This window comes from Petromyzon marinus, chromosome 1, assembly GCF_048934315.1.
Source record: "Petromyzon marinus isolate PM22_M1 ecotype Great Lakes invasive population chromosome 1, UKy_Petmar_22M1.pri1.0, whole genome shotgun sequence".
Classification (NCBI taxonomy): Eukaryota; Metazoa; Chordata; class Hyperoartia; order Petromyzontiformes; family Petromyzontidae; genus Petromyzon; species Petromyzon marinus.
This window is the reverse complement of record NC_133667.1, coordinates 12,944,949-13,088,170: the sequence shown is the minus strand read 5'-3', so window position 1 is coordinate 13,088,170 and position 143,222 is coordinate 12,944,949. Positions and strand designations below refer to the sequence as shown.

General features: G+C 44.9%; 8 protein-coding genes and 1 long non-coding RNA gene across 9 annotated transcripts in view; all 9 read right to left on the bottom strand.

The window, feature by feature from the left end:
• The window catches only part of LOC116941585 (uncharacterized), a 21,676-nt gene extending 10,727 nt beyond the window's left edge, over positions 1-10,949 (bottom strand). The window contains exons 1-5 of the mRNA XM_076068105.1: positions 9,683-10,949; positions 8,218-8,732; positions 7,792-7,878; positions 5,446-5,529; positions 4,039-4,916 (exon numbers count right to left, since the gene is read on the bottom strand). Of these exons, the coding sequence (XP_075924220.1) occupies positions 4,039-4,916; positions 5,446-5,529; positions 7,792-7,878; positions 8,218-8,725 (1,557 nt within the window). The 5' untranslated portion in view covers positions 8,726-8,732; positions 9,683-10,949. The remainder of the gene's footprint in view (positions 1-4,038; positions 4,917-5,445; positions 5,530-7,791; positions 7,879-8,217; positions 8,733-9,682) is intronic.
• Positions 10,950-22,914: 11,965 nt separating this feature from the next.
• Positions 22,915-37,741, bottom strand: LOC116942980 (uncharacterized). Its single transcript, XM_076068864.1, has 6 exons — positions 37,470-37,741; positions 28,395-28,902; positions 27,955-28,041; positions 27,476-27,547; positions 25,464-25,547; positions 22,915-24,863 (listed from the first exon to the last, which is right to left on the bottom strand). The coding sequence occupies exons 1-6, from the start codon at positions 37,506-37,508 to the stop codon at positions 24,295-24,297; spliced, it is 1,359 nt and encodes a 452-aa protein (XP_075924979.1). The 5' UTR covers positions 37,509-37,741; the 3' UTR covers positions 22,915-24,294.
• A 4,628-nt stretch (positions 37,742-42,369) lies between these two features.
• On the bottom strand, positions 42,370-53,475 carry LOC142905299 (dual specificity tyrosine-phosphorylation-regulated kinase 2-like). The gene is made up of 9 exons (XM_076069970.1): positions 52,330-53,475; positions 50,876-51,011; positions 47,855-47,936; positions 46,741-46,907; positions 46,094-46,154; positions 45,859-45,976; positions 45,348-45,578; positions 44,394-44,623; positions 42,370-43,374 (listed from the first exon to the last, which is right to left on the bottom strand). The coding sequence occupies exons 1-8, from the start codon at positions 52,485-52,487 to the stop codon at positions 44,437-44,439; spliced, it is 1,140 nt and encodes a 379-aa protein (XP_075926085.1). The 5' UTR covers positions 52,488-53,475; the 3' UTR covers positions 42,370-43,374; positions 44,394-44,436.
• A 2-nt stretch (positions 53,476-53,477) lies between these two features.
• Positions 53,478-56,876, bottom strand: LOC142930187 (uncharacterized). Its single transcript, XR_012946249.1, has 3 exons — positions 56,449-56,876; positions 54,874-55,351; positions 53,478-53,726 (listed from the first exon to the last, which is right to left on the bottom strand). It is a non-coding gene; the product is annotated as an uncharacterized LOC142930187 (long non-coding RNA).
• A 9,175-nt stretch (positions 56,877-66,051) lies between these two features.
• On the bottom strand, positions 66,052-76,565 carry LOC142929200 (dual specificity tyrosine-phosphorylation-regulated kinase 2-like). The gene is made up of 9 exons (XM_076069953.1): positions 76,013-76,565; positions 74,562-74,697; positions 71,538-71,619; positions 70,424-70,590; positions 69,777-69,837; positions 69,542-69,659; positions 69,030-69,260; positions 68,077-68,306; positions 66,052-67,058 (listed from the first exon to the last, which is right to left on the bottom strand). The coding sequence occupies exons 1-8, from the start codon at positions 76,168-76,170 to the stop codon at positions 68,120-68,122; spliced, it is 1,140 nt and encodes a 379-aa protein (XP_075926068.1). The 5' UTR covers positions 76,171-76,565; the 3' UTR covers positions 66,052-67,058; positions 68,077-68,119.
• Positions 76,566-76,672: 107 nt separating this feature from the next.
• LOC142929744 (dual specificity tyrosine-phosphorylation-regulated kinase 3-like) lies at positions 76,673-80,353 on the bottom strand. The gene is made up of 4 exons (XM_076071528.1): positions 80,131-80,353; positions 78,976-79,033; positions 78,556-78,704; positions 76,673-77,408 (listed from the first exon to the last, which is right to left on the bottom strand). The coding sequence occupies exons 1-4, from the start codon at positions 80,167-80,169 to the stop codon at positions 77,268-77,270; spliced, it is 387 nt and encodes a 128-aa protein (XP_075927643.1). The 5' UTR covers positions 80,170-80,353; the 3' UTR covers positions 76,673-77,267.
• A 15,224-nt stretch (positions 80,354-95,577) lies between these two features.
• LOC142929183 (dual specificity tyrosine-phosphorylation-regulated kinase 2-like) lies at positions 95,578-106,426 on the bottom strand. The gene is made up of 9 exons (XM_076069894.1): positions 105,596-106,426; positions 104,142-104,277; positions 101,097-101,178; positions 99,983-100,149; positions 99,336-99,396; positions 99,101-99,218; positions 98,590-98,820; positions 97,636-97,865; positions 95,578-96,616 (listed from the first exon to the last, which is right to left on the bottom strand). The coding sequence occupies exons 1-8, from the start codon at positions 105,751-105,753 to the stop codon at positions 97,679-97,681; spliced, it is 1,140 nt and encodes a 379-aa protein (XP_075926009.1). The 5' UTR covers positions 105,754-106,426; the 3' UTR covers positions 95,578-96,616; positions 97,636-97,678.
• On the bottom strand, positions 106,418-110,575 carry LOC142929721 (dual specificity tyrosine-phosphorylation-regulated kinase 3-like). The gene is made up of 4 exons (XM_076071491.1): positions 109,706-110,575; positions 108,551-108,608; positions 108,131-108,279; positions 106,418-106,991 (listed from the first exon to the last, which is right to left on the bottom strand). The coding sequence occupies exons 1-4, from the start codon at positions 109,742-109,744 to the stop codon at positions 106,851-106,853; spliced, it is 387 nt and encodes a 128-aa protein (XP_075927606.1). The 5' UTR covers positions 109,745-110,575; the 3' UTR covers positions 106,418-106,850.
• Positions 110,576-122,234: 11,659 nt separating this feature from the next.
• On the bottom strand, positions 122,235-134,613 carry LOC142925143 (kinesin-like protein KIF2A). The gene is made up of 10 exons (XM_076068104.1): positions 134,608-134,613; positions 134,431-134,502; positions 134,060-134,218; positions 133,461-133,524; positions 132,613-132,704; positions 131,286-131,428; positions 129,884-130,088; positions 127,666-127,776; positions 126,554-126,621; positions 122,235-122,624 (listed from the first exon to the last, which is right to left on the bottom strand). Exons 1-10 carry the CDS (start codon positions 134,611-134,613, stop codon positions 122,396-122,398), a joined length of 1,149 nt encoding a protein of 382 aa, XP_075924219.1. The 3' UTR covers positions 122,235-122,395.
• Between the last annotated feature and the right edge of the window lie 8,609 nt (positions 134,614-143,222).

Here is a 143,222-nt window from a genome sequence, read left to right as displayed (position 1 = left end):
ACGACAACCACCACCGCTGACCTTACACACACACACAAAGTGGTTCCCATTTAACCGACCATCCGAGAGAGGAGGGGTGGGGGGTGTTGTGTAATTGTGTTAATGTAAACAAATCAGCATCACCATCGGCGATGTAACGAGCAACTTTGTGACAAAGACACCACCCCCCCCACTCCCGTGTAGCCTGTTGAAGATCAATTGATTTGTTAGCGAGCACCGCCTATGAAGGTCGGCACCGTGGCACACGAGGGGGTGGTGGTGGTGGGTGGCCACCACCAACACCCACCACCACCACGGCCGCCTTTGTCTCCCCCAGTGGCGATGTTTACTGCACACCGCACCAGCCAGCGCTCGTTTGAGGCCGAGTCGACCTACGGGGTAAGAGGTAATCGTCACCGGTTTTTGTTTTTGGCCGCGAGCGAGAAATCGAACCCGGGTCCTGCTCCTCCTCCTCGTGGGTTCCGCGCGCTAACCGCTGCCCCACCACTCCCCCCCCCCCCGAGCTGACGGGGAGTTCGGAGCGGCGAATCGACGGAAGCCTCTCCCGCCAAGCGTCTCCCCGTGTACAGGAAAAACAACAAAGGTTGGTGGACGAGGACGAGGCGGGCGAGGAAGACGAAGAGAGGACGGAGGACTCCCAACGCACGCGAAGCCGCTAACCCTCGTGCGCGGAGCCAACTCCGCTTCTTCCCAACGGCAGATTTGCAGGGGTTAGGGACCGCGGTGAACATTTTGTACACGACCGCACGGGGGTTTGGTCTTCTCGATGTCTTGTGGGCCCCCCACCCAGGCACCCCCCCCCCACCCAGGCACCCCCCCACCCAGGCACCCCCCCCCACCCAGGCACCCCCCCCCACCCAGGCACCCCCCCCCACCCAGGCACCCCCCCCCCACCCAGGCACCCCCCCCACCACCACCAACCGTAACCCACCACGCCACACACCCCAGGCAAATTCATGACCCCGTTTTTTGGCAGTCACAAAAATTAGAGTAGGTTTTAACCCTTTTCCGGCAACGAAACAGGCGTTCAGATGTTCAGACACCAAGGAATCATCTGCTTTGGTTCTTTCGGTAAAGTCACGTAGAATGAGAATAAAATAATAAAATAACACAATGAAATTGTGAGAATTTTATTGTGTTATTTTATAATAAAATAACTGTTGTCTTGGTTTTAAATAAAGGGTTGTCAAAGCGACCAAACTCTTTTCGACTAATTCTAGATTTGAAGCTTTCATGACTGCAAGGATTCATACTCTTTGGTTTTATTCGGTAAAGTCACGTAGGTAAAATAAAATGAAAATCAAAGTAAACAATTAAATCACGACGTTTCGGAGGGCAACACAAGCTTCCTTCTTCAGGTGGAACGGTCACAGCAGAAAATCTTACTCGCCCGCCATCGCCTTCCCCCCCCCAACCCCCCGTCAGCACACCAAAAAGGGGTTTTACCCGCATTTGTTGGCACCCACAGCCTCTTCCCGACCCCCCTGCAGCTTAACAAAAGGCGGCTTGACTCAGCCCTCCCACCCACCCACGCCCCCTTTCTGACTCCTCCCCCCGCCCCACGAACCTATATATATAAACCCGATCTTCTCAGAGCTGTGTACTTAACACAGATCTTCTGCTGTGACTATTCCACCTGAAGACGGAAGCTTGTGTTGCCTCCGAAACGTCGTGATTTAATTGTTTTCTTTGATTTTGATTTTACCCACGTGACCTTACCGAATAAAACCAAAGAGTATGTTTTCGACTAAATTAATCACGTGACTAAATCGATCTCATTGCACCCAAATTGCATCCGAACTGAAAGCGAAGCAAATTTTGAGGTTAATGTTTGGGCGAGGTGACCACATGGATTTTCGATTCTCTTCCTATCGCTTTTTTTTTCATTTCAACGAAACTTTACCAAAACTACACTCATTTGAGAGTGGAGCGGTGATGCAAGCGGTTAGTGCAATTTGGTGTGAAGACGGCGATCCCAGTTCGATTCCAAGCTACGGTTAACATCAGTGGTGACCGATATCTGCACTGGTACTTCCACTCTCCCCCCCACCCCCCACCACAAACTTGCACTAAGTGCTGTCAAGTATGGTTAAACTATGATGACCAACGTAGCAGTGGATTGACAAGAGACCGTGCATTTTTATTTTATACAATTTACAAACAACCTTTCACGCGATTACAAATGCATATGACAACCATCAATGACCTCGTATGAATAATTACGAATGGAAGGATCAAACCAAGCAAGTCTAGGGTCCCAAAAGAAGCTTAAGGGCCACAGCTTCATGAAATCATATGGATACATGAAATTTAAGCTCAAATTTAACACAAAATAAACCTGACAAGCTATTTAACATATTCTTGGTTCTTTCGGTAAAGTCACGTAGAAGAGAAACAATAAAATAAAAATATAAAACTAACATTCTCACGTTTCGACTGCAACACAAGCAATCACTCACTTTTGAACAGAGAGAATTGATGATGATTGCTTGTGTTGTGAAAACCACACCTGATGATGATTGCTTGTGTTACAGTCGAAACGTCGTAAGAATTTTATTGTTTTATATTTTTATTATTTTATTGTTCCCCTTCTAACGTGACTTCACCGAAAGAACCAAGAATATGAATCACTGCAGTCACGAAAGCTTTAAATCAAAAGCTATTTAACATTAAAAGGCCAATTAATCTCTCATCCGTAATCGTCTCCATCTCTCATTTAACACCTCTAGTTTTGTTGACATTTCTCCCATCTCACTACATGTCCATTTGTGTCTACATTACTTATCTCATTCAACATTTAAAACACTTGAAAGGAGGACCCACCCTAATGGAACTTCTGCTACAGGACCCCAATGGGCTAGCACCACGACTGGATGACGTTCATATAATGATTTATAATATCAACTTGTAACGTGCCACACAGTATTCGCTCACTTTTGAACAGAGAGAATGCCTCGGAGGTGCGAAAAGGAACCACGGACAAGAAGGGAAGGCGGCGAGGCGGTGAGCCGCCAACTAATTCCAACGCTTTGTGGTTGTCTATATATATTAAGGTGTTATCGGCCAATTAAGCATTTACATTTGGGAGGAAATGAGCAACCTTCAGAAAACGCACACATGCAAATGGGGCAATGCTCTATCCCATACACAGAGTCCACATTTTGGGGTATAGCCTTCTTCTGGCATGCCAGGGTATGGCACCTTGAAGCGCACGAGAAGAGTTTCAAAACCATTGTATGATCCACCAACCCTTGACTCCACAACGCTGACCTACATGCATATGCACCACTACCACCTGTTTAAAAGTCAGTTCATTTTCTTGGATGGTCTAGGGTCCATTGCGTTGGTCTGTGACAACCTCGCACATGGCAAGCAAGTCATTTATGCAATTTTATATATCCAGGATAAATAAGGGTGACTGCAAGGTCTCCCCACCAGGTTGGCAAGGGACAACTGCCTGATCTCACATTAATGGTACAATTTGGAGCTTTATGTCAATGGCTAGCTTTTAGGGCTTCATGAGCAGGGATGGATTCATCCAAGCATGTCACATGCGTGAAGAGTGTGGGTGGTTCCAGAGCGTTGTGCTTTACATCTGCGTTGCGTTGTCCATATGAACATACATTTTAAAATAAGCATAAACAGGATGCTGCGATGGCGTATCACCACACTCGGTTTCTAACCTCGAACTCACCGGTTCGATCCATTACCACAGTGCAGCCGTTGGTGCAAGTTTATTAACCCCCCCCCCACCCTGTATAAATGGGTACACCAGTTAGTCGATCGGCAGGTCGCACAAGTGTAGCGGTAAAGTGTAAGTACTCCGACATCTTCCAAAGCATCAGGCTAGCAGGAAATAATCGGCCAAAACACCATCCATTGGGCATGTCTAGAGCTCTGTCCATGAAGAGGTGCTCCCACCAGCAGTGTCATGGGCAAGTAATTGCACCTTTGCCTATTTTAAAATAAACAAACTAAGGAGTGCTCAAAAGCTCTTAAAATACACCAAAAGTCATTTTTTTGTGACAATATGCCTCATTCATAGCGGGTCGCTGGCCTGGAGCGTGTGAAAACGTCTGTGGCACCATCAACAAAACTCCCCATCTGAGGCGGCGGCGGTGGTGGTGGCAGCGGCGCTGCGCCCGACCCTCCGTGCGTACGCTGGTGGAAGCGCAGGCTGAACGCGCGCGTGAAGGCTTGTCCACACACGTCGCAGCGGTAGGGCTTCTCGCCCGTGTGCGTGCGCATGTGAATCTTCATGCTAGAGGACCGCGAGAATGCCTGGCCGCACACCTGGCAGCCGTACGGCTTCTCGCCCGTGTGCGTCCGCTCGTGCGCCCGCAGGTCGTTGGGCTGAGAGAACCCGCGGCCGCACTCCCCGCAGCGGTGCGGCCGCTCGCCCGTGTGCTTGCGGTGGTGCCGCTTGAGGCTGCACTGCTGCGAGAAGGTCTGGCCGCACACCTTGCAGCGGTAGGGCTTCTCTCCCGTGTGCGTGCGCAGGTGGATCTTCAGGTGACCGCCCTGCGAGAAGCAGTGCCCGCAAACCTCGCAGCGGTAAGGTTTCTGGACTACGCGTCCCGGCGTCGGATTTTTATTCTTCCTCGAGGGCTCGGCGGTGGCGAACCACACGCCCGGCTCGTAGGAGCCACTCCCTCCGATGGTCAGGCTTCGTGCAACGGCTGCAGGGAGGAACCCATTTCGGCTCACCACTGACGGCTCGAAGGAGCACCCCTCCGTTGACGGCAGTGACACATACTCGCGTGCGCAGGTGGAGGCTGCTTCTTCGTTTTGAATGGCGTCCTCTGCCCACGGAGCGGGGGCCGTCTCGACAGCAAGCGTACAGCCCTCGTCCTCTGTCTGCTGCGAGTTCACAACTTTGAACGCGAGAGCAGCGTGAGACTCCAATGAAACTTTATCTAAGGGAGAGCATGATTTTAAACAAGTGTTTTTTTTTGTAAAGTTGTGGGCATTCTGATTGAACGTTTGTGCTTTTTTTTGTTTATCAGGTAAAATAAGCACTAGCATTTGAGTAGGTACCTGAAGGCTTAACAACTAAAGATGAGACAAAATGAAATGAAGGTGGTGATGATGATGATGATGAGATTGTCAGAATAGAACGTGGAGGTTGGGTGTCATACCGAACAAAAATGAGATGTCCACATGTAGTGGCAGCAATTTGATTGGCCGTGATGACCTTTTGACCTATTTTTTTGGTTATAGTAAATATATTTTAAATTAAGACAATTCTAGACAGACTTCAAATATAAAACTGTGCCTTGAAAAAATATGTTTTATATTATGTTGATTGAACACTTACACTACCCATGAAAATAATGCAAACATAAATGTGCAAGCATTAAACACAAATAATTTAAGAACAATATGAAATTGTAGGTCTGGATTTATACCTTTACAATATCTACTGGTAAAAACAGGGCCACTTACCAAAGATCGGATTAGAAATGCACATCATGGAACCACTCTCCGACGTCCGAGGAAGCATTGCATTGTCAGTAAATTCAGCAGCATCTACAGGCACAGAGGGCTTATATTAGTGAAATCATTTTCAACAAAGTGTTCATTTGAACTGAGTAGTGATGAACGATTCACGATAGAAGCAATAAGATGTACAGTGAGGGAAAAAAAGGATTTGATCCCCTGCTGATTTTGTACGTTTGCCCACTGACAAAGAAATGATCAGTCTATAATTTTAATGGTAGGTTTATTTGAACAGTGAGAGGCAGAATAACAAAAAAATCCAGAAAGACGCATGTCAAAAATGTTATAAATTGATTTGCATTTTAAAGAGGGAAATAAGTATTTGACCCCCTCTCAATCAGAAAGATTTCTGGCTCCCAGGTGTCTTTTATACAGGTAACGAGCTGAGATTAGGAGCACACTCTTAAAGGGAGTGCTCCTAATCTCAGCTTGTTACCTATATAAAAGACACCTGTCCACAGAAGCAATCAATCAATCAGATTCCAAACTCTCCATCATGGCCAAGACCAAAGAGCTCTCCGAGGATGTTAGGGACAAGATTGTAGATCTACACAAGGCTGGAATGGGCTACAAGACCATTGCCAAGCAGCTTGGTGAGAAGGTGACAAAAGTTGGTGCGATTATTCGCAAATGGAAGAAACACAAAAGAACTGTCAATCTTCCTCGGCCTGAGGCTCCATGCAAGATCTCACCTCGTGGAGTTGCAATAATCATGAGAACGGTGAGGAATCAGCCCAGAACTACACGGGAGGATCTTGTCAATGATGTAAAGGCAGCTGGGACCATAGTCACCAAGAAAACAATTGGTAACACACTACACCGTGAAGGATTAAAATCCTGCAGCGCCCGCAAGGTCCCCCTGCTCAAGAAAGCACATATACAGTGAGGGAATGGTATTGTAGCCATTCCAGCCTTGTGTAGGTCTACAAACTTGTCCCTGACATCCTTGGAGAGCTCTTTGCTCTTGGCCATGGTGGAGAGTTTGGAATCTGATTGATTGCTTCTGTGGACAGGTGTCTTTTATACAGGTAACAAGCTGAGATTAGGAGCACTCCCTTTAAAAGTGTGCTCCTAATCTCAGCTCGTTACCTGTATAAAAGACACCTGGGAGCCAGAAATATTTCTGATTGAAAGGGGGTCAAATACTTATTTCCCTCATTAAAATGCAAATCAATTTATAACATTTTTGACATGCGTTTTTCTGGATTTTTTTTGTTATTCTGTCTCTCACTGTTCAAATAAACCTACCATTAAAATTATAGACTGATCATTTCTTTGTCAGTGGACAAACGTACAAAATCATCAGGGGATCACTGTACATGCCCGTCTGAAGTTTGCCAATGAACATCCGAATGATTCAGAGGACTACTGGGTGAAAGTGTTGTTGTCAGATGAGACCAAAATGGAGCTCTTTGGTATCAACTCAACTCGCAATGTTTGGAGGAGGAGGAATGCTGCCTATGACCCCAAGAACACCATCCCAACCGTCAAACATGGAGGTGGAAACATTATGCTTTGGGGGTGTTTTTCTGCTAAGAGGACAGGACAACTTCACCGCATCAAAGGGACGATGGACGGGGCCATGTACCGTCAAATCTTGGGTGAGAACCTCCTTCCCTCAGCCAGGGCATTGAAAATGGGTCGTGGATGGGTATTCCAGCATGACAATGACCCAAAACACACGGCCAAGGCAACAAAGGAGTGGCTCAAGAAGAAGCACAATAAGGTCCTGGAGTGGCCTAGCCAGTCTCCAGACCTTAATCCCATAGGAAATCTTTGGAGGGAGCAGAAGGTTCGAGTTGCCAAACGTCAGCCTCGAAACCTTAATGACTTGGAGAAGATCTGCAAAGAGGAGTAGGACAAAATCCCTCCTGAGATGTGTGCAAACCTGGTGGCCAACTACAAGAAATGTCTGACCTCTGTGATTGCCAACAAGGGTTTTGCCACCAAGTACTAAGTCATGTTTTGCAGAGGGGTCAAATACTTATTTCCCTCATTAAAATGCAAATCAATTTATAACATTTTTGACATGCGTTTTTATGGATTTTGTTGTTCTTATTCTGTCTCTCACTGTTCAAATAAACCTACCATTAAAATTATAGACTGATCATTTCTTTGTCAGTGGGCAAATGTACAAAATCAGCAGGAGATCAAATACTTTTTTCCCTCACTGTATCTGAGCTCATCAAGAACACTCAACTTGGAATCTAGAGGTCGCCCATTCGAGATATTCAAATATGCTGAGTTATCCCCCTTACTGAACTGGACCACTCAACATTGACAAGATGTTACCTCCGAACGGCTCCATTTTAATCCGATCCACTGGCAGGTTGGGTTGAGTGTCATCCACATCTGGAGGTGGCGTTTCTTCGATCTCACCTGAAATTAAGGGACATGGTCACTTTTTATTCACAAGTAGAAAAGATACGATTCATGCATTGACAGATATTTTCATTCTGTCTGATATTTCGTTAAATCAAGCTGCGGGCTCCACCACCAACAATGGGGCGAACCACCGGGGCAATGCGTTTCAGTCATGTGGGCAGGAAGTGAATCTGACTTAAGCGTCTCCCTGCTTGTGTGTGATGATGGAATCTTCTCCATCAGTGCTCCTGTGTCAGTGGTGCAAATTCCACATTCAGGTTAAGCAAAGACTAATCTTGTGAATTTAGTGCGCTATAAATGGTGTCAATCAGCTAGATACATTATGTCAATTACCATTCTCCATTGAACGATCCATTTCAGCCGTCATAATTTCATGACCGACTGCATCACCGGCTGAAGGAGAAGGCACTTCATACTTAAGACCGTCCATTGCTCCGAGTCTTTGCACCGACATCAGCAGCTCGCGGCTCAAGCCGCTGAACAGCGCGAGCAGCACGTCCATCAGGCCTCCCAGCGTCACGTCGCCAGGGGAGGCCTTCACGGCGGTGGCAGCATCGTCCCAGCGCGGCATCCCATCGTTATGGAGCTCGGCCCCCCGCAGGGCCTTCACCACCTGCCGCAACACGGCGTAGAAACCGAAGGGCAGGCGGTCGCGCGCCGCGGCCAGCAGCTCGGCCCGCACGAGGCCATCCCCGACGCAGGCGCGCAGGACCCCGTAGTCCCGGATGCCCAGCTCGGAGTCCATGGCCCGGGCCACCTCCGCGTTCACGCCCTGCGTCTCCAGCCACGCCGGGAAGTCCCCGCTCGGCTCCAGCACCGGGGTGGCCACCGCGCACGCCATTTTGTGGCTGTATAAATAATTGTAAATTCAGGGAATTGGAATCTATAGTGTCGAAGATGGTGCTTCGTTTCCACATAGAACATTTGTCCACTACCATGGACATACAATTTGTCCTTTACACAGTGCAAGAGCAGTTAAGTACAAACTCAATTCCAGTTCAGGTGTCGACTCACCTTCCCTCTCCAGGGTTTATGAAATTATCACCACTTTACGGCAAGTTAAAACAGTGATTGCCCCAATGGATAAACTGACCCCGGCCATTTGAATGCAGAGTCTTTACCACTGGCTCAGGGCTGCTGTTTTAGAAAAAAAAAATTCAAGCCAACACTTATTTCAGCAGGAAGACTTTTACAGGCATACACACAAAACACCGTGAGTACGTGTAAAAATAACAAGCATCAATAATATCAATCGAGTGCGATGTACCGCAGATTATTACCAATAACACGTGGAGTCATTAAAGTAACGTAACTATTATACGTAGCTTGAACACAGCTGGTGGCCAATCGCGAGACTAGTAATGCGCACAGGCGAGCGTCAAATGCACGAGCCATTTGAAACCAATGACCCATTACCTCTCTCGTTATTCTGGCCTCTTACATACGAACACGGTTGCATGCGGTCCAGAAGTTTCGTGACCCCCCCCCCCCCCCCAATTAACTGACCGCTAACATAATTTAGTTAATATTCACACACGTTTTAAAATAAACTTTACTTTCAAAACAATATTTAGTTTTAGATATTGTAATTGGGGGGGGGGGGGGGGGGGGTAGGTCACACGACCGACATGTGGACCAACCGAACGTGGTGAAGTATGGTTCAAACGATCAGCGGCGGCGGCGTGTGTGGGTGGAGGGAGATTCATCCAGCAGTGGAGTGACGATCGGTGGGACTGCGGCAGCCGACTAAGGGGGAGGGGGGGGGGTTGGGGGGTTTATTCACCACTTCACTCCTCACCTTTCACGATCCCTCGGCTCGTCGAATTCACACAATCGCTGGCGATGAACTTGCGACGATGATAATTATACACTAGAAATATTTGTGCTTATATTATTATTAATATAAAGAACACACGAACTATCGCTGTCGCCGCAGAGGTAGTGAATACGGTAGAGGTGGTAGTGAATACGGTAGCGCTAGAGCGAGTGAATACGGTAGAGGTGGTAGTGAATACGGTAGCGCTAGAGCGAGTGAATACGGTAGAGGTGGTAGTGAATACGGTAGAGGTGGTAGTGAATACGGTAGCGCTAGAGTAAGTGACTACGGTAGAGGTGGTAGTGAATACGGTAGAGCTAGTGAATACGGTAGAGGTGGTAGTGAATACGGTACATGTGAATACGGTAGAGCTAGATGTAGTGAATACGGTAGATGTAGTGAATACGGTAGAGCTAGAGCGAGTGAATACGGTAGAGGTGGTAGTGAATACGGTAGAGGTGTTAGTGAATACCGTACATGTGAATACGGTAGAGCTAGATGTAGTGAATACGGTAGCGCTAGAGTGACTACGGTAAAGGTGGTAGTGAATACGGTAGAGCTAGAGTTAGTGAATACGGTAGAGGTGTTAGTGAATACGGTACATGTGAATACGGTAGAGGTGGTAGTGAATACGGTAGAGGTGTTAGTGAATACGGTAGCGCTAGAGTAAGTGAATACGGTAGAGGTGTTAGTGAATACGGTAGAGCTAGAGCGAGTGAATACGGTAGAGGTGTTAGTGAATACGGTAGAGCTAGAGTTAGTGAATACGGTAGAGGTGTTAGTGAATACGGTACATGTGAATACGGTAGAGGTGGTAGTGAATACGGTAGAGCTAGAGTTAGTGAATACGGTAGAGGTGGTAGTGAATACGGTAGCGCTAGAGCGAGTGAATCAGCAGCACCGTGAGCAGCGACGAGGCCTCGCTGCCTCTGCCGCCGCCGCCGCCGCTTTCGGGTTGCAGATTCAGCGAGTTAGGCACCACCGCCAATTTGCACGTTGGTGATGGTCACAACAACAATAATAATAATCACTGTGTAACACGGTTTATTGTTCCTGGGTAGTAAGCGTTAGTTTCTAATTGCCGATGCTTCAAAGAGTATAGAAAGCGGCTATTATTATTCCTCAACAAACTGCTTTTGTGACCAGGACATTACGTGAAGCAATGACGCAAATGCACACCACGTGTTCTCGTTGGAAATAGGTTTACATTTAAAACGTATCAATGTCCTGGTCACAAAAGCAAAGTTTGTGGGGAATAATAGCCCATTTTCTGTACTTTTGAGGCATAAGCAATGAGAAAATAACACTACCCAGGAACAAAAAAAACAATAAATGTGTTACACAGCGTTATTTAATGGAGTGGATTATAATTTTTGTGTCCTGGTCACAAAAGTAAAGTTTGTGGGGAGTAATAGCCCATTTTCTATACTTTTGAGGCATAAGCAATTATAAAATAACACTTACTACCCAGGAACAAAAATGTTTTTGTTACACGGTGTTATTAATGGAGTGGAATATTAACTTGATGAAGGTTTGAGATTTGTAAGGGGCACGGGGTGACCAAATAAGGCCTGAATTGGTCTCTAATAAGGTAGTGCACTGATAATGTGTCGACATGTTTAAAGACACTGGTCTACAATTCTTTTAGACGTGTTATTTATTACGGATTTTGATGTGCTGAATTCAAATATGACAAAACAACTGACTGGTTTACTGTTCCCAAGATATTTTAGTTTTTTTTTACATTTTAAGTCTCATAAACCTAGGTCTTTCATGTGTTTATGGTTGCTTTACATGATAACACGTCACCTGTCCTGCTCATGTAACACTTTAAAAATCAGCAAAAGAGTTGTATATACGTAACATTTATTATGAAACAAAAGGCAAAAAACGATTATGTATATATTTACCTACTATAATCATCCAGGAATGTCCTTAACGCTCGTGACGTAACTCCACATCGACCAGCCCCCCTTATTAATATTCATGAGCAGGTGACGTCAATCCACATGGAGCACCCTCCCCCCTCATTAATATTCATGAGCAGGTGACGTCAATCCACATGGAGCACCCTCTCCCCTCACTAATAATCATGAGCAGGTGACATCACTCCACATGGAGCACCCCTCCTCACTAATAATCATGAGCAGGTGACGTCAATTTACATGGGGCACCCTCCCCCCTCATTAATAATCATAAGCAGGTGACGCCCTCCAAATGGACACACCCCCATTATTAGTAGCTACTATAATGAGCTAAGAATGTCTGTGTGCATCGCTCGTGACGTCACTCCACGTCCACCAGCCCCCTTAATCATTATAAGCAGGTGACATCACTCCACATGGAGCACCCCCCCCCATTAATAATCATGAGCAGGTGACATCACTCCACATGGAGCACCCCCCCCCCTCATGAGCAGGTGACGTAACTCCACATCGAACAGTCCCCCTCATTAATAATCACAGTAAGGTGACATCCTCAAAATGGACACACCCCCCTACATTAATAATAACTAGCGGATGACGTCACTCCACATGGGGAGCCTGGGCGCCTCCTCCCCCCCTCCTGGGCGTCTACTCAAAACCCTCACTACAAAAGCAAAACCCTCACGTCACGCGATCTCCGTAACGCTGTTGAGACATCAAAGTGTTGTGTACGAACTCTTGACACCCAGGAGATTTAAATTTCGATTTAAATCTTTCGTGACTGCAAGGATTCATCTTCTTGGTCCTTTCAGTAAAGTCACGTAGAATGAGAGTAAAACAATAAAACAAAATAAGACAATAAAATTCTCACGACGTTTCGGCCACAACACAAGTAGCTAATGAAGCGCTGTCGTCCCGACAGTTCTGTTCCTTCACCTGAAGAAGGCTACTTGTGTTGTGGCCGAAACATCGTGAGAATTTTACTGTCTTATTTTGTTTTATTGCTTTATGATCATTCTACGTGACTTTACCGAAAGAACCAAAAAGATGAACCCAGGAGACTTGTAGAAGAAGACGGAGATGAGGATTCTTACATAGGGCTGCTTGCCGTTTATGCACACTCTTACAGACTCTTATACACTCTGTTTACACTCTTGACACTCGACGCTTACACCCGTCATGATGCACGTCAGAACTCTGTCCTTTACGCGGACATCCCTCAGCTATCTACGCCCCGGTATGGCTTCACCTCGACTGCCCCGGGCGGGGGGCACACCCATCACCGCCCGGCGACGAGGTGAGACGTCTACATCTCTAGCCCTTCTTCGGCGGCGGCTGGGAACTCTTCCACACAGGCTCTCGTTCCAATCTTCTCTCTCCCCACGGCGACCTCGCCCTCATCCCGGGGTCCCCCTTAAGTACCCCGCCGCCTCGATGACATGATGTCATCACATCACGTCATCCCACTCCTCTACAGATGACATGACGTCATCCCACTACTCCTCTATAAAAGTAAAAAGGACGTCATGATGAACAAGGGATTAGAACCTTAAAATGAAATAGGTCTGTGTCACAGCGCGCTTACAAATTGCACACGAATTGATGCAGTGAATATCACGTCGCGGTCTGCTTTTCGCTTGCAAGTTTCAGATTTACTGCAATACACTCATGCTTGGACGGGCAAAAGGCTAGTAAGTACATAATTTAGTCCTTATTCAGTCCTTGTCTCCTGTGTCATGACATGATGACACCTGTTGGCTAGAAAAGGGAAGCACGGGTACGGGCACCGCTAAAACAACATCCAACCTGAAAGGGGCAAAGGTAATGGGCGGGGTTGGCCGAGATGCTCCGGGAACCTGCTGGAAGGTTCCACGATAGGGCGTGGCCAGAGACTCAGCCTAGCCTCGCCTGGGGTGATATAAGCGGGGGCGGAGGAAGACTCGGGGTTCGTGTGTGGAGTCTTGGCTCTGGAATGCATCGCTGCTTGCAGTCATCTCTCTCCGTCGTCTGGCCACGTGGAAGATCTCCTGCAAGCTTCCATCACCCTCCTCGGCACGCCGCCAGCCGGCGGCGTAGCCGAGTGTGGACGGTGGAACCACACCAAGTGATCGGCCGTGAGTGTGTAGCCAGTAGAGACGCTAACATCTAAGTGTTGTACCCAGATTGAGAGGATAAGGTTGGTCTGTGTCACGAAAGTCGCTCATTACATTTGCGTCAGAAGTGGTTTAAAAAAAATAAGATTGAACAGAACATGTCCAAACATCAGAAGAAATGTAACCCACCTGTGGCATCTTCCGACGACAACGAAAATGGAACCCAAAGACCTCCTGCTGACCCTGGGAACCGTGATCCCAGTTATTGAAACCACGGCGGGAGAATTTGCTGCGCTGGAGGCGGTCGATGCAAGTGCAACATCTCCACACCAGCAACCCGAAGATGGCTGGAGGAAGGCGTCAGAAAAGCTGGACTTGTTGCGGGCGGTGGTCGTACAACTGGTGTTGCTCATCACGGCGACTACGGTGGCGGGGCGCTCAGCGTTGACGTCCTGGTGAGAGCGTCTACAGGTGCGACAGCCACCATTGCACATGGTGACGAGAACGCGCAGCCGGACACCGCCATTTCGGGCGGCGCGGGAAAGGCGCAGATGGAGTTCGCCATTTTATTAAGTAAGCGTGGTACACAAGACGCGGCACCCGCCGCTGAGAAAGTGGTGAGTGGAACCGATCGCGCTCGCAGACTTCCTCAAATTAAATAATTCGTCGCGGCAGAAGGCGATTGGAGCGCCTTCACTTGGCGATTTGAAGCGGCTTTCCGATCAGTGCATTGGACGGAAGAAGAGGCGCTGATCGCTCTGCCGACTGTTTTGGACAACGATGCTCTTGCTGTCTTCAAAGCTATTCCTGCTGCTAAAAAGGCTACACTTCAAGGTGCTTAAGCTGAGATGGTGGACGTGTACGAGCCGCCTTACTACACGCGCCGGAAATTTTTTCAGCGTAGGCGAGGGGAATCCGAGACGCCTCTCGCCTACCGCAGCACGCTGTTGGCATTAGCGGGAGCAGCTTACCCGGTAGTGAATCCGGAGGCCCTCGACTCGCTCGTCATGGAAAGGATGTTGGGACTGGCTGGAGAAATTGTTGTGGCCTTACCCATGTGTGACGAAGACATACAGACATCTCGGTGGGCTGCCAGGTGCCCTCAGGCCCACGAGAATCTACAGCGTTGGGCTCAAATGGCGGCTTGGACAGGGGATCCCAGCCGAGACGGGGAACCGAAGAGATGGTCGCCAAGAAAAGTTGTCGTGATTCCGCCTGATGATACGACTTTAGAGGGAGACGGCACTGCTGCGCTCCCGTTGTGGAACCGGAGAAGGGGGGACGCTGCGCACCTTCAGTGGAACTGGGGACCACGTCAGCAGGAGGATTGGGTGGCGCAGAGTCCATCTCTTGCCTGCTTTCGCTGCGGTCAGCTGGGGCACTTTGCGTGAGGATGCCAAAATCGCCCTCGGACATCGACTGCGCCGGCTGCTCCTCCGATGGCTCCACCTCAACCCCAGCAGGCGAGTCGAGACACATCAGACACCTGGCCGATTTTGAAATCTCAGACATCTAATGACTCAGGGTTCATCCGCGCTCAGCATAACACACACATCGACACCGGGCAATGTAATTCGGTTGCACATGGGTGGCCTAGCTCGGGGACACAGTGGAGGAAATTGGCGCGTCGCTTGATCGCGGCGGCTGCGGGTTCCTCGGCAGTATCCGATTCTATTCACGGTATTGAGGTACGTGTCTTAGTAAACACGGGAGCCTCGGCTGCCATTATTTCTGATGTTATTTTTTCATTGTTGTCGATCTCTGCTCGTCAAGTACGACCTGTCGTTAATGCTTATGGCGCGGCAAATGGTAGGAGCATGGGCATCATTGGTCAGGTGGATTCCCGTATCGAAATTGGCGAGGTCGCTGTGGTTGGACCTGTATTGTTCTCAAAGACGCTGGCTGTTCCCTGCCTTTTGGGTACCGATTTTCTAAAGAGAATGCTTATTAAAATCCTGGTTGATCAAGGTTGTGTGGAAATTCCGTGTCGGGTCCAAAGTTGTTGTTTTTTGCCGTCTTCACTTGTACGTACGGCTGCAAGCATCACGATCCAAGCTATTACTAAGGATTCGGTGGAGAACCCGCCGGGTTCTCAGATGCTTGTACCGTTACGCTATCGCAAGGAATTGGGGAATGTTGATCCGACAGCTAGAGTCCTTCTGACCCCGTCAAATACGGCGACTCGCGGATTGATGCTAGTTGGCGCACAAACAGTCCTTCGCTCTGACCAAGCCCCCTTCTTACAAGTGCTTAATGTGGGTCCGGGTATGGTTGTTGTTCAGGCAGGTATGGTGTTGGCTCATGCTACAATCACGTTTTGTGAGAATGATACCATTGCGCCGCAAGGTGTTGTCGGTGCAATAGAGCAAATAGGGGTCGTGAACGGGATGTGGGCAGAAGCGCTGTCGGGAGAATTCGCAGTTGTCTTTGGAGCAATAAAATTACTTGCGTTCGCTCTTGTGCGAGTTCTCCGACGTCTTCAGCAAAAGTGAATTTGATATCAGTCGTATCTCCCTGTTGCAGTATCATATCGACACAGGGGAGGCCGGGCCTATCTGTCAGAACTTGTACCGATTGAGCCCAGTATAAAAGGAACGTGTGCAATGGGCGGTCAATGACATGGTGGCCGCCAATATTATTTCTCCATCTCATAGCCCTTGGGGAGCACCCGTCGTGCTTGTTAAGAAAAAGGATGTCAGTCTTAGGTTTTGTATTGACTTCCGTACATTGAACAAAGTTTCTATGGCCGCGCATGGACGACTCTCTGGATGCCTTGTCCAGTGCGCGTTTTTTTCTCCACTCTCGACTTGTCATCAGGGTTTTGGCAGCTTCCCCTTGACGAATCATCGAAACTGAAAACCGCGTTCCGCACACCCCATGGACTCTTCCAGTTTAATTGCCTTCCAATGGGCTTGAATTCGGCTCCGGACACCTTTCAGCAACTCATGGAACTCGTCTTGACTCGCCTGCAGTGGGACTCTTGTCTCATGTATTTGGACAATGTCATTGTGTTCAGCCGCACTTTTGCTGAACACCTCTGACGGCTGCCATCTGTTTTAACTATGATGCGCTCAGCCAATTTGAAATTTAAACCGGCAAAATGTCATTTGTTACAGAATTCTGTACGCTATTTGGGTCACATTGTTAGCGCTGAGGGCATAGCCACAGATCCAGAGAAAACGGCTTGCGTTCGAGATTGGCCGACCCCCAAATCCATGGGTGATGTGCGCAGTTTCGTCAGGTTTGCGTCATACTACCGCAGGTTTGTACTGCAATTTGCCATGGTCGCCAAACCCTTGCATGCCTTGACTGCTAAGAACCAGAGGTTCCAATGGGGGATGGAGGAAGTGGCTGCATTCCTAGCTCTTCGCGAACGATTGTCCGGCGCGCCCACCCTCGAGTATCCTGATTTCTCCCTACTATTTATTCTTGACACTGACGCTAGTAACACGGGCATAGGCGCTGTTTTGTCTCACATTCAGAACGGGATTGAGAAAGTGGTTGGATTTTGAAAGTGGTTGGATTTTGAAAGTGGTGGCGTACGGCAGCCGTGTCCTTTACCCTGCAGAACGTCGTTATTATGTCACTCGTAGAGAATTATTGGCCATTGTCTATTTCATCCAACAATACAAGCCTTACCTCTATGGCAGGGAGTTCGTTGTTCGCATGGATCACGCGGCCCTCCAGTATTCCTTGAAGGTTGAGCAACCTTCTGGCCAACTTTCGCGTTGGCTCGAAATTCTACAGGAATTATCGTTCCTCGTGATATATCGGAAAGGTGTTCGACATTGCAATGCGGATGCCTTGTCCCGGTTGCCTCAATAGCCTTGTTGTCCATGTTCATCGGGTGCGGGCCGTTGTAGACCCTCGACGTTGAAATCGGCTACCGTCATGTCTGCGTTCAATGACACGGAGCCCGCTGGGGCGGTTGTACCTGCCGATAGCGTTTTGCACCTTACACGCTCTGCATGAGTGCACGAGCAGTCGAATGATGATTCTCTACGGGTCTTGCGGCGTCATGCAGAAATTGAACAGAAACTCCCGCGTTGGTTAATGGGCCGCGATTGGTTCTTCATGATGATCTATTGATGTGGAGAGAACACATGTTGGACCATTGCCGCGTTGTCGTCCACACTGCTCTTCCAGGTGACCTAATTCATGTGGTGCACGAGGATAAGTTGGTACATCTTGGTGTTCGGAAGACCTTGCTGACACTACAGCATGATTATTATTATTGGCCGGGATGACCGCTGATGTTTACAAGGTGGTTCAAGGGTGTACAGAATGTGCGTGCAGGAAACCGCCAAAGCGGAAGTCCCATCCTTTGCTGCAATTCATTTCGGTTTCACGGATCAACGAATTGGTAGCGCTCGATATCCTTGGCCCTTTTCCTGCCACTCCAAAAGGGACTAAATGTATCTTAGTGTGGGTTGAGTATCTCTCCCAATGGCCTATGGCTTGGCCGCTGCCTGACCAGTCGGCAACTTCCATTGCGGAGGCATTTATGTACGGTTATGTAATGGTCAAGGGAGCCCCTGAGCAGTTGTTCACTTACCAGGGGCGCAATTTCTCATCAAAACTGCTGCGCGAGGTTTGCAACGCTTTGGGTACTAATAAAATTAGAACGTCGCTGTACCACGCCCAGGCAGATGGGATGGTGGAGCACCTGAATAGAACTCTGACCTCCATGCTTTGTCAGGCGGTTGACGCGGCGCAAACGGATTGGAATTTACATGTTCCGAGTGTACTAGCCGCATATAGGATGACCCTCATACTTCCACGGGATATTCACCGTTTTTTCTCATGGAGAATGTACCCCCAATGGAGGCCCAATTGGGTTCTTCATTGGATAAGGGGAAATCCAAGTTGCCTGATCATGTGAAAATTACCCTGCAACACATTTCCACGCCTCGAGAGGCGGCCAGAGTTAAGTTAACGCCGCTAAAGCACAGGCGAACAATTAACATAATGCAGGGAAATGGGATCACGTGCTACCATGGTCCATTGGTGACAAAGCATGGTTACATTGCCCGCAGGTGCTGGTTGGTACGTTCCCTAAGCTGCATAAGCCCTGGCAAGGGCCCATGGAAGTGGTCGAGGTCAAACGACCGCAGTATATCCTGGGGGGTCGTCGCCGTTGGTTTGTCCATCCGTCTCGGTTGAAGCCGCTTGTTCCTCCGCGGATTGCCTCTCCATCTCCAACAATTGATCTGTCGGTGTCTGGTGTGTCCGACGAGCCAAGGATAGTGCGTTCAGAGGGCGTGCGTCAGGAGTATTGTGTCGTGCCGCCCACAGCATCCGAGCCTGTGACCATGGACGGATTTCGAAGCCTCGCCAGGAGCGGGTGATGCCTGTTGCCGCCGGGCCTACTGCACCTGTGTCTCCTGTGTTGCAACCCACATCTCCGGCTGTTCCAGTGGTGTGCACACCGTCCGAGCAGGAACGGAAGACCATTCCCGTCGATGGACCGGCGTCGCAAACTCAGTCCAAATGCTTGTGATTCCGTTGATTCATTATTCTAGGTATTGCTCGGGAATGGCGGAGAGGTTGTGATTGGTTGTTGAGTTCTGTTCTTTTCCCTCCGTCTTGTTCCCTTTGCATAGTTCTCCTTTTCCCCCTTGTTCCCTCATAATTAGGCATTAATTGTTCCTGTGGATTGTTCCGCCTTGTAAGAAAAATAACTGGCGTCCTGCTTTTATAGCTCTTTATTGTCGTACTTATCCTGTGCATGGGTGCACTTACTTGTTATCTTGGTATAATGGCTATATTTGTTTATTACGGGGGGGGGGGGTGATGTAATGACATGATGACACCTGTTGGCTAGAAAAGGAAAGCACGGATACAGGCACCGCTAAAATAACATCCAATCTGAAAGGGAGAGATATCTGGGATGGGGTTGGCCGAGATGCTCCGGGAACCTGCTCGAAGGTTTCATGATAGGGCGTGGCCAGAGGCGGAGCCTAGCTGTGCCTGGATTGATATAAGCAGGGGCGGAGGAGGACTCGGGGTTAGTGTGTGGAGTCTTGGGTCCGGACTGCGTCGCTACTTGCCGCCATCTCTCTTTGTCGTCTGGCCACGTGGAAGATCTCCCGCGGGCTTCTTTCACCCTCCTCAGCACGCCGCCAGCCGGCGGCATAGCCGAGTGTGGACGGTGGAACCTGCCGAGTGATTGGCTGTGTGTGTAGCCAGTAGAGACGCTAACATCTAAGTCTTGTACCAAGATTGAGAGGATAAGGTTTGTCCTGTAAAGTGCCCGTATAAGAATAAAGAAGTACCCTCTTCACGACGTGTCGCTCATTACACTTGTATTCATTAAATGGAGCGTCTCTTGTCACTGTCCAGCAACAGTCTGCAAGCATTGATGGCCTCCATTTGCCCTGATAGCGTTTCTCCATCATTGCAATGTCCTGGTGAAATCGCTCGCCATGCTCGTCGCTCACTGTTCCGCAGTTCGGTGGGAAAAATCTAGATGAGAGTGCTAAAAATGTATCTCTAGTGACATGTTGCAACCAAGGCTTTTGTATGCTATTGACCGACCGCCCTCCGTCGATGCTTCCGCCCGTGTCGGAGAGGCCACGCTCACCCACCAGCACTGACATTTCCCCCGGACCTTCCAGGGGGCTTCGGCCCACCTCGCCTGGGGGTCCAACCACACGGACCCGTTCAAAAACAGCGCGATTTAAATTACACTTTCACATGTGTATTTTGTCACCCGGTTGTTTATTGTTAGGTGTGCATGATTTTACAGGGGCGCACCGGGGATGGAGGGGGTCCTGTGAGCTGACTGCTTCGTGCATGCTTGTTTCTTCTCTCTCTATTGTGTACATATGCTATTCGTGTAATTTATTATCGTTTGCTGGGTATTTAAATACGTTCTGCTTTGTTGTGAGGCGCACGTTTTGTTCTTTCTATGGTCACAGCCGGGACGGCTGTATGTTACACGGGGGGGGGGGATGATGTGGTGACATATGACATCACTACTATGTCGGGTCTGTATACACATGACGTCACTGTCGGGTCTGTATACACATGACGTCACTACCATGTTGGATCTGTATGCGTGACGTCACTGCCTGTTGATGGGTGCCACGGGGGTTGTGTCAGGCCATGGCACTCCAAGTGACCCCGGCTGGACATGTGACCAGATCCAAGAGGGGGCCAGGGGCCCTGGGGGATCGTGGGGGTCACATGATCAGGGAGTGGAGCCTTCTCGAGGGCTCGAGAAGGGGGGCGTGGTCAGGGTGTGGCTGGACACGCCGGAGAGGCTTAATAAGCGGGCTCAGCGCGGAGGGCTGGGCTGTTGGTGCCCGGGATGAAGCGGTCTCATGAAGACTCTGAAGGGACAAGCCTCCAGTCATCGTGCCCAAGCAGAAGCCCTTCTGGCTTGGCCACGCCAAGTAGCACCTGAGTGTTAGTGAGAGTAGGACGGTGGTCACCACCTTAAGTGTCGGGTTTGTTGCAGTTGTGTTAAATAAAGTGTTGCCTCCACACGAGTGTGTGCCTCTGTCGAACCATTACAAATGTGTTGGGTGTACGACGCACTTTACTTCCACGGCGATCTGATCCAAAAAATAAGTGATTAATCACAACCGTCGTTGTGGAGAATTATAAGTAGCAAAGAAAATGTGCCATTACGCCACCTTACCATAGTTCTATCTCCACGTAAAAAAAATATTTGTACACATCCCACCGGCCACCCACAGCCTTCTCGGAGTGTGCATTTTTTTTAAACATCGGCATAATTACAAGCAAACTCTGGACCGGTTATGACACAGTATCTCATCAGCAGTCAGGCTTGCTTAAACAAATGCTGAACTGCCAGATGGGTACAGGTAAGAACTCTCTCTGCATGAGATGTGGTGCTAGTAATGAGGTGCTGTTCAGTTCCCATTTACAGCCCATGAGAGAACATGGTGGGTACTGCACATTCCTATGGCAGGGAGCAAGTCTTTGCATAGGACGGTTACTGTTGATTTCCCAACAGTGGCACTTATTTTATCGACCCTTGAAGGATGATGTGCAAGGTCAGGATTTTACCTAACCTTTCGTTTGCGAGCTCATTCTGCAGCTGAGCCAACTGTTAATGGCTACAAATTTTCCCAAGGTGATTTTTATTCGAACGGCCAAGGTGTTGGTGAAAAACCCCCAATAATAATTAACGGAATTACAATACAATAACTGTGGTTGTACCCCTCCCCTACATATTGAGAGACAAAAGTGCTTCATATAATAATTATACAGCCATTTCCAAGACTTCACAAACTTCAAATTCACGATTTTAGTAACCACCATGACTTCAGTGACGAATTCGTAGTATTGGTTATGTCCAATGGATATTGACGGCACCGTTTAAAAGACAAAAAAATATCCATCCCCCATTGCGGAACACGACCGGTTTCAGATGAGCTACGGCCATCGAGAACGCTCTTCATTCTGATATTTGGGAGCCACTGGCTATCCAATTTTAAATGATCTAGATTGAAAACGCATTTATTTAGAACTATTTTTACTGTTTGGTTTGTCCTTTCCCCGCACCTCAGATTAGCATGGTTTGCTACGTAGGGTGTGAAAGAAGTTCTACATATATGTGGTAATGTGCTGAAGCTTTAAGGGTTTTAATATTACACCGTACTGTACAAGGCATATTCTGCAACACCGTGCAATACAACAGGCCACTAGTTAGCCCTGTTAACATTCAACATATAACCGTAAATGTGAGAAAAATATATACATGGGCTCATCGACGTAAGCTCAAATTTAATATTTTAAGAAATGTTATCTTGGTTTTAGATAAAACGTTTATCAAACCGAACAAATTATATGGAAAACTAATCACGTTACAAAATCAATACTTTTGCACCCAATTGCATCAGAACTGAAAGTGAAGCACATTTTTTGATTGGTTAATGTTTGGTAAGTTGACCACATGGATTTTTGAATATCTCCCAAAAATGTTTTCAATTAAATTTTACCAAAACTACACTCATTTCAGAGTGGAGCAGTGGTGCAGCGGTTAGTGCAATTTGTGAAGACAGCGACCCGAGTTCGATTCCTGGCTACAGCTAACATCAGTGGTGATCGATATCTGCTCTGGTACTTCTACCAGCACTCACCCCTACCCCACCACCAACTTCCAATGAGAAGTGTGGCCAAGTATGGTTAAACTATGATCAACATAGCAGTGGATTGACAAAGAGACGGTAATTAAAATTGTTTTTATTTCATACAATTTACAACTCGATTACAAATACATAAAACCACCATTGCCCTCGGAGGAACAATAACCAATGGAAGGCACGAGCAAACCAATCAAAGGCTTCGGGTACCAAGCAGCTCAATGGACCATGGATTCATTAAACCATAAAGATAGATACAATTTCAGCTAAAATTCAAATCAAGAAAAACCTAACCAGCCATTATACGTAAAAATGCCATTTAATCTCTCATTTCTATATTTCTGCAACTCCCCACCCCCTAATAAGACTTCTGCATCTGGCCCCCCAATAGGTTAGCACCACCACCGAATGACATTAATATAATTTATAATTTCAACTTGTAACGTGCTGCACAGGATCCGCTCACTTTCGGAGAGCATGACTCGCAGGTGCGAAAAGGACCCAAGTACAAGCGGCGAAGGCAGCTAGGTGGTGAGTTGCCACCAGTAAATTCCCAAGCTTTGCGATTGTCTTCATGTGTTAAGGTGTTATCAGTCAATTAAGTCTTTACACGTGGGAGGAAACTATTTCCCAGAAAAAAACCCACATGCAAAAAGGCAACGCTCTATCGCAGTGAGCTTCAATGCAAGGCCCGCAACCACTAGCGGCCTTTAGTGCGGCCCCCGACAATGTGAAAACACCCCATGCTGGCGGTGTGGAAGTGGCCCCCCTCTGAAAATTAGTGAAGAACACTGCTCTACCCCATAAACAGGTGGAGCACACATTTTGCTCTATCGCCTTCTCCTGGCAAGCCTCGACGCCCACAGGGAGTTTCACAAACTTCGTACGGTCTACCAATCATCGACGCTACAGTGCTGGACTACAATCCCATCCCAGCTAAAAGTCGGTTACATATTTTGGACGAGGGTCCATTGTGCTGGTCTGTGATAACCTTGCATATGGCAAGCGAGTCATTGGCAATTTGATGGACCAAATAATAAGGGTGACTGCAAGGTCTCCCAAACAGGTTCAGAAGGGACATCTACCTGATCTGACATTAATGGTGGCACACATGTGGATGTAAAGTGTGGGTACTCCCACCTCTTCCAAGACGACTGCACATGTCTAGAGCTGTCCATTAAGATTCCCTACCACCAACAATGGCATTGGCAAGGAATTGCAGGGCTGCACCAATGACCATACAAAGCAGTGCTCAAATGCTCTCATACACCAAACCTTTTTTGATTACAATAGGGGTCATTCATAACGGGGCTCTGGCCTGGAGCATGTGAACATGTCTGCGGCACCATAAACAAAACTCTTCATTCTCAGGCGGTGGTGGCGCCCGACCCTCTGCGGGTACGCTGGTGGAAGCGCAGTCTGAACCCGTGCGTGAAGGCTTGTCCACACACGTCGCACTGTTAGGGATTCTCACCCGTGTGCGTGCGCATGTGCATCTTCATATTGATGGACCGCGAGAATTCCCGGCCACACACCTCGCAGCCGTACGGCCGCTCGCCCGTGTGCGTGCGGTGGTGCAGCTTGAGGTTGCCCTGCTGCGAGAAGGTCTGGCCGCACACCATGCAGCGGTAAGGCTTCTCTCCCGCGTGCGTGCGCAGGTGGTTCTTCAGGTGCTCGCGCTTCAAGCAGTGCCCGCAAACATCGCAGTGGTAAGGTCTCTGGACTACGCGTCCCGGCAACAGATTTTTATTCTTCCACGAGGGCTCGGCGATGGCGAACCACACACCCGGATTGTTGGAGCCACTACGTCCGATGGTCAGGCTTCGTGCAACGGCTGCCAGGGGTGACCCGTTTCGGCTCGCCACTGACGACTCGAAGGAGAACCCCTCCGTTGGTGGTAGTGACACGTACTCGCGTGTGCAGGTGAAGGCTGCTTCTCCGTTTTGAATGGCGTCCTGTGCCCACAGAGCGGGGGCCGTCTCGACAGCAAGCGTACAGCTCTCGTCCTCGATCTGCTGTGAGGTCATGGCTTTGAACATGAGAGCGGTGTGAGACTCCAATGAAACTTTAAGGGAGAGCATAATTTCAAACAAGTTTTTTTTGAATAAGTAAAAAATAAGCACTGGCATTCGAGTAGATAATACGTAAAACGAAATGAAGGTGGAGATGAGACTAATAGCAGTGCTTGAAGTATGTGTCAACTGTTAAACAAGGCAATACCTAAAACGAGAGAGATGGCGATGATGAGACTGTCAGAAAAAACCATGGAAGTCGGATGTAATTACGCAACAGCTGAACGACCGGATAAAAATGAGGATGAGATGTTCACATGTAGTGGCATACATTTTATTGGCCGTGATGACCTTTTGACCTATTTTTAGTTGTATTAAATACATTAAAAATGAACACATTCAAGACAGACTCCAGATATAAAACTCTGCCTTGAAAAATGTGTTTTATATTCTTTTGATTGGACGTTTACATACTCAAATAATAATGAAAAATATAAATATGCAATCATGAAAAACAAATCATTTGAAAAGCTATTGTGTTGTGTGGTCGGCCGTGATGACCTCTAGGTCTGGATTTATATCCTCACAATATCTACTGGTAAAAAATGGCCACTTACCAAAGATTGTATTAGAAGCTAATTTTGTGTAATCATGCCCCCATGTCCGAGGAAGCATTGCATTTTCAGAAAATTCAGCGGCATCTACAGTGAGGGAAACAAGTATTTGATCCCCTGCTGATTTTGTACGTTTGCCCACTGACAAAGAAATGATCAGTCTATAATTTTAATGGTAGGTTTATTTGAACAGTGAGAGACAAAATAACAACAAAAAAATCCAGAAAATCGCATGTCAAAAATGTTATAAATTGATTTTAATGAGGGAAATAAGTAGTTGACCCCCTCTAAATCAGAAAGATTTCTAGCTCCGAAGATTTCAGGCTCCCAGCTGAGATTAGGAGCACACTCTTAAAGGGAGTGCTCCTAATCTCAGCTTGTTACCTGTATAAAAGACACCTCTTCTTTGGTTCTTTCGGTAAAGTCACGTAGAATGAGAACAAATAATAAATTGACGTTATTTTATTTTATCAATTTATTATTTGTTCTCATTCTACGTGACTTTACCGAAAGAACCAAAGAAGATGAATCATTGCAGTCACGAAAGCTTTAAATCGAAATTTAAAAGACACCTGTTCACAGAAGCAATCAATCAATCAGATTCCAAACTCTCCACCATGGCCAAGACCAAAGAGCTCTCCAAGGATGTCAGGGACAAGATTGTCGACCTACACAAGGCTGGAATGGGCTACAAGACCATTGCCAAGCAGCTTGGTGAGGTGACAACAGTTGGTGCGATTATTCGCAAATGGAAGAAACACAAAAGAACTGTCAATCTCCCTCTGCCTGGGGCTCCATGCAAGATCTCACCTCGTGGAGTTGCAATTATCATGAGAACGGTGAGGAATCAGCCCAGAACTACACGGGAGGATCTTGTCAATGATCTCAAGGCAGCTGGGACCATAGTCACCAAGAAAACAATTGGTAACACACTACGCCGTGAAGGACTGAAATCCTGCAGCGTTCACAAGGTCCCCTGCTAAAGAAAGCACATATACATGCCCGTCTGAAGTTTGCCAATGAACATCTGAATGATTCAGAGGACAACTGGGTGAAAGTGTTGTGGTCAGATGAGACCAAAATGGAGCTCTTTGGCATCAACTCAATTCGCCGTGTTTGGAGAAGGAATGCTGCCTATGACCCCAAGAACACCATCCCCACCGTCAAACATGGAGGTGGAAACATTATGCTTTGGGGGTGTTTTTCTGCTAAGGGGACAGGACAACTTCACCGCATCAAAGGGACGATGGACAGGGCCATGTACCGTCAAATCTTGGGTGAGAACCTCCTTCCCTCAGCCAGGGCATTGAAAATGGGTCGTGGATGGGTATGCCAGCATGACAATGACCCAAAACACACGGCCAAGGCAACAAAGGAGTGGCTCAAGAAGAAGCACATTAAGGTCCTGGAGTGGCCTAGCCAGTCTCCAGACATTAATCCCATAGAAAATCTGTGGAGGGAGCTAAAGGTTTGAGTTGCCAAACATCAGCCTCTAAACCTTAATGACTTGGAGAAGATCTGCGAAGAGGAGTGGGACAAAATCCCTCCTGAGATGAGTGCAAACCTGGTGGCCAACTACAAGAAACGTCTGACCTCTGTGATTGCCAACAAGGGTTTTGCCACCAAGTACTAAGTCATGTTTTGCAGAAGGGTTGTTGTTATTCTGTCTCTCACTGTTCAAATAAACCAACCATTAAAATTATAGACTGATCATTTCTTTGTCAGTGGGCAAACATACAAAATCAGCAGGGGATCAAATACTTTTTTCCCTCACTGTACAAGCAAAGAGGGCTCATATCAGTGAAATAATTTTAAATAAAGTGTCACTTTGAAACTGATGTGAACTGAGAAGTAACAATATGATTAACGACCGAAGCAATAAGATGTATCTGAGCTCATCAAGAGCTAGAGGTCGACTTGTAATCTAGAGGTTGCTCATTCGAGATATTTGAATAAGCCGAGTTATCCCAATGACTGAATTGGGCCACTGAACACTTCACACTTATAGACGTTACCTCCGAAAGGTTCCACTGGCAGGTTGGATTGAGAGTCATCCACATCTGGAGTTGGCGTTTCTTCTGTGTCACCTGAAATCAAAGCACAGGGTTATTTTGATTCACAAATAGACACGACATGATTCATGCATTGACGGAAATATCTACTGGCAAAAAAGGCCAATTACCCAATATTTTATTAGACAACATTTCATGGAACCATCCTCCGATGTCCGAGGAAGCATTGCATTGTCAGTGAAGTCAGCGGCATCTACAAGAATAGAGGGCTCATAAAAGTGAAATTATTTTCAATAAAGTGTCAGTTTGAAACTGATGTGAACTGAAAAGTGACGAATAATTAACAGCAATGAGATGTATATTAGCTCATCAAGAACAATATACTTGGAATTGAGAGGTCGTCCATTCGGGATATCCGAATAAGCCGATTGATCCCCCTGACTAAACTGGACAACTCAACACTCCACACTTATAAATGATACCTCCGAAAGATTCAATTTTTATCAGATCCACTGGCAGGTTGGGTTGAGAGTCATCCGCATCTGGAGGTGGCGTTCCTGCCGTCTCACCTGAAATCAAAGGACATAGTGTTTTTGTAATTCACAGATAGAAATGACACGATTCATGCGTTGATGGAAAATTTCATTCCATCTGATATTTGGTGAAATCAAGCTGCGGTCTCCATCGCAAGCAATGGGACGACCCACCAGGGCAATATGTTTTAGTCGCGTAGGCAGGAAGTGAATCTGACTCAAGCGTCTCCCTGCCTGTGTGTAATGGTGGTATCATCTCCATCTGTGGTCCTGTGTCAGTGGTGCAAATTCCACATTCAGGTTAAGCAAAGACTAATATTGTGAATTTAGGGCACTAACCATGGTGTCAATCAGCCAGATGTTATTTAATGCTATTAAATATCAATTACCATTCTCCATTGGGCGATCCATTTCAGCCATCATCATTTCATTACCGACTGCATCACCAGATGAAGGCATTTCATACTTAAGTCCATCCATGGCTCCGAGTCTTTTCACGGACATCAGCAGCTCACTGCTCAAGCCGCTGAACAGCGCAAGCAGCACGTCCACCAGGCCTTCCAGCGTCACGTCGCCAGGAGAGGCGGAGGAGGCGGCGACATCATCTGAGTGCGGCATCCCAGCGTTATGGAGCTCAGCGCCCTGCAGGGCCTTCACCACCTGCCGCAGCACGGCGTAGAAGCCAAAGGGCAGGCGGTCGCGCGCCGTGGCCAGCAGCTCGGCCCGCACGAGGCCGTCCCCGACGCAGGCGCGCAGGACCCCGTAGTCCCGGATGCCCAGCTCCGAGTCCATGGCCCGGGCCACCTCCGCGTTTACACCCTGCGCCTCAAGCCACGCAAGGAAGTCCTCATTCGGCTCCAGCACCAGAGTGGCCACCGTAAAAGCCATATTTTGTGCCTGCAGAGATAATTGTGCATTAAGGGAAGTGGAATATACAGTGTTTCCACATTTTGAAACTTTCGTGACTGCAGGAATTACTCTTTGGTTCTTTCGGTAAAGTCACGTAGAAATAAAATAAATTCAATAATAGAGTACGACGTTTCGATTGCAACACAAGCAACCGTCATCAGGTAGAACTAAATTTGAAAGACAAAGCACAGACACGGAGACACAGACAGACACACAAGCAGAGAGAGACAACACAGAGACACAGAGAGACACAACATAGACACACAGAGACCCAATGCCTCTGTGTCGAGGCCTTAAATAGAGAGAAGGGGGGGATGGGCAGAGAGAGAGAGGTGGGTCTGCTGGGGCAGCTGCTGGAGCAGAGAAATTAGCATGTCAATGAATCCACCCCGAAGCGACCGAGGGAAAGAAGATCGAATGGCCCTATGATAGCCTGGTAAGTTTTAGAGAAAGTTTGATAAAAATGTAATGTAATGCAACACAGAGTCGGCTAACACACAGTTAATACATAGCCTGGTTGATTACGATCTCCAAAGATTGCTAAATTTGAAGTTAAGTGTGAAATTTGACAGAGACACAGAGAGAGAAAACAACTTACATCCTAAATTTTGATTTAAAGCTTTCGTGACTGCAGTAATTCATATTCTTAGTTTTTTCGGTAAAGTCACGTTGAAGAGAAACAACAAAATAACAAAATATATATAAAACAATAAAAAATTCTCACGACGTTTCGACCATAACTCAAACGGTCATCATCAGGTGTGTCGGTTTGCATAAATTTATTTAGCAAACGGCATATTTATTTATTTATATATAAAAAATAATAACGTTTGCGTCACGCGCAGCGATTGGCAGTTTGCCCAGGACTAGTCCATCTATTTTTTGAAAAGAGGAGGGGGGAGACGAAATTTGTTTTTATGTATGCTGTCTGAAAGCCACTGTAAGCGTGAACAATCAATCAAGAACTGAAATGATTTATCAAATCTTTCCAATGATTGCTAAGATAGAATCCATCTTCTCGGTTGAAATTGTCTCTGTGTTTGTATATGTGGATAGCCTCATGAACGAATCTCTCATGGAAGCCAGATGGCTTACAAAGAACCTCCGTCTTGGAAAAGTCAATGGCATGTGAGCCTACTGAATTAGAACAATGATCTGCTACGGCCGAGGTGTTGGTCCTACCGTGTTTAAGGTCTGCTTTATGTTCACGAATGCGGTCCGAGATATGGCGTTTGGTTTCTCCAATGTAACTACTACCACAGAGGCAACTTAGTTTGTAGACACCAGGGTATTGTATGTCCGGAATCACATCTTTTACAGACGGAACCAGATCACGGATTTTATGTAATGTGTTGAAACGGACCTGGATCTTGTGTTTATTCAAGATTTTGGAGATCTTTTTTGTGATTCCAGCAATGTAGGGTAAAGTGATGGTTTTGAAAGGCTCCTCAAGAGGGTTCTTCTTCATGGTTTGAGTGATAGCTTTGCGGATTGTATAGTCGGAGTAACCATTAGCCCTAAGAGCTTGGTGTACGTGCTTGAGTTCACTGCTTATGTGTTCCTGGTCAGATATGCATTGGGCTCTATGATACAGAGTCTTGATGAGAGAATTCTTCTGTGATGGATGGTGGTGGGAATCCGGTTTCAGATAAGCATCCGTATGGGTAGCTTTCCTGTAGACAGAGTGGCTCATTGAACCATCAGGTCTTTTTTTAATTAGGACATCCAAAAAAGGTATCTTGCCATCTATTTCGACTTCCATGGTAAATCTGATGGCTGGGTGTATGGAATTGATGTGGTCGAAGAATTGGTCTAGAGCAGGCCGGCCATGTGGCCAGATGACAAAAGTGTCATCCACGTACCTCTTCCATAAGGTTGGGCGCAGAGTGGCAGTCTGGATGGCGTCAGTCTCAAATTTCTCCATGAAAATGTTAGCTATAACTGGAGAAAGGGGGGAGCCCATTGGGGTGCCCTCAGTTTGTTTGTAGAAAGTTCCATTCCAAGTGAAGTATGTATTGGTTAAACAGTGTCTCACCAGGGGGGGTACCTCAGTGTTTAGTCCTTGATGAACCAAGTCTTCAATGATTGCAATGGTGTCAGGTACAGGAACCTTGGTGAATAAGGAAACTACATCAAAACTGACAAGCAGGTCGTCTGGGGACAGGGAAATACCCTTGATTGTTGATACCTCTTCAGCTGCTACTATGTCGACCAAATGTAAGGAAAACCTGATTTCCAAATTTAACCTCCTCTTCAACAAAAGACCGGACCCACACACCAAAAAGTTAGACGTTAATAAAGTCGTAATTAATCGCAGTAACAGTTCTATTTCCGATGGTCTGAAATCCGTTTTAGCTAAAGGTCTAAACTTTGCAGTCACACCTAAACACATACCAGTTAATGATATAATTGCCCAAGTAGACGTTGCTCTCAGGGGCCTGGGTCACATCGCTGCAGACGTAGCAAGATCTGAAATCGCTGCAACCCTCAAAAACGCTAAGATGCCAGCTAGCAACCTCAGCAAAGATGAGCGTTTTGAATTATATAAATTAAAAAAGAGGAATGATATTGTAGTTCTCTCAGCTGACAAAGGCAATGCTACTGTCATCATGGATAAAATAGAATACAACAACAAAATTAAAGAATTACTCGACGATGGTAGTTATACAAAAATAAAAAGAGATCCCACCAACAGCCTCGTCACACAAACCAACAAAATAATTTCTGATTCAACCGCATTAATTGATCAATCTAAACAGTTTTCGTTGAAACCTTCTGCTGCCAGGCCACCAAGATTATACGGCTTACCAAAAATACATAAAGTTGATACACCTCTTCGTCCCATAGTCTCTACTATCAGCTCCCCCACCTACAAACTAGCTCGTTTTTTGTCTGAAATCCTGCGTCCTTTCACTGGAAAGACCACCTCTGCGGTACAAAATTCTACTCACCTGGTATCAACAATCAAGGGTATTTCCCTGTCCCCAGACGACCTGCTTGTCAGTTTTGATGTAGTTTCCTTATTCACCAAGGTTCCTGTACCTGACACCATTGCAATCATTGAAGACTTGGTTCATCAAGGACTAAACACCGAGGTACCCCCCCTGGTGAGACACTGTTTAACCAATACATACTTCACTTGGAATGGAAATTTCTACAAACAAACTGAGGGCACCCCAATGGGCTCCCCCCTTTCTCCAGTTATAGCTAACATTTTCATGGAGAAATTTGAGACTGACGCCATCCAGACTGCCACTCTGCGCCCAACCTTATGGAAGAGGTACGTGGATGACACTTTTGTCATCTGGCCACATGGCCGGCCTGCTCTAGGCCAATTCTTCGACCACATCAATTCCATACACCCAGCCATCAGATTTACCATGGAAGTCGAAATAGATGGCAAGATACCTTTTTTGGATGTCCTAATTAAAAAAAGACCTGATGGTTCAATGAGCCACTCTGTCTACAGGAAAGCTACCCATACGGATGCTTATCTGAAACCGGATTCCCACCACCATCCATCACAGAAGAATTCTCTCATCAAGACTCTGTATCATAGAGCCCAATGCATATCCGACCAGGAACACATAAGCAGTGAACTCAAGCACGTACACCAAGCTCTTAGGGCTAATGGTTACTCCGACTATACAATCCGCAAAGCTATCACTCAAACCATGAAGAAGAACCCTCTTGAGGAGCCTTTCAAAACCATAACTTTACCCTACATTGCTGGGATCACAAAAAAGATCTCCAAAATCTTGAATAAACACAAGATCCAGGTCCGTTTCAACACATTACATAAAATCCGTGATCTGGTTCCGTCTGTAAAAGATGTGATTCCGGACATACAATACCCTGGTGTCTACAAACTAAGTTGCCTCTGTGGTAGTAGTTACATTGGAGAAACCAAACGCCATATCTCGGACCGCATTCGTGAACATAAAGCAGACCTTAAACACGGTAGGACCAACACCTCGGCCGTAGCAGATCATTGTTCTAATTCAGTAGGCTCACATGCCATTGACTTTTCCAAGACGGAGGTTCTTTGTAAGCCATCTGGCTTCCATGAGAGATTCGTTCATGAGGCTATCCACATATACAAACACAGAGACAATTTCAACCGAGAAGATGGATTCTATCTTAGCAATCATTGGAAAGATTTGATAAATCATTTCAGTTCTTGATTGATTGTTCACGCTTACAGTGGCTTTCAGACAGCATACATAAAAACAAATTTCGTCTCCCCCCTCCTCTTTTAAAAAAATAGATGGACTAGTCCTGGGCAAACTGCCAATCGCTGCGCGTGACGCAAACGTTATTATTTTTTATATATAAATAAATAAATATGCCGTTTGCAAAATAAATTTATGCAAACCGACACACCTGATGATGACCGTTTGAGTTATGGTCGAAACGTCGTTAGAATTTTTTATTGTTTTATATATATTTTGTTATTTTGTTGTTTCTCTTCAACGTGACTTTACCGAAAAAACTAAGAATATGAACTTACATCCTCCCCGTAGAGGTGCGTTAACTGTGTTAGCCGACTCTCTGTGTTGCATTACATTACATTTCCAAAATATTTGCTAAAAAATGTTCTCAAACTGCCTATATCTCTCTCTATAATTTACCAGGCTATCATCATAGGGCCATTCGATCTCCTTTCCCTCGGTCGCTTCGGGATGGATTCATTGACATGCTAATTTCTTTGCTCCAGCAGACCCACCTCTCTCTCTCTGCCCAACCCCCCACCCCCATTTCTCTCTATTCAAGGCCTCGACACAGAGGGATTGGGTCTCTGTGTGTCTCTGTTGTGTCTCTCTCTGCTTGTATGTCTGTCTGTGTGTGTGTCTCCGTGTCTGTGTTTTGTCTCTCTCTCAAATTTAGTTCTACCTGATGACGGTCGCTTGTGTTGCAATCGAAACGTTGTGATATATTTTTTCTTTTCCTACCTACGTGACTTTACCGAAAGAACCAAAGAGTGTAGCTCATATCATCACAAGTGAGAATTTATAGTCGACAAATAATCTAAAAGCATGTTTCTAAATATGGAGGGCAAAACTGGAGGAGCCCGAACAAAAATCCACGGGGAGAGATATCACGCAAACTCCGAATATACTATAGACAACCGATAAACTAAACTAACACAGGCATCGTCAGGGTCCGGATCGAACCCACGACCTTCTGCATACGAGACAAGGGAGACAACATCTTGCCACCGAGAGACATTAGTCCACCCAGCGACAATGGTGAAAAACAGTCAATATGATTGATTTATTTCCTTTCTACGTGACTTACCGAAATAACCAAAGAGTGTTTCCACATTTAAGATGTTTCCACTGTCATGCACACACTCGTAATTTGCCCCCAAATACACATGTTGCCTTTACACTGTGCAAGAACGGTCAACTACATGCTGTATATCAATTCCTTGGTCAGGGGTCGACTCACCTTCCCTCCAAGGTTGATACAATTAGCACCACTTTACGGCAAGTTAACAGTTATTCTCACGTGGATAAATTGACCCTGGCCATTTGAATGTAGAGTCTTTACCACCAGCTCAAGGCTATTATTTTGGAGCATTTTAACCCAACACTCATTTCTGTGCAAAGACTCTTACAGTCATACACTCAAAACATCGTGAGTAGATGTAAAGCAACAAGCATTAATAATCTTAGTGCGCGCAAATTGTTATCACGAACAGGTAGATGAAGTGGTAAGTAAAGTGGCATAATTACAGTGGTGGCAAGTGCTGTTCATGTGGTTGTGAACAGTGTGAGCTGTGGTCAATCACTAGCATAATAATGCACAAGTGAGAGGGAATGCATGAGTCAATTCATGAGCCATTTGAAACCATTACCAATTTCCTCAAGTTATTCCGGCCTCTTATGCGTAATATAACGAATTAAAACTTCAAGTTTGGGACGTCGTAATTCAGGGCTACTATTCAAGAATTATTTCGTTGCTTGACCCCTGAAAGGAAGTGCTTCTAAGTGCCTGCAGGGGTGACGTAAGTAACAAAAACACGTGTTTATCCACTGCTGCCAGCATCCTAAGCAACACTAATCAGGTAATAGATGAGAATTTTTTTGACCTGAAAATAATATATAACTGTATCGTGAGAGTTTAGGCGGTCCGCCCTGTCCCCTCTCCTCCCATCTTACGAGGTGGATAGGTCGTCTAAGGAGATAACAACAATTTTAAAAAAATTAAGTTCGGAGATGCGTTGTCTTCTGTCCTCCGGGGAAGTGGGCGACTCCACAACAGCTGAGCACCAGGGGTTTGTGAAACAACCAACATTTTACTTCAAAGTCATATTCGCAAAGGTAATTCCGCATCAGCACGAAATCCGCCCAAATCTCTGCTGTGCCTCCTCAATTTCATACCGTCCCTGATAACACTGCCTAAACAAAACAATATTATTTAATTCTAGATTTGAAGTTTTCGTGACTCACACCCTTTGTTTTTTTCGGTAAAGTTACGTAGGTAAAAAATATAAAATAAATAAAACTAAATTAAATCACGACGTTTCGGGCGCAACACAAGCGAAAGCACAAACGCGTTTGTGCTTTCGCTTGTTGTTTTTTCATATTTTTCTTTTATATTTTTTATTTACGTGACTTAACCGAAAAAAAACAAAGAGTATAAAAACATTATAATAGCTGTCAACCCGTACGGTTTACCCCGTATTCTCGTACAGGGAAATTGAGTTTTCAGGGCCATACGGCGTACAGTCGTCTATTTGTTTGTGTTTCCCTGCTTGCGATGGGACTTCGTAGGATGAACATTGATAGATTTATAAGTGGCACGGGGGTAACCAATAACGTCTGAATTGGTCAGTAATAGGCACTGATAAGGGGTTGACAGATATTCAGTAGTGTAGTGTATAGTAGTGTAGTGTATATTAGTGTAGTGTATAGTAGTGTAGTGTATAGTGTAGAGTATAGGATGAACATTGATAGATTTATAAGTGGCACGGGGGTAACCAATAACGTCTGAATTGGTCAGTAATAGGCACTGATAAGGGGTTTACAGGTATTCAGTAGTGTAGTGTATAGTAGTGTAGTGTATATTAGTGTAGTGTATAGTGTAGAGTATAGGATGAACATTGATAGATTTATACGTGGCACGGGGGTAACCAATAACGTCTGAATTGGTCAGTAATAGGCACTGATAAGGGGTTGACAGATATTCAGTAGTGTAGTGTATAGTAGTGTAGTGTATATTAGTGTAGTGTATAGTAGTGTAGTGTATAGTGTAGAGTATAGGATGAACATTGATATATTTATAAGTGGCACGGGGGTAACCAATAACGTCTGAATTGGTCAGTAATAGGCACTGATAAGGGGTTTACAGGTATTCAGTCAAGTCACGTAGAATGAGAATAAAACAATAAATTGATAAAATAAAATAACACAGGACAGTCTCGTCCCCTTCACCTGAAGGCCGCTTTTGTTGTGGCCGAAACGTCGTGAGAATATTATTGTGTTATTTCATTTTATCAATTTATTATTTTATTCTCATTCTACGTGACTTTACCGAAAGAACCAAAGAAGATGAATCCTTGCAGTCACGAAAGCTTTAAATCGAAAGGTATTCAGTAGTGTAGTGTATAGTGTAGTAGTGTATAGTAGTGTAGTGTATAGTAGTGTAGTGTAGAGTATAGGATGAACGTTGATAGATTTATATCTGACTTGGTCTGTAATAAGATTGGCACCGATAAGGTGTTGCCAGGTACGCAATACGTACTTATAAAATTTATAATAAAGCAAAATGTCACGTCAAATTGTGTATATATTAGGGAAATCATATTTTACTGACAATAAACGTATAAAACGAGAGTATTCTTTGTTATATAATGTAACCTCTGCACCCCACGAGTTCAATGTTAAAGCAACAAGCCCGAAGGCAGCCATTTTGTGCCTCGCCAATCAATGCACAGCGCAAACGACACCGAACATTTATCAAAACTATTCCAGCAAATAAACTCCGATTTTCCACACAAAAAATTACTCTAATAATCTTCCGACTCAAATTTATATCGATCGCTTGGAATTGGATCGATCTGACTTGGTCTGTAATAAGATTAGCACCGATAAGGTGTTGCCAGGTACGCAATACGTACTTATTAAATTTATAATAAAGCAAAATGTCACGTCAAATTGTGTATATATATTAGGGAAATCATATTTTACTGACAATAAACGTATAAAACGAGAGTATTCTTTGTTATATAATGTAACCTCTGCACCCCACGAGTTCAATGTTAAAGCAACAAGCCCGAAGGCAGCCATTTTGTGCCTCGCCAATCAATGCACAGCGCAAACGACACCGAACATTTATCAAAACTATTCCAACAAGTAAACTCCGATTTTCCACACAAAAAATTACTCTAATAATCTTCCGACTCAAATTTATATCGATCGCTTGGAATTGGATCGATAAAAAAAACGAGTCGTTGGGGCTCGAGATTGAATGATTAAATATCTCGGGACACGAGGCCGATTATCCCGCGCAAAGCAAAAAAAAATAAATTTAAGTAAACAACCTCGTACCTTGAATAACGGAGAAAAACAAACCACCCTACACATCATCAACAACACGGCAGCTGAATTCGTTAACGGCAATCGAGCGCCGGTGTTAATACGCAAGCACCAATTGTCGTCAGTATATAGATTTTTTTTTGTTAGAAAAGTGAAATGGAACTTTTAACGTGAAAGTTGTGAATCGCGCATATCTGCGTGACAGTCAATTAACATTGCCGAGCCCCTGTAAGTCGATTGATATCACTGTGATAACTGTTACACTATATTTTATCGGAGCTCAAGTGTTAAATGCAGCTTACCGGCGAGAAAATCCGCCCAAATGTGTGAATGGGGGCGGCTTGCCCCGTACTCTGCTGTGCACGTGGGGACTCGGGGTCCAATCCCTGACCACCATCGCATTCACTTAAATCTTTGTTGCTAAACAAACATTAATTACTGCTGGGACCCTCCTGGTTACTACCACACCAGCAGCAGCAGCAGCACACACAGGGGATTATTGTGTCCGTCCGTCCGTCGTGCAATCCTAAAATGGGAGGGGTGGGGCTGGGTGGAGAGGGGCTGGGTGGGGAGGTGCTGGGTGGGGAGGGGAGGGTGGGGAGGGGCTGGGTGGGGAGGGGAGGGTGGGGAGGGGCTGGGTGGGGAGGGGAGGGTGGGGAGGGGCTGGGTGGGGAGGGTGGGGAGGGGCTGGGTGGGGAGGGGCTGGGTGGGGAGGGTGGGGAGGGGCTGGGTGGGGAGGGGAGGGTGGGGTGGGGAGGGTGGGGAGGGGAGGGTGGGGAGGGGAGGGTGGGGTGGGGAGGGTGGGGAGGGGAGGGTGGGGAGGGGATGGTGGGGAGGGGCTGGGTGGGGAGGGTGGGGAGGGGTGGGAGGTGGGAGGGGTGGGGCTGGGTGGGGAGGGGCTGGTCACCCCGTGGTGCCCTTATATGGACTGGAAGCCCAACCGGGATTAATTCTCACAGGAGGCAGGGAATTAATTGTGTATGTCTGTGGATGTCTGTCCACGTGTATCCGGACATTCGAATATAAAAAATGGGAGGGGTGGGGCTGGGTGGAGAGGCGAGGGTAGGGAGGGGCTGGGTGGGTAGGGGCTGGGTGGGGAGGGGAGGGTAGGGAGGGGCAAGGTGGGAAGGGTGGGGCTGGGTGTGGGGTGGGGCTGGGTGGGGTGGGGCTGGGTGGGGTGGGGCTGAGTGGGGAGGAGCTGGTCACCCCGTGGTGCCCTTATAAAACTCAACGTTTAACCTACTCACGCCGGCTTGTACCCGCCCTCACAGTCGGGCATATTTGCGGAATACACCACGTGGTGCCGCCGTTGACCCTGGCCACTGACCGAGCAACCCAACGTTCCTACCAGCTCCCTCCGCAAGAATGTGTTTACCTTTTTCATAGACAATGGATCGTAAATATGTCTTAGAGCATGTTTCTTTGCATGTTCGCCACAAAGCACTCACCCCTGTCACCCCCTTATCAGGGCCTACCTTATTACAGACAAATTCAGATTTTATTGATCACCCCGTGGCCTTAAACATCTCAAAATTCACCCTACACAGTTCCATCACAAGGTAGAAACACATATAGACAAAAATTACGTTACTAAACGAAAACGTTTATATTCTTAGTTCTTTCGGTAAAGTCATGTAAAAGGGAAACAATAAAATAATAAAAACATCAAACAATAAAATTCTCACGATGTTTCGATTGCAACACAAGCAATCATCATCCAGTGTGAAAACCACAGCAAGAAAATTTTCTTGCTGAAATTTCTTGCAAGAAAATGTTCTTGCTGAAATTTCTGTGTTATATCTCTCTGTGTCTCTGTGTTATATCTCTCTGTGTGTCTATGTGTTATATCTCTCTGTGTGTCTCTCTCTGTGTTATCTCTTTCTGTGTGTCTCTGTGTTATCTCTCTCTCTGTGTCTCTGTGTGTTTCTCTCTGTCTGTCTCTGTGTGTCTCTGTGTTATCTCTCTATGTGTGTCTCTGTGTTATATCTCTGTGTCTCTGCGTTATCTCTCTGTGTGCCTATGTGTGTGTGTCTCTCTCTCTCTGTGTCTCTATGTTATATCTCTCGGTGTGTCTCTGTGTTATCTCTCTGTGTGTGTCTCTGTGTTATATCTCTGCGTGTCTCTGTGTTATATCTCTCGGTGTGCCTGTGTGTTATCTCTCTCTGTGTCTCTGTGTTCTCTCTCTCTTTCTCTGTGCCTATGTGTGTGTCTCTCTCTCTCTCTGTGTCTCTCTCTGTGTGTCTCTCTCTGTTATCTCTCTCTGTGTGTCTCTGTGTTATATATCTGTGTCTCTGCGTTATCTCTGTGTGTCTCTCTCTGTGTTATCTCTCTCTGTGTGCCTATGTGTGTGTCTCTCTCTCTGTGTGTCTCTCTCTGTGTGTCTCTGTGTTATCTCTCTGTGTGTCTCTGTGTTATATCTCTCTGTGTCTCTGTGTTATTTCTCTCTGTGTGCCTATGTGTGTGTTTCTCTCTGTGTCTCTCTCTGTGTGTCTCTGTGTTATCTCTCTGTGTGTGTCTGTGTTATCTCTCTCTGTGTGTCTCTGTGTTATCTCTCTCTCTGTGTCTCTGTGTTATATCTCTGTGTCTCTGCGTTATCTCTCTCTGTGTGTCTCTCTCTGTGTTATCTCTCTCTGTGTGTCTCTGTGTTATCTCTCTGTGTGTCTCTGTGTTATATCTCTCTGTGTGTCTCTGTGTTATTTCTCTCTGTGTGCCTATGTGTGTGTTTCTCTCTGTGTGTCTCTCTCTGTGTGTCTCTGTGTTATCTCTCTCTGTGTCTATGTTGTGTGTCTCTCTCTCTGTGTCTCTGTGTTATCTCTCTCTGTGTGTCTCTGTGTTATATCTCTCTGTGTGTCTCTGTGTTTTCTCTCTCTGTGTGCCTATGTGTGTGTTTCTCTCTGTGTGTCTCTGTGTGTGTCTCTCTCTACTTGTGTGTCTGTCTCTGTGTCTCTGGTTCTGTGTTTTATCTCTCTCTTAAATTTAGCCATCTTTGGAATAACGTAATCAACCAGGTCGGGTGTTGTCTGTTATGTAAGCCGACTCTCTGTGTTGTATTGCATTGTATTTATAAGTTTACTAGGTTTGTTTTCTCTTTCATTTGTACCTGATGATGATTGTTTGTGTTGCAATCGGAACGTCGTATGCTATTATTTAATTTATTATTTTCTCTTTCTACGTGACTTTACCGAAAGAGCCAAAGAGTAGGTCAATGCTGCTTCACACCTCCTTCATAAAATATAAAAAACAAGGCCGAGCCACGGGAGTGTGATTGTGGCCATGCAACCCAAACTATTGACCATATAGCAGACCAATAGAGGCACGTCGAGATACATAGACTCGTAAAGATAGAGACCCAATGAGATACATACATAGAGATACATACAAAGATACATACGAAGAGATAGATTAAAGACAAGCCATAGGAGCATGACTGTGGCCATGCAACACAAGCTATGGACCATATCGTGAGCCCAATATCGTCTGCGCTCCTTCAACGAAGGAGGAAAAGCACAACGACAAGAACTTTATCCTGAATCCCCCTCGTCGTGGCCAGCAGATCTCAACGTTGGCATTTAAGGGGCCGTCCATAAATGACGTCACGCGATTTTGTACGATTTTTGACTCCCCCCCCCCCCCCTCGTCACGCGGCGTCACAAAAAGTCAGGGAGCACAAATGAGTTTTATCTACTGAATGGAATGCGGCTGAGATATTGTCCTCCGAGAAGATGGAGTGATGAACTCTAAGCATGTGCAGATGATGAACGTATTCGCTGCGTTAAAGGCGAATTGGAGAACGGCCTCCACCCGTTACGGTCCACCACACGACTTGCTGTAAGGCCACACACACGTGCTCCCCGACTCCCCTCTACCTCTGTTTGCCACGCGATCCGTGATGGGGATCAGCGGGAGCGAGGTTGAAGAGTTTCCCCACTGGCCGTGCTGGACACTTGAATGCCAGGGAAATTAATCTTGCGCATGGCCTCTGCCTGCCGCGCTTATTCTCGAGCCTACCCTCTCCACGCTACTCAACATGCACACAATGCCAATGCCACACTTTGATACACTTACAGCTGTTTTTATTATCATAATCAGGGATAATTTTAGATGCGCGATGTGTTGATGATGCACCCAAGACCACACTCGTCATTCTTCCACTCGCACTATCTGTCTCAGGAAAACAGTATTATTGCATTCCAACACTCCCTGCCTTTTCCAACTTACCCCCCTTGAGTGCTCGTGTATCTGGGTGCACCATCATATTCTACCCGGATTCTCCCGGAGGTGGTCTCGCGTCAAACTCACCCATGTTTTACCACAGGGTCCGGGAGTCAACATCTCACACCGAACTTTGCCAATTCTCTCTCACATGGGAAACCCATGGCCAGGTCACTCGCTCGGTTTGCCGGGATGAAAACCCAGGTGGAGAGGTTCGGTTTGTGTGTTCTAGTTGACCTAAGCGCTAGTCGGGGTGCGTGCATGGGGTGAATGCATGGTGTGTGTGCATGGTGTGTGTATGTGTGGGCTGTATGTGTGGTGTGTGCATATGGTGTGTGTGTGGGGTGTAGGTGTGCGTGGGGTGTGTGTGTAGTTTGTGCATGGGATGTGTGTGTGGGGTGTGAGCATGGTGTGTGAGCATGGTGTGTATGTGTGGGGTGTATGTGTGCGTGGGGTGTGTGTGTGTGGTGTATGCATGGGGTGTGTGTGTGGGGTGTATGTGTGCGTGGTGTGTGTGTGGTGTGTATATGTGTGGGGTGCATGTGTGCGTGGGGTGCAAGCATGGTTTGTGTGTGTGCGTGGGGTGTGCACGGTGTGTGAATAGTGTGTGTATGCGTGGGGTGTATGTGTGTGTGGTGCAAGCAAGTAAAACAATATTAATAAACGTTCCAACAAAACCATAAATGCCAAGAAACATTGCTACAAATGAAAAATTTGTATTTACAAAATACTGAACACGAGGCTTGTTTGCAAACTTGCATGAAAGTAAAACGTATTGGACATTTAAATCTTCTGCATTAATACGTTCACGGTGAGACGGCCTTCCTCTAAATTCAATACACGATGAAACTAAACTAATATATATTTACAGTTATTATATACGAGTTAAAAACAAACTTGCATGAAAGTACAACGTATTGCACATTTAAATCTTCTGCATTAATACTTTCATGGTGAGACGGCCTTCCTCTAAATTCAATACACGATGAAACTAAACTAATATATTTACAGTTATTATTATATACGAGTTAAAAACAAACTTGCATGAAAGTAAAACGTATTGCACATTTAAATCTTCTGCATTAATACTTTCACGGTGAGACGGCCTTCCTCTAAATTCAATACACAGTAAAACTAAACTAATATATTTACAGTTATTATTATATACGAGTTAAAAAAACATCCTTAGCTATTTCATTAACAGTGAGTCAAGAGAAAGGAGGGGGGGGGGGGGTGTTTGTGTGTGTGGTGTGTTCTTAGTGGGTGATGGCTGGGTGGTGTGTGTGTGCATAGGTGGTGGGTGCGTGATGTGTGTAGGTGGATGGTGTGTGGGTGGGGTGTGTTCATGCGTTGGGTGTGTGTATGTGTGCGGTGTATGTGTGTGAGGTGTGTGTGGTGTGTGTTGTGGGTGGGTGGTGGGTGGGTGGGTTGTGTGGATGGGGTGTGTTCATGCGTTGGGTGTGTTTATGCGTGGGGTGTATGTGTGTGTGGTGTGTGTTGTGGGTGGGTAGTGGGTGGGTGGTCTGTGTGTGGGTGTGTGGGGTATGTCTGTGTGAGGTGTGTGTTGTGGATGGGGTGTGTGTGGGTGGGTGGGGTGTGTGTGTGGGGTGTGTGCAGGTGGGGTGGTGGGGGGTTGCAGGATGTCTTGGGGTCTGGTGTCTCTGCCTCTTCCATTCCAGGTGTCGACATCCCCCGGTGACGTTACCTGTTCCGGGCACAAACCCAGGGGAAGCATTGGGGTCATCAAGGGACAGAGCACTCAAGACACACAGCAGCAGGTCTCCAGTCGTGTCTCAAGATGCTGCATGACATCGTGCGACAAGGGAGTGGAACACCAACGAGAGAAGCAGCCAGCTGGATGCAGTGCAATACAAATTTGGATTTATCTTCTCCATGTAAAATTGGTGGGAAAGATATTTTGCGGTGACGTAATGTTCACATACATTTCCTCGGGATGATCATGTATGTTTAAGCTATGTTAATGAAAGATTCTGATTATTATGAAATAAATAGCTTACACCAAAACAGAACTCTTAGACAAAATAATCCTTTTCTTTTCCAATACAGATCTTTGGTATTTTCTGAAATTGAACATTTATCTTGTTGATTGTACTTTAGCTGAAAGATTTGCATGCATTACGCGAGAGCTGAGCTTCTGTTAAAGATCTCAAAATAAGAGCTGAGTTATTGTTAACACTTATTTTTGAATGTAATCTCTTACATAACATTATTTAATGCTTGCTTTTCAACATTCCGGTTTCCTGGAAAACAAATAAATTGCCATTTTTGCCACGTGACAACATCGTTTGATTGGCTGTCAGTAGAGGGAAAAGCTGAAAATTGTCAGATACCTCGACGATCTGACCCAAAAGTAACGAATAATGAATCTAACATTGGTCGTGAAAGCCGAGATATAATACTTTTTTTACCTTTTAACGTGCACAGTGCTCGCTCACTCTCACAACGCGAGAAACCACAGAACCACAATTATCCAAGCTCTGAGGTCCTCTATACGTCAAGGTGTTATCAGGACAAATAATGAGTGGCTTTAAATGTCGGAGGAAACTGGGGATCCGGAAAAAAAACCCCCATGCATGCGAGGCGAAAACCACTCAATCCCATCCAGACGGAACAGGTGGAGTCCACATTTTTGTTGTGCTGCCTTCTCCTGGCAAGCCAGGATACGGGTGCCCACGGAAAGGGAGCGACCCACCAAACCCTTACCTCCACTGTACTGGAGTGGTGGGGTGCGCCAACGATGGGGCCTTTATTCTTCCGCATTGCAGCAGCAATGCTTCCGGACAAATCTAAGAAATGTCCGGAGTCGCTGCCGCACACGGGCAAATCTCCGCCCAGGCCCCCTCGATGCCTTCGCTCCGGTGTTGGCGACAGCTTCACTGGTCGCTTGATGGCTGCGTTGGTATTCCAGGGCAGTGTAGAAACTGGCGTTCGAGCTGAAAGAGAGTTGCACGGGCCACTGTTATGCCTCTGTCTGCCTTTCTTTATTTGTGCAGAAACTTTCCTACTGCAATACAATTCCATTATTTATCCTACTGCTACTCCCTGGCCCTGCCCCCAGCCACAACCAGGTCTACCCCTATCAGAATATGTTCAGAATCAGAATATTTATTTAGACTATAGGAATATTATGACCTATAAAGCTCTTTTTTTTTACAGATGTCAAGTAGATCACTGCCCCTACACCTATCACTACCCCAAACCCTTCTGAAGATAAGAAAAGCCAAAGCATTTTCACACTCAAACGAGCAAGCAGAGTGGTGGGAATTCCACATTCCCATGGCAGGGGCCAATCTATAAATGAAAACCAATGTTAGAATGATGTCCAGTACTGCTGGACATCATACTGGACATCCGTGAAAAAGAGCTTCATAGCTCATCAAATTCCTCCAGTATAAATAAATATTCTGATTCTTTTCTAGAGTTATAGGCAGAGGAGAAGAGGAAGATCTGGAGCCTAGAGTTGAACAAGAGCATGAAGTCGACAATGAATATGGCTGGGGAAGGACAGTTCCAGACTGCAGAGGAGAAAGAGCAACGTCTCAAAGAGAGCTGCATGCAGAGAGAAAGCATTGAGCAGGGAGAAACATCAAAGTCACTTCATAAGAACCTAACCAACACAAATATTCTTCAAGATGCAACGTGCACGTGGAGACTCACGATTGGCTCTTGGCTGACACAAAATCTTCATCGAGATCTGACCCAGAATCATTCGTCCATCTCTGCTCGCATTGGCTCACACGATCCACCTCCATGATCTCGTCCATTTTAATCGATGCGTCCACAGCATCCTGTTCATTGTGACTAGCATGGCTTTCGCCCTTGGTGTCGTCCTGAAGCCACCTGTGGTTCAAAGCTTCCTCAGGCGTGAGCCGGCGAGCGGGATCCCACCTGCCAAGATATAAACGGTGAATCGTCAGGGTTCATTTACTGTCTAAATTTCTTCGAATAATGGGGTGGAGGTGTGGCACATGCAATTATTTACCTTCATTATGCAAACGAATACAAGAAGGCACAAGGCATGAAATATTGCCCTGTTATGACACAAAGCCACTCCCTGTCAGTAAACATCACTCCTAGTAATGTGCACTCTGTTTACGAGAGTGCTGATGGTGAACACGAAAATAATGATGAATTAAGATCATATGTAGACAGTACAGGTATATCTTACTCAAGGCATCCTTGAACAAAATCGATTAACTCTCTGTTCGTAGTCCGAAGCTTTTCCTTAAGAGAGGTGGTGCTTGGAACGACCTTCCTGCCGTTCACCCTGTGGCACCCTGTCTTGTCTGTGTTGGAGAGAAAATGAGTGAAACGGGTTTCCGAGGATTACGAACAAAGTACATTACGGCAATGCTTGCCTGGATAATTGTGACAACAGAAGTAGCAACCTCCCCTCCACTCACCGGTGTAAATGTCCATGTCGGTCGCAGCATCAATCATGGACCTTGGTGGGAGACCAAAAATCTGTGCACAGGTCACAGTGAAATTAATATACATGGGTTAGGTCATTGGAATGTGTGTATCGTAAACATGCATACAGTAGACTTCCTCAAATGTAAATGTCTCTAAAACTGAAACGTTTATTCACAAGGACTGCACATGCTTTTACAACATTACCATATATTTTAATTATTGGGTACTTAATGAACAAATATTGCCCATTAAAGTTACTTCATGAACCTCAGGGATGAACAATGAACCCGAAGAATGGAAAGGGTAATAGTCTGTCGCTCTGAGTGATGATTATCAACAAGGCCAAATCACATCATACGTGTCCAACTAGTGTCTGGTCACATTAAAGATATGTCTATTCTCTATGTACATACTGGCAGCAGAGCAACATTTGTTCCCATGGAATGAGGCCAAAAGTATAATTGCTCCACAGATTGCAATCCACGGCAGTCTCCTATATGGTTGTTAGCGACTAATGGACCATCACTCGGCGTTAGCATTGTGAGCCGGCTCAGCTAAAACTAAGCCATGGGCTCTGCTGTTGGTTGCAATTCAAATTCATAAATAATGAGATTATATTTTGGCATATTTCAGGTACCGTGATCATTTGGGCAATATAATCTCCTGTGGTCTGTAAGAGAGGGTAGCCAGAAGAGAGCTCAGCAATTACGCAGCCCAGGGACCACATGTCCACTGCGCAGGTGAGTTGGAGGCCCAGGAACATCTCTGGAGCCATGTATTTCCACGTTCCGAAACATCCGAAAACTGCGCACCACACACACATGGACAGCACCGATTGAGCGAGAAGGTCATGCACGTTATTTGTCCACTTAGATTTTTGAGTGCACACAGATTAAAATATTTACATTTTGTAGGATGGTAAAATTGGTCATTCTATCCAGCAGATGAATGTGGACCTTTCTAAAACTGGCTCAGAAATGGAAAAGTGTGAGCGGCACTCCAAGAGACGCTTTGACATTTGGTAAAAACGTTGTTTGCAAACACCTATTAAGGCCTGTATGACCTGATAGGGTCTCTATGGCTGAGAATAATAACTGAGTCACTAAGATTGTAGTGCATTGTAAAGCTGCTCACCATGCCACGTTTCCAAACGCACACACATACGAATAACAGGCGCCATTCGCCACTAAGCAGCAGTGACGTCACCACGGGACCTGTGCCAGGCCAGGTGCACTTTGAGGCCACGTGAAATGTCGAAGTCTCACTGACATATCACGAAAGATATCTAGGTGCCATGGGTTGACGAACTGAGATGACTGGCATATGCACCAACTATGCCCCCTCTGTGCCAACACACATATAAGACAAAGATCCCCCGTATAGCCTTGACAGACTGTTGGGGCAAGTGCTGTTAGCGAGCACCTATGAAGGCCGGCACGGCACACGAGGTGGTGGGGGGCCAGCAGCACGCCAGGCTGTTTTTGTCTCCCTAGTGGCGATGTTTACACACCGCACGAGGCGCTCATTTGGGGCTGAGTCGACCTCGGGGAGTCCCAGGACCGGTTCAGATAATCGTCACTGGTGTCGGCCGTGAGCGGGAATCGAACTCGGGGCGGCCGGGTGCGTAGCGCTAACCGCTGCACCGCGCTAACCGCTGCACTAGCGCTCCCCACTCGTATATTCACAAAGATTCACAAAGACGCACAGACACACACACCCTCACACGAAAAAACACAAGCAAAACTACTCACTTGGTTTCGTCATTTTGATGCTCGCGCCAAAATCAATGATCCTGATGTTGCCGGTTGCGTGGTCTTTGACCATGATGTTTTCCTAGGAAAAATAACAGGGGATAAAAGTGGTTAAGGTTCAAAAGTGCTCATGGCATGGATGGCCGGCGTGAACTCACCTCTGATTAATCAACACGTATAATTGTGCACTCTGCTAATTGCTACGGAGAGACGGGTACATTTTCGTCATTATATGAGAAGGCAATGATGACTAGGGATAAGACCCCGAGCCCCACGTGCACTGTAGAGTTTACATTAGCTCCAATAATATGTAACTTTTTTTTTATTTAAAGCTTTCGTGACTGCAGTAATTCATATTCTTAGTTTTTTCGGTAAAGTCACGTTGAAGAGAAACAACAAAATAATAAAATATATATAAAATATAATTTTATACGTTGAAGAGAAACAACAAAATAATAAAATATATAATATATTTTCATATATTTTATTATTTTGTTGTTTCTCTTCAACGTGACTTTACCGAAAAAACTAAGAATATAATATGTAACTGTTACAATCATATTACTTTAATGTTAATCGAATGACAGGAACTCGGTAATGTTAATTGACGTTTGACTGACTTATTGGTGGTAATGAAGATATTCACAATTAAGATTATGATATCAAAGTTGATTTCTATATTCAAAATACTTGGGTCTAGAAAATTAATAACACTGGTGCTCAATCCCTATTAACAGAGATATTTAGCTGCGGTGTTGTGAGGTGGAGGGTGTGCCTCGTCACTATTGCAGGTGTGAAGATGTTCAATTATTTTTTCCAGTTGTTTTTGTTAATTTTCAGTTTTTGCGCGGGAAATCTAATAATAAGATGGCGACGGCCTCGTGGTTAGTCATTTTATTAACTTGTTTATTTTGATCAATCCAACTCGAATCAATAGATATAACGAATTTAAAGCTTTCGTGACTGCAAGCATTTATCTTTTTTGGGTTCTTTCGGTAAAGTCACGTAGAATGAGAATAAAATAATAAATTGATAAAATAAAATAACACAATAAAATTATCACGACGTTTCAGCCACAACACAAGCGGCCTTCATCAGGTGAAGGGACGAGACTGTCTGGAGGACAGCGCTGGAGCGAACACAGCCAAGCTCAGACCGCGACCTTTAAGCTGTGTGAGAAGAAACAGAGTGCCTTCTATGACCAGTCACAAGCTAATCCCTCAGTTATTTCAATGCTAAATTCTCCTGTTTGATTTGTACTAGGTACCTCTGTGGATGTGTAGGCTTTGACTTTAACATAGCCATTTCTGTGACCAGTCACAAGCTAATCACTCAGCTATTGCAATGCTAAATTCTATGCTAATTCCTTTGTCAAGGCGCTCTGTTTCTTCTCACACAGCTTAAAGGTCGCGGTCTGAGCTTGGCTGTGTTCGCTCCAGCGCTGTCCTCCAGACAGTCTCGTCCCTTCACCTGATGAAGGCCGCTTGTGTTGTGGCCGAAACGTCGTGAGAATTTTATTGTGTTATTTTATTTTATCAATTTATTATTTCATTCTCATTCTACGTGACTTTACCGAAAGAACCAATGAAGATATAACGGAGTTGAAAGATGATTAAAGCGTTTTGGTGATGAAAATAGAAGTAGCTTTTTTGTGAAAGTTGATAACATTTTGGTGTTATTGTACTCGTTGGTTCTATTCGGTAAAGTCACGTAAAAGTATAAAACAACAAAAAATAAAAAAATCACGACGTTTTGGCCACAACACAAGTGGCCTTCATCAGGTGAAGGGACCAGACTGTCTCGAGGACAGCGCTGGTCCCTTCACCTGATGAAGGCCACTTGTGTTGTGGCCGAAACGTCGTGAATTTTTTATTGTTTTAATTATTTTTTGTTGTTTTATACTTTTACGTGACTTTACCGAATAGAACCAAAGAGTATGGATCCTTGCAGTCACGAAAGCTTCAAATCTAGAATTGGTGTTATTGTGTTACATTGTGCGGTTCATTGCGAATGCACAAAATGGCCACGTTGTAGCAGCCATTTAATATTCACTTAATTTGGTGAACAGAATCGGCGTTACTGCAGAGGTTATATTCCTGATTAATAGTTGTTTTCATATGTTTATTGTCAGTAAAATTTGATTTGCCTAATTTGCATGTCAATATAATTCCATATTAAATATGTATTTATTATTAATAACTATATAAGTACACATTGTTTCGTTTATGCAGTGTTATCAGGGACTGTGGGAAGTTTAGGAGGCATTAAAGATGTTTTGGGGCAGATGTTTCTTGTTAAATATTAAAGATGTTTTGGGGCAGATGCTTCTTGTTAAATGTTAAAGAACATAATGTTAAATGTTATTCGACATGATAAGTGGCTGCTACCATAATTGAGATTTGGGAAGACTCCATGCTGAGAGATTGAGCTGTGGTCTTGTGACGTCGAGTCGCTCACTTCTCAGGAGGACGGAACACAGCGCGGATTATCTGTTCGTGTTCTACAAACTGTACTACTTGAATCACTCTCTATTTAGCCGACCTGTCCCCCTCGTTAGGATAAGTTACAGGTGCTTATCTCCTTTTCCTCGTGTCAGAAACTTGTCTAACATTGCCAATTGTAATTATCGCTTTTGAGTGTTGTGATTGTGACCAATGTAAATTAGAATCTCTTCAAATGAACTGCAGAGTGTATTCTCGAGCAAGAAGAGATTAGACAATGTCCTAGATTGAAACAAGTGTCGATTACTTTTTATACATTTAGCAAAACAATAGCATTATTGTTGTGCAATGCGGTATGAGGTGCAGGCTGTTTGGTTTTCAATTTTTTGAGTTACGAGAGAGGTCTTATTTTAGATTTGAAGCTTTCGTGACTGCAAGGATCCATACTCTTTGGTTCTATTCGGTAAAGTCACGTGACTTTACCGACTAGAACCAAAGAGTATAGGTCTTATTTTTCCACAGTTGCCTCAAGGCAACACATATCCATGAATAACGGCAGTATGCTTTTGTATTTACTTACCATCTTCAGGTCGCCATAAATGATGGCCTCCTTCTTAAGTTTTGCAAGGGCCCTCAACATGGATCTTGCATAGAGCCTGATTCTTGACGGTGCAAAGATCGTGAAGTTGTCCTGGAATTGATCAAAGAGGTCGATGCTGCAAGACAAGATATCGTCAATGGTTAGTCCACCTTCGACTATCTTGGTCAATGCTTAGGATCGCTTCATGAACTGGAGGAATTATGCTTTACAATAGATTAGGAGTTTTATCATGTAAAACCAAATTCAAATTTCTCCCAGGGGAATGATGATGAAACATGACCTGCATATTGGGTTTGAGAAATATAATAACATCAACTTATAACATGCACAGTAATCACTTCACTGTAATATGAAGAGAACAATTCTCAGACGTACGAGGAACCACAAACAGCAAGTCAACCAAAGTCATGAGCAGGCGCCAACAGATGCCTAAGCTCTGCGGTCTTGTACATATTAAGGTATTTTATAAAAAAAAATTTTGAGCGTTTACATGTTGGAAGAAACCGGAGCACCCAGACAAAAACCCACACTTGCGAGGGGGCAATACTGTATCCCGTACAGGTGTAACAGGTAGTCTACACTTTTGTTGTACTGCTCTCTACCGACAAGCCAGGGTATGGGCACCTCGACGCCCACGGTAGGGAGTTTCGCAAAATGTGTGTGACCCACCAAACCCTCGCCTCAGCAGTGCTGGATTACAGGCGGGCACCACCATCGCCTAGCTCATAGGGCTCGTTATGAGAATTTGCTGTTGCATCTGGTTTCATGATAAAGGTAATGGATGAGACAGGACGTTGCGGTAGGTAACAATGTTGTTTACAGATAACGAGAAACATCGTTTACTGTATTTGTAATTATTATGAAGTGCTATGTTTTAATGTGCTGTACAATGTAAAATGGTGGTAACCACTCAGCTCATATGTATTAAGTAAGGTGGGAGAGCATCGTTGCATCATAAACAGTTACGTGCCACGTTAAGGAGACACCCGTGTCCCTTTCATATTTTAAAAACTATCAATAAAGCCTTAACATGAAAGGGCTGGTACAATCCGATGGGTGGTGACATGGCCTAATGGCAGCATGATCCCCGCCTTTCGTCGAGGTTCATGGTTCGAATCCAGCAGGCTCCCTGATTAATGCAGCTGTAATAATACCACACACCGCGTCTGTCTCACAGCCGATGTTAAAAATTCGAAAATTACCCGAAAAATTAATTTATTGCCGTTGTACAACTTAGGAATCATCGCCCCCCTACTGGCAATCTAATGCCCCAGGTCACTGTTGAAAATGAGACTCATCCTGGTCTCTTGAGTTCTCACCTGGTCAAACAACATTTTTTTTAATCTGAATTTCATCAAATGTTACCTGCACGTTTTAAAAAAATGCTTGAGATAAACACGATGTTGGCGCACAGATGTGATTTTTTTACTTACGTCATGAGCTCCATAACGAAGCCGGGATGCTTTCTGAACATAAGATGTCCGATAAATCTAATAATGTAGTTATTTTCATTGTCCTTGGACTGCAACGCATTCATGATATGCGCCTCCCTTCTGCATTTCTGAAGGTCGTTTCTGTGGAGGGAATGCATCGGTGAGTCTCACCCCACTCTTAAGTCTTGCATATTTTTATGCATTATCACGCACATGGGATGGCGCGGTCAACAGAGCTCCAGAGTCATGGCTGTGAGCGCTTCATCCCGGTCAACGTCAACGTCGTCCCTGCCCGGTCGACGTGATCAGCGGCCAACTGGGGAGGCTGCACCAATCGGTTGGGAAGTTGTCGATGGTCGTTACCCGAAAGGGGTTACCACATCCCATCTCAGTGCGGTGAAAATGTTGCACCACTGGATTGTGATCACTGTGGTTTTTGAGCTATGTTAAGCGAGTAAGGTATAAAGTGTCCTGCTCCTCCAACCGAAACTGTGGACGATGTTGTGAAGCACTGTGGTCTGTGCTCCTTTAATGCGGAATTGCAAAAGTTGAAAAAAAAAATCTTTCCTGAAGACCCCTCGTGGCTAGCAGACCTCCTTGGCATTGGTATTTAGTGCCTGAACATGTTGCAATATAGAAGAATATAATATAATGGGCAAAAGGGCAGCACTCATCCCCGTTGTTGGTCAGTGGTGTGAACTCCACGTTCACGTGGCAGTAACCTTAAAAAATTACATATTGCCTCTTCATGACAAATCAAACATCATTTTGATGGTGTTTGAAGACATTTATGAAATTATAAACTCATACAGAAACAGCTTCTGATGGAGATGGATACATGACCTGGCAGTCGCACGTTCGCCACTCGTTGAAGAGGTTCAAGGTTCGAATCAAGCAGCCGCCCTGATTAATACTGCGGGTGTATAACTATAATAATGCATGCTGTCTGCTTCGATGGATGCTAAAGAACACCTGACGTTATTTGCAAGAGTATGCCACTGTGTGCTTTGAACTGGGTACAATGTTTGCCAATATGGAAACCTACACCACAAATTCCTCAATTTGTATTGTGCAATCATTGTCCCCCTACTGGCAGACTAATGCTCCAGGTCACTCTTGCAAATGAGACTTATCCTGGTCTCTTCAGTTCTCATGAGGTTAAACAAAATAAACTTTTAAATTGATTTTTTTAAGTTATGGTTATCTTCACAAATTCAGATATATTTTTTTAATGTGGTTCATGTCTTTGTTCAAACTTACCTAGCAGTGTACTCTAGCAACTTGATGGCCACTTCTCTTTTCGTCTTGTGGTCCAGGCATCGGAGCACCTGCCCAAAGGACCCCTTCCCAAGTACATTCAGTACTTGGAAGCGGTACACCAGGTGTTCACCCGTGATCTAGAACAAGATTACACAAGTGTTCAGTACTCAAGCAGGGCCGTCTCTGAGTGCTCAAACATTACTCAGTCTAAACACACGGCTCATTCAAGTTCTCATTTCTTAGTCACTGGTCTGACATTCCCACACTCATGAACATCTTCTTTGGTTCTTTCGGTAAAGTCACGTAGAATGAGAATAAAATAATAAAATAAAATAACACAATAAAATTCTCACGACGTTTCGGCCACAACACAAGTGGCCTTCTTCAGCTTAAAAGACGCTACGAATCTTAACAACGTTCATTGAAGCTCTGTCGTCCCGACAGGTTTGTTCCTTTCACCTGAAGAAGGCCACTTGTGCTGTGGCCGAAACGTCGTGAGAATTTTATTGTGGTATTTTATTTTATTATTTTATTATTTTATTCTCATTCTACTTGACTTTACCGAAAGAACCAAAGAAGATGAATCCTTGCAGTCACGAAAGCTTTAAATCGAAACTCATGAATATGTCTGAGCTTTCCCTGATGTCTCTGCCAAATACATCTTTGCCTCACACTGGAAACCACTAAATCATTCTATGAAAAGTGTGGGTTATAGAATGTCCTTCATCTGTATTTATGATGATAAAGATAGTCACCACATTGCGCGCTTTGAGTGCACTTCTGCGGCCGTCTGGAATGCTCTTCCTTCCGATATTAGGAAGCCACTGGAGCGATGCACTGTTAAATCTAGATTTAAAACTCAAGATCACAGGTGTCACTTTTACATAGCCATGTTCATTCAATTCCCACATTCCACCCACACAGTGAGTGGCCTCACTCTGTATGCCCTGCATACTATACTCATAGGCCCATTCTAGGCTATGCCAACCCCACCCACTACTCAGGTAGCCCCACCTTTAGATCGTATCAATAGTTGAGCAATAGGCCAGAATATTTTAATCGAGATAAAATCCACATTTTTTTGTAGTTGCTTTGTGGCACCAGGAGAGCCTTTCTGAAAATGTCCAAAACTAGGACGTTGAGTAGCTTAACGTTTCAGTGTTCTTCACACAGAAAATCATTAGCAACTTATTAGGTATACACGTGCGTGTAAGGGATGTTGTGGTTTATAGTGGAATGCATGATTTAGTTGCAATGAACATGGCCCATATTGGAGAGTCTTACCGGAATGTAGTGGCCGTCGATGTCATCGTAGCCATCATTGGAAGGGCCATTTCGTTCCGAACGAATCTTGAAATAAAAAACTTCATTGAAACACAATATTTCTTGACGTTCCTGCTCTGTCATTCTGTCTTTGAATTTGTCCAAGACTTCTGCACACGCACACATGCCCAAAGACACACATGGTCATTCATGCACATATACACGTGTGCAACACACGTAATTACGATCACAAATGAATCAAGCACATCATGTTACACTTAACAAAGAGACTCGATTTGGGCCTCTTGTATGTGTGCTCTTAACGGATTTGTAAAGCCATTTAGGGATCGGTCTTCTAGATAGATATGATGTGTGTTTGTTATAGAGGAGTGTGGCAGTAATTCATGTGGTGAATGATGCTGAATAAAGTGGAGTAAAAACCTTGTGGTGTGCAGCTCATCCCTGCCACTGGGAAGACGACTTCATCCGATGGAGTTGCCTGTTTTTGTCACAGAGATGCGCACAGAGAGGCACGCGTGAACATGCGGGCAAGCACACAGACATGGACATATATACAGAGACAAAGTGGTACACACACAAACACCCACTGAGAGAGTGCTTGTGGAAGGGCCTAAATCGCACAAAGCTCTCAGAGGATTACCCTAGAGAGTATTTTTTGGCCTGCACCTCCGTGATGGCCTCATATATTGGAAAAGGTCAACGCTTTACCTCACTATGCATGATCGACGAGCTGCGGTGAACCCATTTACTGTATAGTGTTGGGTGGTATTTAAGAAACTTGCCCCATTGAACTGCCATGCTCGGAGATTAAAGCAGCGACCTCTGGTGTGGAAACCACTACACCAAGCAGCATCCAAGACATAGAGATTCACGAATAATAGTATATTGCACCTCGATGATGTCAAATAATCTGACACTTTGTGAATATTAAACGGTGCCCATATTCCCAGGTTTGTGGCCAATTCCATTAAACATCTTCAACTGCATTATACATTGATTTCTAATTTACACAAATATGGCAAAAGGGTGAATTGTTAAAGGTATTTTATGAAACTGGTTACAGGTCACGAACCTGAACGCATTCATAAAGTCCAAGTAGAGCACCTGCCAATACGTGTGCTGTGTAATAAGCTCGTGTGTCTCCTGGTTGGTTCACGAGTACTAGAGTCCCTTACTGCGAACTGAGCTGACAAGAAATTGCCTTGACTGTGTCGTGAGTTTGCCGTGTGTAAGCGTGTCTGTACCGTTAGGTAAAACGGCTCGTTGTGGTACTAGTTATAATAGGCGTTTACTAACAGCACTTGCCCCAAAAGTCTATAGAGCTTACACGATGTGGGGTGGGGGTGGAACTTTGATTCTTTGCTGTCAGTTGAACTAGTAATAAACCCATTTGGTGGTGAAGTGACCTGAAAGCCTGCACTGTGTGTTGAGCTTATTGGTCAATGGTAATCGTTCTATTCTAGAATGGCAGTGAAACACGTAGTCCACGACTACTCTACGATAAAAAAAGAAGTGAGCTCGTCTCTGTATTGTGCAGTCTGCTTATAAGAGTTTGCTGTCAAGAGTGTTACTGACCTGCTGCACAATTGCAGACTGAACATCGAGTTGATCCATCTCCAAAAGATCGTTCTGGAACACAGCACAAAGATAGCATTAAAACCTAAATAACCTCCTTTAGCACCCTTCATTCGACCAAGCTTAGAGCAGCAAGGGAGATCTCTCCAGCAGGTGTGGCACTCTCCCAGAACTGTCTTCAATAGGGAGTTCAAATCCCCGTTTAAAGATTGAGAACCTTTCATCCTTGAAGAGTTCGTGAAAAAATTAAGTGCCACTTTGTGTTAATCAATTAGTTGTCCGTATATTTAAATATGGGCCTCGCCATAGGAATGTGGAATTTACACCACCTGGAAATCACTACCCATGACATGAAGCTTAATAGCTTATTGAGCCCTTTCGCAACCATCACCAACAACATCTACCTAAACGACAATCGCCATTAGTATCACTAGCACCACCACGGAAATTGTCTCTGACATCACCACAATCACCACCAGAAAGCAACTAAACCATCACCCCTATCACTACAATTACAATCTTCACGTAACTATCACTTGCAACACTCAACACGAGCAAAGAGCAGATCTCCCCACTGCCACCAGCAACCAACTGCAATCAACACGACCACGACAAAGATCAATGTACCGTCCTCAACACCATTACCATCACTTACCGTGGATAAATCTCTCGTCGGCAAACTCGTACTCGCACTATTGAACATTCAAAACAGAGTCCTCGTGGCAAGAGCCGTAGCTCGAGCCGCGTGCCGCCTCGAAGTTTAGCGCTATGTTAATCGCATCCGGATAGTGACGTCAGTAGCGACGTCACGGCATCCGGTGCGCGGAGTGTCACGTGGGCGTTCGTGGGGGGTCAATACACGTGTTGTGTATTACACACAACACGTGGTGTGTAATACACGTGTTGTGTATTACACAACACGTGTATTACACAACACGTGTTGTGTAATACACGTGTATTACACAACACGTGTTGTGTACAGTATGTTGGACTTCTTTCGCACCGCACGTAGACAGCTGTGCTAATCGGAGGTGCCGATTCGAGCTGCAGTACAGTATAGTACAGCTGTTACCATCAGCCACGATGTAGTTCTCATTACAGTACAGTAGTATAAAGAGCAGGAATAGTTATTTCATTAACTTCACCCCACTTTGCCCCCCCCCGTACCCAATGGATGTTTGGCATCGCGTGACGCCCGTGAGCGATGCCCACAAAGTTGTAACGCCTCTTAAATTTTTATTTAAAGCTTTCGTGACTGCAGGGATTCATATTATTGGTTCTTTCGGTAAAGTCACGTTGAAGGGAAACAATAAAATAATAAAAATATAAAACAATTAAATTATCACGGCGTTTCGACTGCAACACAAGCAATTATCATCAGATGTGATAACCACAATAAAATTGTAATAACCGCCACTTTTTTCAAATTTTCTTGTTGTGGTTTCACACCTGATGATGATTGCTGCTTGTGTTGCAGTCGAAACGTCGTGAGAATTTTATTGTTTTATATTTTTACTATTTTATTGTTTCCCTTCTACGTGGTGACTTTACCGAAAGAACCAAGAGAAATGTGACGTCACGTCAAAATGCGCAACTTCAAATAAATATAGACAACACGTTCTACTTTATTAAATAGACTTTTTAATAAATGTTTTCTCCTACAACATCAGAGTGCAGCGCCACATTAAATACGCACTACAATGACAATAGTTTAAAGCGATTTGAAGCATGTTTTATTTATTTTTTGGGGGGGGGGGGCAGAGCTTTGTGACGTCATATTTGAGAGAGGGGGGGTCTGACTTTTTGTGACGCCGTGTGACTATGGGGGTGGGGGTCAAAAATCGCATGCCGTCTTGTTATTCCACTGCTGGATGAGGGGGTTCGCCACGCAGCCGCAGATTGCGGGTGTATATACAGACACCCAAGTAGGGGGGAACTAACACAGATACAACAGGGGACAGAGAGAGAAGCACACCAAAACAAACAGGGTTTAGCAAAATTTGGAAACCATATAAAGCAACACAGACGGTCGGTCAAAACAATTAACGCATAGTCTGGTTGATTACGCTATTTCAAAGAATGCTAAATTGCAAGTTAAGTATGAAATTTAAAATACAGACCGCACACACACACACATACACATCCAAGTAGAGCGAACCAGCGCAGAGACAAGCACAGAGTGAAGTCGCCTTAAATAAGCAGAGAAGGTAAGGCTGAGAGACAATGGGACAAATTAGCAGGAGGTATGCATGGAGCAAAGGCAGCACACACTCGGAAACACCAAGGCCCACACACAGGCAGAGACAGCACAGAGACACAAATCCAAGCCAAGACACAAAGGCAGACGCACAAGCAGAGGCAACACAAAGACACAGACCTCATACCTCCCCGTAGAGGTGGTTCATACTTGATTCGAAGCTTTCGTGACTGCAGCAATTACTGCAGTCACGAAAGTATATGGTGTGCTTATTTATTTTGATATTTTATATTCTCCAAGACGACCCGAATTATTTTCGGTTGTACACGGGCAGGAAACAGCTCCACATGTACAATTTACAAAGGGCTGTTGCATTACACTTACTCATTCATTCTGGCCACAACCTGATACCAACATTGAGCGATAAAAAACCCCCTATATAATCTGTTTAATATGTAGGTTTTCGCGATCAATATTATTCTCAAAAGTTTTTTTTGGGTTAGATCACGCAAATATCAGTGCTGTTAACCCACCACCACCACCACAGCCAATTAAGACGTTACATACACAAAACGTACCAATGAATTTTACTTCAGCACACCGATGTCGAAGAGTAAACGGACATTTACAACTTTAGTACGATGTTTCAATGGCGATTACAACCGGCTTCATCGGGCGATTTGCCCAAATTGTGAATAAGTCTTCCCGTTTCCAGTCTTAAGTCAGGCACTTCCAAATACGGCCTTCAGCGTTGCCAGCTGTTTGGTCGCGGGCTCTTGCAGCCGTGTGACCTCAAGACACACACACACCTGCGCAAGCACACGGACGAGAAGCCGTATAGCTGCAACGTGTGTGGCCAGACCTTCAGGTCGCTTCCACTTGCTTCAGATGTTGTTTTCCCCGCTTCAAATAAAAGGTGCATCGTGTTGAAAAGTAAAACATTGGACAGAGCCTCTATCGAGTTGCACAGGGCTCGCAAATCAGTTTGGCCACCGATGAGCCAACACGTTTAACGCATATTATAGATGAGCAACAAGTATGACCATTAGACACAGGTAAAGGTGGAAGTTTTAATAGTGTTGTCTATAATTTTTTTATGCATTTCCATGGAGCATTGTGGATAAAGCAGGATTAACTCAATTGTGTTCCCAAGTAAAACGCGTTTTAGTCGATCAGCCTATTAGTTATCCAGAAAAATATTATCAAGCAGCATTTGTTAAAGCAAGCAAACTGGACCAGTTTAAATATTGTGGGTCTCATTAGCAGTTAGGCTGGTTTAAACAAATGCTGCTGAATTACCGGATGTTATTAGCTAAGAGCATTCCAAATAAAAATGGGACCCCGTTCAATGCACAAAATCAAAGCGATACACAAACTCATGCGTTGCTGTGGATAATTTTTGTGTAACAGCATATATAATCATAACTCCATTTTTCTTGGTTCTTTCGGTAAAGTCGCGTAGAAGGGAAACAATAAAATAATGAACTCAAGCACGTACACCAAGCTCTTAAGGCTAATGGTTATTCCGATGACACAATCTGCAAAGCTATCACTCCAACCATGAAGAAGGACCCTCTTGAGGAGCCTTTCAAAACCATCACTTTACCCTACATTGTAGGATTCACAAAAAAGTTCTCCAAAATCTTAAATAAACACAAGATCCAGATCCGATTCAACACATTACATAAAATCCGTGATCTGGTTGCGTCTGTAAAAGATGTGATTCCGGACACACAGTACCCTGGTGTCTACAAACTAAGTTGCCTCTGTGGTAGTAGTTACATTGGAGAAACCAAACGGCATGTCTCGGACCGCATTCGTGAACACAAAGCAGACCTGAAACACGGTAGGACCAACACCTCGGCCGTGGCAGATCACTTATAATTCAGTAGGTTCACATGACATTGACTTCTCCTAGACAGAGGTTCTTTGCAAGCCATCTGGCTACCATGAGAGATTCGTTCATGAGGCTATCCACATATACAAACACAGACAATTCAACCGAGAAGATGGATTCTGGCTTAGCAATCATTGGAAGGATTTGATAAACCATTTTGGGACTTAATTGATCACGCTTACGCTGGCTTTCAGACCGCATCCATTATTTTCGTCTCCCCCCTCCTCTTTTCCGAACATAGATGGACTCGTCCATCTGAATAAACTGTCATCTCGCTCTCCTTGGTGCTAACGTTAAAAAACCGCCACTTTTTAAAAAATTTCTTGTTGTGGTTTTCACACCTGATGATGATTGCTTGTGTTGCAGTCGAAACGTCGTGATAATTTTATTGTTTTATATTTTTATTATTTTATTGTTTCCCTTCTACGTGACTTTACCGAAAGAACCAAGAATATGAATCCCTGCAGTCACGAAAGCTTTAAATCAAAACATAACTCCATTGTTTCCACGTTAAAATATTCTTTATTTTATATTTTAAAAAGGCCTTAAAACCGAGCTCCATGACACACCAGACAAACATTTTATTGGCCCTGATGTAAAAGAAAGAGGGGTTCATGAAGGGTCAGCATTAGTTATTCCAAGGAAGGAAAAACACCACTGGTTGGTAACTGAAAGTTGGCTTCTATGAAAGAAGACAACAAGAGAACGTTTAATTCGGCGAGGGGTGGGGGGAAAGGGCAAACGAGCATGGGTGCAGGTGGAAGCACCACGGATAAATCGTTGTACCAACTAATTCTAGCAGAAAAAAACAGTAATGAATTCTGTCCATTGTAACAGAGGTGTCCATAGAATTTTCTAAGCACATCCCACCATTGGGACCACCAGCCGAATAGAGCCGTTTTGCAAAACCTTGAACGGTTTGGAAAGTGAAACCTCAACAGAGGATGCGCATTAGGGAAGCTGCAAATTATGAATTTTCAGCACAACCAGTGCGATTAATTCACGCCAGTTAAACAAAAATATGGGTCTCCATTGTGTGCCACTGCCTGTAACCCACCAAGAAAAGTTCTGGTTACTTATGACAAATTTGCAGTGCATTTACTTAGCTCAAAATTATTATTCGAAAAAACATTAATTCATCAAATGTACTTCAGACCAAAAAAAATACATACTGCTGCCACAGATGACAAAAGTCAGTCCTATTGAACAATATTTTTTTAAACACATGTACAGTTTTGCTGTTGCAGCAGCAGAAGATTAGATGCTAGTGACATGAGACCACTGTTAGGAGGGGGGGGGGGCATGCTGACAACACACAAACGGACAACGATCACAAACTATGTACAATGCTTACCACCGCTGGGATTCCCAACGGACTATGTAGTGTCACGGGCCTGAGCCTATGGGGGGAAATGCAGAAGTTGCATTTCCCAGGAAACAACGTCAGGTTTTCTCGCAGACCCAATTAGGGGTGGGTTTGAACACCTTCGGCATAAATAACAAGATGATGCTTTTACATATATACGTGATTTTTTTTATGCTGGTAAATGCAGAATGATGCTTAAATGTGTTCCTTTGGTTTAAAACAACTTGGCGAATTCACTGGTCGAGAATTTGGAAACCGGCTCGGCAGAACCTGGAAATTGATCGATGGAAGTGAGAAACGTTGAATCCAAAATCAGCTCAAGATGAGAACGATGCTGTGATCATCATGGTTGACACTTTTGGGGGGAATGGCCCTTTTACATCGCCGAGATAAAGATGGGATGGACATTGCCCAAAACAGACATTTTTTTTAGGGCAGTGTTAATGACGATTCGTGTTGAGCTTTTGTTATTTGCACATCACTGCCAATGCAATAGTAAACATAAAAGATAGAAATTAAGATGCAGAAAATGTAAGTATATTTTTTTAATTGAAATAAAAATGCCGTCCCTGTTTTCCCTTCAGATATAACAATGTGCAAGTTGTAAATGAATAATCTGAGTCTCCTTGCACCACATAATTAATGCAACCCGTGATTCAGAAATTCAGCTACAAAATCAACATTTAAGGCATTTAAAAAATACCATTTCGGGAGAAATAATGGTGCCAAAGTAATGAAAATCTTTGAATGCAGAAGTCAGAATTCCTCACATTCACACATCCTAAATGGAAAAGACAGGTTACATAGAGAAACTATTCTTAAACTTAGAACAAAAATTGACGAGAGAAGAAATGAAATTATTAAATGCTGCAAAAACAAGGACGAAAAACCGTGCACATACGTGGACTCTCTCACACTTTCCCAAAAGCGTTTGTCTCGAGAAAAATTTAGTTTTTCTCCCAGAAAGCACGGGCAGGGTTAAGGAAACATCACATAAACTGTTCAGGTCAGCGGGCTTTTTGACCAGGCAATTTCCCTTGGAGAGGAGACACTTTGCTCGATATTCGGGCATACATAGGCAAGAATAATGAGAGGATGGCAGTGAGGGCAGAGAAAGCACCGGGGAGAGTCTGTACGGAACGGAGACAGGGCGATGAAATCAGCCCCGTTCGCAGGCGCTCAGTCGATCGGTCGCTGCATTTGCAGAACCCGGAGAGATTACAGCAATCTAGATTTGAAGTTTTCGTGACTGCAGGGGATCCATAGTCTTTGGTTCTTTGGGTAAAGTCACGTGGGTTGAAAATAAAATAGATTAAATCACGACGTTTAGGGCGCAGCACAAGCGGCCCGTCATCAGGTGGGACAACCAACAGGAAGAAACAAACTGCTGAAGTGGGCGAATCGGAGTTGCAGAGAGTTCCGCTTCAGCAATTTGTTTCTTGCTGTGGTTGTCCCAACACGATGACGGACCGCTTGCGTTGCGCCCGAAACGTCGTGATTTAATTCGTTTTATACCTATGTGACTTTACCGAAAGATTACAGCAACTTGGGAAGGCCTTCGTTGCAGCAGTGGACAGCTCAGGGCTGAAGACACACACACAAAACACATACAACGCACAAATTAGTAAATATAATGTAGTACACAATAAATGCACGCGCGCAAACGTCACGCGAGTAATTACAAAAATACAGTAAAACCTTGGATTGCGAGTAACTTGGTCTGTGAGTGTTTTGCAAGACGAGCACATTTTTAAAATAAATATTAATTTGATAAACGAGCGAGGTCTTGCAATACGAGTAGTACGTATACGCTTTGTACTGCCGAGCGTCACGTGATCACAACTGATGTACGAGTGCTTTGATATACGAGTGCTTTGGATTACAAAACACGTTTCCGGAACGAATTATGCTCGCAATCCAAGGTTTTACTGTGTACAGTACATGCATACACATACCTATACAAACGCAAATCAATATGCAAAAACAAATGTATACGTACGCAATAGAGTATGCAAGAATTAATAAATATATACACAGTATAATATGCACACAAGAGCAGGGGGGGACATAAACACGTAGGGTTTCATGGACGTACATAAAGCAGTGTTTTAGTACTCGATGTTCAACCTTGTTTTCATGGTTGGTCACCAACACTCTCAAATTCATCGCAATTGTATGTACGTTTAACTTCTTTTGCATCATACGGAGCCAACCGTGCTAATCGGACGTGCAGAGGATTCCATCCGGTGCCGGGACCCAAAACCGAAACATGAAATTAATTTACTATAGATATAGGGTGGCCCGATCTGTATAACCAAGCGATTTATGGACAGTTACTACATGGCAACATGTGCGATTGCGAGTGACATCAAACAAGCTACAATGACCAACAATGGCAACTCGCACAACGAGCCATCGAAAGCACAATATGTATTCAACTACCTCGAACAACAAAGATCCCCTGTGTAGCCTTAACAGACTGTTGGGGCGAGTGCTGTTAGCACCTATAAAGGTCGGCTCTCCCCTAGGCCGAGCCGGCCTAGGGGAGAGGCCGAGCCGGCCTAGGGGAGGCCCAGGACCCGGTTCAGATATAATCGTCACTGGTGTTGGCCGTACGTGGGAATCGAACTCGGGACGCCGAGTTCATAGCGCAGCGCGCTCACCGCTACACCACCGCTCCACTTACACACACACTCCACACTCGCAGCCTACGTTAATTTTTCGTCTCCCCCCTCCTCTTTTCCGAACATAGATGGACTCGTCCATCTAAACAAACTGTCAAATCGCTATCCGTGGTGCTAACGTTTAAAAATAAATAAATACAAACCGCCACTTCTTTCAAATGTTCTTGCCGTTGTTTTTCACACCTGATGATGACTGCTTGTGTTGCAGTCGAAACGTCGTGAGAATTTTATTGTTTTATACATATTTTATTATTTTATTGTTTCCCTTCAACGTGACTTTACCGAAAGAACCAAGAATATGAATCACTGCAGTCACGAAAGCTTTAAATCAAAATTTAAGGTGTAAACCGTTTTTGTGGGGTGCGAAGCGTGTCAGTGACCAACTAGGCTTCGGTGGTGGTGGTGGTGAAGGAGTGGATGGTGTTGGTCGTCGCGTGGTGGAGTCATGGATGACGCCGGTGCGGCAGTGCCGCGCTCAGGATTTAGTGCGGAGGGAGTTGGGGGGGGTAAGGGCTGGATGGGGCTGTCCCCTCGCACAGCCCCGGGTTGCCTGCCCGTTCATCACCTTTGCGTTGGTGTTCTCCATCTCAACTTACAGCTGTTTTTATTGTCATAATCAGGGATAATTTTAGATGCGCGATGTGTTGATGATGCACCCAAGGCCACACTCGTCATTCTTCCACTCGCACTATCTGTCTCAGGAAAACAGTATTATTGCATTCCAACACTCCCTGCCCTTTCCAACTTACCCCCCTTGAGTGCTCGTGTATCTGGGTGCACCATCATATTCTATCCGGATTCTCCCGGAGGTGGTCTCGCGTCTAACTCACCCATGTTTTACCACAGGGTCCGGGAGTCAACATCTCACACCGAACTTTGCCAATTCTCTCTCACATGGGAAACCCATGGCCAGATCACTCGCTCGGTTTGCCGGGATGAAAACCCAGGTGGAGAGGTTCGGTTTGTGTGTTCTAGTTGACCTAAGCGCTAGTCGGGGTGCGTGCATGGGGTGAATGCATGGTGTGTGTGCATGGAGTGTGTATGTGTGGGCTGTATGTGTGGTGTGTGCATATGGTGTGTGTGTGGGGTGTAGGTGTGCGTGGGGTGTGTGTGTAGTTTGTGCATGGTGTGTGTGTGTGGGGTGTGAGCATGGTGTGTGAGCATGGTGTGTGTATGTGTGGGGTGTATGTGTGCGTGGGGTGTGTGTGTGTGGTGTATGCATGGGGTGTGTGTGTGGGGTGTATGTGTGCGTGGTGTGTGTGTGGGGGTGTGTGTGGTGTGTGTATATGTGTGGGGCGCATGTGTGCGTGGGGTGCAAGCATGGTTTGTGTGTGTGCGTGGGGTGTGCACGGTGTGTGAATAGTGTGTGTATGCGTGGGGTGTATGTGTGTGTGGTGCAAGCAAGTAAAACAATATTAATAAACGTTCCAACAAAACCATAAATGCCAAGAAACATTGCTACAAATGAACAATTTGTATTTACAAAATACTGAACACGAGGCTTGTTTGCAAACTTGCATGAAAGTAAAACGTATTGGACATTTAAATCTTCTGCATTAATACGTTCACGGTGAGACGGCCTTCCTCTAAATTCAATACACGATGAAACTAAACTAATATATATTTACAGTTATTATTATATACGAGTTAAAAACAAACTTGCATGAAAGTACAACGTATTGCACATTTAAATCTTCTGCATTAATACTTTCACGGTGAGACGGCCTTCCTCTAAATTCAATACACGATGAAACTAATCTAATATATTTACAGTTATTATTATATACGAGTTAAAAACAAACTTGCATGAAAGTAAAACGTATTGCACATTTAAATCTTCTGCATTAATACTTTCACGGTGAGACGGCCTTCCTCTAAATTCAATACACAGTAAAACTAAACTAATATATTTACAGTTATTATTATATACGAGTTAAAAAAACATCCTTAGCTATTTCATTAACAGTGAGTCAAGAGAAAGGAGGGGGGGGGGGGTGTTTGTGTGTGTGGTGTGTTCTTGGTGGGTGATGGCTGGGTGGTGTGTGTGTGCATAGGTGGTGGGTGCGTGATGTGTGTAGGTGGATGGTGTGTGGGTGGGGTGTGTTCATGCGTTGGGTGTGTGTATGTGTGCGGTGTATGTGTGTGAGGTGTGTGTGGTGTGTGTTGTGGGTGGGTGGTGGGTGGGTGGGTTGTGTGGATGGGGTGTGTTCATGCGTTGGGTGTGTTTATGCGTGGGGTGTATGTGTGTGTGGTGTGTGTTGTGGGTGGGTAGTGGGTGGGTGGTCTGTGTGTGGGTGTGTGGGGTATGTCTGTGTGAGGTGTGTGTTGTGGATGGGGTGTGTGTGGGTGGGTGGGGTGTGTGTGTGGGGTGTGTGCAGGTGGGGTGGTGGGGGGTTGCAGGATGTCTTGGGGTCTGGTGTCTCTGCCTCTTCCATTCCAGGTGTCGACATCCCCCGGTGACGTTACCTGTTCCGGGCACAAACCCAGGGGAAGCATTGGGGTCATCAAGGGACAGAGCACTCAAGACACACAGCAGCAGGTCTCCAGTCGTGTCTCAAGATGCTGCATGACATCGTGCGACAAGGGAGTGGAACACCAACGAGAGAAGCAGCCAGCTGGATGCAGTGCAATACAAATTTGGATTTATCTTCTCCATGTAAAATTGGTGGGAAAGATATTTTGCGGTGACGTAATGTTCACATACATTTCCTCGGGATGATCATGTATTTTTAAGCTATGTTAATGAAAGATTCTGATTATTATGAAATAAATAGCTTACACCAAAACAGAACTCTTAGACAAAATAATCCTTTTCTTTTCCAATACAGATCTTTGGTCTTTTCTGAAATTGAACATTTATCTTGTTGATTGTACTTTAGCTGAAAGATTTGCATGCATTACGCGAGAGCTGAGCTTCTGTTAAAGATCTCAAAATAAGAGCTGAGTTATTGTTAACACTTATTTTTGAATGTAATCTCTTACATAACATTATTTAATGCTTGCTTTTCAACATTCCGGTTTCCTGGAAAACAAATAAATTGGCATTTTTGCCACGTGACAACATCGTTTGATTGGCTGTCAGTAGAGGGAAAAGCTGAAAATTGTCAGATACCTCGACGATCTGACCCAAAAGTAACAAATAATGAATCTAACATTGGTCGTGAAAGCCGAGATATAATACTTTTTTTACCTTTTAACGTGCACAGTGCTCGCTCACTCTCACAACGCGAGAAACCACAGAACCACAATTATCCAAGCTCTGAGGTCCTCTATACGTCAAGGTGTTATCAGGACAAATAATGAGTGGCTTTAAATGTCGGAGGAAACTGGGGATCCGGAAAAAAACCCCCATGCATGCGAGGCGAAAACCACTCAATCCCATCCAGACGGAACAGGTGGAGTCCACATTTTTGTTGTGCTGCCTTCTCCTGGCAAGCCAGGATACGGGTGCCCACGGAAAGGGAGCGACCCACCAAACCCTTACCTCCACTGTACTGGAGTGGTGGGGTGCGCCAACGATGGGGCCTTTATTCTTCCGCATTGCAGCAGCAATGCTTCCGGACAAATCTAAGAAATGTCCGGAGTCGCTGCCGCACACGGGCAAATCTCCGCCCAGGCCCCCTCGATGCCTTCGCTCCGGTGTTGGCGACAGCTTCACTGGTCGCTTGATGGCTGCGTTGGTATTCCAGGGCAGTGTAGAAACTGGCGTTCGAGCTGAAAGAGAGTTGCACGGGCCACTGTTATGCCTCTGTCTGCCTTTCTTTATTTGTGCAGAAACTTTCCTACTGCAATACAATTCCATTATTTATCCTACTGCTACTCCCTGGCCCTGCCCCCAGCCACAACCAGGTCTACCCCTATCAGAATATGTTCAGAATCAGAATATTTATTTAGACTATAGGAATATTATGACCTATAAAGCTCTTTTTTTTACAGATGTCAAGTAGATCACTGCCCCTACACCTATCACTACCCCAAACCCTTCTGAAGATAAGAAAAGCCAAAGCATTTTCACACTCAAACGAGCAAGCAGAGTGGTGGGAATTCCACATTCCCATGGCAGGGGCCAATCTATAAATGAAAACCAATGTTAGAATGATGTCCAGTACTGCTGGACATCATACTGGACATCCGTGAAAAAGAGCTTCATAGCTCATCAAATTCCTCCAGTATAAATAAATATTCTGATTCTTTTCTAGAGTTATAGGCAGAGGAGAAGAGGAAGATCTGGAGCCTAGAGTTGAACAAGAGCATGAAGTCGACAATGAAGATGGCTGGGGAAGGACAGTTCCAGACTGCAGAGGAGAAAGAGCAACGTCTCAAAGAGAGCTGCATGCAGAGAGAAAGCATTGAGCAGGGAGAAACATCAAAGTCACTTCATAAGAACCTAACCAACACAAATATTCTTCAAGATGCAACGTGCACGTGGATACTCACGATTGGCTCTTGGCTGACACAAAATCTTCATCGAGATCTGACCCAGAATCATTCGTCCATCTCTGCTCGCATTGGCTCACACGATCCACCTCCACGATCTCGTCCATTTTAATCGATGCGTCCACAGCATCCTGTTCATTGTGACTAGCATGGCTTTCGTCCTTGGTGTCGTCCTGAAGCCACCTGTGGTTCAAAGCTTCCTCAGGCGTGAGCCGGCGAGCGGGATCCCACCTGCCAAGATATAAACGGTGAATCGTCAGGGTTCATTTACCGTCTACATTTCTTCTAATAATGGGGTGGAGGTGTGGCACATGCAATTATTTACCTTCATTATGCAAACGAATACAAGAAGGCACAAGACATGAAATATTGCCCTGTTATGACACAAAGCCACTCCCTGTCAGTAAAACATCACTCCTAGTAATGTGCACTCTGTTTACGAGAGTGCTGATGGTGAACACGAAAATAATGATGAATTAAGATCATATGTAGACAGTACAGGTATATCTTACTCAAGGCATCCTTGAACAAAATCGATTAACTCTCTGTTCGTAGTCCGAAGCTTTTCCTTAAGAGAGGTGGTGCTTGGAACGACCTTCCTGCCGTTCACCCTGTGGCACCCTGTCTTGTCTGTGTTGGAGAGAAAATGAGTGAAACGGGTTTCCGAGGATTACGAACAAAGTACATTACGGCAATGCTTGCCTGGATAATTGTGACAACAGAAGTAGCAACCTCCCCTCCACTCACCGGTGTAAATGTCCATGTCGGTCGCAGCATCAATCATGGACCTTGGTGGGAGACCAAAAATCTGTGCACAGGTCACAGTGAAATTAATATACATGGGTTAGGTCATTGGACTTTGTGTATCGTAAACATGCATACAGTAGACTTCCTCAAATGTAAATGTCTCTAAAACTGAAACGTTTATTCACAAGGACTGCACATGCTTTTACAACATTACCATATATTTTAATTATTGGGTACTTAATGAACAAATATTGCCCATTAAAGTTACTTCATGAACCTCAGGGATGAACAATGAACCCGAAGAATGGAAAGGGTAATAGTCTGTCGCTCTGAGTGATGATTATCAACAAGGCCAAATCACATCATACGTGTCCAACTAGTGTCTGGTCACATTAAAGATATGTCTATTCTCTATGTACATACTGGCAGCAGAGCAACATTTGTTCCCATGGAATGAGGCCAAAAGTATAATTGCTCCACAGATTGCAATCCACGGCAGTCTCCTATATGGTTGTTAGCGACTAATGGACCATCACTCGGCGTTAGCATTGTGAGCCGGCTCAGCTAAAACTAAGCCATGGGCTCTGCTGTTGGTTGCAATTCAAATTCATAAATAATGAGATTATATTTTGGCATATTTCAGGTACCGTGATCATTTGGGCAATATAATCTCCTGTGGTCTGTAAGAGAGGGTAGCCAGAAGAGAGCTCAGCAATTACGCAGCCCAGGGACCACATGTCCACTGCGCAGGTGAGTTGGAGGCCCAGGAACATCTCTGGAGCCATGTATTTCCACGTTCCGAAACATCCGAAAACTGCGCACCACACACACATGGACAGCACCGATTGAGCGAGAAGGTCATGCACGTTATTTGTCCACTTAGATTTTTGAGTGCACACAGATTAAAATATTTACATTTTGTAGGATGGTAAAATTGGTCATTCTATCCAGCAGATGAATGTGGACCTTTCTAAAACTGGCTCAGAAATGGAAAAGTGTGAGCGGCACTCCAAGAGACGCTTTGACATTTGGTAAAAACGTTGTTTGCAAACACCTATTAAGGCCTGTATGACCTGATAGGGTCTCTATGGCTGAGAATAATAACTGAGTCACTAAGATTGTAGTGCATTGTAAAGCTGCTCACCATGCCACGTTTCCAAACGCACACACATACGAATAACAGGCGCCATTCGCCACTAAGCAGCAGTGACGTCACCACGGGACCTGTGCCAGGCCAGGTGCACTTTGAGGCCACGTGAAATGTCGAAGCCTCACTGACATATCACGAAAGATATCTAGGTGTCATGGGTTGACGAACTGAGATGACTGGCATATGCACCAACTATGCCCCCTCTGTGCCAACACACATATAAGACAAAGATCCCCCGTATAGCCTTAACAGACTGTTGGGGCAAGTGCTGTTAGCGAGCACCTATGAAGGCCGGCACGGCACACGAGGTGGTGGGGGGCCAGCAGCACGCCAGGCTGTTTTTGTCTCCCTAGTGGCGATGTTTACACACCGCACGAGGCGCTCATTTGGGGCTGAGTCGACCTCGGGGAGTCCCAGGACCGGTTCAGATAATCGTCACTGGTGTCGGCCGTGAGCGGGAATCGAACTCGGGGCGGCCGGGTGCGTAGCGCTAACCGCTGCACCGCGCTAACCGCTGCACTAGCGCTCCCCACTCGTATATTCACAAAGATTCACAAAGACGCACAGACACACACACCCTCACACGAAAAAACACAAGCAAAACTACTCACTTGGTTTCGTCATTTTGATGCTCGCGCCAAAATCAATGATCCTGATGTTGCCGGTTGCGTGGTCTTTGACCATGATGTTTTCCTAGGAAAAATAACAGGGGATAAAAGTAGTTAAGGTTCAAAAGTGCTCATGGCATGGATGGCCGGCGTGAACTCACCTCTGATTAATCAACACGTATAATTGTGCACTCTGCTAATTGCTACGGAGAGACGGGTACATTTTCGTCATTATATGAGAAGGCAATGATGACTAGGGATAAGACCCCGAGCCCCACGTGCACTGTAGAGTTTACATTAGCTCCAATAATATGTAACTTTTTTTTTATTTAAAGCTTTCGTGACTGCAGTAATTCATATTCTTAGTTTTTTCGGTAAAGTCACGTTGAAGAGAAACAACAAAATAATAAAATATATATAAAATATAATTTTATACGTTGAAGAGAAACAACAAAATAATAATATATATAAAATATATTTTTCATATATTTTATTATTTTGTTGTTTCTCTTCAACGTGACTTTACCGAAAAAACTAAGAATATAATATGTAACTGTTACAATCATATTACTTTAATGTTAATCGAATGACAGGAACTCGGTAATGTTAATTGACGTTTGACTGACTTATTGGTGGTAATGAAGATATTCACAATTAAGATTATGATATCAAAGTTGATTTCTATATTCAAAATACTTGGGTCTAGAAAATTAATAACACTGGTGCTCAATCCCTATTAACAGAGATATTTAGCTGCGGTGTTGTGAGGTGGAGGGTGTGCCTCGTCACTATTGCAGGTGTGAAGATGTTCAATTATTTTTTCCAGTTGTTTTTGTTAATTTTCAGTTTTTGCGCGGGAAATCTAATAATAAGATGGCGACGGCCTCGTGGTTAGTCATTTTATTAACTTGTTTATTTTGATCAATCCAACTCGAATCAATAGATATAACGAATTTAAAGCTTTCGTGACTGCAAGCATTTATCTTTTTTGGGTTCTTTCGGTAAAGTCACGTAGAATGAGAATAAAATAATAAATTGATAAAATAAAATAACACAATAAAATTATCACGACGTTTCAGCCACAACACAAGCGGCCTTCATCAGGTGAAGGGACGAGACTGTCTGGAGGACAGCGCTGGAGCGAACACAGCCAAGCTCAGACCGCGACCTTTAAGCTGTGTGAGAAGAAACAGAGTGCCTTCTATGACCAGTCACAAGCTAATCCCTCAGTTATTTCAATGCTAAATTCTCCTGTTTGATTTGTACTAGGTACCTCTGTGGATGTGTAGGCTTTGACTTTAACATAGCCATTTCTGTGACCAGTCACAAGCTAATCACTCAGCTATTGCAATGCTAAATTCTATGCTAATTCCTTTGTCAAGGCGCTCTGTTTCTTCTCACACAGCTTAAAGGTCGCGGTCTGAGCTTGGCTGTGTTCGCTCCAGCGCTGTCCTCCAGACAGTCTCGTCCCTTCACCTGATGAAGGCCGCTTGTGTTGTGGCCGAAACGTCGTGAGAATTTTATTGTGTTATTTTATTTTATCAATTTATTATTTTATTCTCATTCTACGTGACTTTACCGAAAGAACCAATGAAGATATAACGGAGTTGAAAGATGATTAGAGCGTTTTGGTGATGAAAATAGAAGTAGCTTTTTTGTGAAAGTTGATAACATTTTGGTGTTATTGTACTCGTTGGTTCTATTCAGTAAAGTCACGTAAAAGTATAAAACAACAAAAAATAAAAAAATAACGACGTTTTGGCCACAACACAAGTGGCCTTCATCAGGTGAAGGGACCAGACTGTCTCGAGGACAGCGCTGGTCCCTTCACCTGATGAAGGCCACTTGTGTTGTGGCCGAAACGTCGTGATTTTTTTATTGTTTTAATTATTTTTTGTTGTTTTATACTTTTACGTGACTTTACCGAATAGAACCAAAGAGTATGGATCCTTGCAGTCACGAAAGCTTCAAATCTAGAATTGGTGTTATTGTGTTACATTGTGCGGTTCATTGCGAATGCACAAAATGGCCACGTTGTAGCAGACATTTAATATTCACTTAATTTGGTGAACAGAATCGGCGTTACTGCAGAGGTTATATTCCTGATTAATAGTTGTTTTTATATGTTTATTGTCAGTAAAATTTGATTTGCCTAATTTGCATGTCAATATAATTCCATATTAAATATGTATTTATTATTAATAACTATATAAGTACACATTGTTTCGTTTATGCAGTGTTATCAGGGACTGTGGGAAGTTTAGGAGGCATTAAAGATGTTTTGGGGCAGATGTTTCTTGTTAAATATTAAAGATGTTTTGGGGCAGATGCTTCTTGTTAAATGTTAAAGAACATAATGTTAAATGTTATTCGACATGATAAGTGGCTGCTACCATAATTGAGATTTGGGAAGACTCCATGCTGAGAGATTGAGCTGTGGTCTTGTGACGTGGAGTCGCTCACTTCTCAGGAGGACGGAACACAGCGCGGATTATCTGATCGTGTTCTACAAACTGTACTACTTGAATCACTCTCTATTTAGCCGACCTGTCCCCCTCGTTAGGATAAGTTACAGGTGCTTATCTCCTTTTCCTCGTGTCAGAAACTTGTCTAACATTGCCAATTGTAATTATCGCTTTTGAGTGTTGTGATTGTGACCAATGTAAATTAGAATCTCTTCAAATGAACTGCAGAGTGTATTCTCGAGCAAGAAGAGATTAGACAATGTCCTAGATTGAAACAAGTGTCGATTACTTTTTATACATTTAGCAAAACAATAGCATTATTGTTGTGCAATGCGGTATGAGGTGCAGGCTGTTTGGTTTTCAATTTTTTGAGTTACGAGAGAGGTCTTATTTTAGATTTGAAGCTTTCGTGACTGCAAGGATCCATACTCTTTGGTTCTATTCGGTAAAGTCACGTGACTTTACCGACTAGAACCAAAGAGTATAGGCCTTATTTTTCCACAGTTGCCTCAAGGCAACACATATCCATGAATGACGGCAGTATGCTTTTGTATTTACTTACCATCTTCAGGTCGCCATAAATGATGGCCTCCTTCTTAAGTTTTGCAAGGGCCCTCAACATGGATCTTGCATAGAGCCTGATTCTTGACGGTGCAAAGATCGTGAAGTTGTCCTGGAATTGATCAAAGAGGTCGATGCTGCAAGACAAGATATCGTCAATGGTTAGTCCACCTTCGACTATCTTGGTCAATGCTTAGGATCGCTTCATGAACTGGAGGAATTATGCTTTACAATAGATTAGTTTTATCATGTAAAACCAAATTCAAATTTCTCCCAGGGGAATGATGATGAAACATGACCTGCATATTGGGTTTGAGAAATATAATAACATCAACTTATAACATGCACAGTAATCACTTCACTGTAATATGAAGAGAACAATTCTCAGACGTACGAGGAACCACAAACAGCAAGTCAACCAAAGTCATGAGCAGGCGCCAACAGATGCCTAAGCTCTGCGGTCTTGTACATATTAAGGTATTTTATTAAAAAAAAATTTGAGCGTTTACATGTTGGAAGAAACCGGAGCACTCAGACAAAAACCCACACTTGCGAGGGGGCAATACTGTATCCCGTACAGGTGTAACAGGTAGTCTACACTTTTGTTGTACTGCTCTCTACCGACAAGCCAGGGTATGGGCACCTCGACGCCCACGGTAGGGAGTTTCGCAAAATGTGTGTGACCCACCAAACCCTCGCCTCAGCAGTGCTGGATTACAGGCGGGCACCACCATCGCCTAGCTCATAGGGCTCGTTATGAGAATTTGCTGTTGCATCTGGTTTCATGATAAAGGTAATGGATGAGACAGGACGTTGCGGTAGGTAACAATGTTGTTTACAGATAACGAGAAACATCGTTTACTGTATTTGTAATTATTATGAAGTGCTATGTTTTAATGTGCTGTATAATGTAAAATGGTGGTAACCACTCAGCTCATATGTATTAAGTAAGGTGGGAGAGCATCGTTGCATCATAAACAGTTACGTGCCACGTTAAGGAGACACCCGTGTCCCTTTCATATTTTAAAAACTATCAATAAAGCCTTAACATGAAAGGGCTGGTACAATCCGATGGGTGGTGACATGGCCTAATGGCAGCATGATCCCCGCCTTTCGTCGAGGTTCATGGTTCGAATCCAGCAGGCTCCCTGATTAATGCAGCTGTAATAATACCACACACCGCGTCTGTCTCACAGCCGATGTTAAAAATTCGAAAATTACCCGAAAAATTAATTTATTGCCGTTGTACAACTTAGGAATCATCGCCCCCCTACTGGCAATCTAATGCCCCAGGTCACTGTTGAAAATGAGACTCATCCTGGTCTCTTGAGTTCTCACCTGGTCAAACAACATTTTTTTCAATCTGAATTTCATCAAATGTTACCTGCACGTTTTAAAAAATTGCTTCAGATAAACACGATGTTGGCGCACAGATGTGATTTTTTTACTTACGTCATGAGCTCCATAACGAAGCCGGGATGCTTTCTGAACATAAGATGTCCGATAAATCTAATAATGTAGTTATTTTCATTGTCCTTGGACTGCAACGCATTCATGATATGCGCCTCCCTTCTGCATTTCTGAAGGTCGTTTCTGTGGAGGGAATGCATCGGTGAGTCTCACCCCACTCTTAAGTCTTGCATATTTTTATGCATTATCACGCACATGGGATGGCGCGGTCAACAGAGCTCCAGAGTCATGGCTGTGAGCGCTTCATCCCGGTCAACGTCAACGTCGTCCCTGCCCGGTCGACGTGATCAGCGGCCAACTGGGGAGGCTGCACCAATCGGTTGGGAAGTTGTCGATGGTCGTTACCCGAAAGGGGTTACCACATCCCATCTCAGTGCGGTGAAAATGTTGCACCACTGGATTGTGATCACTGTGGTTTTTGAGCTATGTTAAGCGAGTAAGGTATAAAGTGTCCTGCTCCTCCAACCGAAACTGTGGACGATGTTGTGAAGCACTGTGGTCTGTGCTCCTTTAATGCGGAATTGCAAAAGTTGAAAAAAAAAATATTTCCTGAAGACCCCTCGTGGCTAGCAGACCTCCTTGGCATTGGTATTTAGTGCCTGAACATGTTGCAATAGAGAAGAATATAATATAATGGGCAAAAGGGCAGCACTCATCCCCGTTGTTGGTCAGTGGTGTGAACTCCACGTTCACGTGGCAGTAACCTTAAAAAATTACATATTGCCTCTTCATGACAAATCAAACATCATTTTGATGGTGTTTGAAGACATTTATGAAATTATAAACTCATACAGAAACAGCTTCTGATGGAGATGGATACATGACCTGGCAGTCGCACGTTCGCCAACCGTTGAAGAGGTTCAAGGTTCGAATCAAGCAGCCGCCCTGATTAATACTGCGGGTGTATAACCATAATAATGCATGCTGTCTGCTTCGATGGATGCTAAAGAACACCTGACGTTATTTGCAAGAGTATGCCACTGTGTGCTTTGAACTGGGTACAATGTTTGCCAATATGGAAACCTACACCACAAATTCCTCAATTTGTATTGTGCAATCATTGTCCCCCTACTGGCAGACTAATGCTCCAGGTCACTCTTGCAAATGAGACTTATCCTGGTCTCTTCAGTTCTCATGAGGTTAAACAAAATACACTTTTAAATTGATTTTTTTAAGTTATGGTTATCTTCACAAATTCAGATGTATTTTTTAATGTGGTTCATGTCTTTGTTCAAACTTACCTAGCAGTGTACTCTAGCAACTTGATGGCCACTTCTCTTTTCGTCTTGTGGTCCAGGCATCGGAGCACCTGCCCAAAGGACCCCTTCCCAAGTACATTCAGTACTTGGAAGCGGTACACCAGGTGTTCACCCGTGATCTAGAACAAGATTACACAAGTGTTCAGTACTCAAGCAGGGCCGTCTCTGAGTGCTCAAACAATACTCAGTCTAAACACACGGCTCATTCAAGTTCTCATTTCTTAGTCACTGGTCTGACATTCCCACACTCATGAACATCTTCTTTGGTTCTTTCGGTAAAGTCACGTAGAATGAGAATAAAATAATAAAATAAAATAACACAATAAAATTCTCACGACGTTTCGGCCACAACACAAGTGGCCTTCTTCAGCTTAAAAGACGCTACGAATCTTAACAACGTTCATTGAAGCTCTGTCGTCCCGACAGGTTTGTTCCTTTCACCTGAAGAAGGCCACTTGTGCTGTGGCCGAAACGTCGTGAGAATTTTATTGTGGTATTTTATTTTATTATTTTATTATTTTATTCTCATTCTACTTGACTTTACCGAAAGAACCAAAGAAGATGAATCCTTGCAGTCACGAAAGCTTTAAATCGAAACTCATGAACATGTCTGAGCTTTCCCTGATGTCTCTGCCAAATACATCTTTGCCTCACACTGGAAACCACTAAATCATTCTATGAAAAGTGTGGGTTATAGAATGTCCTTCATCTGTATTTATGATGACAAAGATAGTCACCACATCGCGCGCTTTGAGTGCACTTCTGCGGCCGTCTGGAATGCTCTTCCTTCCGATATTAGGAAGCCACTGGAGCGATGCACTGTTAAATCTAGATTTAAAACTCAAGATCACAGGTGTCACTTTTACATAGCCATGTTCATTCAATTCCCACATTCCACCCACACAGTGAGTGGCCTCACTCTGTATGCCCTGCATACTATACTCATAGGCCCATTCTAGGCTATGCCAACCCCACCCACTACTCAGGTAGCCCCACCTTTAGATCGTATCAATAGTTGAGCAATAGGCCAGAATATTTTAATCGAGATAAAATCCACATTTTTTTGTAGTTGCTTTGTGGCACCAGGAGAGCCTTTCTGAAAATGTCCAAAACTAGGACGTTGAGTAGCTTAACGTTTCAGTGTTCTTCACACAGAAAATCATTAGCAACTTATTAGGTATACACGTGCGTGTAAGGGATGTTGTGGTTTATAGTGGAATGCATGATTTAGTTGCAATGAACATGGCCCATATTGGAGAGGCTTACCGGAATGTAGTGGCCGTCGATGTCATCGTAGCCATCATTGGAAGGGCCATTTCGTTCCGAACGAATCTTGAAATAAAAAACTTCATTGAAACACAATATTTCTTGACGTTCCTGCTCTGTCATTCTGTCTTTGAATTTGTCCAAGAGTTCTGCACACGCACACATGCCCAAAGACACACATGGTCATTCATGCACATATTCACGTGTGCAACACACGTAATTAAGATCACAAATGAATCAAGCACATCATGTTACACTTAACAAAGAGACTCGATTTGGGCCTCTTGTATGTGTGCTCTTATCGGATTTGTAAAGCCATTTAGGGATCGGTCTTCTAGATAGATATGATGTGTGTTTGTTATAGAGGAGTGTGGCAGTAATTCATGTGGTGAATGATGCTGAATAAAGTGGAGTAAAAACCTTGTGGTGTGCAGCTCATCCCTGCCACTGGGAAGACGACTTCATCCGATGGAGTTGCCTGTTTTTGTCACAGAGATGCGCACAGAGCGGCACGCGTGAACATGCGGGCAAGCACACAGACATGGACATATATACAGAGACAAAGTGGTACACACACAAACACCCACTGAGAGAGTGCTTGTGGAAGGGCCTAAATCGCACAAAGCTCTCAGAGGATTACCCTAGAGAGTTTTTTTTGGCCTGCACCTCCGTGATGGCCTCATATATTGGAAAAGGTCAACGCTTTACCTCACTATGCATGATCGACGAGCTGTGGTGAACCCATTTACTGTATACTGTTGGGTGGTATTTAAGAAACTTGCCCCATTGAACTGCCATGCTCGGAGATTAAAGCAGCGACCTCTGGTGTGGAAACCACTACACCAAGCAGCATCCAAGACATACATATTCACGAATAATAGTATATTGCACCTCGATGATGTCAAATAATCTGACACTTTGGGAATATTAAACGGTGCCCATATTCCCAGGTTTGTGGCCAATTCCATTAAACATCTTTAACTGCATTATACATTGATTTCTAATTTACACAAATATGGCAAAAGGGTGAATTGTTAAAGGTATTTTATGAAACTGGTTACAGGTCACGAACCTGAACGCATTCATAAAGTCCAAGTAGAGCACCTGCCAATACGTGTGCTGTGTAATAAGCTCGTGTGTCTCCTGGTTGGTTCACGAGTACTAGAGTCCCTTACTGCGAACTGAGCTGACAAGAAATTGCCTTGACTGTGTCGTGAGTTTGCCGTGTGTAAGCGTGTCTGTACCGTTAGGTAAAACGGCTCGTTGTGGTACTAGTTATAATAGGCGTTTACTAACAGCACTTGCCCCAAAAGTCTATAGAGCTTACACGATGTGGGGTGGGGGTGGAACTTTGATTCTTTGCTGTCAGTTGAACTAGTAATAAACCCATTTGGTGGTGAAGTGACCTGAAAGCCTGCACTGTGTGTTGAGCTTATTGGTCAATGGTAATCGTTCTATTCTAGAATGGCAGTGAAACACGTAGTCCACGACTACTCTACAATAAAAAAAGAAGTGAGCTCGTCTCTGTATTGTGCAGTCTGCTTATAAGAGTTTGCTGTCAAGAGTGTTACTGACCTGCTGCACAATTGCAGACTGAACATCGAGTTGATCCATCTCCAAAAGATCGTTCTGGAACACAGCACAAAGATAGCATTAAAACCTAAATAACCTCCTTTAGCACCCTTCATTCGACCAAGCTTAGAGCAGCAAGGGAGATCTCTCCAGCAGGTGTGGCACTCTCCCAGAACTGTCTTCAATAGGGAGTTCAAATCCCCGTTTAAAGATTGAGAACCTTTCATCCTTGAAGAGTTCGTGAAAAAATTAAGTGCCACTTTGTGTTAATCAATTAGTTCTCCGTATATTTAAATATGGGCCTCGCCATAGGAATGTGGAATTTACACCACCTGGAAATCACTACCCATGACATGAAGCTTAATAGCTTATTGAGCCCTTTCGCAACCATCACCAACAACATCTACCTAAACGACAATCGCCATTAGCATCACTAGCACCACCACGGAAATTGTCTCTGACATCACCACAATCACCACCAGAAAGCAACTAAACCATCACCCCTATCACTACAATTACAATCTTCACGTAACTATCACTTGCAACACTCAACACGAGCAAAGAGCAGATCTCCCCACTGCCACCAGCAACCAACTGCAATCAACACGACCACGACAAAGATCAATGTACCGTCCTCAACACCATTACCATCACTTACCGTGGATAAATCTCTCGTCGGCAAACTCGTACTCGCACTATTGAACATTCAAAACAGAGTCCTCGTGGCAAGAGCCGTAGCTCGAGCCGCGTGCCGCCTCGAAGTTTAGCGCTATGTTAATCGCATCCGGATAGTGACGTCAGTAGCGACGTCACGGCATCCGGTGCGCGGAGTGTCACGTGGGCGTTCGTGGGGGGTCGCGTGTTGTGTGTAATACACGTGTTGTGTATTACACACAACACGTGGTGTGTAATACACGTGTTGTGTATTACACAACACGTGTTGTGTAATACACGTGTATTACACAACACGTGTTGTGTACAGTATGTTGGACTTCTTTCGCACCGCACGTAGACAGCTGTGCTAATCGGAGGTGCCGATTCGAGCTGCAGTACAGTATAGTACAGCTGTTACCATCAGCCACGATGTAGTTCTCATTACAGTACAGTAGTATAAAGAGCAGGAATAGTTATTTCATTAACTTCACCCCACTTTGCCCCCCCCCGTACCCAATGGATGTTTGGCATCGCGTGACGCCCGTGAGCGATGCCCACAAAGTTGTAACGCCTCTTAAATTTTTATTTAAAGCTTTCGTGACTGCAGGGATTCATATTATTGGTTCTTTCGGTAAAGTCACGTTGAAGGGAAACAATAAAATAATAAAAATATAAAACAATTAAATTATCACGGCGTTTCGACTGCAACACAAGCAATTATCATCAGATGTGATAACCACAATAAAATTTTAATAACCGCCACTTTTTTCAAATTTTCTTGTTGTGGTTTCACACCTGATGATGATTGCTGCTTGTGTTGCAGTCGAAACGTCGTGAGAATTTTATTGTTTTATATTTTTACTATTTTATTGTTTCCCTTCTACGTGGTGACTTTACCGAAAGAACCAAGAGAAATGTGACGTCACGTCAAAATGCGCAACTTCAAATAAATATAGACAACACGTTCTACTTTATTAAATAGACTTTTTAATAAATGTTTTCTCCTACAACATCAGAGTGCAGCGCCACATTAAATACGCACTACAATGACAATAGTTTAAAGCGATTTGAAGCATGTTTTATTTATTTATTTGGGGGGGGGCAGAGCTTTGTGACGTCATATTTGAGAGGGGGGGGTCTGACTTTTTGTGACGCCGTGTGACTATGGGGGTGGGGGTCAAAAATCGCGTGCCGTCTTGTTATTCCACTGCTGGATGAGGGGGTTCGCCACGCAGCCGCAGATTGCGGGTGTATCTTGGGCCACGCATCATCGCCACGCTCGTCGATGTGGGTGGGTGGGTGAAGGCGGAGAAGCATGGAAGTTCAGTTCAACAGTTGATGTTGCTGTGCTGCACTGGCGGGCTATAACAATGCTGCTGAAATGATGCACTTTACCGATTTAAGGCCGTGAAGATGATGTGTAAGAAATGTTTTTTTTAATATATATGATACGGAGACGGAAATGCGAATGGGGGTATATGGTGTTACTCTTTGTTTTTTTCTTTGGTAAAGTCACCTATAAATAAGAAATAATAAAATAACATAATAGCGTACGACGTTTCGGTTGCAACATAAGCAGCCATCATCAGATACAGAAGAGCTAAATTTACGACAGAGGGGAAACATTACCCCAGATGTATATACAGACACCCAAGTAGGGGGGAACTAACACAGATACAACAGGGGACACAGAGAGAGAAGCACACCAAAACAAACAGGGTTTAGCAAAATTTGGAAACCATATAAAGCAACACAGACGGTCAGTCAAAACAATTGACGCATAGTCTGGTTGATTACGCTATTTCAAAGATTGCTAAATTGCAAGTTAAGTATGAAATTTAAAATACAGACTGCACACACACACACATAGACATCCAAGTAGAGCGAACCAGCACAGAGACAAGCACAGAGTGAAGTCGCCTTAAATAGGCAGAGAAGGTAAGGCTGAGAGACAATGGGACAAATTAGCAAGAGGTATGCATGGAGCAAAGGGGACGCGGCAGCACACACTCGGAAACACCAAGGCCCACACACAGGCAGAGACAGCACAGAGACACAAATCCAAGCCAAAACAGAAAGGTAGACACACAAGCAGAGACAACACAAAGACACAGACCTCATACCTCCCCGTAGAGGTGGTTCAGACTTGATTTGAAGCTTTCGTGACTGCAGGAATTACTGCAGTCACGAAAGTATATGGTGTGCTTATTTATTTTGATATTTTATATTCTCCAAGACGACCCGAATTATTTTCGGTTGTACACTGGCAGGAAACAGCTCCATATGTAAAATTTACAAAGGGCTGTAGCATTACACTTACTCATTCATTCTGGCCACAACCTGATACCAACATTGACCGATTAAAAAAACCCTATATAATCTGTTTAATACGTAGGTTTTCGCGATCAATATTATTCTCAAAAGTTTTTTTGGGTTAGATCACGCAAATATCAGTGCTGTTAACCCACCACCACCACCACAGCCAATTAAGACGTTACATACACAAAACGTACCAATGAATTTTACTTCAGCACACCGATGTCGAAGAGGAAACGGACATTTACAACTTTAGTACGATGTTTCAATGGCGATTACAACCGGCTTTATCGGGCGATTTTCCCAAATTGTGAATAAGTCTTCCCGTTTCCAGTCTTAAGTCAGGCACTTCCAAATACGGCCTTCAGCGTTGCCAGCTGTTTGGTCGCGGGCTCTTGCAGCCGTGTGACCTCAAGACACACACACACCTGCGCAAGCACACGGACGAGAAGCCGTATAGCTGCAACGTGTGTGGCCAGACCTTCAGGTCGCTTCCACTTGCTTCAGATGTTGTTTTCCCCGCTTCAAATAAAAGGTGCATCGTGTTGAAAAGTAAAACATTGGACAGAGCCTCTATCGAGCTGCACAGGGCTCGCAAATCAGTTTGGCCACCGATGAGCCAACACGTTTAACGCATATTATAGATGAGCAACAAGTATGACCATTGGACACAGGTAAAGGTGGAAGTTTTAATAGTATTTTCTATAAACTCATTATGCATTTCCATGGAGCATTATGGATAAAGCAGGATTAACTCAATTGTGTTCACAAGTAAAACGTGTTTCAGTCGATCAGCCTATTAGTTATCCAGAAAAATATTATCAAGCAGCATTTGTTAAAGCAAGCAAACTGGACCAGTTTAAATATTGTGGGTCTCATCAGCAGTTAGGCTGGTTTAAACAAATGCTGCTGAATTACCGGATGTTATTAGCTAAGAGCATTCCAAATAAAAATGGGACCCCGTTTAATGCACAAAATCAAAGCGATACACAAACTCATGCGTTGCTGTGGATAATTTTTGGGTAACAGCATATATAATCATAACTCCATTTTTCTTGGTTCTTTCGGTAAAGTCGCGTAGAAGGGAAACAATAAAATAATGAACTCAAGCACGTACACCAAGCTCTTAAGGCTAATGGTTATTCCGATGACACAATCCGCAAAGCTATCACTCCAACCATGAAGAAGGACCCTCTTGAGAAGCCTTTCAAAACCATCACGTTACCCTACATTGTAGGGATCACAAAAAAGTTCTCCAAAATCTTGAATAAACACAAGATCCAGGTCCGATTCAACACATTACATAAAATCCGTGATCTGGTTGCGTCTGTAAAAGATGTGATTGCAGACATACAGTACCCTGGTGTCTACAAACTAAGTTGCCTCTGTGGTAGTAGTTACATTAGAGAAACCAAACGGCATGTCTCGGACCGCATTCGTGAACACAAAGCAGACCTGAAACACGGTAGGACCAACACCTCGGCCGTGGCAGATCACTTATAATTCAGTAGGTTCACATGACATTGACTTCTCCTAGACAGAGGTTCTTTGCAAGCCATCTGGCTACCATGAGAGATTCGTTCATGAGGCTATCCACATATACAAACACAGACAATTTCAACCGAGAAGATGGATTCTGGCTTAGCAATCATTGGAAGGATTTGATAAACCATTTTGGGACTTAATTGATTGATCACGCTTACGCTGGCTTTCAGACCGCATCCATTATTTTCGTCTCCCCCCTCCTAGTTTCCGAACATAGATGGACTCATCCATCAGAATAAACTGTCAACTCGCTCTCCGTGGTGCAAACGTTAAAAAACCGCCACTTTTTTTCAAAATTTCTTGTTGTGGTTTTCACACCTGATGATGATTGCTTGTGTTGCAGTCGAAACGTCGTGAGAATTTTATTGTTTTATATTTTTATTATTTTATTGTTTCCCTTCTACGTGACTTTACCGAAAGAACCAAGAATATGAATCCCTGCAGTCACGAAAGCTTTAAATCAAAACATAACTCCATTGTTTCCACGTTAAAATATTCTTCATTTTATATTTTAAAAAAGCCTTAAAACCGAGCTCCATGACACACCAGACAAACATTTTATTGGCCCTGATGTGAAAGAAAGAGGGGTTCATGAAGGGTCAGCATTAGTTAGTCCAAGGAAGGAAAAACACCACTGGTTGGTAACTGAAAGTTAGCTTCTATGAAAGAAGACAACAAGAGAACGTTTAATTCGGCGAGGGGTGGGGGGAAAGGGCAAACGAGCATGGATGCGGGTGGAAGCACCACAGGTAAATCGTTGTACCAACTAATTCTATCAGAAAAAAAGTAATTAATTCTGTCCATTGTAACAGAGGTGTCCATAGAATTTTCTAAGCACATCCCACCATTGGGACCACCATCCGAATAGAGCCGTTTTGCAAATCCTTGAACGGTTTGGAAAGTGAAACCTCAACAGAGGATGCGCATTAGGGAACCTGCAAATTCTGAATGTTCAGCACAACCAGTGCGATTAATTCACGCCTGTTAAACAAAAATATGGGTCTCCATTGTGTGCCACTGCCTGTAACCCACCAAGAAAAGTTCTGGTTACTTATGACAATTTCGATTTAAAGCTTTCGTGACTGCAATGATTCATCTTCTTTGGTTCTTTCAGTAAAGTCACGTAGAATGAGAATAAAATAATAAATTGATAAAATAAAATAACACAATAATATTCTCACGACGTTTCGGCCACAACACAAGCTGCCTTCATCAGGTGAAGGGGGCGAGACTGTCTGGTAGGACAGCGCTGGAGTGAGAGAGCCACGTTCAGATCACAGCTTTTAAGCTGTGTGAGAGGAACAAAGAGCCTTGAAGGAATTAGCATAAAATTTAGCATTGAAATGGCTGAATGATTAGCTTGTGACTGGTCACAGAAATAGCTATGTTAAAAGTTAAAGCATACACATCCGCAGAGGCACCCATTGTTAAAAGGAATTAGCATAGAATTTAGCATTGAAATAGCTAAGTTAAGGCATACACATCCGCAGAGGCACCCCTTGACAATGAGATTAGCATAGAATTTAGCATTGAAATGGCTGAGTGATTCGCTTGTAACTGCTACAGAAATAGTTACGTTGAAGTCAGAGCATACACATTCACCGAGGCACTTAGTACAAATCAAACAGGAGAATTTAGCATTGAAATAACTAGGCGAATTTAGCATTGAAATAACTGGGTGATTTGCTAGTGACTGGTCACAGAAATGACTACACATCTGAGCTATTCACAGTACTATATAGTGAACCAATAAAAACTAAAATATAAATTACCTTCATGTTATCAATAAACTCTATATTCTCCAATCAGCTAAGCTACCAACCATAAGTCGTTATGTATCACAATGCTATATGGCGAAAAAATGGGTGGATTCTTACCCTCAAATTTCCGTACCACGGATAGCTACGGGCCCCGTTCAGACGGACGAGTTCGTCCATGGTCGAAACAGAGGAGGGGGAGAGAGACAGCTGCGAAGCCCTAGTATACTCCATGTTGTAAACCATACCATTAACCGTGGTGTGAGAGGTATTAAGAGGCAATGCTGGCGAAAGAGCTGCGGTCTGAAGGTCATCGTAAAATTACAATTAATTAAGAACAGAAATGATTTAACACATCTTTCCAGTGGTTACTAAGCCTGAATCCATCTTCTCGGTTGAAATTGTCTCTGTGCTTGTATATGTGAATGGCCTCATGAACGAATCTCTCATGGTAGCCAGTTGGTTTGCAAAGAACCTCCGTCTTGGAGAAGTCAATGTCATGTGAGCCCACTGAATTGTAACAGTGATCTGCCACGGCAGAGGAGTTCGTCTTACCGTGTTTCAAGTCTGCTTTATGTTCGCGGATGCGGTCCGAGATATGTCTTTTGGTTTCTCCAATGTAGCTACTACCACAGAGGCACTTTAGTTTGTAAACGCCCGGGTACTGTATGTCTGGAAGAGCATCTTTTACAGATGGAACTAAATCACGGATTTTGTGTACTGTGTTGAATCGGACCTGGATCTTGTGTTTATTCAGGATTTTGGAGATCTTTTTAGTGACCTCTGCAATGTAGGGTAAGGTGATGGTTTTGAGTGGCTCCACAAGAGGATCCTTCTTCATGACTGGAGTGATGGCTTTGCGGATTGTGTAGTCGGAGTAGCCATTAGCCCTGAGAGCCTGGTGTACGTGCTTGAGTTCACTGGTAATGTGTTCCTGGTCGGAAATGCATTGGGCTCTATGGTATAGAGTCTTGATGAGGCAGTTCTTCTGGGATGGATGGTGGTGGGAATCCGGTTTCAAGTAAGCATCTGTATGGGTAGCTTTCCTGTAGACAGAGTGGCTCATTGAACCATCATGTCTCCTTTTAATTAAGACATCCAGAAAGGGTAGTTTGCCATCTTTTTCGACCTCCATGGTAAATCTGATGGCTGGGTGTATGGAATTGATGTGGTCGCGGAATTGGTCTAGAGCAGGCTGGCCATGTGGCCAGATGACAAAGGTGTCATCAACGTACCTCTTCCATAAGGTCGGGCGTAGAGTGGCAGTCTGGATGGCGTCAGTTTCAAATTTTTCCATGAATACGTTGGCTACAACCGGAGATAGGGGGGAGCCCATTGGGGTGCCCTCAGTTTGTTTGTAGAAAGTTCCATTCCAGGTGAAGTATGTGTTGGTTAAGCAATGTCTCACCAGGGGGGGTACATCAGTATGCAGTCCTTGATGAACCAGGTCTCCAATGATAGCGATGGTGTCAGGTACCGGGACTTTGGTGAACAAGGACACCACATCAAAACTGACAAGCAGGTCGTTTGGGGACAGGGAAATGTCTTTGATTGTCGATACCAGGTGAGTAGAATTTAGTACCGCAGAGGTGGTTTTTCCAGTGAAAGGTCGCAGTATATCAGCCAGAAAACGTGCCAGTTTGTAGGTGGGGGAGCTGATAGTAGAGACGATGGGACGAAGGGGTGTATCTTCTTTGTGTATCTTTGGAAGGCCATATAATCTTGGTGGTCTGGCAGCAGAGGGTTTCAACGAGAACTGTTTGTTCTCATCAATTAATGCTGTTGAATCAGAGATAATTTTGTTCGTTTTGGTGACCAGGCTGTTGGTGGGATCTCTTTTTATTTTTGTATAGCTGCCATCGTTGAGTAGTTCTTGAATTTTGTTGTTATATTCTGTTTTGTCCATGATGACAGTGGCATTGCCTTTGTCGGCTGAGAGAACGACAATATCATCCCTCTTTTTTAATTGAGATAATTCAAAACGTTCGTCTTTGCTGATGTTGCTAGGTGGCAACTTAGCGTTTTTGAGGGTTGCAGCGATTTCAGATCTTGCTACGTCTGCAGAGATGTGACTCAAGCCCTTGAGTGCAACGTCGACATGGGCAATGATATCATTAACCGGTAAGTTTCTCGGTGTGACAGCAAAGTTTAGACCTTTAGCTAAAACGGATTTCAGACCATCAGAAATGGAACTGTTACTGCGATTAATTACGACTTTGTTGACGTCTATCTTTTCGGTGTGTGGATCCGATTTTTTGCTGGAGAGGTGATTGAATTTGGAAATCAAATTGTCCCTACATTTGTTCGACATAGTGGCAGCCGAAGAGGTAGTCATATTGTCTACATGTTACCAATCCGATGTAGACATTGTCGACGTTGCACTCAAGGGCTTGAGTCACATCTCTGCAGACGTAGCAAGATCTGAAATCGCTGCAACCCTCAAAAACGCTAAGTTGCCACCTAGCAACATCAGCAAAGACGAACGTTTTGAATTATCTCAATTAAAAAAGAGGGATGATATTGTCGTTCTCTCAGCCGACAAAGGCAATGCCACTGTCATCATGGACAAAACAGAATATAACAACAAAATTCAAGAACTACTCAACGATGGCAGCTATACAAAAATAAAAAGAGATCCCACCAACAGCCTGGTCACCAAAACGAACAAAATTATCTCTGATTCAACAGCATTAATTGATGAGAACAAACAGTTCTCGTTGAAACCCTCTGCTGCCAGACCACCAAGATTATATGGCCTTCCAAAGATACACAAAGAAGATACACCCCTTCGTCCCATCGTCTCTACTATCAGCTCCCCCACCTACAAACTGGCACGTTTTCTGGCTGATATACTGCGACCTTTCACTGGAAAAACCACCTCTGCGGCACTAAATTCTACTCACCTGGTATCGACAATCAAAGACATTTCCCTGTCCCCAAACGACCTGCTTGTCAGTTTTGATGTGGTGTCCTTGTTCACCAAAGTCTGACACCATCGCTATCATTGAAGACCTGGTTCATCAAGGACTGCATACTGATGTACCCCCCCCTGGTGAGACATTGCTTAACCAACACATACTTCACCTGGAATGGAACTTTCTACAAACAAACTGAGGGCACCCCAATGGGCTCCCCCCTATCTCCGGTTGTAGCCAACGTATTCATGGAAAAATTTGAAACTGACGCCATCCAGACTGCCACTCTACGCCCGACCTTATGGAAGAGGTACGTTGATGACACCTTTGTCATCTGGCCACATGGCCAGCCTGCTCTAGACCAATTCCGCGACCACATCAATTCCATACACCCAGCCATCAGATTTACCATGGAGGTCGAAAAAGATGGCAAACTACCCTTTCTGGATGTCTTAATTAAAAGGAGACATGATGGTTCAATGAGCCACTCTGTCTACAGGAAAGCTACCCATACAGATGCTTACTTGAAACCGGATTCCCACCACCATCCATCCCAGAAGAACTGCCTCATCAAGACTCTATACCATAGAGCCCAATGCATTTCCGACCAGGAACACATTACCAGTGAACTCAAGCACGTACACCAGGCTCTCAGGGCTAATGGCTACTCCGACTACACAATCCGCAAAGCCATCACTCCAGTCATGAAGAAGGATCCTCTTGTGGAGCCACTCAAAACCATCACCTTACCCTACATTGCAGAGGTCACTAAAAAGATCTCCAAAATCCTGAATAAACACAAGATCCAGGTCCGATTCAACACAGTACACAAAATCCGTGATTTAGTTCCATCTGTAAAAGATGCTCTTCCAGACATACAGTACCCGGGCGTTTACAAACTAAAGTGCCTCTGTGGTAGTAGCTACATTGGAGAAACCAAAAGACATATCTCGGACCGCATCCGCGAACATAAAGCAGACTTGAAACACGGTAAGACGAACTCCTCTGCCATGGCAGATCACTGTTACAATTCAGTGGGCTCACATGACATTGACTTCTCCAAGACGGAGGTTCTTTGCAAACCAACTGGCTACCATGAGAGATTCGTTCATGAGGCCATTCACATATACAAGCACAGAGACAATTTCAACCGAGAAGATGGATTCAGGCTTAGTAACCACTGGAAAGATGTGTTAAATCATTTCTGTTCTTAATTAATTGTAATTTTACGATGACCTTCAGACCGCAGCTCTTTCGCCAGCATTGCCTCTTAATACCTCTCACACCAAGGTTAATGGTATGGTTTAAAACATGGAGTATACTAGGGCTTCGCAGCTGTCTCTCTCCCCCTCCTCTGTTCCGACCATGGACGAACTCGTCCGTCTGAACGGGGCCCGTAGCTATCCGTGGTACGGAAATTTGAGGGTAAGAATCCACCCATTTTTTCGCCATATAGCATTGTGATATATAACGACTTATGGTTGGTAGCTTAGCTGATTGGAGAATATAGAGTTTATTGATAACATGAAGGTAATTTATATTTTAGTTTTTATTGGTTCACTATATAGTACTGTGAATAGCTCAGATGTGTAGTCATTTCTGTGACCAGTCACTAGCAAATCACCCAGTTATTTTAATGCTAAATTCGCCTAGTTATTTCAATGCTAAATTCTCCTGTTTGATTTGTACTAAGTGCCTCGGTGAATGTGTATGCTCTGACTTCAACGTAACTATTTCTGTAGCAGTTACAAGCGAATCACTCAGCCATTTCAATGCTAAATTCTATGCTAATCCCATTGTCAAGGGGTGCCTCTGCGGATGTGTATGCCTTAACTTAGCTATTTCAATGCTAAATTCTATGCTAATTCCTTTTAACAATGGGTGCCTCTGCGGATGTGTATGCTTTAACTTTTAACATAGCTATTTCTGTGACCAGTCACAAGCTAATCATTCAGCCATTTCAATGCTAAATTTTATGCTAATTCCTTCGTCAAGGCTCTTTGTTCCTCTCACACAGCTTAAAAGCCGTGATCTGAACGTGGCTCTCTCACTCCAGCGCTGTCCTGCCAGACAGTCTCGCCCCCTTCACCTGATGAAGGCAGCTTGTGTTGTGGCCGAAACGTCGTGAGAATATTATTGTGTTATTTTATTTTATCAATTTATTATTTTATTCTCATTCTACGTGACTTTACCGAAAGAACCAAAGAAGATACTTATGACAACTTTGCAGTGCATTTACTTAGCTCAAAATTATTATTCGAAAAAAACATTCATTCATCAAATGTACTTCATACCAAAAAAAATACATACTGCTGCCACAGATGACAAAAGTCAGTCCTATTGAACAATATTTTTTTTAAAACATGTACAGTTTTGCTGTTGCAGCAGCAGAAGATTAAATGCTAGTGACATGAGACCACTGTTAGGAGGTGGGGGGGGCATGCTGACAACACACAAACGGACAACGATCACAAACTATGTACAATGCTTACCACCGCTGGGATTCCCAACGGACTATGTAGTGTCACGTGCCTGAGCCTATGGGGGGAAATGCAGAAGTTGCATTTCCCAGGAAACAACGTCAGGTTTTCTCGCAGACCCAATTATGGGTGGTTTTGAACACCTTCGGCATAAATAACAAGATGATGCTTTTACATATATACGTGATTTTTTTATGGTGGTAAATGCAGAATGATGCTGAAATGTGTTCCTTTGGTTTAAAACAACTTGGCGAATTCACTGGTCGAGAATTTGGAAACCAGCTCGGCAGAACCTGGAAGTTGATCGATGGAAGTGAGAAACGTTGAATCCAAAATCAGCTTAAGATGAGAACGATGCTGTGATCATCATGGTTGACACTTTTGGGAGGAATGGCCCTTTTACATCGCCGAGATAAAGATGGGATGGACATTGCCCAAAACAGACATTTTTTTTAGGGCAGTGTTAATGACGATTCGTGTTGAGCTTTTGTTATTTGTACATCACTGCCAATGCAATAGTAAACATAAAAGATAGAAATTAAGATGCAGAAAATGTAAGTATATATTTTTTTAATTGAAATAAAAATGCCGTCCCTGTTTTCCCTTCAGATATAACAATGTGCAAGTTGTAAATGAATAATCTGAGTCTCCTTGCACCACATAATTAATGCAACCCGTGATTCAGAAATTCAGCTACAAAATCAACATTTAAGGCATGTAAAAAATACCATTTCGGGAGAAATAATGGTGCCAAAGTAATGAAAATCTTTGAATGCAGAAGTCAGAATTCCTCACATTCACACATCCTAAATGGAAAAGACAGGTTACATAGAGAAACTATTCTTAAACTTAGAACAAAAATTGACGAGAGAAGAAATGAAATTATTAAATGCTGCAAAAACAAGGACGAAAAACCGTGCACATACGTGGACTCTCTCACACTTTCCCAAAAGCGTTTGTCTCGAGAAAAATTTAGTTTTTCTCCCAGAAAGCACGGGCAGGGTTAAGGAAACATCACATAAACTGTTCAGGTCAGCGGGCTTGGTTCTTTGGGTAAAGTCACGTGGGTTGAAAATAAAATAGATTAAATCACGACGTTTAGGGCGCAGCACAAGCGGCCCGTCATCAGGTGGGACAACCAACAGGAAGCAACAAACTGCTGAAGTGGGCGAATCGGAGTTGCAGAGAGTTCCGCTTCAGCAATTTGTTTCTTGCTGTGGTTGTCCCAACACGATGACGGACCGCTTGCGTTGCGCCCGAAACGTCGTGATTTAATTCGTTTTATACCTACGTGACTTTACCGAAAGATTACAGCAACTTGGGAAGGCCTTCGTTGCAGCAGTGGACAGATCAGGGCTGAAGACACACACACAAAACACATACAACGCACAAATTAGTAAATATAATGTAGTACACAATAAATGCACGCGCGCAAACGTCACGCGAGTAATTAAATAAATACAGTAAAACCTTGGATTGCGAGTAACTTGGTCTGCGAGTGTTTTGCAAGACGAGCACATTTTTTAAAATAAATATTAATTTGATAAACGAGCGAGGTCTTGCAATACGAGCAGTACGTACACGCTTTGTACTGCCGAGCGTCACGTGATCACAACTGATGTACGAGTGCTTTGATATACGAGTGCTTTGGATTACAAAACACGTTTCCGAAACGAATTATGCTCGCAATCCAAGGTTTTACTGTGTACAGTACATGCATACACATACCTATACAAACGCAAATCAATATATGCAATAATGAATAAATATATACACAGTATAATATGCACACAAGAGCAGGGGGGAACATAAACACGTAGGGTTTCATGGACGTACATAAAGCAGTGTTTTAGTACTCGATGTTCAACCTTGTTTTCATGGTTGGTCACCAACACTCTCCAATTCATCGCAATTGTATGTACGTTTAACTTCTTTTGCATCATACGGAGCCAACCGTGCTAATCGGACGTGCAGAGGATTCCATCCGGTGCCGGGACCCAAAACCGAAACATTAAATTAATTTACTATAGATATAGGGTGGCCCGATCTGTATAACCAAGCGATTTATGGACAGTTACTACATGGCAACATGTGCGATTGCGAGTGACATCAAACAAGCTACAATGGCAACTCGCACAACGAGCCATCGAAAGCACAATATGTATTCAACTACCTCGAACAACAAAGATCCCCTGTGTAGCCTTAACAGACTGTTGGGGCGAGTGCTGTTAGCACCTATAAAGGTCGGCCCTCCCCTAGGCCGAGCCGGCCTAGGGGAGGGCCGGCCTAGGGGAGGCCCAGGACCCGGTTCAGATATAATCGTCACTGGTGCTGGCCGGACGTGGGAATCGAACTCGGGACGCCGAGTTCATAGCGCAGCGCGCTCACCGCTACACCACCGCTCCACTTACACACACACTCCACACTCGCAGCCTACGTTAATTTTTCGTCTCCCCCCTCCTCTTTTCCGAACATAGATGGACTCGTCCATCTAAACAAACTGTCAAATCGCTATCCGTGGTGCTAACGTTTAAAAATAAATAAATACAAACCGCCACTTCTTTCAAATGTTCTTGCCGTTGTTTTTCACACCTGATGATGACTGCTTGTGTTGCAGTCGAAACGTCGTGAGAATTTTATTGTTTTATACATATTTTATTATTTTATTGTTTCCCTTCAACGTGACTTTACCGAAAGAACCAAGAATATGAATCACTGCAGTCACGAAAGCTTTAAATCAAAATTTAAGGTGTAAACCGTTTTTGTGGGGTGCGAAGCGTGTCAGTGACCAACTAGGCTTCGGTGGTGGTGAAGGAGTGGATGGTGTTGGTCGTCGCGTGGTGGAGTCATGGATGACGCCGGTCCGGCAGTGCAGCGCTCAGGATTTAGTGCGGAGGGAGTTGGGGGGGGGTAAGGGCTGGATGGGGCTGTCCCCTCGCACAGCCCCGGGTTGCCTGCCCGTTCATCACCTTTGCGTTGGTGTTCTCCATCTCAACTTACAGCTGTTTTATTGTCATAATCAGGGATAATTTTAGATGCGCGATGTGTTGATGATGCACCCAAGGCCACACTCGTCATTCTTCCACTCGCACTATCTGTCTCAGGAAAACAGTATTATTGCATTCCAACACTCCCTGCCCTTTCCAACTTACCCCCCTTGAGTGCTCGTGTATCTGGGTGCACCATCATATTCTACCCGGATTCTCCCGGAGGTGGTCTCGCGTCAAACTCACCCATGTTTTACCACAGGGTCCGGGAGTCACCATCTCACACCGAACTTTGCCAATTCTCTCTCACATGGGAAACCCATGGCCAGGTCACTCGCTCGGTTTGCCGGGATGAAAACCCAGGTGGAGAGGTTCGGTTTGTGTGTTCTAGTTGACCTAAGCGCTAGTCGGGGTGCGTGCATGGGGTGAATGCATGGTGTGTGTGTATGTGTGGGCTGTATGTGTGGTGTGTGCATATGGTGTGTGTGTGGGGTGTAGGTGTGCGTGGGGTGTGTGTGTAGTTTGTGCATGGGGTGTGTGTGTGGGGTGTGAGCATGGGGTGTGTGTGTGGGGTGTATGTGTGCGTGGTGTGTGTGTGGGGGGTGTGGGGGGTGTGTGTATATGTGTGGGGTGCATGTGTGCGTGGGGTGCAAGCATGGTTTGTGTGTGTGCGTGGGGTGTGCACGGTGTGTGAATAGTGTGTGTATGCGTGGGGTGTGTGTGTGTGTGTGGTGCAAACAAGTAAAACAATATTAATAAACGTTCCAACAAAACCATAAATGCCAAGAAACATTGCTACAAATGAAAAATTTGTATTTACAAAATACTGAACACGAGGCTTGTTTGCAAACTTGCATGAAAGTAAAACGTATTGCACATTTAAATCTTCTGCATTAATACGTTCACGGTGAGACGGCCTTCCTCTAAATCCAATACACGATTAAACTAAACTAATATATTTACAGTTATTATATACGAGTTAAAAACAAACTTGCATGAAAGCAAAACGTATTGCACATTTAAATCTTCTGCATTAATACTTTCACGGTGAGACGGCCTTCCTCTAAATTCAATACACGGTAAAACTAAACTAATATATATTTACAGTTATTATTATATACGAGTTAAATACAAACTTGCATGAAAGTAAAACGTATTGCACATTTAAATCTTCTGCATTAACACGTTCACGGTGAGACGGCCTTCCTCTAAATTCAATACACGATTAAACTAAACTAATATATATTTACAGTTATTATATACGAGTTAAAAACAAACTTGCATGAAAGTAAAACGTATTGCACATTTAAATCTTCTGCATGAATACTTTCACGGTGAGACGGCCTTCCTCTAAATTCAATACACGGTAAAACTAAACTAATATATATTTACAGTTATTATTATATACGAGTTAAAAACATCCTTAGCTATTTCATTAACAGTAAGTCAAGAGAAAGGAGGGGGGGGGGTGTTTGTGTGTGTGGTGTGTTATTGGTGGGTGATGGTTGGGTGGTGTGTGTGTGCATAGGTGGTGGGTGCGTGATGTGTGTAGGTGGGTGGTGTGTGTGGGTGGTGTGTGTGTGGGTGAATGGGGTGTGTGTGGGTGGGTGGGGTATGTCTGTGTGTGGTGTGTGTTGTGGGTGGGTGGTGGGTGGGGTGTGTGTGTGTGTGGGGTATGTCTGTGTGAGGTGTGTGTGGGTGGATGGGGTGTGTGGGTGGGTGGGGTGTGTGTGTGGGGTGTGTGCAGGTGGGGTGGTGGGGGGTTGCAGGATGTCTTGGGGTCTGGGGTCTCTGCCTCTTCCATTCCAGGTGTCGACATCCCCCGGTGACGTCACCTGTTCCGGGCACAAACCCAGGGGAAGCATTGGGGTCATCAAGGGACAGAGCACTCAAGACACACAGCAGCAGGTCTCCAGTCGTGTCTCAAGATGCTGCATGACATCGTGCGACAAGGGAGTGGAACACCAACGAGAGAAGCAGCCAGCTGGATGCAGTGCAATACAAATTTGGATTTATCTTCTCCATGTAAAATTGGTGGGAAAGATATTTTGCGGTGACGTAATGTTCACATACATTTCCTCGGGATGATCATGTATTATTAAGCTATGTTAATGAAAGATTCTGATTATTATGAAATAAATAGCTTACACCAAAACAGAACTCTTAGACAAAATAATCCTTTTCTTTTCCAATACAGATCTTTGGTCTTTTCTTAAATTGAACATTTATCTTGTTGATTGTACTTTAGCTGAAAGATTTGCATGCATTACGCGAGAGCTGAGCTTCTGTTAAAGATCTCAAAATAAGAGCTGAGTTATTGTTAACACTTATTTTTGAATGTAATCTCTTACGTAACATTATTTAATGCTTGTTTTTCAACATTCCGGTTTCCTGAAATCCAAATAAATTGGAATTTTTGCCCACGTGACAACATCGTTTGATTGGCTGTCAGTAGAGGGAAAAGCTGAAAATTGTCAGATACCTCGACGATCTGACCCAAAGTAACGAATAATGAATCTAAGATTGATCGTGAAAGCCGAGATATAATACTTTTTTACCTTTTAACGTGCACAGTGCTCACTCACTCTCACAACGCGAGAAACCACAGAACCACAATTGTCCAAGCTCTGAGGTCCTCTATACGTCAAGGTGTTATCGGCCAAATAATGAGTGGCTTTAAAATGTCGAAGGAAACTGGGGATCCGGAAAAAAAAAACCCCACGCATGCGAGGCGAAAACCACTCAATCCCATCCAGACGGAACAGGTGGAGTCCACATTTTTGTTGTGCTGCCTTCTCCTGGCAAGCCAGGATACGGGTGCCCACGGAAAGGGAGCGACCCACCAAACCCTTACCTCCACTGTACTGGAGTGGTGGGGTGCGCCAACGATGGGGCCTTTATTCTTCCGCATTGCAGCAGCAATGCTTCCGGACAAATCTAAGAAATGTCCGGAGTCGCTGCCGCACACGGGCAAATCTCCGCCCAGGCCCCCTCGATGCCTTCGCTCCGGTGTTGGCGACAGCTTCACTGGTCGCTTGATGGCTGCGTTGGTATTCCAGGGCAGTGTAGAAACTGGCGTTCGAGCTGAAAGAGAGTTGCAAGGGTCACTGTTATGCCTCTGTCTGCCTTTCTTTATTTGTGCTGAAACTTTCCTACTGCAATACAATTCCATTATCTATCCTACTGCTACTCCCTGGCCCTGCCCCCAGCCACAACCAGGTCTACCCCTATCAGAATATGTTCAGAATCAGAATATTTATTTAGACTATAGGAATATTATGACCTATAAAGCTCTTTTTTTTTACAGATGTCAAGTAGATCACTGCCCCTACACCTATCACTACCCCAAACCCTTCTGAAGATAAGAAAAGCCAAAGCATTTTCACACTCAAACGAGCAAGCAGAGTGGTGGGAATTCCACATTCCCATGGCAGGGGCCAATCTATAAATGAAAACCAATGTTAGAATGATGTCCAGTACTGCTGGACATCATACTGGACATCCGTGAAAAAGAGCTTCATAGCTCATCAAATTCCTCCAGTATAAATAAATATTCTGATTCTTTTCTAGAGTTATAGGCAGAGGAGAAGAGGAAGATCTGGAGCCTAGAGTTGAACAAGAGCATGAAGTCGACAATGAAGATGGCTGGGGAAGGACAGTTCCAGACTGCAGAGGAGAAAGAGCAACGTCTCAAAGAGAGCTGCATGCAGAGAGAAAGCATTGAGCAGGGAGAAACATCAAAGTCACTTCATAAGAACCTAACCAACACAAATATTCTTCAAGATGCAACGTGCACGTGGAGACTCACGATTGGCTCTTGGCTGACACAAAATCTTCATCGAGATCTGACCCAGAATCATTCGTCCATCTCTGCTCGCATTGGCTCACACGATCCACCTCCACGATCTCGTCCATTTTAATCGATGCGTCCACAGCATCCTGTTCATTGTGACTAGCATGGCTTTCGCCCTTGGTGTCGTCCTGAAGCCACCTGTGGTTCAAAGCTTCCTCAGGCGTGAGCCGGCGAGCGGGATCCCACCTGCCAAGATATGAACGGTGAATCGTCAGGGTTCATTTACTGTCTAAATTTCTTCGAATAATGGGGTGGAGGTGTGGCACATGCAATTATTTACCTTCATTATGCAAACGAATACAAGAAGGCACAAGGCATGAAATATTGCCCTGTTATGACACAAAGCCACTCCCTGTCAGTAAACATCACTCCTAGTAATGTGCACTCTGTTTACGAGAGTGCTGATGGTGAACACGAAAATAATGATGAATTAAGATCATATGTAGACAGTACAGGTATATCTTACTCAAGGCATCCTTGAACAAAATCGATTAACTCTCTGTTCGTAGTCCGAAGCTTTTCCTTAAGAGAGGTGGTGCTTGGAACGACCTTCCTGCCGTTCACCCTGTGGCACCCTGTCTTGTCTGTGTTGGAGAGAAAATGAGTGAAACGGGTTTCCGAGGATTACGAACAAAGTACATTACGGCAATGCTTGCCTGGATAATTGTGACAACAGAAGTAGCAACCTCCTCTCCACTCACCGGTGTAAATGTCCATGTCGGTCGCAGCATCAATCATGGACCTTGGTGGGAGACCAAAAATCTGTGCACAGGTCACAGTGAAATTAATATACATGGGTTAGGTCATTGGACTGTGTGTATCGTAAACATGCATACAGTAGACTTCCTCAAATGTAAATGTCTCTAAAACTGAAACGTTTATTCACAAGGACTGCACATGCTTTTACAACATTACCATATATTTTAATTATTGGGTACTTAATGAACAAATATTGCCCATTAAAGTTACTTCATGAACCTCAGGGATGAACAATGAACCCGAAGAATGGAAAGGGTAATAGTCTGTCGCTCTGAGTGATGATTATCAACAAGGCCAAATCACATCATACGTGTCCAACTAGTGTCTGGTCACATTAAAGATATGTCTATTCTCTATGTACATACTGGCAGCAGAGCAACATTTGTTCCCATGGAATGAGGCCAAAAGTATAATTGCTCCACAGATTGCAATCCACGGCAGTCTCCTATATGGTTGTTAGCGACTAATGGACCATCACTCGGCGTTAGCATTGTGAGCCGGCTCAGCTAAAACTAAGCCATGGGCTCTGCTGTTGGTTGCAATTCAAATTCATAAATAATGAGATTATATTTTGGCATATTTCAGGTACCGTGATCATTTGGGCAATATAATCTCCTGTGGTCTGTAAGAGAGGGTAGCCAGAAGAGAGCTCAGCAATTACGCAGCCCAGGGACCACATGTCCACTGCGCAGGTGAGTTGGAGGCCCAGGAACATCTCTGGAGCCATGTATTTCCACGTTCCGAAACATCCGAAAACTGCGCACCACACACACATGGACAGCACCGATTGAGCGAGAAGGTCATGCACGTTATTTGTCCACTTAGATTTTTGAGTGCACACAGATTAAAATATTTACATTTTGTAGGATGGTAAAATTGGTCATTCTATCCAGCAGATGAATGTGGACCTTTCTAAAACTGGCTCAGAAATGGAAAAGTGTGAGCGGCACTCCAAGAGACGCTTTGACATTTGGTAAAAACGTTGTTTGCAAACACCTATTAAGGCCTGTATGACCTGATAGGGTCTCTATGGCTGAGAATAATAACTGAGTCACTAAGATTGTAGTGCATTGTAAAGCTGCTCACCATGCCACGTTTCCAAACGCACACACATACGAATAACAGGCGCCATTCGCCACTAAGCAGCAGTGACGTCACCACGGGACCTGTGCCAGGCCAGGTGCACTTTGAGGCCACGTGAAATGTCGAAGTCTCACTGACATATCACGAAAGATATCTAGGTGCCATGGGTTGACGAACTGAGATGACTGGCATATGCACCAACTATGCCCCCTCTGTGCCAACACACATATAAGACAAAGATCCCCCGTATAGCCTTAACAGACTGTTGGGGCAAGTGCTGTTAGCGAGCACCTATGAAGGCCGGCACGGCACACGAGGTGGTGGGGGGCCAGCAGCACGCCAGGCTGTTTTTGTCTCCCTAGTGGCGATGTTTACACACCGCACGAGGCGCTCATTTGGGGCTGAGTCGACCTCGGGGAGTCCCAGGACCGGTTCAGATAATCGTCACTGGTGTCGGCCGTGAGCGGGAATCGAACTCGGGGCGGCCGGGTGCGTAGCGCTAACCGCTGCACCGCGCTAACCGCTGCACTAGCGCTCCCCACTCGTATATTCACAAAGATTCACAAAGACGCACAGACACACACACCCTCACACGAAAAAACACAAGCAAAACTACTCACTTGGTTTCGTCATTTTGATGCTCGCGCCAAAATCAATGATCCTGATGTTGCCGGTTGCGTGGTCTTTGACCATGATGTTTTCCTAGGAAAAATAACAGGGGATAAAAGTGGTTAAGGTTCAAAAGTGCTCATGGCATGGATGGCCGGCGTGAACTCACCTCTGATTAATCAACACGTATAATTGTGCACTCTGCTAATTGCTACGGAGAGACGGGTACATTTTCGTCATTATATGAGAAGGCAATGATGACTAGGGATAAGACCCCGAGCCCCACGTGCACTGTAGAGTTTACATTAGCTCCAATAATATGTAACTTTTTTTTTATTTAAAGCTTTCGTGACTGCAGTAATTCATATTCTTAGTTTTTTCGGTAAAGTCACGTTGAAGAGAAACATCAAAATAATAAAATATATATAAAATATAATTTTATACGTTGAAGAGAAACAACAAAATAATAAAATATATAATATATTTTCATATATTTTATTATTTTGTTGTTTCTCTTCAACGTGACTTTACCGAAAAAACTAAGAATATAATATGTAACTGTTACAATCATATTACTTTAATGTTAATCGAATGACAGGAACTCGGTAATGTTAATTGACGTTTGACTGACTTATTGGTGGTAATGAAGATATTCACAATTAAGATTATGATATCAAAGTTGATTTCTATATTCAAAATACTTGGGTCTAGAAAATTAATAACACTGGTGCTCAATCCCTATTAACAGAGATATTTAGCTGCGGTGTTGTGAGGTGGAGGGTGTGCCTCGTCACTATTGCAGGTGTGAAGATGTTCAATTATTTTTTCCAGTTGTTTTTGTTAATTTTCAGTTTTTGCGCGGGACATCTAATAATAAGATGGCGACGGCCTCGTGGTTAGTCATTTTATTAACTTGTTTATTTTGATCAATCCAACTCGAATCAATAGATATAACGAATTTAAAGCTTTCGTGACTGCAAGCATTTATCTTTTTTGGGTTCTTTCGGTAAAGTCACGTAGAATGAGAATAAAATAATAAATTGATAAAATAAAATAACACAATAAAATTATCACGACGTTTCAGCCACAACACAAGCGGCCTTCATCAGGTGAAGGGACGAGACTGTCTGGAGGACAGCGCTGGAGCGAACACAGCCAAGCTCAGACCGCGACCTTTAAGCTGTGTGAGAAGAAACAGAGTGCCTTCTATGACCAGTCACAAGCTAATCCCTCAGTTATTTCAATGCTAAATTCTCCTGTTTGATTTGTACTAGGTACCTCTGTGGATGTGTAGGCTTTGACTTTAACATAGCCATTTCTGTGACCAGTCACAAGCTAATCACTCAGCTATTGCAATGCTAAATTCTATGCTAATTCCTTTGTCAAGGCGCTCTGTTTCTTCTCACACAGCTTAAAGGTCGCGGTCTGAGCTTGGCTGTGTTCGCTCCAGCGCTGTCCTCCAGACAGTCTCGTCCCTTCACCTGATGAAGGCCGCTTGTGTTGTGGCCGAAACGTCGTGAGAATTTTATTGTGTTATTTTATTTTATCAATTTATTATTTCATTCTCATTCTACGTGACTTTACCGAAAGAACCAATGAAGATATAACGGAGTTGAAAGATGATTAGAGCGTTTTGGTGATGAAAATAGAAGTAGCTTTTTTGTGAAAGTTGATAACATTTTGGTGTTATTGTACTCGTTGGTTCTATTCGGTAAAGTCACGTAAAAGTATAAAACAACAAAAAATAAAAAAATCACGACGTTTTGGCCACAACACAAGTGGCCTTCATCAGGTGAAGGGACCAGACTGTCTCGAGGACAGCGCTGGTCCCTGTCTCGAGGACAGCGCTGGTCCCTTCACCTGATGAAGGCCACTTGTGTTGTGGCCGAAACGTCGTGAATTTTTTATTGTTTTAATTATTTTTTGTTGTTTTATACTTTTACGTGACTTTACCGAATAGAACCAAAGAGTATGGATCCTTGCAGTCACGAAAGCTTCAAATCTAGAATTGGTGTTATTGTGTTACATTGTGCGGTTCATTGCGAATGCACAAAATGGCCACGTTGTAGCAGCCATTTAATATTCACTTAATTTGGTGAACAGAATCGGCGTTACTGCAGAGGTTATATTCCTGATTAATAGTTGTTTTTATATGTTTATTGTCAGTAAAATTTGATTTGCCTAATTTGCATGTCAATATAATTCCATATTAAATATGTATTTATTATTAATAACTATATAAGTACACATTGTTTCGTTTATGCAGTGTTATGTGGGACTGTGGGAAGTTTAGGAGGCATTAAAGATGTTTTGGGGCAGATGTTTCTTGTTAAATATTAAAGATGTTTTGGGGCAGATGCTTCTTGTTAAATGTTAAAGAACATAATGTTAAATGTTATTCGACATGATAAGTGGCTGCTACCATAATTGAGATTTGGGAAGACTCCATGCTGAGAGATTGAGCTGTGGTCTTGTGACGTCGAGTCGCTCACTTCTCAGGAGGACGGAACACAGCGCGGATTATCTGTTCGTGTTCTACAAACTGTACTACTTGAATCACTCTCTATTTAGCCGACCTGTCCCCCTCGTTAGGATAAGTTACAGGTGCTTATCTCCTTTTCCTCGTGTCAGAAACTTGTCTAACATTGCCAATTGTAATTATCGCTTTTGAGTGTTGTGATTGTGACCAATGTAAATTAGAATCTCTTCAAATGAACTGCAGAGTGTATTCTCGAGCAAGAAGAGATTAGACAATGTCCTAGATTGAAACAAGTGTCGATTACTTTTTATACATTTAGCAAAACAATAGCATTATTGTTGTGCAATGCGGTATGAGGTGCAGGCTGTTTGGTTTTCAATTTTTTGAGTTACGAGAGAGGTCTTATTTTAGATTTGAAGCTTTCGTGACTGCAAGGATCCATACTCTTTGGTTCTATTCGGTAAAGTCACGTGACTTTACCGACTAGAACCAAAGAGTATAGGTCTTATTTTTCCACAGTTGCCTCAAGGCAACACATATCCATGAATAACGGCAGTATGCTTTTGTATTTACTTACCATCTTCAGGTCGCCATAAATGATGGCCTCCTTCTTAAGTTTTGCAAGGGCCCTCAACATGGATCTTGCATAGAGCCTGATTCTTGACGGTGCAAAGATCGTGAAGTTGTCCTGGAATTGATCAAAGAGGTCGATGCTGCAAGACAAGATATCGTCAATGGTTAGTCCACCTTCGACTATCTTGGTCAATGCTTAGGATCGCTTCATGAACTGGAGGAATTATGCTTTACAATAGATTAGGAGTTTTATCATGTAAAACCAAATTCAAATTTCTCCCAGGGGAATGATGATGAAACATGACCTGCATATTGGGTTTGAGAAATATAATAACATCAACTTATAACATGCACAGTAATCACTTCACTGTAATATGAAGAGAACAATTCTCAGACGTACGAGGAACCACAAACAGCAAGTCAACCAAAGTCATGAGCAGGCGCCAACAGATGCCTAAGCTCTGCGGTCTTGTACATATTAAGGTATTTTATAAAAAAAATTTTTGAGCGTTTACATGTTGGAAGAAACCGGAGCACCCAGACAAAAATCCACACTTCCGAGGGGGCAATACTGTATCCCGTACAGGTGTAACAGGTAGTCTACACTTTTGTTGTACTGCTCTCTACCGACAAGCCAGGGTATGGGCACCTCGACGCCCACGGTAGGGAGTTTCGCAAAATGTGTGTGACCCACCAAACCCTCGCCTCAGCAGTGCTGGATTACAGGCGGGCACCACCATCGCCTAGCTCATAGGGCTCGTTATGAGAATTTGCTGTTGCATCTGGTTTCATGATAAAGGTAATGGATGAGACAGGACGTTGCGGTAGGTAACAATGTTGTTTACAGATAACGAGAAACATCGTTTACTGTATTTGTAATTATTATGAAGTGCTATGTTTTAATGTGCTGTACAATGTAAAATGGTGGTAACCACTCAGCTCATATGTATTAAGTAAGGTGGGAGAGCATCGTTGCATCATAAACAGTTACGTGCCACGTTAAGGAGACACCCGTGTCCCTTTCATATTTTAAAAACTATCAATAAAGCCTTAACATGAAAGGGCTGGTACAATCCGATGGGTGGTGACATGGCCTAATGGCAGCATGATCCCCGCCTTTCGTCGAGGTTCATGGTTCGAATCCAGCAGGCTCCCTGATTAATGCAGCTGTAATAATACCACACACCGCGTCTGTCTCACAGCCGATGTTAAAAATTCGAAAATTACCCGAAAAATTAATTTATTGCCGTTGTACAACTTAGGAATCATCGCCCCCCTACTGGCAATCTAATGCCCCAGGTCACTGTTGAAAATGAGACTCATCCTGGTCTCTTGAGTTCTCACCTGGTCAAACAACATTTTTTTAAATCTGAATTTCATCAAATGTTACCTGCACGTTTTAAAAAAATGCTTGAGATAAACACGATGTTGGCGCACAGATGTGATTTTTTTACTTACGTCATGAGCTCCATAACGAAGCCGGGATGCTTTCTGAACATAAGATGTCCGATAAATCTAATAATGTAGTTATTTTCATTGTCCTTGGACTGCAACGCATTCATGATATGCGCCTCCCTTCTGCATTTCTGAAGGTCGTTTCTGTGGAGGGAATGCATCGGTGAGTCTCACCCCACTCTTAAGTCTTGCATATTTTTATGCATTATCACGCACATGGGATGGCGCGGTCAACAGAGCTCCAGAGTCATGGCTGTGAGCGCTTCATCCCGGTCAACGTCAACGTCGTCCCTGCCCGGTCGACGTGATCAGCGGCCAACTGGGGAGGCTGCACCAATCGGTTGGGAAGTTGTCGATGGTCGTTACCCGGAAGGGGTTACCACATCCCATCTCAGTGCGGTGAAAATGTTGCACCACTGGATTGTGATCACTGTGGTTTTTGAGCTATGTTAAGCGAGTAAGGTATAAAGTGTCCTGCTCCTCCAACCGAAACTGTGGACGATGTTGTGAAGCACTGTGGTCTGTGCTCCTTTAATGCGGAATTGCAAAAGTTGAAAAAAAAAATCTTTCCTGAAGACCCCTCGTGGCTAGCAGACCTCCTTGGCATTGGTATTTAGTGCCTGAACATGTTGCAATATAGAAGAATATAATATAATGGGCAAAAGGGCAGCACTCATCCCCGTTGTTGGTCAGTGGTGTGAACTCCACGTTCACGTGGCAGTAACCTTAAAAAATTACATATTGCCTCTTCATGACAAATCAAACATCATTTTGATGGTGTTTGAAGACATTTATGAAATTATAAACTCATACAGAAACAGCTTCTGATGGAGATGGATACATGACCTGGCAGTCGCACGTTCGCCAACCGTTGAAGAGGTTCAAGGTTCGAATCAAGCAGCCGCCCTGATTAATACTGCGGGTGTATAACCATAATAATGCATGCTGTCTGCTTCGATGGATGCTAAAGAACACCTGACGTTATTTGCAAGAGTATGCCACTGTGTGCTTTGAACTGGGTACAATGTTTGCCAATATGGAAACCTACACCACAAATTCCTCAATTTGTATTGTGCAATCATTGTCCCCCTACTGGCAGACTAATGCTCCAGGTCACTCTTGCAAATGAGACTTATCCTGGTCTCTTCAGTTCTCATGAGGTTAAACAAAATACACTTTTAAATTGATTTTTTTAAGTTATGGTTATCTTCACAAATTCAGATGTATTTTTTAATGTGGTTCATGTCTTTGTTCAAACTTACCTAGCAGTGTACTCTAGCAACTTGATGGCCACTTCTCTTTTCGTCTTGTGGTCCAGGCATCGGAGCACCTGCCCAAAGGACCCCTTCCCAAGTACATTCAGTACTTGGAAGCGGTACACCAGGTGTTCACCCGTGATCTAGAACAAGATTACACAAGTGTTCAGTACTCAAGCAGGGCCGTCTCTGAGTGCTCAAACAATACTCAGTCTAAACACACGGCTCATTCAAGTTCTCATTTCTTAGTCACTGGTCTGACATTCCCACACTCATGAACATCTTCTTTGGTTCTTTCGGTAAAGTCACGTAGAATGAGAATAAAATAATAAAATAAAATAACACAATAAAATTCTCACGACGTTTCGGCCACAACACAAGTGGCCTTCTTCAGCTTAAAAGACGCTACGAATCTTAACAACGTTCATTGAAGCTCTGTCGTCCCGACAGGTTTGTTCCTTTCACCTGAAGAAGGCCACTTGTGCTGTGGCCGAAACGTCGTGAGAATTTTATTGTGGTATTTTATTTTATTATTTTATTCTCATTCTACTTGACTTTACCGAAAGAACCAAAGAAGATGAATCCTTGCAGTCACGAAAGCTTTAAATCGAAACTCATGAACATGTCTGAGCTTTCCCTGATGTCTCTGCCAAATACATCTTTGCCTCACACTGGAAACCACTAAATCATTCTATGAAAAGTGTGGGTTATAGAATGTCCTTCATCTGTATTTATGATGACAAAGATAGTCACCACATCGCGCGCTTTGAGTGCACTTCTGCGGCCGTCTGGAATGCTCTTCCTTCCGATATTAGGAAGCCACTGGAGCGATGCACTGTTAAATCTAGATTTAAAACTCAAGATCACAGGTGTCACTTTTACATAGCCATGTTCATTCAATTCCCACATTCCACCCACACAGTGAGTGGCCTCACTCTGTATGCCCTGCATACTATACTCATAGGCCCATTCTAGGCTATGCCAACCCCACCCACTACTCAGGTAGCCCCACCTTTAGATCGTATCAATAGTTGAGCAATAGGCCAGAATATTTTAATCGAGATAAAATCCACATTTTTGTGTAGTTGCTTTGTGGCACCAGGAGAGCCTTTCTGAAAATGTCCAAAACTAGGACGTTGAGTAGCTTAACGTTTCAGTGTTCTTCACACAGAAAATCATTAGCAACTTATTAGGTATACACGTGCGTGTAAGGGATGTTGTGGTTTATAGTGGAATGCATGATTTAGTTGCAATGAACATGGCCCATATTGGAGAGGCTTACCGGAATGTAGTGGCCGTCGATGTCATCGTAGCCATCATTGGAAGGGCCATTTCGTTCCGAACGAATCTTGAAATAAAAAACTTCATTGAAACACAATATTTCTTGACGTTCCTGCTCTGTCATTCTGTCTTTGAATTTGTCCAAGAGTTCTGCACACGCACACATGCCCAAAGACACACATGGTCATTCATGCACATATTCACGTGTGCAACACACGTAATTAAGATCACAAATGAATCAAGCACATCATGTTACACTTAACAAAGAGACTCGATTTGGGCCTCTTGTATGTGTGCTCTTATCGGATTTGTAAAGCCATTTAGGGATCGGTCTTCTAGATAGATATGATGTGTGTTTGTTATAGAGGAGTGTGGCAGTAATTCATGTGGTGAATGATGCTGAATAAAGTGGAGTAAAAACCTTGTGGTGTGCAGCTCATCCCTGCCACTGGGAAGACGACTTCATCCGATGGAGTTGCCTGTTTTTGTCACGGAGATGCGCACAGAGCGGCACGCGTGAACATGCGGGCAAGCACACAGACATGGACATATATACAGAGACAAAGTGGTACACACACAAACACCCACTGAGAGAGTGCTTGTGGAAGGGCCTAAATCGCACAAAGCTCTCAGAGGATTACCCTAGAGAGTATTTTTTGGCCTGCACCTCCGTGATGGCCTCATATATTGGAAAAGGTCAACGCTTTACCTCACTATGCATGATCGACGAGCTGCGGTGAACCCATTTACTGTATACTGTTGGGTGGTATTTAAGAAACTTGCCCCATTGAACTGCCATGCTCGGAGATTAAAGCAGCGACCTCTGGTGTGGAAACCACTACACCAAGCAGCATCCAAGACATACATATTCACGAATAATAGTATATTGCACCTCGATGATGTCAAATAATCTGACACTTTGGGAATATTAAACGGTGCCCATATTCCCAGGTTTGTGGCCAATTCCATTAAACATCTTTAACTGCATTATACATTGATTTCTAATTTACACAAATATGGCAAAAGGGTGAATTGTTAAAGGTATTTTATGAAACTGGTTACAGGTCACGAACCTGAACGCATTCATAAAGTCCAAGTAGAGCACCTGCCAATACGTGTGCTGTGTAATAAGCTCGTGTGTCTCCTGGTTGGTTCACGAGTACTAGAGTCCCTTACTGCGAACTGAGCTGACAAGAAATTGCCTTGACTGTGTCGTGAGTTTGCCGTGTGTAAGCGTGTCTGTACCGTTAGGTAAAACGGCTCGTTGTGGTACTAGTTATAATAGGCGTTTACTAACAGCACTTGCCCCAAAAGTCTATAGAGCTTACACGATGTGGGGTGGGGGTGGAACTTTGATTCTTTGCTGTCAGTTGAACTAGTAATAAACCCATTTGGTGGTGAAGTGACCTGAAAGCCTGCACTGTGTGTTGAGCTTATTGGTCAATGGTAATCGTTCTATTCTAGAATGGCAGTGAAACACGTAGTCCACGACTACTCTACAATAAAAAAAGAAGTGAGCTCGTCTCTGTATTGTGCAGTCTGCTTATAAGAGTTTGCTGTCAAGAGTGTTACTGACCTGCTGCACAATTGCAGACTGAACATCGAGTTGATCCATCTCCAAAAGATCGTTCTGGAACACAGCACAAAGATAGCATTAAAACCTAAATAACCTCCTTTAGCACCCTTCATTCGACCAAGCTTAGAGCAGCAAGGGAGATCTCTCCAGCAGGTGTGGCACTCTCCCAGAACTGTCTTCAATAGGGAGTTCAAATCCCCGTTTAAAGATTGAGAACCTTTCATCCTTGAAGAGTTCGTGAAAAAATTAAGTGCCACTTTGTGTTAATCAATTAGTTGTCCGTATATTTAAATATGGGCCTCGCCATAGGAATGTGGAATTTACACCACCTGGAAATCACTACCCATGACATGAAGCTTAATAGCTTATTGAGCCCTTTCGCAACCATCACCAACAACATCTACCTAAACGACAATCGCCATTAGCATCACTAGCACCACCACGGAAATTGTCTCTGACATCACCACAATCACCACCAGAAAGCAACTAAACCATCACCCCTATCACTACAATTACAATCTTCACGTAACTATCACTTGCAACACTCAACACGAGCAAAGAGCAGATCTCCCCACTGCCACCAGCAACCAACTGCAATCAACACGACCACGACAAAGATCAATGTACCGTCCTCAACACCATTACCATCACTTACCGTGGCTAAATCTCTCGTCGGCAAACTCGTACTCGCACTATTGAACATTCAAAACAGAGTCCTCGTGGCAAGAGCCGTAGCTCGTGCCGCGTGCCGCCTCGAAGTTTAGCGCTATGTTAATCGCATCCGGATAGTGACGTCAGTAGCGACGTCACGGCATCCGGTGCGCGGAGTGTCACGTGGGCGTTCGTGGGGGGTCGCGTGTTGTGTGTAATACACGTGTTGTGTATTACACACAACACGTGTATTACACACAACACGTGTTGTGTGTAATACACGTGTTGTGTATTACACGTGTATTACACAACACGTGTTGTGTACAGTATGTTGGACTTCTTTCGCACCGCACGTAGACAGCTGTGCTAATCGGAGGTGCCGATTCGAGCTGCAGTACAGTATAGTACAGCTGTTACCATCAGCCACGATGTAGTTCTCATTACAGTACAGTAGTATAAAGAGCAGGAATAGTTATTTCATTAACTTCACCCCACTTTGCCCCCCCCCGTACCCAATGGATGTTTGGCATCGCGTGACGCCCGTGAGCGATGCCCACAAAGTTGTAACGCCTCTTAAATTTTTATTTAAAGCTTTCGTGACTGCAGGGATTCATATTATTGGTTCTTTCGGTAAAGTCACGTTGAAGGGAAACAATAAAATAATAAAAATATAAAACAATTAAATTATCACGGCGTTTCGACTGCAACACAAGCAATTATCATCAGATGTGATAACCACAATAAAATTTTAATAACCGCCACTTTTTTCAAATTTTCTTGTTGTGGTTTCACACCTGATGATGATTGCTGCTTGTGTTGCAGTCGAAACGTCGTGAGAATTTTATTGTTTTATATTTTTACTATTTTATTGTTTCCCTTCTACGTGGTGACTTTACCGAAAGAACCAAGAGAAATGTGACGTCACGTCAAAATGCGCAACTTCAAATAAATATAGACAACACGTTCTACTTTATTAAATAGACTTTTTAATAAATGTTTTCTCCTACAACATCAGAGTGCAGCGCCACATTAAATACGCACTACAATGACAATAGTTTAAAGCGATTTGAAGCATGGTTTTTTTTGGGGGGGGGGGCAGAGCTTTGTGACGTCATATTTGAGAGGGGGGGGGGGTCTGACTTTATGTGACGCCGTGTGACTATGGGGGTGGGGGTCAAAAATCGCGTGCCGTCTTGTTATTCCACTGCTGGATGAGGGGGTTCGCCACGCAGCCGCAGATTGCGGGTGTATCTTGGGCCACGCATCATCGCCACGCTCGTCCATGTGGGTGGGTGGGTGAAGGCGGAGAAGCATGGAAGTTCAGTTCAACAGTTGATGTTGCTGTGCTGCACTGGCGGGCTATAACAATGCTGCTGAAATGATGCACTTTACCGATTTAAGGCCGTGAAGATGATGTGTAAGAAATGTTTTTTTATATATATGATACGGAGACGGAAATGCGAATGGGGGTATATGGTGTTACTCTTTGTTTTTTTTTTCGGTAAAGTCACCTATAAATAAGAAATAATAAAATAACATAATAGCGTACGACGTTTCGGTTGCAACATAAGCAGCCATCATCAGATACAGAAGAGCTAAATTTACGAGAGAGGGGAAACACATAACCCCAGATGTATATACAGACACCCAAGTAGGGGGGAACTAACACAGATACAACAGGGGACACAGAGAGAGAAGCACACCAAAACAAACAGGGTTTAGCAAAATTTGGAAACCATATAAAGCAACACAGACGGTCGGTCAAAACAATTAACGCATAGTCTGGTTGATTACGCTATTTCAAAGAATGCTAAATTGCAAGTTAAGTATGAAATTTAAAATACAGACCGCACACACATACACATCCAAGTAGAGCGAACCAGCGCAGAGACAAGCACAGAGTGAAGTCGCCTTAAATAAGCAGAGAAGGTAAGGCTGAGAGACAATGGGACAAATTAGCAGGAGGTATGCATGGAGCAAAGGCAGCACACACTCGGAAACACCAAGGCCCACACACAGGCAGAGACAGCACAGAGACACAAATCCAAGCCAAGACACAAAGGCAGACGCACAAGCAGAGGCAACACAAAGACACAGACCTCATACCTCCCCGTAGAGGTGGTTCATACTTGATTCAAAGCTTTCGTGACTGCAGCAATTACTGCAGTCACGAAAGTATATGGTGTGCTTATTTATTTTGATATTTTATATTCTCCAAGACGACCCGAATTATTTTCGGTTGTACACGGGCAGGAAACAGCTCCACATGTACAATTTACAAAGGGCTGTTGCATTACACTTACTCATTCATTCTGGCCACAACCTGATACCAACATTGAGTGATAAAAAACCCCCTATATAATCTGTTTAATATGTAGGTTTTCGCGATCAATATTATTCTCAAAAGTTTTTTTTGGGTTAGATCACGCAAATATCAGTGCTGTTAACCCACCACCACCACAGCCAATTAAGACGTTACATACACACAACGTACCAATGAATTTTACTTCAGCACACCGATGTCGAAGAGTAAACGGACATTTACAACTTTAGTACGATGTTTCAATGGCGATTACAACCGGCTTCATCGGGCGATTTGCCCAAATTGTGAATAAGTCTTCCCGTTTCCAGTCTTAAGTCAGGCACTTCCAAATACGGCCTTCAGCGTTACCAGCTGTTTGGTCGCGGGCTCTTGCAGCCGTGTGACCTCAAGACACACACACACCTGCGCAAGCACACGGACGAGAAGCCGTATAGCTGCAACGTGTGTGGCCAGACCTTCAGGTCGCTTCCACTTGCTTCAGATGTTGTTTTCCCCGCTTCAAATAAAAGGTGCATCGTGTTGAAAAGTAAAACATTGGACAGAGCCTCTATCGAGCTGCACAGGGCTCGCAAATCAGTTTGGCCACCGATGAGCCAACACGTTTAACGCATATTATAGATGAGCAACAAGTATGACCATTAGACACAGGTAAAGGTGGAAGTTTTAATAGTGTTGTCTATAATTTTTTTATGCATTTCCATGGAGCATTGTGGATAAAGCAGGATTAACTCAATTGTGTTCCCAAGTAAAACGCGTTTTAGTCGATCAGCCTATTAGTTATCCAGAAAAATATTATCAAGCAGCATTTGTTAAAGCAAGCAAACTGGACCAGTTTAAATATTGTGGGTCTCATTAGCAGTTAGGCTGGTTTAAACAAATGCTGCTGAATTACCGGATGTTATTAGCTAAGAGCATTCCAAATAAAAATGGGACCCCGTTCAATGCACAAAATCAAAGTGCTACACAAACTCATGCATTGCTGTGGATAATTTTTGGGTAACAGCATATATAATCATAACTCCATTTTTCTTGGTTCTTTCGGTAAAGTCGCGTAGAAGGGAAACAATAAAATAATGAACTCAAGCACGTACACCAAGCTCTTAAGGCTAATGGTTATTCCGATGACACAATCCGCAAAGCTATCACTCCAACCATGAAGAAGGACCCTCTTGAGGAGCCTTTCAAAACCATCACTTTACCCTACATTGTAGGATTCACAAAAAAGTTCTCCAAAATCTTAAATAAACACAAGATCCAGATCCGATTCAACACATTACATAAAATCCGTGATCTGGTTGCGTCTGTAAAAGATGTGATTCCGGACACACAGTACCCTGGTGTCTACAAACTAAGTTGCCTCTGTGGTAGTAGTTACATTGGAGAAACCAAACGCCATGTCTCGGACCGCATTCGTGAACACAAAGCAGACCTGAAACACGGTAGGACCAACACCTCGGCCGTGGCAGATCACTTATAATTCAGTAGGTTCAGATGACATTGACTTCTCCTAGACAGAGGTTCTTTGCAAGCCATCTGGCTACCATGAGAGATTCGTTCATGAGACTATCCACATATACAAACACAGACAATTCAACCGAGAAGATGGATTCTGGCTTAGCAATCATTGGAAGGATTTGATAAACCATTTTGGGACTTAATTGATCACGCTTACGCTGGCTTTCAGACCGCATCCATTATTTTCGTCTCCCCCCTCCTCTTTTCCGAACATAGATGGACTCGTCCATCTCAATAAACTGTCATCTCGCTCTCCTTGGTGCTAACGTTAAAAAACCGCCACTTTTTTCAAATTTTCTTGTTGTGGTTTTCACACCTGATGATGATTGCTTGTGTTGCAGTCGAAACGTCGTGAGAATTTTATAGTTTTATATTTTTATTATTGTATTGTTTCTCTTCTACGTGACTTTACCGAAAGAACCAAGAATATGAATCCCGGCAGTCACAAAAGCTTTAAATCAAAACATAACTCCATTGTTTCCACGTTAAAATATTCTCTATTTTATATTTTAAAAAGGCCTTAAAACCGAGCTCCATGACACACCAGACAAACATTTTATTGGCCCTGATGTGAAAGAAAGAGGGGTTCATGAAGGGTCAGCATTAGTTAGTCCAAGGAAGGAAAAACACCACTGGTTGGTAACTGAAAGTTGGCTTCTATGAAAGAAGCTTCTATGAAAGAAGACAACAAGAGAACGTTTAATTCGGCGAGGGGTGGGGGGAAAGGGCAAACGAGCATGGGTGCGGGTGGAAGCACCACGGGTAAATCGTTGTACCACCTAATTCTAGCAGAAAAAAAACAGTAATGAATTCTGTCCATTTTAACAGAGGTGTCCATAGAATTTTCTAAGCACATCCCACCATTGGGACCACCAGCCGAAGAGCCGTTTTGCAAATCCTTGAACGGTTTGGAAAGTGAAACCTCAACAGAGGATGCGCATTCAGGAACCTGCAAATTATTAATGTTCAGCACGACAAGTGCGATTAATTCACGCCTGTTAAACAAAAATATGGGTCTCCATTGTGTGCCACTGCCTGTAACCCACCAATAAAAGTTCTGGTCACTTATGACAACTTTGCAGTGCATTTACTTAGCTCAAAATTATTATTCGAAAAAATAATTCATCAAATGTACTTCAGACCAAAAAAAATACATACTGCTGCCACAGATGACAAAAGTCAGTCCTATTGAACAATATATTTTTAAACACATGTACAGTTTTGCTGTTGCAGCAGCAGAAGATTAGATGCTAGTGACATGAGACCACTGTTAGGAGGGGGGGAGGGGGGCATGCTGACAACACACAAACGGACAACGATCACAAACTATGTACAATGCTTACCACCGCTGGGATTCCCAACGGACTATGTAGTGTCACGGGCCTGAGCCTATGGGGGGAAATGCAGAAGTTGCATTGCAGAAGTTGCATGCAGAAGTTGCATTTCCCAACAAACAATGTTAGGTTTTCTCGCAGACCCAATTAGGGGTGGTTTTGAACACCTTCGGCATAAATAACAAGATGATGCTTTTACATATTTGTGATTTTTTTTTAATGCTGGTAAATACAGAATGATGCTTAAATGTGTTCCTTTGGTTTAAAACAACTTAGCGAATTCACTGGTCGAGAATTTGGAAACCGGCTCGGAAGAACCTGGAAGTTGATCGATGGAAGTGAGAAACGTTGAATCCAAAATCAGCTTAAGATTAGAACGATGCTGTGATCATCATGGTTGACACTTTTGGGGGGAATGGCCCTTTTCCATCGCCGAGATAAAGATGGGATGGACATTGCCCAAAACAGACTTTTTTTTTTAGGGCAGTGTTAATGACGATTTGTGTTGAGCTTTTGTTATTTGCACATCACTGCCAATGCAATAGTAAACATAAAAGATAGAAATTAAGATGCAGAAAATGTAAGTGAATTTTTTTTTCAATTGAAATAAAAATGCCGTCCCTGTTTTCCCTTCAGATAAAACAATGTGCAAGTTGTAAGTGAATAATCTGAGTCTCCTTGCACCACGTAATTAATGCAACCCGTCATTCAGAAATTCAGCTACAAAATCAACATTTAAGGCATGTAAAAAATACCACTTCGGGAGAAATAATGGTGCCAAAGTAATGAAAATCTTTGAATGCAGAAGTCAGAATTCCTCACATTCACACATCCTAAATGGAAAAGACAGGTTACATAGAGAAACTATTCTTAAACTTAGAACAAAAATTGACGAGAGAAGAAATGAAATTATTAAATGCTGCAAAAACAAGGACGAAAACCATGCACAAACGTGGACTCTCTCACACTTTCCCAAAAGCGTTTGTCTCCAAAAATTTTTAGTTTTCTCACCGAAAGCACCGGCAGGGTTAAGGAAACATCACATAAACTGTTCAGGTCAGCGGGCTTGTTGACCAGGCAATTTCCCTTGGAGAGGAGACACTTTGCTCGATATTCGGGCGTACATAGGCAATAATAATGAGAGGATGGCAGTGAGGGCAGAGAAAGCACCGGGGAGAGTCTGTACGGAACGGAGACAGGGCGATGAAATCAGCCCCGTTCGCAGGCGCTCAGTCGATCGGTCGCTGCATTTGCAGAACCCGGAGAGATTACAGCAATCTAGATTTGAAGTTTTCGTGACTGCAGGGGATCCATAGTCTTTGGTTCTTTGGGTAAAGTCACGTGGGTTGAAAATAAAATAGATTAAATCACGACGTTTAGGGCGCAGCACAAGCGGTCCATCATCAGGTGGGACAACCAACAGGAAGAAACAAACTGCTGAAGTGGGCGAATCGGAGTTGCAGAGAGTTCCGCTTCAGCAATTTGTTTCTTGCTGTGGTTGTCCCAACACGATGACGGACCGCTTGCGTTGCGCCCGAAACGTCGTGATTTAATTCGTTTTATACCTACGTGGCTTTACCGAAAGATTACAGCAACTTGGGAAGGCCTTCGTTGCAGCAGTGGACAGCTCAGGGCTGAAGACACACACACACACAAAACACATACAACGCACAAATTAGTAAATATAATGTAGTACACAATAAATGCACGCGTGCAAACGTCACGCGAGTAATTAAATAAATACAGTAAAACCTTGGATTGCGAGTAACTTGGTCTGCGAGTGTTTTGCAAGACGAGCACATTTTTAAAATAAATATTAATTTGATAAACGAGCGAGGTCTTGCAATACGAGTAGTACGTATACGCTTTGTACTGCCGAGCGTCACGTGATCACAACTGATGTACGAGTGCTTTGATATACGAGTGCTTTGGATTACAAAACACGTTTCCGGAACGAATTATGCTCGCAATCCAAGGTTTTACTGTGTACAGTACATGCATACACATACCTATACAAACGCAAATCAATATACAAAAACAAATGTATACATACGCAATAGAGTATGCAAGAATTAATAAATATATACACAGTATAATCTGCACACAAGAGCAGGGGGGGACATAAACACGTAGGGTTTCATGGACGTACATAAAGCAGTGTTTTAGTACTCGATGTTCAACCTTGTTTTCATGGTTGGTCACCAACACTCTCAAATTCATCGCAATTGTATGTACGTTTAACTTCTTTTGCATCATACAGAGCCAACCGTGCTAATCGGACGTGCAGAGGATTCCATCCGGTGCCGGGACCCAAAACCGAAACATTAAATTAATTTACTATAGATATAGGGTGGCCCGATCTGTATAACCAAGCGATTTATGGACAGTTACTACATGGCAACATGTGCGATTGCGAGTGACATCAAACAAGCTACAATGACCAACAATGGCAACTCGCACAACGAGCCATCGAAAGCACAATATGTATTCAACTACCTCGAACAACAAAGATGCCCTGTGTAGCCTTAACAGACTGTTGGGGCGAGTGCTGTTAGCACCTATAAAGGTCGGCCCTTCCCTAGGCCTCCCCTAGGCCGAGCCGGCCTAGGGGAGGTCCAGGACCCGGTTCAGATATAATCGTCACTGGTGTTTGCCGTACGTGGGAATCGAACTCGGGAAGCCGAGTTCATAGCGCAGCGCGCTCACCGCTACACCACCGCTCCACTTACACACACACTCCAGACTCGCAGCCCAGACAACTGAGTATGCATACATTAATTTTTCGTCTCCCCCCTCCTCTTTTCCGAACATAGATGGACTCGTCCATCTAAACAAACTGTCAAATCGCTATCCGTGGTGCTAACGTTTTAAAATAAATAAATACAAACCGCCACTTCTTTCAAATGTTCTTGCCGTTGTTTTTCACACCTGATGATGACTGCTTGTGTTGCAGTCGAAACGTCGTGAGAATTTTATTGTTTTATATAGATTTAATTATTTTATTGTTTCCCTTCAACGTGACTTTACCGAAAGAACCAAGAATATGAATCACTGCAGTCACGAAAGCTTTAAATCAAAATTTAAGGTGGAAACCGTTTTTGTGGGGTGCGAAGCGTGTCAGTGACCAACTAGGCTTCGGTGGTGGTGGTGAAGGAGTGGATGGTGTTGGTCGTCGCGTGGTGGAGTCATGGATGACGCCGGTGCGGCAGTGCAGCGCTCAGGATTTAGTGCGGAGGGAGTTGGGGGGGGGGGAAGGGCTGGATGGGGCTGTCCCCTCGCACAGCCGCGGGTTGCCTGCCCGCTCATCACCTTTGCGTTGGTGTTCTCCATCTCAACGAGCTCTTGAAGCATCTCTGCGAAACGCACAGGAACGGTAATGGGTACATGTAGCAATAAACGTACCAACATACAGTCGATCGTATTTTAAATCTATATTGAAAACCAATTTCTTTAGAGCTGCTTTTTGTGTTTAGTTTGTTGGCCTTCTCCCCACACCTCCGGTAAGCATTGCTGGCTACGTACGGTGCGAAAGAAGTTCAACATACACACATGCGTACGTACGGCAGACTTCGCATCCTGCGCTTCAGGCCCAGCAATACGCAAATAGCTTTTGATTTTATTATTGGTAAGGGTTTGCAAATTCTTACACCGATGCCAGCCTGCAAGCCAGCACTATGGAAGCAGGATTGTTGCGGTCCCAACTCAAGGGTTTAAACACACAGCACGATTCCACCTTCGGGAATAGTTCCCGCAAGTAAGGGGACAGCACTCTCGATTGTTATTTACTGGAACATTTCAACATACGAACCTCACTGCAAAAGTTTACTGTTACAATAAATGGCCAATTAAAGAAATGGTATTAAATCTACCTTGCTTTAAAATTCGGTGTTAAGTCTCACTGGCAATGGTTGACAGCATTCTGCATTTAATTCACAGCGCAACGCTGTGCGCGATGGCTGATATTTCACGACCATGTCATAGATGCTAGACTGTGTTTGAAACGTGCGATGGATGCTATTTCACAGTGCGTTGTTGTGACAGATGCTAGACTGCGCTTGGAACTGTGCTGTGCAAAGAGTCCTGAACCCACAAATTGTTTATGTTTAATAAGAACACTAGATGCAATTTACATGCCACGGCGGCGAGATGTTAACTACCCTGCCTGGTATACAGGAGGTCGTGGGTTCAATCCCGACCCGGATGCCTGTTGTATATTTGGAGTTTGCACGTCTCTCCCTGTGGTTGCGTGGATTTTTCTCCACGTTGTCAAGTTTTCCCATCCACATTTAGAGTATTTGGCTGCAATGCATTTCCACACGATAAGCCACTTCGTTGAGCTATCATATGTGGCCAGGTCGCTTCTGAAAAGGAGCTACGTAGCTCAGTGGGGCCTTATCTGGTAAAATGAAACGTTTAAGAGTTTAAAAAATGTTCCCATATGCTCGTTGATTTGTACCGATTTTATATTTGCGCGACACATTGTTACCACGAAACCATGCATCACACGTTTGAAAAGTTAGATCGTATCATGATTTCTCTGCACCTCCGGTTAGCACGGTTGTCCAAGCACGGTGCGAAAGAAATTCAACACACGTACGTATGTAATTGTCCAACATTCGCGTAAGCCAAAAGAGGCACAATCAACCAACAGAAAAACCACCGTGGCGCGCACGTACCCCGTAAAGCGGCATCTCTTGCAGAGCGGTCATCGATGATGCCGATGACCTGCTCCGCAAAGTCTAATGTGCTGCACTCCCCCTGGCTCCAAAGGTCATGGAGCTGGTTCTCCAGCGATAGCTGCAGCAGGAACCTCTGTCGCACGCGGCAACGGCAACGTAAGTAAGGCGCGCTGAGGTTTTGAGGGCGCATCATTCGGGCAAGCTGCATCTCGCTACGCCGCAACGATCGGGCAACGTATGCGGGTATGTGGAACTTCTTTCGCACCGTACGTAACCAACTGTGGCTAATCGGAGGTGCGGGGGAAGGTACAGCAAACCACAAAATGCAGTTCTAAAGAAATGAGATTTCAATCTAGGTTAACAACGCTCAGGCATGTATGTTTTGAAACGTTTCCAGTCAATAGGTGTTGATACGAGTGAGAGGAAAACCGAGTGCCCGGTGAAGACCTGCACGGGCGAGGGGGGAGGCAATACTATCCCATGCAGATGGAACGGATGAGAGATTAGTCCACACTTTATGTACCATCTTGTGCTGGCCAGCCAGGTTATATAGCAACTCGACGGACAACAGGAAGGGAGTTTTGAAACATCTGTGTGGTTTACCTCGCCTCCACAGTTCTCGATTTCGTGCGTGTGTGCGTAGACATAAGGCCTACTTTGGAAAAACAAGCGTAACAAATAATAGATAACGTAGGGTCAGAAATGCTTTATACAAAAAACTAAACTATTGGTGGAGCCCCCATTGAGGTGCTGCTAAATCGTTTATCGGACGACACGAGTGCGTCAAAAGCACGCAAGACGTGGACTCCCCGCGTCCGTCACGGCAACGGGAGAGTGCAAGCCGGCCGCTGAAGCAGGCCATCGCACCTGCAAGTCCACCTGGTGCTGCTCAATGATCTAATTCTTGAGCGGCTGGAGAAGAGACTCTTCGGAGGGCAGCCACAGTGGCATCTCCTCCTCCTGCGCATGCACGCATGGCCAACGCAGCACAAGGGGGAACAACACACGCTGGTAAATAAGCCCATCGGGTTATAAGGACTGGGGACAATTGATGGCAAACAGAATGATTGTACATTGCTCGTGTGGCAGCCCCTTTTGTCAATCCACTGCTGGATGAAGACCTTCCCCCACACCGTGAAGGTCGGGGAGCGTGCATGTTTGGGAGAACTGAAGTATCTCTCTCGCATCACTACTTCCCACTCCACGCACTCTGCTACCTCTCTCCCCTCGCTCTACTTCCCACTCCACGCACTCTGCTACCTCTCTCCCCTCGCTCTACTTCCCACTCCACGCACTCTGCTACCTCTCTCCCCTCGCTCTACTTCTCACTCCACACACTCTGCTACCTCTCCCCTCGCTCTTCTCCCCTCCGTATACTCTGCTACCTCTCCCCTCGCTCTTCTCCCCTCCGTACACTCTGCTACCTCTCCCCTCACTCTTCTCCCCTCCGTACACTCTGCTACCTCTCCCCTCGCTCTTCTCCCCTCCGTACACTCTGCTACCTCTCTCCCCGCTCTACTCCCCTCCGAACACTCTCCTCCCTCTCTCCCTGCTCTACTCCCCTCCGTACACTCTGCTACCTCTCCCCTCGCTCTTCTCCCCTCCTTACACTTTCCTACCTCTCCCCTCGCTCTACTCCCCTCCGTACACTCTGCTACCTCTCCTACCTCTCGTCTCGCGCTACTTCACCTCCACACACTTTCTGTTCCCAGTAGCCTTGGCATTCGCCCGAAGCTCCCAGTCAACTGTTCGCTCAGGGGGAGGTCGCTCACTCTCCTCTGTTGCCCCCCATATTCTGGGACTCCCTTTGCCCCCGGCCACCCATGCTGTCAGCTCCCTGCTCGCGTTCAGGCTCATGGACTTACTTTTATTATTTTCTGTCGATGACTATTTACAAAACATGCACAATGTTTAAATGCCTCGTTAGGTGCCGTTGCTTAGATGTTCAATTGTGTAGTAGTTTCATTGATAGGTGGCTGGTTAGTTGTTTGGTTTCGTTTCTTTTTGTTTTTTTTCGTTCAATTGCTGAATAATACAGAGGGGAATGTCAATGTTTTTGTCTCTTCCTGAATGAAGAACTATTAATGTGTATTTGCCAATGAGTGTCAATGTTATTTTCTAATCGTCAGCGAGCGATTGTCAATGTTAATGTTTATTCGTCAATGTTTCGCGACTGTCACATGCCATCCTATGCCCGGGGGATGCTCAAATAAACCACCGGATTGATTTCCGTCTCAATGTCACTCGCCAGGATGAGAGAGGGCAGCCGGCGATGACGCGGCTGAGCGGCCTCCTTTTCCCCCGCCTCGTCCATATTGACGTCGTCCTCCGGTTCAGGCTTTACCACGGCGGTGGTGGGCGCGAGCGGTGCCGATTGTCGCTCCTCCCCACCCTGCTCCACCCCCAGCTCCTTGACCCTACATGCGGACATCACAGACGAGAACAAAGGGCAGACCGCCTTGACACCGCAGCCCTCCCAATACTGATGACTCATTCCACCCCTAGGATTTGTGTGGTGTGTGTATGTGTAGTGACTGGAAAGGTCACTGTTTGGTGCCAGGCTTGCGAGACCACGGCGGGATGTATACTGTTGTGTGTACACCCCAGACACAGGGTGTAGTACCAGCCCTAGTGCGGGCTTGGGTGAGCGCTGGTTAAGCGCGGTGGCACCACGCACAGCGTGCGGTGCGGGCTCCCTTTGAGAGAGCGAGAGAGTCAGACAGCTAGGGTTACGTTGGGGGCATGATATTCTGGCTGACCTGGGGACATGTGACAGGATGATACTGGAGGAGGGCAAGGGCGAGAGAGATCGAGAAGGTGGGCGGGGCAAGAGGCGGAGCCAGCCCCAGCCCAGCCCGATATAAGGCCCCCCCCCCCCCCCCCCCGTGAGTGGCTCGGGGTTCTTACTGTTGGAGAGGCAGGAGATCCACGTCAAGCATCTAGCCCAGGGGTGTCCAAACTTTTTTTCCCAAGGGCCACATACAGAAAAATATACGAAGGACTGGGCCACTCACTAGACGTGAGGTATACTGCCTCACTTCTCATGCACTAATATTGGCAAAATCAATCAAATGCAGGTAAATTACGTTTGATAATTGAACATGTTTAAAGAAAAAAAGCCTCCATCATTAAATTTTTTACAATAGAGTTGGCAGGTCATTCTCTCAGTGACAGCCTCAGATTGGTTCTTAGGGTGCTGATCCGCCTTCATTGTCCTGTATGAAGGGAGAGACAAGAAGAGAAATAGGGGATGTGGATATTTCAAGCTTATTACACAAATAAATTATTGGGCCTGTTAACACATCAACTAATGTTTGCTAAAAAATTGTCATCAACTTTAATTGACTGAATTTATTAAGTAATTGGGCTTATTAACAAATGAAAACTGCGTGTTAAATTTTTTACTTACCTGTAATGGGAAGAATGTTGTGCTCAGTGGGAGCAGTGATGCTGCGCTTTGGTCTGAAGGATAGCTGGCAGGTCAGGAGTAAGTTTGGTAGTTGAGATCCGAAGGACGTCACGGAGATCGCTGTCGGTCGTTCTGGTTCTCAGTCTGCTTTTGTTCAGCGTTAACAGAGAGAATGTCCGCTGACAGATGTATGTTGAGCCGAACAGACTCATCATTCGTTTTGCGTGGCGTCTCATCAGAGGAAACTTGGCCTTTTCCAAGCTCCGGTAGAAGTCAGGTAGGGAGAGAAGCTAATGCTGATTCTTCAGAGAATCATCACACTGAATTTCGATCAGTTCTAATTGCAGACTCTCCTCCACTTCTTTTGCATCCATTGAAAACGGAGCCGCAAACAGTGTGATTTCCTTCTCAATGACAGAAATATCTTGGAAGTGCTGACTTAATTCTGTCATGAGAGATGTGATCACAGACACATATTCTCCCATTGTTGCAGAGAGCTTGGCATTTGGAAATGTGCATTTGATTTTGGTCAGCGTGGGGAAGTGCGCTACATTGAAGTTGCGCAGTTGTGACTCGAAGAGACGGAGCATCGCATGGAATGCTTTCATGTGCGCATACAGCTGTGGTACCAGCTGCTCTTTGCCTTGTAGTCTCTTGTTCAGGGTGTTGAGATGATCAGTGAGATCAACTAAAAAAGCCAGGTCTGCCAACCATAAAGGGTCACTGATCTCATGGAGAGGTCTGCCCTTTTCTTTCAAAAACTTGTCGATATTTGATCTCAGGGAATAAAACCGCTGCAGCACGGAGCCGCGACTGAGCCAGCGCACTTCAGAATGATAGAGTAGGTCCCCGTATTCAGCGTCGACATCAGAGAGGAACGCTTGAAATTATCTGTGGTAAAGCCCTCGTGCCCGAATTATGTTGACAGTTTTCACAACTGTGTTCATCACATCGCCAAGCTGGATTATCTTGGCACAGAGGGCTTCTTGGTGGAAGATACAGTGCATTTTGACAGCCTCACCTCCGCTCTCCCGCACCTTGGCACTCACCATAGAGGCCATTCCTTTGCGCTCGCCTGTCATTGCTGGAGCCCCATCCGTTGTAATTCCACACAACTTGTCCCATTTAACTCCAGCCTGGTCAATTGCATCTGACACAGCTTCAAACATGTCCTTCCCAGTTGTTGTCCCCTTTAGACTCCGAAGATCGAGCAGTTCCTCCGTAATGCAAAAATTATCAACTCCCCGCAAAAAAATGAACAGCTGTGCAGTGTCCGTGGCATCTGTGCTCTCATCACATTCAATCGAGTAAAAATCGAAAGCACAAGCTTTATATGACACTTGTAGTTTTAAGTTAGCCGACAAATCTTCAATTTGCCGCACAACCGTATTTCTGGAAATACTAACAACGTTGAAATCCTGCATTTTCTCCGGGCACAAAATTCCCATGACTTTAGTGAGGCACTGTTTGATGAAGTCACCGTCTGAGAAAGGTTTCCCGTGTAGGGCAATGAGTTGAGCTACTTCATAACTGGCTATTGTTGCTTTTTCTTGAGCTTTGTTAGCACGAAAAAAAACCTGCTGCTGCATTAGCAGGCTAGTTGCCATTTGCTTTACCTTCTTCTGCTCGGTGCCAGTGTAGGACGTGAAGGTCTGATGTTTCGTTTCATAATGCCGTCGTACATTGTACTCTTTTATCACGGCAAGACTCTCACTACAAATCAAACAAACACACTTCCCCTTGGTTTCTATGAAAAAATATTCCTTTTTCCACTGAGTCTGAAATTTTCTGCACTCGCCTGCAATCTTGCGTCTCTTCGGTTCCGGCATTTCTGGTGACCCTGAGCAAATTTTTTCTTCGATTGCTTGCTTTGTGGAGACGCTGCCTTGTTCAAGACAATAGCGCCACCTAGGTTTTAAACTAAAAAGTTCAATACAGTGGGCCATAGTCCATTATATTTTTAGACTTTGATATGGGCCAATTAAAAATGGATGGCGGGCCGCAGTTGGCCCACGGGCCGTAGTTTAGACACCCCTGTTCTAGCCTCTAGCCACACGGTCCGGGACCCAGCTTGTGGTCCGGACCGGGATAGTGGAACCGTGTCTAGTTCCGCCGTAACGTGGTTAGTTGGGTGGTAACCACCCGTGGGTATGTTGTGTCAATAGCCCTGGAGTATGTTGTGTTAATAGCCCTGGAGTATGTTGTGGAAATAGTTAATAAACGTGTTGCTCCCAAGACAACGTCTGCGACTCAGTTGGACTCACTACGTATGTACACACGTGCTTGTGTGTATGTGCATAACCTTATGGCAAGAGGTAGTGTGGTGTTTAGCGCACTGCGCTATGAACTTGGAGACCCGAGTTGGATTCCCGCTCACGGCCAACAAAACCGGTGACGATGATCTCAAGCGGTCCTGGTCTTCCCCTAGGTCGACTCAGCCGCAAATGAGTACCTGGTGCAATGCGTAGATATCGCCACGAGGGAGACAAATGCAGCCGGGTACAGTGCTGGCCACCCTGCCCCCTCATGTGCCATGCCAATTTTCATAGGTGCTTGCTAACAGCACCTGTCCCTACCGTCTGACAGGGCTATATGGGGGATCTTTGTCTACGTAACCTTATGGGAGGAGTGGCAGTGCAGTGCTACAAACTCGGCGACCCGAGTTCGATTCCCTCTCACGACCAATAATGGTGGCCAATATTTTAACCAATTATGGGCCTCCCCCTCGGTCGACTCGTGCTTAAAATGAGTACCCGGTGCGGCGTGTAAACGTTGCCACTCGGGACAGAAAGGCGGCTAGGTGTGGTGCTGGCCACCCCACCCCCTTCATGTGCCGGTGACAGCCTTTAATAGGTGGTCGCAAACAACACTTGCCCCTGCGTACCCCACATTCGGCACTACAATTCACACCCCCCTTCCCCCGGTGATTTGCCTCACCTGTCTGCGTATCGCAGCGTGTTGTTCGTGTGGTCACAGGAGCTCATCGCAGGAGAAATCATGGCGATCTGCAGCATCCACACGCGAGCACAGCGAGAGAAGCGGGCAGCGAGTGTGTATTCTATGTGCACAAAGCGGTAGTGGTGTCCCGGTTAGCGCTACGCTGCGCTGTGAACCCAGCCACTCGAGTTCCATTCTCGCTCACGGCCAACACCAGTGACAATTATCTAAACTGGTTCTGGGCCTCCCTAGGTCGACTCAGCCTCAAATTCGTACCTGGAGCAGTGCGGAAACATTGCCACTAGGGAGACAAAGGCAGCCAGGAGCGGTGCTGGCAACCCCTTTCCCTCGTGTGCCGTGCCGGCCTTCATAGGTGCTCGTTAACAGCACTTGCCCCTACAGCAGGTACTCATTTACTAATGCTTTATTATTTATTTACCAGGTAAGCCCGTCTGAGCTATATACAGTAAAACCTTGGATTGCGAGTAACTTTGTCTGCGAGTGTTTTGCAAGACGAGCAAATTTTTTAAATAAATATTAATTTGATAAACGAGCGAAGGTCTTGCAATACGAGTAGCACGTATACGCTTTGTACTGCCGAGCGTCACGTGATCACAACTGATATACGAGTGCTTTGGATTACAAACACGTTTCCGGAACGAATTATGCTCGCAATCCAAGGTTTTATTGTAGCTGTTTTACAGAAGCAACCTGCCCACAAACTCAACGAAATGGCTCATCATGTGGAACCTTATAGCAGCCAAATACTCTAAACACGCATTTCTAAACGTGGACGGAAAAACTTGACAACCCAAAGAAAATTCCACGCAACCACAGGGAGAGACGTGCAAACTCTAAATACACAGGCGTCAGGGTCGGGATCAAACTCACGACCTCCTGCATACCAGGCGAGAGAGATAACATCTCGCCACCGCGGGGCCCCGAGTCAACCTAGGGCAGAGGCCCAGGACCAGTTTAGATAATCGTCAATGATGGTGTTGGCCGTGAGCAGGAATCGTACCCGGGTCGCTGGGTTAGTTACGTAGCGCGCCAACTATTGCACTACCGCTCCCCACAAACGCTAATGCACATGCACGCGCACACACACGTACCATGCAGGTGCGGGAGTTCTCCCCGATGAACGAGTCCCTCAGCACCTGGGTGAGTTTGCTGCCGCGGAATGGCGTGTATGCCTTGTTCTGGCCCAGCGCTCGGATGCACTCCTACACATGCGCACGTCGACACGTGAACGCACGCAGAACACGCATGTACAACAACCGCCGCCGCCATACGCCACCAAGTGGCAGCGACGTCACCACGGCACTTGTGCCAGGCTGTGCGCACTTTTAGGGTCACGTGGAGTGTCGAACGCCTGCTGGCAGGAGGTCACGGGACAAACCAAGGTGCCATGGTTTGACCAACTGAGATGGCCGATGCACCACCTGTGCCTCCGACTGTGCCAACTTGCTGCATTTTACCCGTCCGGCGCCATGCTCATTGTTGTGAGCGTCGCTCCTCTGCCTTCCGTTGTTGCTGGAGCACGTCTGCCCCCAACTGCCCAGTAGTGTCCTTCACGAGCCTCTTCCACAGAAGCCAATCTTGACACCGCTGCTACCAATCATTGGCAAGTCCACTCAGCTCCACACTCTCATTCCACATCATTCCATCTCTTGTCGAGCCCGTGCCATACCCGTTTAGCACCCCCACGCAGACACGTGCGCGTCCTCATGGAAACGAGGCACAGCCAACAAGCCCGTAGTGTCAGACAGGGGGGCATTCTGAGCCCCCCACAATTCTCAATATTTTGGTACAATAAAGCAATGGGCATTACAGTCTTTGTTCACATGCATAGCAAGTTTGAGGAGCTTGAGCAGATTGTATAATTACTCATTCTGTTTAGCGTTTACTGTTTGTCAAAAAGTATGTTTAACATTATCAATGTCGCACCCCTCTTACATTGTGTATTCCCGCCCCCTCCACCCCCCCTTTAAACAAGGTCATGCAGTAACAGGGTTAACAGCCATGGGCAAGGACCCCCTTGACAATCTGTGCAGGGTAGTGTCCCGTTTATACGATAGGAGATAACTTACGTTGAAATGAAACATGGATTTAAAGCAATAAAGAGGTAATAATGTACCTGTCAATCAACGGGTTGGATAGCCTAGAAATCATTTACAGGATCCCCATTTATTTCCATGGAGATTTTTAGATGCAGTTAGCAGCCCTGCACAATGTAGGGCTTCCTTACGACAATACCACAATTTGACCATAATGCACCACGCTGGCGAATTAAGGTAGGTGAATGTGCGGAGCATAGATGCGAGAGCCTAGGAGGTACAGCGCAACAATGGACTTTGCTGCTATGTCTCCCCGATACCCATGACGTGCCCACTCAAAAGCCCAAGGACACATTTTATACATTTTGATCACCCCTCCCAGCATTGTCCAGGATCAAACCCGATTGGCTTCCAACATCTGATATCAAGTGCATTCTGGGTGATTAAGCCATAGACAGTGTGACATTGGAGCGAAAATCGTACTGGAGCCAACGGCACTGCTGCATTTGTAGTTACGTTTGGGGAGGGCCCGTCCATAGTGGGGTGCGGGGTCCCAGGGTAGATATCACACCGCGTGGGGCCGCCCGAGGCCTTCAAACTAAATTATTACATCTGACACCGTGATGTCGAAGTGCGTGGCCCCCCACCCCCAAAACGCTGGGCACGGGACGGTCATCCCGATTCGCCGTACCCCTAAGGGATGGCTCTGCATTTGGTCCCCAGGTCTCTGCATAGCACAGGTGGAGAGATGGCCAGCGGTATGGCGTTTGCTGCAGCTGTTGACAGTTAGAATCTAGCGGCCGCCCTTCCTTAATACCGCAGGTGTATAACCGTAAAAATACACGGTCTGCTTCGCAGCGGACGTTAAAGATCCGGTGACGTCATGTGCACGAGGAGGCCCATTTGTGTGCCGGCGTCACGATCCACATTTGCCAAATTTGCAAATGTACCCACAAATAACTCAACTGGGATTATACCGGGGACAGGCAACTAAAATGACACGCGCCAATGTTTTTCGAATTCGTACAACAACAAAAAAACTACATATTTCAAGAGCTTGTATTGCATGTGAATACAAGACACTGCTGAATAAACAATATCACGAAGCAGTCCTTAAAGAACCGCATGCCACTCCAGAGCCGCAGGTAATAACAATCATCAGTATGTGGGGGGGGGGACGGACTGCAAAAAAAGACTTGGCAGTACCGTCCTGAACGCAAGTCACGAGACTCTGCGAGGGTTTGCTGGGCAAAAAAACAATCCAATAACAAACCTTCAGCGCCAGCAGGCTCTTGTTGATCTCGGCGCCCTCGCGGCACATTTGCAGGTCGGAATTGCCCGTGTCGGCGCCGCGCTCGCTGCCGGCGAGATCCACGAGCGAGAACTTGCCGTGCAGGAGCTCGCCGCGCCTCAGTATCAGCTGGAAGATGGCGTGCGAGTGTGACGACGTCGCATTCGCCGATGTCTGGCCCGACGTCCTGTGCGCGCGTCACACGGGTTCCGCCCGCGTTAGCAAACCTAGAGGTCTGTGCGCCACGGAAAGCCTTTCCCGTTCCAAAACGCCTGCAAGTGCCGAACCTCGAAACGCACAAGCGGCTCGTACTCGCCGGAGAGAAACGTAGCGACACGATCGCCGCACTCTACGATATTCTGGTGCCAAACTGTGCCACACGCCCTCCCGCATGGGCCTTGTGGCAGCCTCGGTAACGATCAAGTTATTTTATTTTAGTTTTCATCATGTACACGTACGTCACCAGAACTCAATCAGAAGAAAAACTGATGATGTACACGTGCGGAACGGGAAAGGGTTAAGTTGTGTACACGCGTATATATATACGGACGTGCAGGCATTCCTCGATTCACGAAAGCGATGCGTTCCATCCAAAAAACACAGCGTAAAACAAAACGTTGTAAATCAGAATGTTTTTCTTTCGGAGTCAATCCAACTCTACTCCGAACCTAAAAATGCATACCTATATCACTTTTCACAATACAAAACAAATATTAAAACAATTGGATACTAGTAATAGGTGTTTACCCTTCTAGCTGGCACAAAAACTGACACCTTTATACAAGGGGATCATGTTTGCAATAACCACAACACAAGCAGTCAAAAATGCAACAAAAAAAACAACTCTGATAATGATATTGGCACTGTCCTTGAATTTGATTGGTCCACACCCGAGACGGCTTTTCTTAGAGCCTAGTCTCCACTGGTGTTGGACCAGATGACACCATAAGGCATACAACTCAAAAACAGCGCACTATCAGAGTATTGAGAGCTCGGGGTAAGCCTTTACATTATGAGACCTCCTTTGCCAGTAACAAGATATAGTAATAGGTTTTACCCTTTTAGCTGGCACAAAAACTGACACCTTTATACAAGGGACTAGGCTCTAAGAAAAGCCGTCTTGGGTGTAGACCAATCAAATTCAAGGACAGTGCATATCATTATCAGAGTTGTTTCTTTTTGTTTTCATTTTTGACTGCTTGTGGTGTGGTTATTGCAAACATGATCCCTTGTATAAGTGTCAGTTTTTGTGCCAGCTTGAAGGGTAAAAACCTATTCCTATATCTTGTTACTGGCAAAGGAGGTCTCATAATTGGATACTAATTAATTAAATGAAAGTATTATCACCGAATTATTTGTTTTATACATGTGCGTGCGTGCTGACCTGCACTTGCTCCCAGTCTCAATGAGGGCGAGCACCTCTTCGCTGGAGGAGACGGGGCACTCGATGAGCCCCACCACCTGCACCTGCTGCTTGCTATCTTCCAGTATTCGCAGGGGCGCCCGCTTATTCAGCAAATCGAACACCTGCAATTCCAGTCACACGGAGACAAAAACCCCCACCCACCTCATGGCCTTAACAGACTTTTGGGGCAAGTGCTGTTATAAGCGAGCACCCTACCTTTGCCGGCACGGTACACGAGGTTGTGGTGGGTTACGACATTATAATGCATTATAATAAGGTCGCACTCAGTACACACAAAGTGCCTGCCACCAATGAACCACAATACCTTGCCGATTCTCGTCAAGAAACATAAACCATCATCGCGCGAACACCGGTCATCCTCACAGCAGCGGCTTTTGGCTTGGCCACCGAACAAAGGCGGTCACCGCATCGTGCGCTTTCAGAAGCGCTCCTGCGGCCATCTTCAGTGCTCTTCCTTTGGGTATTATGAAGCCATTTTAAAACCTGGATTGAAAACTAATTTCTTTGGAACTGCTTTTTGCGTTTAATTTGTCGTCCTTCCCCCGCACCGCCGATTAGCACGGTTGGCCACATATGGTGCGAAAGAAGTTTAACATACAGTAATAGGTTTGACCCTTTTAACTGGCACAAAAACTGACACCTTTAAAAGGGTAAAACCTATTTCTATATCTTGTTACTGGCAAAGGAGGTCTCATAAAAGTTTAACATGCTTAATCATGCTCGACCATCTTTGTCTCCCCGGCGGCAAATTTTACACGCCACACCAGGTATTCCACTTTGAGGCTGTCGACCTATGGGAGGACCCAGGACAGGTTCGGATAATCGTCACTGGCGATGGCCGTGGACGGGGATCGAACTCGAGTTGCCGGGTTCGTAGCGCGGCACGCTAACCGCGACACCACTGCTCCCCGCACACCCCAAATAGCATTCGGGTAAGGAACCCAGGGGGCCCATGGGCTGTACCTGGTTCATACAACCAGCGGTTTGCGCACCGCGCTTTGAACCTGGCGACCTGAATTCCCATTCCCAGCCATAGCTGACATCAGTGGCGAGTTGATGTCCGAACCGGTCCTGGGAAGCCCATTCACCGACAACCCGCATTGACCAGCATGCTGAAGTTACCCATGACGGACGTGACATGGGGAGGGGCCCTTCATTCAGAGGTTGAGAAAAGACTAAAAATTACATCGCATTCCATTTACACACACATCTGCACACATGCTGCATTCCCACGGGCATTCCATTCATTCACACGCTCACACTCATTACATGCGCACGTCCTCACCTTCCCGCTGTAGATCTCAAAGAAGGTGGCGTACACGTGCAGATTCAGATGTCTGTAGTGCTTGTCTCCCTGCAGGTCAAACACATCCCGTGCTAGGCGTGATGGGGGAGGGAGGGTTGGAAAGTTAAAGAAAAATTATAAATTCCACCTATCATTATTTCTATGGGACCCTTATGCCAGTATCAAGATATTGAATGATTTAATTTATAGTTTTAACTATTCTTGACCATGGTAATCATCCCTCCTAGACGTACATCGTCCTGCCAAGCGCTCTTACTTTACTTAGGTGACCACCATGCACACATGGGTTATTATACGGCTATGGGGGCTAAATGCTGTGCAGCAGACGGCAGTCAAGCAAACCAAGTGTTGTACTGTATTTCTATGCTCTCACGTCTATGCAACCCACCTTCAACAACACGCACTTATCAGCGGGGAAGAAGGATAATGCTGGCGGCTGGCATCTCGCGAGGAGGCCCTCGTCAGCCTCTTTTTATAATTGTCACTATCGCCAGCATTTTATTTGAAGATTCCAGAGTCGCTTGCTCAGCTTTCTAACTAGAGCATAAGTTCCATGAGACACCCAACACCAGCTCAAGATCCCAGGGGTGCTGGCTCGGTGATATGAAGTGGACATTGCCATCAAACCACTGGGCCACCTCCTCCAGTACTAATGTTGACTATGCCAGAAGAGAGCTTTAAAATGATAAAGACAATTGCACACCCCCCAACACCCCCACCCCCCGCCCCACCCCCCAAACTCAAGAGATGGCACGGAATGTCTCGGCACATTTCCCCCCTACCCCACAGTTACTGGGTACAGTCCAGTGTGCAGTGACATCACCTACTTGCCATGGCGTAGATACCCTTGGTGCAATCCTGCGAGCGACCGATGAAATTTCCACCCATGGTCTGCAAATAGAAAACAAATAAAACTATACCCCCCCCCCACCATCAGCCATTCTCAAAAGATCCCTCCGCCTCCGGGAAGTTTTCCCGGTCGCCCCCTTTAAATGCCGCCAAAACTACGTTTGCACACAAGTAAAAACTCGGCAGCGCTAGGCGAACTAGGGAAAATAAAACAACTTTAAACGCCGACTTCGGACACGCACAAGCACACCGAACGCACGAGGTGAAGCAACCTTTCTGTGCGCTCTGCTCACCGCGCCGGTCACGTGACGCCAGGCACCCAATGATGGGCACGTGGACAGCATGGGGGGTGAGGCTACAAATAATATAATTAAATAACAATCACATGCGGGGGGGGGGGGGCATAGGAGGGTGTTAAGAGGCAGACCGTGAAACGATAGCCTCTCGTGGAGTTGAGAATCTTCGGTTTTAATAGTGCGCACTCCCGTTCCCCAGAGGTTAACGGGCCGTGACCCCGTCGCAAGAACTGCTCCACCGCCAATGACGAAGGGCGACCGCGTGGTGGCCTAGAACTCACGTGGGTTTTGCCGCTTCCCGTCTGTCCATAAGCGAAGCACGTGGCCATGCCCTTGTTGAAGATTGACTGCACCAATGGGTAGGCGGTGAATCTAAACAAAGAAACAGATCCCCCGTGAAGCCTGAACAGACTGTTGGGGCAAGTGCTGTTCGCGAGCGCCTATAAAAGCCGACACTGTGGCACACGCAAGGGGTGTAAGGTGGCCAGCACCACGCTCGGCCGCTTTCAACTCCCCAGTGGTACTGCTTACACATCGCACCAGGTACTCATTTGAGGCCAAGTCAACATAGGGGAGGCCCAGGACGGGTTCAGATATGTCGCTGGTGTTGGCCACGAATGGGAATCAAACTCGGGTCGCCGGGTTTGGAGACCGGACGGTAGTCGAGGTTGGCACGGTATTCCTGGATCATCTTCAGGAACTCCCAGTGAGAACCATTTGCTGTCTGTGTTTTAAATGAACACGGCACATGCAGGACATCACATGCACATGCAACATGAGCACGTGGCACAGGTTTGCAAGTGGCTATTATTAGTGTTCGTTCCACAACCTCCATTGATCCATTGACATATGAACCTGATGGCAGGACCCCGGGGTCCCATTAGCCCCCGGATCTCGCATAAACTGCATTGCGACGTCATTTAATGTCTGAAGGCGACCGATTCGGCAATCTATTCCTCTCGACGAGCTCTGCACGATGCGCTTATCAAAGTTTCAAAGTTTTGTTCCTTCTGCGCATTCGTCCTCGCTGCGCTTGGACGACACGGCAACAGAACGATCCGCGCCAGGTGGGTCGCGGCGTTTTATGTGCGCGGTGGGACGGAGTCGCCAAAAGTAAATTACTTCATTGCGATTTTGACTTCCGTTTATTCGGGACCCCGGGGTACTCGCCATGAGGTTCATATGTGCACCCCACTAAAATAATACGGAGACATGACGGTGAAAAGAACGTTGTATTACAAAGCTTTTTGTGGCTCTTGCCACACTCAATGCACTTTTTGAATGCCTTTGACATTCTCCTTTGTCATGTATGCAAGCCATCGGTTTCGCAATATTCAATCACCCTTTCGAGAAGACTTGTTATTGAAACATCACAGGTGTATCAATACAGTGATCGACCTGTGTACAACATTACAATGTACATGTACAGCCCTTCAATAATGTATTTGGTTACTCTTCCATCTATTTTACAATTTGATGCAGAACGGCCGATTCTGTACAATATCTTCGCTTGCAGTTGCATTTGACAACGTCAGTTTACATTCGAGTGAAATAATTACCCTAATTCCATGTCAATGCTTACACCACTACACTTTGCTGTGAACGGTTTTAAATGTCATTTGTCAGAAGCCAACCTTTGTTAAAGGAAATTAATCGAGTTTAATATTGATTCATGTCCGTGTGTTCTTTTTCTTATTCCATCTGCGACGCTATTGCTTACTCTTTGGTTCTGTCGGTAAAGTCACGTAGGCAATTTTATTACATTTTTACCGACGTGACTTTACCGAAAGAACCAAAGAGTATGGATCCTTGCAGTCACGAAAACTTCAAATCTAGAATTAACCACGCTATTGTTTGTTTCCTCTGATTTCTCTTAACTTCGTAGTTGCACGTGATTATTTGTTATTCGCTTTTGTAATTTTGATGACTCGGGGTCCCCACTCCCTGCAAGTGAATCTCTCCGTTCTCTCGAGGATTCACCTGTTCATTAGAAATTAGTGGAGGGCCTCAAAATTCGATGACCCGGTACATCCTCTGTATTGATGGCTTGTATGTTGTCAGTGGCTTAAATGCGTGTTGATGCACTGGCTTTGCATATGTGCAGATAAGCCAGACGAGCGGTCCACTCCAGTCACGGATGACTCCTATGGCAACGTAGCAGCGGATCATGTTAAAATTGAGTCCTATGAAGGTACGGCATGAACACCATTGTGTATACAATATCATCACATTAACTGCAAGCTATGTAAACTATTTTACTGTTACTTGATGTTACTGTTTATATGCTATCCATAATAGAGGTTATTTTGAGCTAGATCGTGTAAATCAAAATGCGTCGTTAAACCCACCATCACACGACACGGCCAATTAATAATGTTTGTCACATAAACAAAACTGTACTCGAATTGTAAACGTTGTGGGTTTTACCCTTCAACGCACCGGTGTGCTGAACTAGTAACGAATTGGCAGGTTCTGTTTACGGAACAAACCTTACTAATTAGCTGTGTCAGGTGGTGGAGAGCTTTAACGACACATTTATATTTACACGATCTAACCCAAAAACTTCCGTTATGGATAACATTGGTCGCGAAAGCCCACGTGTTAAACTGCTTATGTGTTATTTAAAATATCCCGTTCATTCGTAGTGTTACATTGCGGAAAATAATATTTAGTTGCGTTAATGTTATTGTAATGCAGCCCTACCACCGCACGCACACCCGTGCTTGGTCACCGTCGGTTGGTAAAGGAACCATTTAGATATCACTTGCCGCTGATGGTTGCCGTGACCGGGAATCCAAGTCATGTCGCGGGTTCAGTATGCCGCAGTGCAAGAACCACCGCACTACCGTTCACAGGGTCACTCGCGCAAAAGTGACAGGTGCAGCAGTAACTTTGCCTGACAGCAGTTTCGTTTTGAACACTTGGCCGCTTGTTTTCCCCCACTTCCAGATGACGATGCTTATTTCTCCAATTCCATACTGGTTCCTCAATTGACGGAGCAAGGCTCCGTGGAGTACACTACCAAGAAACGCTTTGGTAAGTGTGAGTCGAAACGGTGGATGTTTAAAACAAATGCTGGTAGCACCAACTGAATGCATGCGAAAAAAACCCCATCGTCAAATTTGGTTCTTCGCTCAAATTTGAATAATTTCTAGTTCCGTGAGATTTTTTAAAATACCAATGTGACCAACGCGAACACCATTTCTGTAATATGCCGTTTTAACGCTTTGCATGGATACCCTATCGCCCGGCCACGTTACTTGTCTTTCAACCGAGTAATTAGCCCGGTCGACACTAACTTTAATTTCTACTTTATTCAGTTTAAACGCGTGAGAGCAATGCGACTGGCGCATCTTCTGCTGCAGGTAAACGTCTGCCGGAGAGCCATCCAGATATCATCATTGAAGGCGTGACCTCGCTGCCCAATGCGTACGAGGTAGGCGCTGGCCAGTACGCTTCGTCAGAGTCGGAGAAAGGCGAAATGACCGAAGCAGAAGAAGAAATCGCCGCCACCGCCCTCGTGAAGGCTGCAGCCCAGCCGCCGAGGGGGCGTCGTTCATTCCCGCGCAGGCAAACCATCGGCAGGAGGGTCTCGGCAAAGCGACGGGGCAGAAGCCCTCCGGTGGAGATGCCGAGCCGTACGAGCGCAAGTGCTCGCTGGCGAATGCAGCCTCCGCCGACAACCCGCACCGCTGCAAGGTGTGCGGTCAGGCGTTCGCGCAGGCGTTTGGCCTGCGGCGCCACCTGCAGATGCACTCGGGCGAGAAGCCCTTCTGCTGCGACGTGTGCGGCCACTGTTAAAAACGAGGGAGTGCGAAAGAAAATGTGGCCGGATCAGGGGCCAGAGCACTTCTCTGGCGCCGCTGAAAACCTCGGTTCAAATCCAGCTTTCAGTTTCTGTTCTCAAGTGGAGTGACTTGACGACGGTCTTGGCCTGGTCACAAACGAATGCACAAAACCCCACCACGTTGAATTTGGCTTTCGCTTTACAGATAAGTCCCCGAGTTACGATGGTCCGACTTACGATATTTCGATGTTTACGATGGCGATAGCGATACGACAAAATTGTAAAATATTTTACATTTCGCGCGGCAGGCAAACGCAGCAGCATACGAGGTACGATACTGTGCGTTGGGACGCTGCCGGGATGTTCGCATCTCCCTCCTTGTGTGGTGATGCCTCACTCTCAACACTCTGGTCGACGGAGTTAAGTTGTCTCGGTGTTACTTTACATTTTGCTGTGCAACACAGTATTGTAATTAATAAATACATACAGTATATAGTTGATACAGTACGGTACTGTAAATTGCTCTGTTTTGCTAAATTATCACCTTTCTTTAAGACTCCTGGGTAGGCTAGGCCATCTTCGGCTTACGATATTTTTTTACTTACGTTGGGGTCGTAACGCATCTCCATCGTAAGTAGAGGACTACCTGTATTTGGCTGAACATTTATCTTTATCGGGACGAATGGGAAAGTGCACCGCCTAGTATATGGATAAAATACAGTCGCTGAAACAGTTGTCAGAAGTCATTCTATGATGTATTTTTTTGCGGGCAGTCCTTATAGCATGTGAGTGAGTGAGTGAGACTTTGGAGACTTGGTGTCTCCCAAGTCTCACTTGTGAAAGATGTGTGCTATTTCAATATGCTCTTTTCTTCTGGTTATAGTCAGAAAGATCATCACAAGCAGCAGTCATGTTATGAGACCAGATAAAAATGCAACTCGTAAGATTCGAGACAATGCCACAAGACAAATAGCAGATTTCAAAACCATGCTTATTAAGGTGAGCTAATCAGGTAACTTGTTTCAGAGGATATGGGTGCGTGTTTAAGGTTCAATGTTTTTGGCACAGTTCTTGGTACTGGGTTTAAATAACCAGATAAAGAGTTTTGAGTAAGGTTATGTAGCGAAGTCGAGGTTTAAGGTAAATGCACAGATAAATGGGAAGCCGAATTGTTAGTAGCAGACACACTGCTACGAAATTGTCCGCATCGGAGGCAGCAGCTGAAGCAAGGGTGGCTGTACAAATGTGTTGTCAATGCTTGTGGAATTCTCATCTAGTACAAACCATCCTGGTGTAGCGAGAGCACCGTGGATAGTGAAACTGTGCTGAGAACCTGGCAAAACCTGAGTTTCTATTTTCTGGCCACAGCTAATATCGCTTGCAAATTTGTATTTGTGCCGCTCCTGGGTTCCAACCACTTCAGCCCGGCACTGACTAGCCTGGTGAAAGATGGTCAAGCGATCCCCCACAGTCAGCGCGCTTGGGAGGCCTTCCATCCAGCAGTGGATGGATAAAGGATTGTAAATTACTATTTGTTCTTATTACTCGCGGATATAGCCTCAAGATTGATGGCTTTTGTGACTCAACAGCCATCCATCGCCAGTGGCAACACGTGCCCGAGTCACACTTACACCGCCTCACGGAGGTTTTCGGAGCCTCATATGAGCGCATGGAAACTTGCACTGGCATAGTCAACAAAGCCCATATTGTCTCCCTTCTCAGACAAATATGAGGTAGCACTAATTGGTGGAAATTCCAAATCTCTATGATGGGGGAGGCGGGGGGGGCTTTCTTTCCATGGAGCTCGTTGACCCACAAGGTGGTACTCGATCGATTTATCACCGAGGGATAATGGTGGGCCAGGTTGATCTCCAACCAGTAATTAAACTTGCAACTTTCTTATACCCCTTTTACACCATACAACTGAGCCGTGCCAAATAAGTCTGTCCGTGGCTCAGTAGGCACCGGTTTAATTTTTTTTTACCCCACTCATGGTCCTGCTTGGCCCCAAGACATATTCAGTTGTCTTGTGAGGCCAGAGTTGCTTTTGGCTCAGCTCTGCAAATATCCAGTGGGATCCACACACACACATACCGAGGGCCGTGCGCTGGTGCAGCTCAGATGTGTTCGACTGGCGCTGTCAAATGCTGTTTAAGTTCGTGCATAAATGTGTTTGACTTTTAAAGGCCAATGTAGTTCATGCTGAATTCACTGTTGGTGAAAAAGTTAAATTTTTTAATACTTTTTTTATCAACCCGGAAAATGTCAAACGCAGCATCTAAATCATCCTCTGCATCACTAGCATTCATCACCAAGGCCATCTGCAAAAATTGTGATGAAATTTAAATGTGTTGTGACGCCGACACGTGACTTTTAAAAGCCTTTATTCAGACACGGCACTAACGATGCCCAGGACTGGTTCTTGACCCTTGATCTTCATCTCTCGAATCTCCCCAATCCCTGTGCTTGTCTTCTTTTATACCTCCCAAGCCCCCTCTCTGAAAGCTTCTTTCGCCCCCACTCCCTTCGGCCAATCCTGACCCCCACCAACGGTTTTCGACTGTCCTCCAGTCCACCCCTTGCTTTTCCCGCCTTTTTACCTTTCAAATAGTTCCTCCAAAACCTTTCAATCTTGCCTCCCGACCAATCACAGTGGAGGCCTCTGCACCAATGGGAGGCATTGGCTTACGTGCTGATTGTCAGACCGTACACTTGTGTCAGGTAAGCGGTCTGTTATCTCGGTCATTACTAAAGCATGCTGGGTTTGGCTTTGAAGACAGATTCATGCATATGTAATTTGCGTTCATCGTTATCCAATGTGGTAATGAAACTCAAGTTATGTACCACATGAGTAAGTGCTATGAGCTATGACAACACTGAGTTAAAATCAGTCTGCCTGGAGAAACCCATGGCATGCATGCCAACATGCAAAACTCTGCATAGATACATCAGCCTACCTAATGCCCTGCATTTGACAAACGCCAAATTAATTAAGTATTCTCCAACTCGCAGCATCGTGAGAGAGATGATGATGGCTCGGAGAGGACTTTTTATCCAACATGGCTGCTGCTGATCTTACGCAAGGCTGCAGATGTGGATGCAGAGCCACAACAACTACAATTTCACATTCAAGCCAGATAGCCACGTCAGGAGCCAGTGGAGTGTGTCACTGTGATGTCTCCTTCGTTTTTTCTGGATCGGGCATTGCTTCATATGCTGGATGGTCTGTTCTGGATGACCACAGTCGCACACTGGAAAGTTTTCATTTTCCAGGTATCCGCATCTGCCATGGTTTGTGCAGATGCGGTTTAGGGTGGACCATGAGCTTTGTGAGTTCTGTTGAACTCCATTATTTTTTTCCAAGCTTCATCGGGGTTGAATTCGCATTGTTAAAGGTAAAGGGAATGGGACAAAAATGGCTTGCGTTACGTCAAGCAACGGCGAGGGACGTTATTGAGGTCCTGATGAATGGGAAGGCGGCTGTTTTGCTCAATTCGCAGGAGTTTCCCAGAGGGTTGCAGCGTTGTGATGAATCGTGTTGGGTCGACTTGAGGGTTCCACTGCATTGCAATGTTCCATTGGACATTAACAAGTTGAGAGTGACTATGTTGTATATGTGGGTTATGAAGATTTGATGAAAATAATGAAAATTAAATAAAATTTGAAATTTGCATAATTTATCCGAAATAATGCTGTGTAATTATGCATATAAATTATGCTACTTCGGGAGAATCGGATTTATGCGAGTGGGTGTGGTTATGTTAATGACAGCCTTATGAGAATCAGGCCCTGCCTCGGTGACGAGGGTCGGTTATCAATCGGGATAATGCAATTAATCGTATGCAGTTATGCAGGTGCCGTGATCATACCAGAGTCAACTCGGCTTCGTTGTTTAACTTCGTATTATCGATCGGTATAGTACGATTAGTCTCACTTTAACATGTACTGAATGTATTAGTGTGCTTAGGTCACCAGGTTCAGATCTCAATCGCAGAATTCAGTTATGCAGAATCACGGAAAGAATCACACACAACCCTTCTGCTTTAATCAATTTTACTTTCTAGCTAAACTTTAATTTTTGGATAATATGAGAACTCTCAATCTCGGAATTTCAACACAGCATTAACACGGTAACCATCACGATTGCGTTGTTTCACTTTGGCCTCGGCCATATGGTTAATCACCGCGTAACGCGACCTCGGTTGTTGAGAGAGAGAGACGTAATAATAAAAATATGCAAATGCTAATCTAAGCAAAACCTTAACTCTCTATTATGAATGATTATACTGGAATTTGCACACACAGTACGGCGTTCATTCCTAGATCCATAACAAGATGATGCAATTAAAGACGACCGACTGAAATACTTCTAAGTGACCGTATCCACGTAATTCAATGGGTTAGCCATGCTCTTCATTATCATTTGACATTTCAATGTACTTTATCATTAGTCTTGATGTGCTACGGCTGAGGTGGATTGTCTCTTTGGTACATTCTCGTGTGATCGGGCGACGTCAGCGAAAGCGGGTTTGTGAAGGTGGGGGAGGGGCACACGACCGATGGCTGAGTTGAATTCTCGCTCGGGGTGCGAAGCATCGCCGGCACGCTGCGTTGGTCCTGGTGCTGCTCGAACGCTCTCAGCGCTGGCCCGCAGCGGCCGTGGCTTCTGTCACTGCTGCGGGCAGCTCCCTCTCCTTGAAGATGCGCGATCGCGCTCAGCTGGTCGGTGCGAGTGTGGGTCGAACCCACGGGGCGCTCGCTGGCGCTGACACACTCTGGTTCGCGGGCGGCTGCTCAGGCTCTTTCCGCTGCTGGATGAGCCAAGTCGCACGCTCTCTCTCTCTGTTGAGACGCCCCGAGCGCTCTCAGCGCTGATTCGCTGACAGCCGGCTTCTTCACTGCTGGATGACTGCTGCACGCTCTTGCTTGGCGGCGCTGACTCGTTGACTCTTTGTTTGTTGGCGGCTGGCCAAGCTTTTTCCGCTACTCGGCTACTGGATGGCTGGCACTTGATGTAGGAATACGTTTTGAGCGATACTTCGTCCCTCAGCTCTGAACTCACACTCGGTGGCACCTCGCTAATTCTGTGAGTCTCGCCATGCTCGGTTGATCGAGGGGCCCTTCAGAGCCAGCCTCTCGCTCTCGCCATCTCTTCTGCCGCTCCTGGCTGTTGAACTCGGTGTGTCGAACTTAACTGGAACGGGCTGGACTGGTTTGTCGAGATGATGGTGGGCCGTTATATTCAAAAAGAACCTCGGCTCTTCGCAGTGGAGAGGTGGCGTGGCTTGTGTGTGTGTGTGCGTTCGTGTGTGTGTTCGTGTGTGTGTATGTCCGTGTGTGTCCGTCAACAAGCCATCCTGCGTTATACATCGATCACCGGACCCTCCTCACAAAGTATCCCTTCACCCGGGGAATCCAGATGGCTCCCCCTAAATTCTTTTCCCGTGCTGCGGGGAGAAACAAAGACGGCCGAGGTGTCTCTCTCCAACCCATGAGTGAGAGGAAACAGATACCCCTTTTTCACCATCCTTCCGTGGCAGTCTGGAGATTTCGCAGAAAACTTCTCTGCCCTCTCTTCGAGTTTCTTATTCTATACATTTATGGCCTTTTTACGATTTCCATCTGTGTTTGCGTGTTTTTGGGTTTGTGTGTTTTTA

What these genes read in the sequence shown, in the direction of transcription:
- LOC142929744 (XM_076071528.1), bottom strand. Translation starts at nt 80,169, where the DNA reads ATGGATCAACTCGATGTTCAGTCTGCAATTGTGCAGCAG. An exon ending in GATGAGCTGCACACCACAAG is followed by an intron (nt 78,705 to 78,975) that starts GTTTTTACTCCA and finishes GTGCGTGTGCAG; the next exon opens with AACTCTTGGACAAATTCAAA. An exon ending in TCGACGGCCACTACATTCCG is followed by an intron (nt 77,409 to 78,555) that starts GTAAGCCTCTCC and finishes ATCTTGTTCTAG; the next exon opens with ATCACGGGTGAACACCTGGT.
- LOC142905299 (XM_076069970.1), bottom strand. Translation starts at nt 52,487, where the DNA reads ATGCATTCCCTCCACAGAAACGACCTTCAGAAATGCAGAAGGGAGGCG. An exon ending in CATCAAAATGACGAAACCAA is followed by an intron (nt 46,908 to 47,854) that starts GTGAGTAGTTTT and finishes TGTGGTGCGCAG; the next exon opens with TTTTCGGATGTTTCGGAACG. An exon ending in ATATTGCCCAAATGATCACG is followed by an intron (nt 46,155 to 46,740) that starts GTACCTGAAATA and finishes ACCTGTGCACAG; the next exon opens with ATTTTTGGTCTCCCACCAAG.
- LOC142925143 (XM_076068104.1), bottom strand. An exon ending in GGGTATCTACGCCATGGCAA is followed by an intron (nt 132,705 to 133,460) that starts GTAGGTGATGTC and finishes CATCACGCCTAG; the next exon opens with CACGGGATGTGTTTGACCTG. An exon ending in ACGCTGCGATACGCAGACAG is followed by an intron (nt 122,625 to 126,553) that starts GTGAGGCAAATC and finishes GTCCGCATGTAG; the next exon opens with GGTCAAGGAGCTGGGGGTGG.
- LOC142929200 (XM_076069953.1), bottom strand. Translation starts at nt 76,170, where the DNA reads ATGCATTCCCTCCACAGAAACGACCTTCAGAAATGCAGAAGGGAGGCG. An exon ending in TTTATGGCGACCTGAAGATG is followed by an intron (nt 71,620 to 74,561) that starts GTAAGTAAATAC and finishes TATTTTTCCTAG; the next exon opens with GAAAACATCATGGTCAAAGA. An exon ending in TTTGTTCAAGGATGCCTTGA is followed by an intron (nt 69,261 to 69,541) that starts GTAAGATATACC and finishes ATATCTTGGCAG; the next exon opens with GTGGGATCCCGCTCGCCGGC.
- LOC142929183 (XM_076069894.1), bottom strand. Translation starts at nt 105,753, where the DNA reads ATGCATTCCCTCCACAGAAACGACCTTCAGAAATGCAGAAGGGAGGCG. An exon ending in TTCGTTATGGAGCTCATGAC is followed by an intron (nt 104,278 to 105,595) that starts GTAAGTAAAAAA and finishes CTTGTCTTGCAG; the next exon opens with CATCGACCTCTTTGATCAAT. An exon ending in CGACATGGACATTTACACCG is followed by an intron (nt 99,219 to 99,335) that starts GTGAGTGGAGAG and finishes TCTCCAACACAG; the next exon opens with ACAAGACAGGGTGCCACAGG.
- LOC116942980 (XM_076068864.1), bottom strand. Translation starts at nt 37,508, where the DNA reads ATGATGTGTAGGGTGGTTTGTTTTTCTCCGTTATTCAAG. An exon ending in GTTTTTCTCCGTTATTCAAG is followed by an intron (nt 28,903 to 37,469) that starts GTACGAGGTTGT and finishes TTATCTCTGCAG; the next exon opens with GCACAAAATATGGCTTTTAC. An exon ending in AGCTTCTAATACAATCTTTG is followed by an intron (nt 24,864 to 25,463) that starts GTAAGTGGCCAT and finishes TCATGTTCAAAG; the next exon opens with CCATGACCTCACAGCAGATC.
- LOC142929721 (XM_076071491.1), bottom strand. Translation starts at nt 109,744, where the DNA reads ATGGATCAACTCGATGTTCAGTCTGCAATTGTGCAGCAG. An exon ending in AGTCTGCAATTGTGCAGCAG is followed by an intron (nt 108,609 to 109,705) that starts GTCAGTAACACT and finishes TGACAAAAACAG; the next exon opens with GCAACTCCATCGGATGAAGT. An exon ending in TCGACGGCCACTACATTCCG is followed by an intron (nt 106,992 to 108,130) that starts GTAAGCCTCTCC and finishes ATCTTGTTCTAG; the next exon opens with ATCACGGGTGAACACCTGGT.